We start from the raw sequence: 144,179 nt of genomic DNA, 5'->3' as shown, positions 1-144,179 counted from the left end.
AAATATCCTGCATCTTATTTTCCAGGCTGCGGCTCATTCCAATAGAAGCAGTGCAAGAATCACTTTCACCTCTGCCAGTGGCTACTGTTAATCTATTAGTCCTTGTATCCCCAAACTAGCAGTTTTCCGACCCACCTAACACTGCCTCAATAGCATCAGCAAATATTCTTGCACCCTTTCTATTTAAGTGTATCCCATCCCTGTAGAAGCAGTCTCTCATGTTAACAAGTACAGACCAGGCTGAAAAAAATTCTACCCCTTGAGCCTTGCACAATCTTTCAAGGGCCGAATTGATCGACAAGGCTCTCATCCTATACTCCCTCTTATCCTGTCTGGGCAGAATTGCAGACACTTTCAAATTCAACCCTAATTCACGGCTGTTTTTCAACAGTGACCTGCACTTGTTAAGTAATTCCGCCGGTCTCCTACTCTTAGTATCATTAGTACCAACGTGTACAACTATATCACCCTTTGTGCCCTTAAGAGATGATATCTGCTCTACAACGTCATCAATCTTTGCCCCTGGCAGACATACCCTGTTCCTGTTCCACCTATCCTTTTTACAAAGCATGTTCCCCGTTTCCCTGACAATAGATTCACCATCAACTACTAGTTCCTGTGGGACCAGCGCATTCTGCCTTGGGGGTTGTCGCCGTGTATCCCATCCTTGCACTTGGTCAACACGCAACACGTGTTGACCAAGTGCAAGGATGGGATACACGGCGCTCTGGCGTTGATGTGGGCAGCTGAGAGCTTGATGGGCCACTCAATTATCACTCAATATATCCTTCCTCAATATATCCTTACTCAATTATACTCAATATATCCTTCGAGGGCATCCACCCTGTCCTTCAAGCTCTCATATAGGCCCAAAACAACGCTGAGTTGTCGCCTGATTTCCTTACACTCCTTACATCGCACACACACACAGACATCCCCCATGGCAGTATCATGTCCCGTACCCGATTGATCCGCAAACATCAAGGAAGCAAGCAAAGCAGTTCATTTTAAAAGGCAGTGATTCAGAGGGCAACTGCCCCCTTCAGTTTTCCCCTGAGCCACAGCACTCCCATTAGCTTGAGCCTTTTGCTTTGCTGCTCTGGTCTGAGTCATGATTTCGATTTAATTTGCATAAAATTTCAATTTCAATACAAAATTAAAACCCTAAACTTGTATCCCAACACAGTTATAACGCTATATTTATTTTTCAGTATCGAGTGTTATTTACGAGTTCCCTTTATATACCTTCCGTATCAAGTTATGTATTAATTAATTATGTTACGTTTGTAATCTAAGTCGTTTTGTGTATATAGTTAAAAGTACAATTTAATTGACAATGAAGTTTAACTGATTAATTGACAATATTATATTATGCACTATACTATACTATACTAAGCTTATGCTATCTAGTTCGGGATATGTAGTATCTTGTAACAAGGGCGGTAAATTACGAACGGTAAATCTACGGACACTTAAGTATTAATTAACTTCCAGGTCTCGCTGTCTCAATTCAGAATAAACTAAGGATCCTGACTAGGCCTATATGCTACTTATAGAAAATTATTTGATAAAACAATTGGTTAATAAATCGGCGAAATATGGTTAAAAAACCTCTCGTTCAACGGAGCTGCAACTCGTGACACGTGGATTTGATACCTTACCGATACTAAGTAATACCTACAAAATCTCTATCTAAGTTACTTTAAACTAAGTATCGTAGCTAGGAATATAAAGCTACTCTAGAAAATAAGTTAATATGCAAATTTAAGCTAATAAAACAGAAAATAAATCAGAAAAAAACTTCTCTGTTCCAGGAGCGGCAATAATTATGCTTCGTCCGCACCGGCTAAGCTCGTTCCCAAATTCAAATTTATCATAACATGGCTCAGTTATTCGCTCTTTGGCGAGGGTTGCGTGGTTTCTCCCCACAAACTCGGGTTTTCGTTCAACAAATTGACAACAGAATTGACCTTGCCTGTTTTCAGGAGCATACGAACGCAATGGTAAAGTCATGAGCTATTCACTGAGCACCAAAAGTGCTTCGTACATGCAGAGCAATTTAAGTGCAGCAATTCCCATTTTTAATCACAACTTGTCTGCCATCCTGTTCCATCTATATTGTACCCTTCATGCAGCTTGTATTTGTATTGAACCTGAGGAGAATTAAATTTGATTTGGTACGCGTTTATTTTCATAAGGATGTGGCATTGTATTACGCTTGAATTGCATTGAAAGCTTGCTGGACCACTTGCAATGTGAGAGGAGTTATTATCTGCATGGGCTGTAACTCGAAAAGCATGTTATAGTTTAGTAGAGCTACTGATGAACGGGGATGATTGTTGTAAGAATTAATTACTCAGCATGACTTGTTTGTTCTGAACACAGCACATTTTGGACAGCAAAGAGAATCAAATATTGATGTGATGCTGTCAACTATTCAGACATCTGATTTAATCACTAATTGGGGGATCGAACCAGACTGGGCATCCAGTGATCACCGAGTAGTCAAGTTCCAGTTGAGACTGACATCCTGTTGTGAACCTAGGAATATACAAAACATTCAAATTATTTTATTAGAGTTACCCTAGAATTTCTTCTATATACCCATGTATGTAACGTGTCTGTAATTTCCTAGGAATATACAGGGTGTATTGATCAGCAAACTGGAATAGTTTTAATGAGCAGTTGTGTTCTAAAACTGGAGCGGTAACGCTGGAAAATATTAGTGAGCTACCTGGAACTGCTGTTGCCCAATTATTACAAGATTGGTTACAGGAGGTGTCTGCAAAGGCCATTAGACACTCAGATAAGATATGCTACGATCAGTTGGTAGACACCAGAACTGACATCTCTCTGCAATGAAACAGCAAGAAAACTGTATCAGAGTTGTAACCATCACCGTCCTTCCCGGTGTGGGAAGGACAGTGATGATGCCACTGTGCTGCACGCGCAAACACTGCTAGGAACCAAGAGACCAGTGATTGAAAAAGGTTGCTGCTGCAAATCAGAGTAGAATGGGAAAAATAAAGCAAAATACTCCCATCTTTAGTTATGCCTCAGAAACAAAGTGAACTAGAGAGGTGAAATTCTGATAGTTTACAATTTAACAATCCATGATCCATCAATAAAACTACTGTAGATAGGTCAGGGCTAAACCAGAAGAGAACGGATTTAGAAAGTGTAAAAGAGACTTCCGTAACAAATTTGCGTGTTAAAAGAGCCTGAGAGGTGTACCAGCGCAAATGTGATTTATGTAGAAGTAGATATCAGCATCGCAGTTTCTCAGCCTTAGGATCAGAAGGAGTATTAACAGTTACATCTTGAAAGGTCATAGAGGTACCGTGAAGTGTAAAGAAGCGCAACCCACGAAAGACAAGGTGTAGCTCCGCAGGTAAACAGCCATTAATATAACTGGATAGATTCCCGTCATCTACAAGTGCCTTTTTTTGCTGAAGCCTTTTAGCTTCAGCAATTTCTCCTCCATTTCTTCTCAGTTCTCATTTATAATATTGTGTAGTTTTGCTGTCCTGTCACTACAAACTTCTTCACGCGTGATTGTAGATGAAATATATTTATTAGTTTGTTAACAACCTGGACAGATTGCTGACAAACTAATTTAAAAATATCGCACAAAACTACGAGCTACAAGCACTATAACGCTATGTTAATTCCGTGTTAAAGCGTCTGCAGTATGTATTATGCTAATACACTGGTGTGCAAAATTTAAGGACCAGTCAGGTTTTCACTTGTAGCTTCTCATAAGGGTGACCTGGATATGGGAAAAGCATACCAAAGGAACCTCGTGAGGTACAGAAATGATGAAGGAAACAACACCGACACAACAACGGAAACAAACCGGTACAGAGGGACTTTATTCAAAAATGGCAACATAGCACTGGCTGCCCTGCCATGATACAGATGCATCACTGCCAAATATGGAACAAAGGGAAGAGGTGGTCCTCATTAGGAGATATGGCACCCCTAATGTCGATGCAGGCTTTGCACAGCTTATCCATACTTACAACAATGTTGTTGATAAGTTCTTGCGGTAACATCGTCCATTCCTATGTCAGCGCCATCTTCAGCTGGTGAACATTTTCTGGTGGGTGTGGACGTTCCGCTAGGCGTCTCCCCAGAGCGTACCATATGTGTTCGATGAGATTTAGATTGATGGAACGGGCAGACCAATCCATACGAACAATGCCCTCACTTTCCAAAAGCATATCAACAGCTGCAGTGCGATGGAGTGTGGCGTTATCATCCATAAACACGAACTTGGGGCCAATGGCACCTCGGAAAAGACGCACGTGGGGAAGGATTACTTCCGTACAGCAGCGTGCACCGGTTACATTACCGCCTTCCAGTATCTGGAGTTGTGTACGTCCATCCAAGATAACGCCTCCGCAGACGAGAACACTTCGACCACCACATCGATCCCTTTCAGTGATGTTTGCGTGGTGATACCGTGTGCTCTCGCCAGATTAGAATCGCTGCTGAGACTGAATCTACTCTCATCAGTAAAGAGTACTTTAAGTAAAGATTTTGTGGTTGTAACGTTTAGAAATAGTGTTGGTCCTTAAGTTTTGCACACCAGTATATATACTTGTACAACAAGCGGAGAATACCATTATTACCATTTACATTAGTTGATAGTTGGTCGCATTCTACCCGAGCACCACGGATCAGACAAAACTATAAATATGCTCCTAGGCCTTTGAGGAGCCAGTGGCAAGAGGCTGTGATCATGGGGTTAACAGTCTCCCAGCGCAGAATGATAATACGATGCCATAAGTGAAATCAGTCTGTATATGCTGATCCCTAGACTGACAATTGGTGATGCGATCTTCAAAATGAAGCAGACAACACTAAAACGGTTACGGAATTATTTGGACAATTCCCGAAGCTAATGGATAGTGACAGGAGAGCCATGCAGAGAATCGTTTCAGAATACAGGTCGAAGTTGGTACAACAAACACTGGCCTTGAGACGATTGGAACACATGTCAGCACCAGTACAGTGCGCTGGACACCGCATGCTATGGGTTACCATACTCGTGCATTTATCTACAAGCCACTAACCAATCGGACTAATTCCAGACACCGTCTAACTTGTTGTAAGGCATATTATTTTTGGACTGTGGACCAACGTAGACCAACTGTGCTCTGGAGCGATGAGTCACTACATGATCTGCTAGTGCCCAGAGAAAGTTGCGAATGCCCGGAGAAAGCCAACTGCTTGACTATATCATCCTGACAATGAAGTTTAGTGGGAGCAGTGTGATGGTCTGGGGCTTTCATGGTTTTTATGGGTTAGCCTGTGATCAATGGTTATTTTGTTTTATTTATTGTAGAATGTTAGGCCATATTGCACCATAGACACTGGTGTTCAAAGAAAGTGCATCACCTAGAATTTCTCATTTTTAACCCGTTTTCAGGGTGGTACGGTGTATTAATGACTAGCATCACAAATAGAAAATAAACAAAAGATATTTATTAATAGCTAAGGCAAAGCTAAGTAATTATCATTATTATTATTAGCCATATGGTACAAAGAAGCCTGAGGCTTATACTATACCAGACCAAAAAAAAAAAAAAAAAAAAACTTCCTGCGTTACCCTGAGAGAGAGAGAGAGAGAGAGATGATGATATCCAGCTCAGAATCTTGGGTGTGCCAAGCCAATACCCTCCAGATGTGAGACCCCGGGGTTAAGTTCAGTGATATTGATATAATGAATCCGATGTTGATGGTTTAGCATTATCTGAAGAACTTAAGAGTACTTCAAATTTATATTAAAGACAATATTACTCAATTTGAAGTTTACAATATATTTTTAGAAACGATTTTACAAATACTTTTCCAAATGTAGCAGTTGCATTAAGAATTTTTCTAACTTTACCAGTTTCAGTTGACTCTGGTGAACGGATTTTTCAAAATTAATCAAAAATCATTTACGATCGATAATGTCTCAACAACGACTCTCCAATTTGGCAATAATTTCAATAGAAAATGATCTTTTGGAATAAATAAACATAAGGGAAATAATTAATAAATTTGTATAATTTTCCTTTTATTGTATGATTTTCCTTTTATTGTATAATTTTGTATAAATTTTCCAGAACTTCAGAAATGATTTTGTCTGTTGTTTCATTATACCATTAGCATTAGCATTAGCATTAGCATTAGCAGAGGCATATGATGCAAGAAAGCAAGCTTATTCAGCATCAGCCAAAAAAAAACAAAAAAAAAAAAAAAAAACCCACTCCCATTTCACCCCTCCGTTCATTCGAAATACCTGTCCAGTTGAGCTTTAAATTTGTTTAGGCTATCAACTTCAACAACCAGTGATGGAAGTCGGTTCCACCAACCAACCACCCGCTGGCCAAAGGCAAATTTCCGCACATCTATCCGACATCCGTCCTTCCTCAATTTGAATTTATGCCCTCTGAGGTGATTATTCTGAGAAAGATGAAGAATCCCATTGGCATTGAGCATGCTCAAACCATTCAAAGCCTTATACACCTCTATCAGATCACCTCGCCGGTGCCTAGTCTCCAGACTCTGTAATTTGCAAAACTTAAGCCTTTCTTCGTAAGAGCAACCCTTTGTTCCATTTACTAATCTTGTTGCCCTTCTCTGTACCCGTTCCAGCAGCTCTACATCCTTCTTGAAATGAGGCCTCCAGACCTGTATACAGTACTCAAGATGTGGCCTTACCATTGCCTTATACAAGGGAATAATCACCTCCTTATCCCTGCTAGAAAAATTCCTCTTTATCATTGACAAGACACCATGAGCTACTCTTGCAGCTCGTCTGCACTGCTCAGAGAACTTCATATCTGCCTGCACAATTACCCCCAGGTCCTTTTCATTCTCCACCACTGTCAGTGTAGTACCGCAGAGTTGATATGTTGATCTGGGGTTACTGTTTCCCATATGCAGCACTTTACATTTGTCGATGTTAAACCTCATTTGCCACCTCTCAGCCCATCTGTTCAACCTGTCCAGATCCTGTTGCAGCAGCATAGCGTCAGTATTGTCCTTAACGACCCTGCCAACCTTTGTATCATCTGCAAACTTGGACATTAAACTTGATATCCCATCATCAATATCATTCATAAACACCGAAAACAACAACGGACCCAACACTGAACCTTGAGGAACTCCACTAATAACATTAGTCCACGTTGAGCAGTGTCCATTGATTACCACTCTCTGTCTTCTGCCACTCAACCATCCCCTTATCCATAGCAGCAATTTGCCTCCAATGCCACACTGCTCCAATTTGTGCAGCAGTCTTCCATGTGCAACAGTATCAAAAGCCTTTCTAAGATCCAAATATATAATATCAAAGTTATTCCCTGCATCCAGTTCTTTTGTGACTACATCATAGTATCCAATCAAATTGGTCAGGCAAGACCTGCCCTTAACAAAACCATGCTGCGTCTGAGCTATAACTGAATTCTTGTCTAGATGATCCTGCAGTGCTTCTTTAACCAGTGCCTCCATTAATTTACCTGGAACAGAAGTTAAACTAACAGGTCTATAATTACTTTTGTCAGCCTTTGAACCTCCTTTGTGAATTGGGGTCACATTTGCACATCTCCAGTCCATAGGTACCTCCCCTGAGTCCAAGGAAGCTCTCATAATTATGGCTAAGGGTTTGCTTACTTCCTTTGCTGCCTCCTTTAATATAACTGGATAGATCCCATCCACCCCAGGTGCCTTTTTTATGTTTATCCTCAACAATCTCTCCTCCACTTTCCTCTCAGTTATTACAAAATCATCCAGCTCATTGCCAATGTTTACTTTACCTACATCATTCTCCTTCCTGAATAACTCCTCATGGGTGAATGTAGATGCAAAATACTCGTTTAGATTGTTAGCCACCTGAGCAGGATCCTCAACTGTTGAACCATCAATATCCAGTGGACCAATCTGATTCATCCCTTTCCTTTTCGAGTTCAAGTATGTAAAGAACTCTTTTCTGTTTTTCTTTGCATCCTTTGCCAAGGATTTTTCATAGTCTGCCTTTGCCTGCCTAATCTCCTTTGTGACTTGGTTACAGACCAACTTATATCTATCATAGGCTTCCATGTCACCCATTAATTTGTATGTATCCCATGCATTTTTCTTCTCTGCCACATGTCTCATTAGTTCATCTGACAACCATTTAGGCCTAAACCTTGAACAATATTTCTTAGTTGGTATGTAAAGCCTGGTAGCCTCCAAGATTAGTTCCTTGAATGCTTCCCATTTTGAGTTTGCTGTTGGTAACATCATCAGTTGGTCCCACTGTATAGAATTTAAATACTGTCTCAGACCATCATAGTCGCCTTTACGAAAACAAAAACCCTTCCCTTTACCTCTGATGGTAGTTACCTCCTTGAGTAAATCCCACTTCAACACACTGTGATCACTGCCACCTAGTGGTTCATTTATCTGCAGGTTCTTAATGCATGAAGAATCACTACTGATAATCAGATCAAGAGTATTGCTCCCTCTTGTTGCCTCACGAACATGCTGATGTAGAAAACAATCATCCAATAAATCCACAAAAGCCTTGCTAGTGTGCGAGTGACCAACCCACAAATTCCAGTCAATATCTGGGAAATTAAAGTCCCCCATTATAAGACTCTCTGATTTACTGGCCCACTCTATTTCCCTGTACAATATCTTATTATACTCATCAGAGTCATTAGGCCTATAGCACACTCCTACTCTCAATTTTGATTTCCCTATGCTTATGTCACACCAAACTGACTCGACGCTGCCCTGTCCATCGATGTCGACTGGCTTCACTTCCTTGGACTTTATGTGTTTCTTAATTAATAGCATGACCCCTCCCCCCCTCCTGTTCTGTCTATCCTTTCTATACACATTGTATTCCCCAAATTCCAGTTCCGCATTACTTATATCTGTGTGACACCACGTCTCTGATATCCCAACAATATCTGCCTTTGATGTTTTGAGCAATACCTCAAATTCATCAAATTTATTTACCAAACTCCTAGCATTGGTGTACACGCAGGTATACATGCACCTGTTTCTATTCTTAGCTACCCTAACACAACCCATGTGTTTACTTGTACCGCAATGACTACCAGCAGTCTCTGAAATATCCTGCATCCTGTTTTTCAGACTTCTGCTCATTTCAATAGAAGCAGTGCAAGAATCACTTCCACCTCTGCCACTGGCTACTGTTAATCTATTAGTCCTTGTATCCCCCCCAACTAGCAGTTTTCCGACCCACCTAACACTGCCTCGACAGCATCAGCAAAAATTCTTGCACCCTTTCTATTTAAGTGTATCCCATCCCTGTAGAAGCAATCTCTCCTGTTAACAAGTACAGTCCAGGCTGAAAAAAATTCTACCCCTTGAGCCTTGCACAATCCCTCCAGGGCTGAATTGATCGACAAGGCTCTCATCATATACTCCCTCCTATCGTGTCTGGGCAGAATTGCAGACACTTTCAAGTTCAACCCTAATTCACGGCTTTTTTTCAACAGTGACCTGTACTTGCTAAGTAATTCCGCCGGTCTCCTACTCTTAATATCATTAGTGCCAACGTGTACAACTATATCACCTTTTGTGCCCTTAAAAGATGATATCCGCTCTACAACGTCATCAACCTTTGCCCCTGGCAGACATACCCTGGTCCTATTCCACCTATCCTTTTTACAAAGGATGTTCCCCGTTTCCCTGACAATAGAGTCACCAACAACTACTAGTTCCTGTGGGACCAGCGCATTCTGCCTAGGGGGCTGCTTCTGTGTTGCCTGATGACCAAGTGCAAGCTCTGGCGTTGATGTGGGCAGCTGAGAGCTTGATGGGCCCCTCAATTTATTTCCTTCGAGGGCATCCACCCTGTCCTTCAAGCTCTCATAAAGGCCCATAACAACGCTGAGTTGTCGCCTGATTTCCTTGCACTCCTTACATCGTGCACACACAAAGACATCCCCCTTGGCAGTATCATGTCCCGTACCCGACTGCTCCGCAAACATCAAGCAAACAGTGCATTTTAATAGACTGTGATTCAGAGGGCAACTGCCCCCCTCAGTTCTCCCCTGAACCACAGCACTCCCATTAGCTTGAGCCTTTTGCTTTGCTGCTCTGGTCAGAGTCATGATTCCGATTTAATTGAATAAAATTCAAAACAAAAATTAAATCCTTAAGTTATATCCCAAAACAGTTATGTTATATATATATTTTTTTCGGTATCTAGTGTTTTCTACGAGTTCCCTTTATACAACTTCCGTATCACGTGTACCACTATAGTTATGTATTAATTATTTGTTAGATTAAGTCGTTACATATATATATATATATATATATATATATATATATATATAGAGTTAAAAGTACAATTTAATTGACAATAAAGTTTATCAAGATTAATAGATTTACTGATTAGTTGACAATATTATATTATGCACTATACGACACTAAGCTTATGCTATCGTGTAAAAATGGCGGGAATTCACGAACGGTATTTCTACGGACTCGTAAGTATTGATTAGCTTCCAAATCTCGCTATCTCAATTTAGAATAAACTAAGGATCCTGACTAGGTCTATAATCTACTTATAGAAGATAATTTGATATAACAGTTGGTTAATAAATCGACTAAATTTGGTTAAAAAAAAAAAAAAAAAAAAAAAAAATTTGGTTTGTGACACGTGGATTTGATACCGTTACCGATACTAAGTAATATCTACAAAATCTCTGTCTAAGTTAAACTTTAAACTAAGTATCGTAACTAGGAATATAAAGCTACTCTAGAAAATAAGTTAATATGACAATTTAAACTAATAAAGCAGAAAATAAATCAGGAAAAACTTCTCTGTTTGAAGAGCTTTAAGGAGCAATGTCCGCACAGGCCAACCTCGCACCTTTTCTTTTTAAATAAATGAATAATTATTTATCCCTTATTTTATTTTTTAATCCAAATATTTTTGAGGCGGCAAATTTGATTTCACTTACTGGCGGCACATAAGATCACAGAGTAGTAGATATCTTACTACTGTGTGCATAGGGGCGCAGCAGCCCTGCTGTTACTGCACTTGCTGCCACTCCAGCCCAGTTCACTTAGCATTAGCATTAACATTAGTAGAGGCATTTGATGAAAGAAAGCAAGCTTATGCAGCATCAGCCAAAAAAAAAAAAAATAAAATAAATAAATAAATAAATAAAAAATAACCACTTCATCCCTCTGTTCGTTCGAAATACCTGTCCAGCTGAGCCTTAAACTTATTTAGGCTATCAACTTCCACGACAAGGGATAGAAGTCTGTTCCACCAACCAACCAACCACCCGCTGGCTAAAGGCAAATTTCCTCACGTCTATCCTACATCTGTCTTTTCTCAATTTGAATTTATGCCCTCTCAGGTGATTATTCTGAGCAAGAGGAAGAATCCCATCAGCATTGAGCATGCTCAAACCATTCAAGGCTTTATACACCTCTATCAGATCACCTCGCCGGTGCCTAGTCTCCAGACACTGTAATTTGCAAAACTTAAGCCTTTCTTCGTAAGAGCACCCCTTTGTTCCATTCACTAATCTTGTTGCCCTTCTCTGTACTCGTTCCAGCAGCTCTACATCCTTCTTGAAATGAGGTCTCCAGACCTGTATACCGTACTCTAGGTGTGGTCTGACCATTGCCTTATACAAGGGAATAATCACCTCCTTATCCCTGCTAGAAAAATTCCTATATATCATCGACAATACACCATGAGCTACTCTTGCAGCCCGTCTGCAGTGCTCAGAAAACTTCATATCTGCCTGCACAATTACCCCCAGGTCCCTTTCATTCTCTACCACTGTCAGTGTAATACCACAGAGTTGATACATTGCTCTGGGGTTGCTGTTTCCCATGTGTAGTACTTTACATTTGTCAATGTTAAACTTCATTTGCCACCTCTCAGCCCATCTGCTCAACCTTTCCAGATCCTGTTACAGCAGCATAGTGTCAGTAGTGTCCTTGACAACCCTGCCAACCTTCGTATCGTCGGCAAACTTGGACATTAAGCTTGATATACCATCATCAATATCACTTTTAAAACCACATCCCTAGGCAGGGAGGGGGAAGAATGGGCCTCTGTCTCATCCCCTCCCCTGCCTCCCCCTTCTTCCCCTGGTGGGGCTTACTCCACTGACACTCCTGGGATCGCCTTCTCTTTCGTTCCCGCACTTCTACCTGTTCCCCCTCCCAATCTTCAGTCTTCCCCCGCTCTACCTTTACCGACCGACCGTGAATGTCCCAACTGCAAGCTGCTAAACTTCAATGTGAAAAATTAACCTAACCTTCATTTAAAACCTATCTCGGCCTTATCTAAACCTCTAGCGTCTACCCCATTTTTTTTTTTTTTTTTAACATAGGCCCTAGCCACTGAAATCTCAGGAAATTAGGTGGCAGGGCCTACCAGAGTAAATAACTGTAATATCGGTGTCCTGGTCTGCCTCCATGGGGCCAAGTGTGGGCAACGTTGGGCCTCAGTAGGGGTCCAGCGGCTAAATGACCAGATGAACAACGGTACACGACAGTACACATGTACAATATCCATACACTTTTAAATCTCTGGCCTTAACAGTGTTCTGTTTCACATGACAATGTATACTACGCGGAGATGGGGAAAACCCCTGGTGCCGTTTGACACGAATACACTTTACACTTACTCCTGTATGTTCTTCCCATTCTCTTTTCAGCTCAGACGAAGAAGCTTCACGGGTTTTAAGGTATAAGCGCTTCAAAACGCGGTCCTGTTTTGGCGTAGAGACTCGTTTGCGTCCGGTTCCTGTTTTCCTATAAGCAAAACTAGTATTCTTGAGTTTGGAAATAAATCTACTCATTGTCGATGATTACGAGACACTATCTATGTGGACATGTGGACATTTGTTGTGTCTTACGCAAGGCAGCCCTAAACGTTGGTTTATCTCCGCCATGGTTCTCTGTGATGATATACAAGACTCTATACAATGGCCAGAAATGAGTGTAGTGTGGGTGTTGTTGTGTTGTTTAGCTGTTTTTGTCAGCTTTGCTACCAGGAAGCAGAGATCGCCAGGAAGGCTGCTTCCCAGTACCCGTCCACGCAACGAGGAGGTGGGCTCAACTATACACATACTAAACTAAATGTAATATTTCAAGCACCCATAGGAATAAGCGTAAGTCTTATGGGTGCAGCAGTCTCCTTTAATCACGTACGGTGGTGAATACCACAAAGAATCCCGCATCCTCTGCAGAAAGTGTAATAGCAATGGATGCCAGCAGTTCCCGGACCCAGGAAACCGAAATCTGGGTACAAGCAGTTTAAAATCCCATCGCTAATAAACTGGAGACCAGCAAATCCTGCCCCCTAAGGGAAAGGGGTTAGGAAAAAAAATTTAATGGACAAAATATTATTACGTTTCAAAAAATATAAAAATAAATAAATAAAATAAAGAAAAAAAACAAAAATAATAATAAATAAATAAATAAAAGATAATAATAATAAATTAATTAGATAAATGTTAAAATAATAATTATTATTTAAAAAAAAGTTGCTTTGTTGAGTATAGAAGTCAGCTCAGCAATCCATGTCGTTTGTTGAAAACCTGTGTGGAATTCCTGTAGAGCTGAGAAAGCATTTTGATTTTCAATAAGATATCTTTCATTTCCAGGAGAGAAATTATGCACTGTATTAGATAATGTTTGTCTTAAATCTTGGTAAACTTAGCAGAAGAATAAGATATGACTCCAGTCTTCAGAGGCGCCGCAGAAACAGGTATCTGTCGTGGATAGATTGAATTGAAGAAGACAAGCGTTCAAAGAACCGTGACTAGTTAGAATGTATGAGGTAACAAGGCTTGGGTAGAACCAAAACTGATTACTTTTTAAGGTAGTGAATTTAATATCAGGTATAAAGCATCTGGTCACTGCTCCTTTGGTCGAGGAATTCCATCTCACTTGCCATCTTTTATGAAGCTCAGTCCAACATTTCGCTTTTTCATTCTTTGGATCGGCAGTGGGATCATAGGTCAAATCGGAAAAGGTTAGGGGCTATCCTTTACGAATATAGTAAACAAAGCCTTTGTACGTAAGATACAGCTCCAGAGGTAACAAGCCTGAGATGGCTTGCAAAGATGCATTTGAAACTGTTCTACAAGTTCTCAGGAGAGCTAGCAAAAAGGTCCATTGGACACTGTCTAGTTTGGTTTGAACTGTTTGTTTGTTATGTGGTTTTTAGGATCATTAGCAACTAAGGCCATATTGCTCCGGGGATATGCGGTGGTCATTCCCTGATCTTTCCGCATCCTCTATTGGGTGGTCACGGGCTCGAACCCCGGTCTAATCAATAAGCGTGTGCTACGCACTGCTGCTCCAAATTCAATAAAAACTGCCAGTGCATATTTGTAAGTAGAGCTATCAATTAACTTTTTCAATTCAAAAAAACGCATCTTCACGACTACAACCAGGCTTAAATCCATACTGAAGAGAGGAAAATAGATCACTTTCCAAAAGAAGTTGATTACATCTGTATGCCATCGGCTTTTCTTAGTAACTTGCCTAAGTGGGATAATAAAGCGATAGGCCTGTATGATTTAGGATCACTTGGTGGGTTACCTGGTTTTGGGATTATTCTAATGAGAGCAGACTTCCAAATAACAGGGAAATTCCCAGCTACAAGACACTTGTTGAAGAGTTTCAAAAGACGGTTTAGTCTAATAGAGAAGAATCTTTTTATGAAAATGGATTCCAGTAGATCAGTTCCTGGGCATTTGTTATTACTCATTGAAGAAACTGCCTTTTTAAGATCTTCCATAGTAAATAAAGGAGTAGAAATGGGAGAATCATATTGCTCATTTTCTTTACTAACTCCAGAGTGGTAGACAGAATCAAGAGTTCTATCCCTCGAAGGATTACAAGTGAGGGGCCCATCAAGCTCTCAGCTGCCCACACCAATGCCAGAGCTTGCACTTGGTCATCGCGGAACACAGCGGCAACCTCCAAGGCAGAATGCGCTGGTCCCAAAGGAACTAGTAGTTGTTGGTGACTCTATTGTCAGGGAAACGGGAAACATGCTTTGTAAAAAGGATAGGTGGAATAGGACCAGGGTATGTCTGCCAGGGGCAAAAGTTGATGACGTAGTAGAGCGGATATCATCCTTTAAGGGCACAAAAGGTGATATAGTTGTACACGTTGGCACTAATGACATTAAGAGTAGGAGACCGGAGGAATTACTTGACAAGTACAGGTCACTGATGAAAAAAAAGCCGTGAATTAGGGTTGAAATTGAAAGTGTCTGCAATTCTGCCCAGACACGATAGGAGGGAGTATATGATGAGAGCATTGTCGATCAATTCGCCCCTGGAAAGATTGTGCAGGGCTCAAGGGGGAGAATTTTTTTCAGCCTGGTCTGTACTTGTTAACAGGAGAGACTGCTTCTACAGGGATGGGATACACTTAAATAGAAAGGGTGCAAGAATGTTTGCTGATGCTATCGAGGCAATGTTAGGTGGGTCGGAAAACTACTAGATTGGGGGGATACAATTACTAATAGATTAACAGTAGCCACTGGCAGAGGTGAAAGTGATTCTTGCACTGCTTCTATTGGAATGAGCCGCAGCCTGGAAAATAAGATGCAGGATATTTCAGAGACTGCTGGGAATCATTGGGGTACAAGTAAACACATGGGTTGTGTTAGGGTAGCTAAGAAAAAGAACAGGTGCATGTATACTTGCATGTACACCAATGCTAGGAGTTTAGTAAATAAATTTGATGAATTTGAGGTGTTGCTCAAAACATCAAAGGCGGATGTTGTGGGGATTTCGGAGACGTGGTGTCACACAGATATAAGAAATGCAGAACTGGAATTTGGGGAGTACAATGTCTACAGGAAGGATAGACAGGATAGGAAGGGAGGAGGGGTTATGCTATTAGTTAAAAAACACATAAAATCCAAGGAAGTGAAGCCAGTCGACATCGCTGGACAGTGCAGTGTCGAGTCAGTTTGGTGTGACATAAGCATTGGGAGATCAAAATTGAGAGTAGGAGTGTGCTATAGGCCTAATGACTCTGATGAGTATAATAAGAAACTGTTCGGAGAAATAGAGTGGGCCAGTAAATCAGAGAGTCTTATAATTGGGGATTTTAATTTCCCAGATATTGACTGGAATTTGGGGGCTGGTCACTCACACAGTAGCAAGGCTTTTGTGGATTTATTGGATGATTGTTTTCTACATCAGCATGTTCGGGAGGCAACTAGAGGGAGTAATACTCTTGATTTGATTATCAGTAGTGATTCTTCATGCATTAAGAATCTGCAGATAAATGAACCACTTGGTGGCAGTGATCACAGTGTGCTGAAGTGGGAGTTACTCAAAGAGGTAACTACCATTAGGGGTAAAGGGAAGGGGTATTGCTTTCGTAAAGGCGACTACAATGGACTGAGACAGTATTTAAATTCTATACAGTGGGATCAACTGATGATATTGCCAACAGCAAATTCAAAATGGGAAGCATTCAAAGAACTTATCGTGGAAGCTACTAGGCTTTACATACCAACTAAGAAATATTGTTCAAAGTTTAGGCCTAAATGGTTGTCAGATGAACTAATGAGGCATATGGCAGAGAAGAAAAATGCATGGGATACATACAAATTAACACGTGACACGGACGCCTATGATAGATACAAGTTGATCTGTAACCAAGTTACAAAGGAGGTTAGGCAGGCGAAGGCAGATTACGAGAGATCCTTGGCAAGGGATGCGAAGAAAAACAGCAAAGAGTTCTTTACTTATGTAAACTCTAGAAGGAAGGGGATGAATCAGATTGGTCCACTTGAGATCGATGGGTCAACTGTTGATGACCCTGCTCGGGTAGCTAACAAACTAAATGAATATTTTGCATCGACATTCACACATGAGGAGTTATTCAGCGAGGGGAATGCCAGAGGTGTATTCAACTCTAGCAGTAAGCTAGAGAATCTTGTAATAACTGAGAGCAAAGTGGAGGAGAAATTGTTGAAGATAAACACAAGAAAGGCACCTGGGGTGGATGGGATCTATCCAGTTATATTAAAGGAGGCAGCAAAGGAGGTAAGCAAACCCTTAGCCATAATTATGAGAGCTTCCTTGGACTCAGGGGAGGTACCCATTGACTGGAGATGTGCAAATGTGACCCCAATTCACAAAGGGGGATCAAAGGCTGACACAAGTAATTATAGACCTGTGAGTTTAACTTCTGTTCCCGGAAAATTAATGGAGGCACTGGTGAAAGAAGCACTGCAGGATCATCTAGACAAGACTTCAGTTATAGCTAGGACACAGCATGGTTTTGTTAAGGGGAAGTCTTGCCTGACCAATTTGATTGGATACTATGATGCAGTCACAAAAGAACTGGATGCAGGGAATAACTTTGATATTATATACTTGGATCTTAGAAAGGCTTTTGATACTGTTGCACATGGAAGACTGCTGCACAAATTGGAGCAGTGTGGCATTGGAGGCAAGTTGCTGCTATGGATAAAGGGGTGGTTGAGGGGGAGAAGACAGAGAGTGGTAATCAATGGACACTGCTCATCGTGGACTAATGTTATTAGTGGAGTCCCTCAGGGTTCAGTATTGGAGTCTTTATTGTTTTCTGTATTTATAAATGATATTGATGATGGTATATCAGGCTTAATGTCCAAGTTTGCAGACGATACGAAGGTTGGCAGGGTTGTCAAGGACACTACTGACACTATGCTGCTGCAACAGGATTTGGAAAGGTTGAGCAGATGGGCTTCGAGGTGGCAAATGAAGTTTAACATTGACAAATGTAAAGTACTACATATGGGAAACAGCAACCCCAGAGCAACGTATCAACTCTGTGGTACTACACTGACAGTGGTAGAGAATGAAAGGGACCTGGGGGTGGTGGTGCAGGCAGATATGAAGTTCTCTGAGCAGTGCAGACGAGCTGCAAGAGTAGCTCATGGTGTATTGTCAATGATATATAGGAATTTTTCTAGCAGGGATAAGGAGGTGATTATTCCCTTGTATAAGGCAATGGTCAGGCCACACCTAGAGTACTGTATACAGGCCTGGAGGCCTCATTTCAGGAAGGATGTAGAGCTGCTGGAACGAGTACAGAGAAGGGCAACTAGATTGGTGAATGGGACAAAGGGGTTCTCTTACGAAGAAAGGCTTAAGTTTTGCAAATTACAGTGTCTGGAAACTAGGCACCAGCGGGGTGATCTGATAGAGGTGTACAAAGCCTTGAATGGTTTGAGCATGCTCAATTCTGATGGGATTCTTCCTCTAGCTCAGAAAAATCACCTGAGAGGGCATAAATTCAAATTGAGGAAAGACAGATGTAGGATAGATGTGCGGAAATTTGCCTTTAGCCAGCGGGTGGTTGGTGGGTGGAACAGACTTCCATCCCTTGTCGTGGAAGTTGATAGCCTAAATAAGTTTAAGGCTCAGCTGGACAGGTATTTCGAACGAACAGAGGGGTGAAGTGGAATTGGTTATTTTTATTTATTTATGTTACTTTTTTTTTTTTTTTTTGGCTGATGCTGCATAAGCTTGCTTTCTTGCATCAAATGCCTCTACTAATGCTAATGCTAATCATTGGGAAAAAGCCTCTCAAGTATTTGATTGGCAGTTTGTGTCCAGTTCAGAGTTTCAGTATTATTTGAGATTATTGTATTAAAGATATCACCAAGAGTTAATTTATTTCTACAGATTTTATATATAAGACCCCCCCCCCACGGATCTTGGTTTCCAGTTGTATTTATAAAATTCTGCCAAGATTTGATTTTACTATTATATATTGCTTTAGTATATACCCTCTTCTCATTTTTATAGTTTTAGTGTAACCTATTGACCTCAAGTAAAGGCTGTCTATTTCGTTTTGCTCTTTGATAAAGGCGTCTAGCGTGATGAACCTTGCGACGTTGAATTGTTAGCTCATTTGTCCACCACAGGGAGACAAAAAAAAAAAAAACAAGAAAACTCAAACTATTATATTAGGGCCACCCATTATTTCTAATATATGCCCATATATGTATAGGCAAAAATAGCCTTGCTACCTACGCCTGAGACCGATTAACTCAGCCACGGAGTGAAAAAAGCCCATGAAAGTTCCTCGCGTCATCGACGGGATTCGAATCCGGGCCTTTTCCACCCGATGTAGGGGGGACGGTGACGATACCACTGTGCTACCCGCGCAGACACTCTATCTATAAGCAATATGACGGGAAGAACATCCTTCCTCACGTAAAGCAACTCTTTCTTCGTGGCGTCAACTGCACGTAACTCACCATCCCGACAGAAAGAAGGAATGACTGCAACTCTTGCAGAGCTTGCTTATAAACTCAGGGGCTCACATCTGGTGAGTATGGGCTTGGCACACCCAGGGTCCTGAGCTGGATATCATCATTCTTCTCTTTCTTGGTGATTCCTTTCTACATCTCTCTCTCTCTCTCTCTTTCTCTCTCTCTCAGGGTAATAGGGAAATTTTTTTTTGGCCGGTGCAGCATAAGCCTCAGGCTTCCTTGCACCATATGGCTAATAATAATAATATAGCTGAAAGTAACAGCTGATACAATATTACGTCATCACCTACGCGTGTCAATCTTATCTGTTGCAATCTGTACGAAATATTTCCATATACCTACGTTATTCGGATGACAATCCCAATTTTAAGGGGTGATGCACTTTCTTTGAACACCAGTGTATACAGGGTTATTCAAAATGAAGTCCAGGGTTTCAAACAATTCCTGTACACACATGAGCAGACATAGGAAGAAAGAAATATTTCCAGAATGCAAGTATAGTAATGAAGTTTTTTGACATACCTCATAAATGTTCAATATGAGAGCCTTTAGTGAAATCGCCCAAAATCGCACATTCTGCTTATTCACTTTCCCCGACAAATCGAAGGTCGATTCATCAGAAAAAATCACTCTGTCCGAAAGTGGCGTTGCACAACGGTAACAGATTTACTTACATGAAACTCCAACACAGTAAAAACTTTCTCATTACATTCCGAAGCCATTCGCAATAGAGAAGAACTGGCGTCACAGGCAAACGAACGACTGCACGGCGGTATGCCTCCAATGCCATCTGGTGGTTAGCCATGCAGCATACCGAACATCGCGAGCATGGGAACGAAACTTGAGATATTATGCGTTCTTTCGAGATGGCTACAAATGATTATGACACATGCGCTTTCCCAAAAAAAAATTCTGAAACCCCCGACTTCATTTTGAATAACCCTGTATATATAGAGAAACGAACAAAAGAAAAAGGGACAAAATTTTTTTTTTTTTGGACACAGTAAAAATGCACATGAGTAACAGTTTCTTTTTCTCTCCCTTTATAGTTTGGCTTTCGTGTCCTATAACAAGCATGACGCTTAACACGAGATGTTTGCTGAGAATGGTCGTCCTAGGAACATTTTTCTTGTTTTGTCAAGCCGAGGTTGAACTTTGCCAAGTAAAACATGGAGTGTATGTGTGCGAGATGACCAAACCCTCCTTGTCTCTATGTAAATTAATTCCCCAAAATAGTTGTTCAATAAGGAACTGCGGAAATTGCCTCAAGCAATGGGTATCCCGAATTCTTCTTGAAAACGGCACTTTGATCCCACCAGCCCATTTCCTGCTAAAACAATCTTTGAAAGTGAATGGCACTTCAGGCATTTATCAGTGTCAGAGAGATGGGGAGAGCTGTGAGTGTAGTAAAGCAAGATGCAAAGGAAGTATTGAATATTGTTACGAAACTGAGTGCAATCAGCAAGCTTCATGTGTATGTCAGAGACAAGCAGCTGAAACATATTGGCTAGTGGAGTGTGGCTCACAGACTGTCAGGAATCCGCCAGTGATTTCCTACAAAATCTGTTTGACACCACCCATTGAAGATTTGCATCGGGTTAGACCTATGTTATCAGACGAGCAAGCTCATTTTGAAGAACGGGGACTGGAAGTCATGTTTACGGACCAAGTTTTCACTGTGTTAGAGAAGGGCACCTTAATAATAAGGAAATTTGGCAATGAAAGAACTTTTGTAATAGCCAAAGAACCATTTCAGGCAGAAGTTCCTCGCGAGCTCATGTTAACCCCAGGACCATTAAAATTTCTTTTTATATCTCAACAAGGGAAAGTAGTACAAGGAACAATACATTTGGCAGGAAGAGATGAATGTAAGAGATTGTTATGCATTTTTTGTTGGGAATTGATAAACAATAGGTACTGTTTCCCACCTATCGTATCTTATTTAATATACCTAGTTTTGGGTATTCTGGCGACAACAATTATTTGGTACTCTAAGCTCATCATTAAGTCCATAGCGCAAACAGTCATAGGATTTTTCATGCTGGTTAGTGCCCTGTGGAGAATGTTTCGAATTGTTTGGCGCCTAACAAGCATGGCAGGTCTTTCCACTGGTGCAGCTGTTAGAACAACTACAGGAAGAGTCCAAGAATATTAAGAACATATCCACATGGAGCCAGGACCACTTTTACGGGTCGCACACCTGCAAATCATTTTATACCTATCAGCCCTTATACTTATAGTTGATTCAATGTGTACCAATCACCAGATTTTACATGCCAAAATAAAAGAATGCCAGGCTGACTTATCTAGACCCTGTAAAATTTCCACTAAAGCCCGGGTGACTTTGTTAAACTTGGAGTACAAACAGTGCCTATGGTTTGTATCTGACACTGAACAAACTCTTTTCCAATTGCAGTTAGCTTTTAAACAAGTACAGTGTCATTGGCAGACAAAATGGATGTATTACACTTTTCCCACGGAGTTACATCTCATTAGTCAAGTGGCTTGCCCACAGAATGCCTACTGTGCGTGCGGCCAGCATTGCATCCCTGACTACCATTTTGAGGTGATAACCAAAGAATCCCTGAGTTGGCCAGGAATTACAAACTGCATTTCAAGAGATAGTGGTTCGAACTGCCTCATCATTGATAGTCAATCCTGCTTACACTATCGAGTATGGTTAGTCCCAAACTTTACACGGGTGTACGAAGTCCGAAAAATTCAAGGAGTTTCTTGCCATTACATAGTCGAAGTTCAGACACATGCTAACGAGACCATTGAGACTATTTCTCTGAAGAATTTCGCGATTACACGAAATAACATCGAGATTCAAGTCTTGGGAACACTCGATCAGCCCACTGATATCCTTGCACATCATTTGATTTTGAGAGTGGGTGATAATAGTGAGGCTTATTTAGACAAGGCAGCTTTAGTGTATAGACTAAAATACGGAGAAATTGGTGACACACAAGCAAATTACAGTGTATCAAAACAGTTCATTTTCGATGACCGGATGATACAATGTCAATTTTACGAAGAAAAGGTGTGATGTCAAAAAAGCGAATCTTACTTAGAACAAATGGTAGCAAACAAAATCAATAAACTTCCAAAGACTCAAATTTCACACCAGCTGGAAATTGAGCCCTCAGGGAGGCTCACATCAACAATGTTACAATCAGTCCCACTGACCCTGGACTTGTCTTTTTTTGAATTTGATTTTTACCTGGAAACTCACACAGTATGCCTCAAATTTGTAGAAGACATTATTAGACCAATTGGATGTTTTGCATGTGACACACTAGCTACTCTTACTTTTCAAGCATTTTAAACATGTCTATCTGGAACAGTTTCTGTAAGCTTTCAAAGTATATTAGTGGCCACAAGGTCAGTTAAATTAACCCAAGAAACAACCACTTACACTATCTAGTTCAAGACAGATATCAAATGTCACAATGAGAATCTATGTCTTGTTGCCCGAACCATTACGGCCTGCAAAGACTTTAGAATTTTGTTTAGAAGACCCAGCATTACAAGTTAGCCACCCTACATATCTAGTTTTGGTGTCCTACATATCTAGTTTTGCAACAGGACAATCCCCTTGGTCAGTATGGTTTCATCAATTCATTGACAGAGGATTCATTTCTTGGATAAAGATACCTATTATACTCCTCTTAATGGCTTTATTAGGAATATTGTAGTTTCATCCTGTATGGCATGTCTTCGCAAATAAAGCAAGTTTTCTTTTTACTTGAGAAGGAATGAAAGCGAATCAAGAATGGAATATTTGTGACAGAAAGCGAGAACAGGAAGGATGAAAGAGAAGAATATCTGAGATGTGTAGATGTCAAAAATGACTCTTGTTTTTTTTTTTTTTCTTTTCTCTCTCTCTTTCCCGTCTAAAAGGAAAGTATGAGTGGGGAAAGAATGGATAAACGGTATCATCTTCTTGCTTGTTAGTCATTTTCTTTTACTTCTCTTCCCCACTCATAGCAGTGTCATTGATAGTCTGCCAGAAGTTGTGTGGAATCATAATTGTATTGTGGACCTACCTCCTTGCACCATTTCAACAGTGGCGGGGGGCTAAGCCCTCCCGAAATCAAGACCAAGTACCCAGTGAGCAACACCTGCCAGTGAGGACGCATACCTACAAAAGGAAATGCCATGCAGACTATGCCCGAAATATGCGTATCCCTCGTCATGCTTCAAGCCAACACCAAGGAGATTTCCTTAACTTGAAGGGGGTGGGGTCCAGGTTTCAGCCAACCACATTGGATCATTGCCACCCCCATTTCCTCCGATGCCCATGAAGCCTTTCCTGACTCCATCGTCATTCTCAAAATGCCCCCGTAGAGCATTCCAAGTTCCTTTTGTCCAGTGGGTATTCATTGACATAGCTTTTTGCTGAGGGTGCAGAGGGAGTTTCAGTGGCCAAAGAGATAGCCGTTTTAAGTTGGGAAGGCCAAGGGGTTGCTCTGACCCCCAACTCAGGAGTTTACAATACCCATCGTCTTGGGTCATGGCTAAGCGAAACCACAAAGCCTTATCAAATGATACTGACTCAGAGTGCCGACAAAACCAAATTTTTAGAAGAAAACCTCCCATTTAGTTTTCTCCTGCCCCAGCAGAAAGTCCCTCCCAACACCAAAAGAACACATCTTCCCCTGTCCGTGGAACCACCTGACAGAGGATTGTGCAGTATACTCTGCCAACATATATACTCAGTGGCTGGAGATAATGGGACTAGTGAAGGCTAGACCGATAGTGGAAAAAACAGAATGGTGGGAATAATTTTTCCTGGAAGTAGTCATTTAATGAAAAATTCAAGACCATGAGAAGCGGGAAGGAAGAATCCTTTTTCCCCCCTGACAAATGGAAACACTTTTTTTATATAAATTTGTTATCCCTCAAGATGCAACATATATTGAAAGTCTTGCCATGATATTTAACCATTTGTTATTAGGACTAAAGGTGGCCAAATGTATACGATTATAACAATGTGTAATGAAAGGTCACATTTTTTCTTTCTTATTTGTTTTAAAAAAGAAAAAAAAAGGGGGATGTATGCTTTAGATGTTATTTTATTATATTATCTGTGAACAGTCAATACAAAAAACTACTATGATGTTTTAATTGTATGAATAACAGGCAGGACTATAACTCCTGTCGGATCCAATCGAGTATCGATTGAGTTTATATATATATATATCTACCCCCTTATCACTTACAGAGATATAGAATTGCATATATAGCCATGTAATCTTACCAATAATTATGTTATGGAGTAACCAACTATATAGTTCTATGTTATGACTAAACCATTTTTGGCGTGTACTACTTTAAACATTGTTTTATTATGTATTGTAATTGTGTAGTCCAAAGAATAACTAATCTATTTCACTTTTAATCAAAATGTATATCTACACAAGTATTTAATAACTTTGTATATCTAAGCTGTTATCTGCCTTTGCAATAACAGTCATAAACATAATTCATATCCAATGCTAAGTATATATATAATATCTTGTAGATAACTTTAAGGCCAAGAGCAGATACTAATTTTTTTTTTCTCCTTGTTTCATATCACGTTACCATGGAGTGAAAAGTGTCGAAGCAGCTACATGCAGCCAGCTCTAGAAGAGAGAATCGCCCTAGTGCCCTTTGGACTGCTAGTGTAGTGTTTCTCCCAGAGATCAAAGCATGGTTCTCCAAGATTGACAGTCATCAACGAGAAAACGTTTTTACAACAGAGTCAACAAAGCGGGATACAAGAGACATTTTTTTTTTATTAACAACCTATAGAACCGATTTCATAATCAGAACACTATAGAATATATTAGTGCTTGTTTATATGTGATCTTGCAGAAGAAATTGTAATGACCAAGGTAAGGTTTGAAAAAAAAAAAAAAAAAAAGGGAAAGTTTTTTTTTGTGTGACAAGATAACATTGTTGTCCATAGGCACCCAAATGACACATAGAAAACTGTTATGTTAATACCTCTGTTTTTTTATATTATGTATATTAGGTAAGGGTAATCCAATTTTGTTAGAGGAGAAATGTTGGTTCTTCTTCTTCTAACCCCCCCCCCTCCGAAAGCTCCATGTTAAATTTTTTTTTTGTTATAAAAGCATCCCAAAACCTAAATTTTTGAGCACGAGGTAACTTCTTCCCCTGCTCGAAAAATTTCGGCGTAGGAGGGAGGATTATAAAAATGCGAACATTTTTACATTGTGATACGTTCCCATAAATAGCCACACATTACTTTTGCTAGTCACTATATGTGTGAAGTAATAAGGCCGTGTTGAAAGTTGTTTTGTCTAATTCTATTTTATCTCTGCAATAGGGAAGCAGTAATCGAGTTTCCATCTCACTCCCATAGTTTTGGTCAATTCACTGCATGGAGGTGACACTCGATAGGGTCAGCTAAGCGTCGCGTAAGATAGTTCAGGTATACGGTGGCAAAATCTGTGGGTGCCAGTGAGTAGATCGGAATTAGGAAGGTACTCTTGAGTGAAATTCGAGCTGATTACTGCGAGTTGACTCTTGTCAGGAAATGGATAGAGGTGAATAGACTTTGAATGTAGGAATGCCTTTGTACAACCCGAAAACACCACTGCATATCGATTAATAATTTGTTCCTCTCTCTCTCTCAATAGATTTCTCAAATAAAACGTGTCTAATTATGAGGACAGGGAATCCTAGATTTGCTTTTCCCTACAAAATATTGCCATCGAAAAGGAGAGAGGGATATATATATATTGAGAATAGGGGAAAAAGGTATGGTTGGAAAAGTTAGCTTGTGTAGGTACAGATGTATGTGTAAGAGCAAAGAAGAAACCTGGTCGAAAGAGAAGGTAGATAAGGACATCTTCAAGGGCCAATTATAGAGAGCCCGTATTGCCCTGCCAGTCACACTGGAGTTTTTCGGGTAAGTTTGCCCCTCGTTTAATGACCAGTTACCTGGAATTATTAAACAGCCACATCTGCCATATCCCCTGCCTAATACAGCATACTAACATCCCTCCTCCCAAATACATACACTGAATAATGTTCACTTCACAATGCATTACTGTTAGAAAATATTGTCAATTGTACTGACTAATGATAGTTATATTTTCAGCCATTATAAAATTAGATGATATGTCAGCCTTACACAGTTATCAGTACATTTGTATTTACAATAGAAACCTGTCTATGATGAGACCAAGAAAAACTAATTGTTTACAGAAGATCACATGAAGAACACGGACGTTTTGGGCAAATATATATATATACATCATGATATCTATATATACATTTCTTTACCTGGTAAAACTTAAAACTATGGTAATTGAATCAGTTACTTTTACAAGACATAATTATTAAGTTGTTAAACAGCTATTGTGTAATTTGTGCATATATAATAAACCAAGTTTTATTTGTAAACCTTTTGCCTCTTGACTATTTTTTAAATACAAGCAACTCATAGTGCTGAATAAGTTATTTAAAAAAGAACCATGATTATGCGGTGCTTTGGAGCCCAATTATCTAGAAAGAAGCCCAAAGTGTAGACACAACATAATCTCCATTGTTGCAAATTTACTCTCAACGTCAATCTGAGTAAGCTTTAAGAACACAAGATTTGTCCTAAAAGAAATCCCTAGACTTTCATATTAATCGAAGTCCTTCTGGATCCAATATTAGTGTACGGGTTTGACCAAAGGGGGGGGGGGTCCGGCAAGCTCTACACTATAACAGAAACGACTTCGGAACACAGCCAATATCTTAAATAGCATAATAAATACATTTTCGATTATCATATGAACAATATATCGATTTTATCTTTATTATTTTGAGAACCCTTCTTACAACCAGTAAGAGAGAAAGAGAGAGAGAGAAGTAGAAGGGAATCACCAAGAAAGAGAAGAATGATGATATCCAGCTCAGGACTCTGGGTGTGCCAAGCCCATACTCACCAGATGTGAGCCCCTGGGGTTAGCCTGGAACACTAAATTTAACCCTCCAAGCAAGCTTAGGGAAAGCTTCAAGATATGAAATTTATATAGTTATTGTACATTAGCATTAGTATTAGTAGAGGCATATGATGCAAGAAAGCAAGCTTATGCAGCATCAGCCCAAAAAAAAAACAAAAAAAACTTCCCATTTCACCCACCCATTCACTCCAAAAGTTCGTCCAGTTCTTTCTTGAATTTATTTAAACTATCAACTTCCATGACAGATGGAAGTTTGTTCTGGCAATCAACTACCTGCTGGCTAGAGGCAAATTCTGCATGTTGATTCTGCAACTGTCTTTCTTCAGTTTGAGTTTGTATCCATATTTATTAAGGTTGGATTAGTATTTGCAAGGAGATCAAGGAAATGTTTTTATGGGCCCTTGATGTTTTTTTTAACTACAGTATACTTTACAATCACAGGAGTTAGGAACTAGCAAATCCTTTATAGCAAACACTAAAAAGATGACAAGCAAAGCTGGATGTGCTATGAGATAATAGGCGTGATTTCTTAATGGGAAGAGCTTGATGCAGTAAAGGTAGAAATTAGCTTTAAGAACTGTGTAAATGAAGGCTGTTATCTTTCTAATTTCTTTATAGAGTTCTTTATAAGGTAGTATTGTTTTTAGCTTTTAGTTTCAGCCTCCCACAGCATACAAATTAGCCTATGAATACACAAGCTTGTCACAATAATACATAAGCCATTCAAAGTAGTGCACCTTGACCAAAACCAGTTGATGTGCTCAAAATTTTCCAACAAATAAATTTATAACTTTTACCAGTTTTTTATAAACTTGTTTAAATAAAAGTTTATTTCATAAACTTATATTTGTGATGAGGGCATTTGTGTATGAGTATATATACATGTTTATTTTATTAAAAATGAAATTTCATTCAGGAAACTAATAAAAGTTTAAATGTTATTTTTAATTAGCATTCAGCACATCAGTTATATCAGTTTGAGATACACATTTTGGAAAATATGCAAATTGTAATTTTAGAGACATTTTTTGAAATGTGATATTTTACAAGCATTTTTTTACCACTCTTGTTAAAAGTATTACAACTATCGTTTCATATAAATCCATTTGATAACAAACAGTAAAAACCATGTATTCACTGTTTGTTGTTGCTGGTGGTGGTGGCGGCGGTTTTTAGGCACATCAGCATCTTAGCCATGTTGCTATTGCACCATTGTGTATTAAAGTTCTGTTCAAGCTTGTTGTCACAAGGCCAATTTGCATATTGTGCAGGCTGAAAAACCCAAATTCACTTGTGGAGGAACCTTCTCCCTTTGCTTGAAATCAGTCCACTATGGCCCTGATTGAGGAAGAGCCCTTTCAGAAACTCCTCCAGTCTGTGATCAGACTCAACCACAGACCGCTCCGAATGAGTGACAGTTTACAAAACAATTATACTGTTATGGAAGTCTTATATATTGCATATACATAATATAATTATAACTGCATTCTGAATATGAATGTGTTTTTCATAGATGTACTTGTTATGAATGTGTTTTTCATAGAGTACTTGTATGAAAAAAAAAAAAATAAAAAAGTGTAATAGTCTCATCCAGTATTATTATTTTCATAAGAAAATAATTTTTGAGATACATCTTTGCTATAGGCATATCAACTCTCAGGACTGTATTAATTGTATAACTGAAATGACACCTCTATACAGTATGTAAGATAATAGAAAACTATTTATATAATTATTAATATGAATATAAGGCCGTGTACAACAGTTTGTACATAGTAATCTAAATGATTATTCTATATTTTGAAACATTTTCAGGTGGGATCACTAATTTCAAAGGTTGGAGTATACTGATTTATTTTTAAGGTCACTTTGTTGGTAAATTTTTCATAGTGTATTAAATGATAATTTCTGAAACAATTCTAGTATCAAACAAAATAACCACTAGTAGGAGTTTAATTGTTTATTTCTTGTAATATTCAATACAATGTTCACAAACAAGTGTGTCAAACAGCAGTATTAAATTTTCAGTTGATCACATTTACTCTTGACATCTGTGAAAAAAAAAATTAAGTCTTTAACATCTTCATAGTAAAGAAGATTAGAGCACCATAAGAAAACTGTGCAGAGTCAAGTGATAAAGTACCTTGTGCACAAAGTAGTATGCCAGTAAGAAAAGAAAAATAATGACAAAAAATTCTTGTCATGCAATTAATTTGATAAATTCACAACACAATGTACCATCAACATGACACTTTACTTCCCATTTACAAAATTTTTCAGCGTGTGTCACGTTCTTGGTTGTAAAACTCTTCTGAAGTGTTTTTCTCTAACAGTATATTCTCGTTAGTTCTTTTTCTATCTGCAATCAACTCAACAATCTTAAAATACTGACTCCGGTGTGTACAGCCAGCTGTGTGTTTATATTTATTTCTCTTGGTTCATTGCAATCTCTTAACATTTGATACAAAATATCCATGCCTATTTACAAGACCTTCTCAGTTCTCAACACACTCTTAAATATATCAATAATTATTTTGCCTACGTAGAGGAAATATCCTCCCAAGAATCAAGAACATCAACAAGTACACATCAGAATAAAGGGCATGATAGTTAGCACACAGATTTGTATCTGAGGCGACAAAAGGAAACTAAATAAAAGAAATACACTATGGTGGTAACAAATGGACCACATTATTGCTAAAACTGTGCTAACAGCAATATATCCTGTTCTTCTGCATAACAGACCTACACATTAATAGAAGTTAACAGTCATTTTCTAATACACTTGAAAAATACATAATCATGCAGCGACTGGAATATTCAGTAACTCAAATCTCTCTTCATCAAATGCATTAACTACCATACTTCATGCAGACTTCTGCAGACTTCTAATAAGCTTTCTTTCCAACAAAAACTCTATTAGTAAAAATTTACTAATATTACTAAAGTACACATTGTAGCATATGCATAAAAGTGTTTCTATATATTGTTACATTCAAAAAGAACACCTCGAAGAAAATTAAATGGAGTATATTAAGTCAGGAATGAAGCACCAGATGGCCACACAATACTACCACCATTAACTTGTGCATGTTTTCAACAGCGATACAAAAACACTTTTAAATAAGCATGCTTATTAACTACTTTCTACTGGAATGGCCATGTAAACCACGTATCAGGAGATTAAAGATATCTAAAGGGGAAAGAAGTCATTCACGTCCTCCTTTTTCAAAAACAGGAATTCCTCCATACAGTTATTCTCAAATTCATTAAATGACCAATAGAAAACATGATTGGTATCAATAAAATTACTTCAAAAATGTTCTTTACACTTTAGTACTTATCCACAAATTACAGCAGTTACATATGAACACCACATTTATTCTTCTGCTCACCATGTTTGCTCTATGAAGATTAGCAAAATTCTATATGCTAATTTTTGTATTCTTATGCTCTCTCTCTCTATAGATACCTGATGTAAACACTTCTTGATTTCGGAAAATACAGTGTTTCTTTTATTAATATTTACTGCATAAAAAAATTAAGGCACACACACATATAATATACTGTTGCAAATCTCAAAATGCAGCAAGCATAAATAAGAGCAGATTCAAAAATACTGTATAATTATTTTCAACAATAAGCAATTGCATCATCATCAGCTAAACATTTTATCAGAGTATGTATCATAAAACTGATTTAAAAAAAAAGTACATATTAGAAAAGATAATATACTTCAAAAAGTTAATGAATTCATCCTTTTTGACCATACATTATTTGTAGTGATTGTTTTGCATATTAAATATGAACTTTTAAAAAATATATTGAAATTTAGAAATGTAATTGACACAGAAAATTAGCAGAAATAAAATCTCATATTGTAACTGTTTTAAGTAAATACAAAATAAATATATGCATAGAACCTTGACACTGTTACAATTTTATTGGAAATTTTTTTGGTTGCGACTGATAGCACTAACAGTGCAGTATAGTAATGCAAGTTTACTTCACCATTTGCTGACTTTGAAATGGTAACTTGAATTTACCATTAACGCCATTCCTTGAATTACATATTTGCACTAGATGTTATATTCAATTTAACTGAATTCAACTAATTTAAAATTCAGCTTAACTGGATAACATTCCACTTAAGTTGAGCTTTTTAAACTGGAGCACTTAAACAGTGCAAAATCAGAAGCACCAGCTAATTTGTTTTAGTTACAATTTCAGTAACAATGATTTTGAGCATTTTATCATTATTATTCACACAATAAGCATGTTAGGCAAAAAAAAAAAAACTCTCAAGTACAGATGATCCATCCCTTTCCACTAATGGCTAACAGGGCTGGCTGGTCCTAGTGTTTGGGGGGGGTGCAAGAATTAATATTGGGGAAAAGGAGGAATCCTCCTTATTTGGATTAAGTGGTTAATTCTCCCTCTCCTATGTTGGGGTTTAGGACCCTTTACAATCTGGGCTCCAGGTGTATTGAGTCACAAAAGGACTGGCCCTAATGGCAGGCATTGATGTGGAAGTTTTTTTGAGAAAGTTGCTTTTAAATAATGTCTAACATATTAATGGACTGGGACTGTAGAAAAGAGGGGGGAAGTTGACCAGTTTCACATAATATATCAGGCCTGATCACCAAATAATTTGAAACTATTCCTTTCTGTTGGTAATGGAATAAAATACAATAAATAGTTTACAAGCAACATATTGCATCTTCTGCACATCCGAGACTCACATAAAAAAGTGTAGTCCATTACTGTATATATCATATCATAGCTGTTGTATAAAACAATATTGAAATGTTACATTTATTAATTGAAAAATGGTTTAAATTTTGTTTTAAAGTAATCCTTCAAAATCTGGGAATAAAGCAGTTTCATCATGATGAATTTGCAAAAGAAAGATATAGGGGGCCAAAAGTAGGTATACAGTACTGATCGGATCATAGTATTTTTATTTTATTTTTATTTTTCATTATTATTTCTTTTTAGTTTACAGGTAATAAGAAGGATATCTTATTTTTATTTTTCATTATGATTTCTTTTATTTTATAGGTATTGAGAATGATCGCAGGGAGTCTGGGTGAAGAACAAAGAAAGTGGATTCTGAAGCAGTATTGGAAGACTGAAAAGGTGCGCAGAGCGTGGCAAGAGGCATTTTACACTGTTTGTATGAGCCTTGCTCCACCAACATTAGCATTGACATTAGTAGAGGCATATGATGCAAGAAAGCAAGCTTATGCAGCATCAGCCAAAAAAAAAAAAAAAAAACACTCCCATTTCACCCCTCCGTTCGTTCCAAATACCTGTCCAGCTCAGTCTTAAATTTATTTAGGCTATCAACTTCCACATGTGTGACAATTTATCATATCAGAGATAAATTTGATGCAACGGGTTCAGTTGTTAATGCGCCAAAATCTGGTTGCTCTCGGACATCTGTGACAGAGGAGAATGAGATGCGAGTTGCCCTGACATTCATGAACAGTCCAAAAAAGTCCACATGACGTGCGTCTCAGGAGCTATCCATACCGAGAACGTCCTTGCGACGCTTAATGTGTAAATTGAAATTGAAGCCGTGCCGTCCAAGACTTTTACACGGCCTTTTGGAGGATGATTCAGACCATCGGTTGCAATTGTGAGATAATGCGTAACCAAATTTCTGACCAACCAGACCTTCTTGATAACATCATCTGGTCAGATAAAGCCTGTTTCAAGTTGTCAGGCCACATGAACAGGCATAATTGTGTGTACTGGGTAGATGAAAATCCTCATGTGACTATCACAACAAAACTGAACCAGCCAGGCGTCACTGTGTGGGGTGGACTGTCTAGCAATGGTGTCATGGGGCCAGTTTTTTTCGATACAACTGTGGATGGTAACAATTACCTAAACATGTTGGTTGCGCAATGTGGTGGTCCCACAACTCGCAACCAGGGTTGACTTTGCCGAACTGTTCTTTCAACAAGATGGGACCCCCTCCTCATTTTGCTTTGACAGTATGGAGTTACCTTGACACGACCTTCTCACAATGTTGGATTGGGCGACGTGGCAGCATTGAATGGCCGCCACATTCACCCAACTTGACATCTATGGACTTTTTTTGGGGGTAGTAAAGGAGAAGGTTTTTGAGAGGAAGCTCCACACAGTGGATGAATTGAAGGAGTTCATCTCTCAAGCATTTATCGACATTGGTGCTTACCAGAATTTGTTGTTACCGTGTGTCACAGTGTCGGGGACAGGTTCCAGGAATGTTGTAATGTTGATGGAGGACATTTTGAGCACCTAAGAGACTAAACATGACCCAATCAGTACTGTATACCAGTCTGTATTTTTAGAGAAAACATTAAATAATAATAACAATAATAATTAAATAAATACATGAAATTGTGAATTTATTAACAATTAAAGAAGTGAAATTATAGTTAAATTATGTTAATTAATTATATTAAATAATATTGTAAATAAAATAATTATTACATTATTATATTATAAAAGCTATGCACTTTTATAATACTTTATTTACATAATAAAAACTAGTTATATTTTTACAATAAATCATTAATTCAGTTATCAGCAGCTTTTTTTTCTTTAACTCCACTTGGAGCCTATAGTCAAGAACACATTTTCCATTCCTTTGTTATGACACTGACTCACAGTACAGCTATAGTAGTAGTAATAAGCAAATATGTTTGTTATTGCTGATCATTTCAAAAAGAGCTTATATTTTTTTGGCAGTCAGACACCTTCCTAAGGACACATTCTACAAATTGGGGTCATTTTGGGTAACCAATTCCACAGATTATCCCTAGAAACCAGGATGTTTGGTAAGCTTATTTTAAAGGTACACAATGAATATTATTATAACAAACATTCCCAAAATAACTACTACTCTTTTTCACAATTAGCTCCATATTGAACTTCAAGAGAAAATAAAAAGTATCATTGAAATGATGTCATGAGTTGATGTTTTTATACAGAAATACAATCTTTGGAAATAAATGCAATTTGGAAAGACATGCAATCTTGTCTACTCCACAGAAGTATATTCTTCTGTTAAAAAAAGAGACTATTACTTAAAGTGGCTATACATGGTGGAGGCCTTGATGTATTATCTAAAAACTGAATAGCAGTTTGATTTTCAATTTTATAAAATATTTTATGGTATTCATTTCAAAACCAAAAAACCAAACCTGAAAATTATGATATGAGCAATATCAATAAATCAGATTTTAATGTTTCAAGCACGATATTGCATTTTTTCCCTTTTTTCTTAAATACAGAAATCATTGGACAAAATAGACAATCCATTGAAATCATGGTCATTACAGCTCAGCTTCCAATTTTATTGAAAAATATCCACTTCTGAAATACAGTCTTAAAAACCCCCCAGGATTGGAAGATCATGGGGTCATGTAGTTATTATAAACAGTTATAGAATTTTAGCTCATTCAAATATAAATATATTATGCATAGACTATATGGGTTTGTGGTTGGTTAAAACAGGATCATAAAATATGGGGTCACAAACAAGAAAAGGATGGCACTGTGGTTCTAAAAGATTGTTTTGGTTCAAAGTATTTAAGAGAATCAGTATATTTTTAGTATGAAAATTATTAAATCAAGGTACATCTAAACACTAATGAACAAATATTTAACTTGTTAAATATTCTCTCTCACCAAGTATATCTGGAATAGCTGTCTGTCTGCTCAATGCTACAGTTTGTTTTTCCAAGAGTACAGTTTTTGTCATTACTTGTTTTAGGATTCCAGATAAATGGAATGGAAGGCAAAAAAATAAACTACTGGCTATTGAGATGGATTTTTGGCAAAGATTGGAAATAAAGTATAGGACTGAAAAAATTAGAAATGACATCATAAAGAATACAATGAACATCCAAAAAAACCATCATTGGTAAAATAGAGGGAAAAAGATTGGAGTGGTTTGGCCATGTAAAGAGAATGGAGGATGATAGATTGCCCAGAGGAGCCATGGAGAAAGAAAAAGAGAGAAAGGCCAAGGAGGACATGGATAGAGGGTGTGAGAGCAGCTGTGAATAGAAGAGGACTGGTGGACGGAAACTGGAAAGGTAGAAGAGAGTGGAAAAAAGAATAAAGGAATGACTTTTTGATATTAGGTTGAGGATAACCATTATAATAATGGAATAAATCCTAAGAAGAAGAAGAAGAGATAAATGTTTCATGTCACAGTAATGAGAACTGTTCTAGCATAAAAGTCAGGCCTTAGGATATTTTTTGTATCGTAGGGCCTGACATTGCCAAGTGCTCAGTGAATGGGAGAGTGAGTAGCACATGTTTGAATTGACTATGGTTCTGGTCCACATAACTGATAAACTGGTTAAGGATAATATTCTTGTCAAATTTATTGGTTGCAAACTCCACTAACTTATGTGCTTATGCCAGAGTATGAACAGATTTATTTATTTAAAACATAAATAAAAGTAAGAATGTACTTTTATTTTATTTAAACAGTACATTTTAAAATTGCAACCAGAGAAAATGACTTAGTGCTGATAATGCATTGCAAGGTTTCTTTTCACATTGTCTACACTACTGAAGACTGTCTTATAAAAAAAAAAACATTAAATTATAAAGTGTATAAAATTTTTCTAAGATGGCCATATAAATTAACGAGCCATAATAAGAAAAAAATTTGTTCTGGTTTTTCTCATTCTTTTTATATTTTGATTACAACAAAATTGTTTTTTCTGTTACTAATGTTTTCATGTTTAGATATACCTTATTTAATTTTTAATAGTAAAATGTTGAAGAATAAATAAAATGTATGTTGACTATACTTTGAATTTACTTTTTTTCATTTACCAGTTGGCTTTAAAAGGTTGGACAAGCTTGAAATATATGAACAATAAGGCATCATAAGATCACTTTTTTGGCAGATTATTGATAAATTTTTTTTGGCAGATACTGCATAAGCTTGCTTCCTTGCATCTATGCCATTATTAATAATAATAATAATAATAATAATAATAATATTTAAGCTTGAAAATGTGATAAAAAAAGTTACCCTTCCTCATCATGCATATTGCATAGATGTTACAGAACTCATTACATACAAAAAAAAATGAATAGAATAGCAAAATTATTTATTTACAGTGCGATAAGGGTATGTGGGGAGAATATTTCTGTTATAGCTTTTTTAGAAATTAATGAAATTAATTACCAGAAATTAATAACCAGTGAATAACCAAAATAAAAAATAATTGATGAATTCAAAAGCAACTGAAGTAAAGAGAAAAAGAGGAGGAGAGAAAAATAGATTTCAGAGTGTCCTTTAAGCAAGTGTGCCACCTGCTTATGATACATTTGTATTTCATTTATTTTTAGAGTGCTCAGAAAATTTATACTGATTTTGGAATGACCATGTTGCAATTTCTGTTATTAGTTGCTTGACAGATTTGCAAAGGACAGCAATTTTATCAATTGTTTGGTAATAAAAGATGAAGCCCATTTGCATCTTTACTCATTGTACACCTGTATACTACAAAAGGCATGGTATGATATTCTAACAGCTGCAGGGTACTTTATTAGGCCATATTTCTTCAAAACAAACAATGGAACTTGCATATTTAACCTCCTCAGTTTTTTAATTTAATTTGTTATTATTATTTCTCCCCGATGGGAATTCCCACCCTGTGACAGGAAAGTACCACATGCACAGGGTAGTTATTATGTCTGGCTATTATTACTATTAGTCAAGGAACTCTCTGACTATCCTACAGGTATTCAGGATTGAGACTTTCTAGAGTTCCTTGTAGGTGTTTTCTGGCTGACAGGCCTGTTGGTGCTAGGCTCTTGTGCAGGGTCTTTGGCACCATGCCAGTGATTGACATGGTGATCATGATAGTCATTGCACTTATTCCATATGCCACATCTCTTTGACCTCCTGTCTTAGGTCTGTGTACTTCCTGATTTTTTACCTCATAGGTTTTCTGGAGGTTGCTAGTGTTGGGCACCACTATGTCAATCAGATAGGTAGCCTAGGTTATTATTATCATTATTATTTTGGCTTGTGCTACATAAGATTGTTTGCTTGTATCATTTTGATAATAGTAAAACTAACACAAAAACTAAACTTAAACCAAGTAACCTGAATTCCTATTGTTGCATGGAGACTAGTAATCCTGAATGAATTAATGAACCTGAGTTTATGAGAATGAGGATGTCCAGAATAGCTCTCTTATTTTATGGGTAAGGCCTGGAACTAGTTAAAGGAATTATATCCTTAAGGTAAGATATTTCTGGAATATCTTATCTTACCTGGATATTCCTTAGGTAGCAACCTAACATTTACAGCCCTTTAGGAATGTCTGAGGTTAAGTTATTATGAACAGTGGGGGGGCAGGTGATCGAGATGTAAAGGCTAAGTCATGTTTTCTAACTGGTTATTACAGCACATTTTTATGAGTAGATTACTGTTTTGTATTTTTTTTAAAACATATATAAATGTATCAAGTATTTTTATATCAGTTACAAACACCATGCTTATATAAAAGGAATAGGAGAAAACATAAAAGTACCAAGAAACAAGATAGGTAATTTAATTTATTTATTATATTAAATTACCTACCTTTTTAAAGAGAAGCTTGACAAATTATTGAAAAGCAATACTATATACGACAACACAATATGTTTCATGGGCAGCTGTACTTTATGCCAGAAAGACAGAAAACTGAGCCAATGAGTATATAAAAACTTCATCCCATGATACTAATATAAAGTGGATACAACTAACTTTGTGATTATAGCAAGACGTGAGAGTAGAGTCAAAAAAATCAAAAAAATCAAAAAAATTCTTATAAATAAACATAGAAATAATGCCTTTAAGAGAAAAAAACAAAATGGCAGGTTTATAGATACAAATTGGAGTGGTTTGATTTTTTTTAAAGATTCAATTAAGATTTTATTAATTTGTAGATTTTTTTTTTTTTTACTTATCCTTGGAGTTCCTTCACTGTGATAGTCAGACTACTGTAAGTTGTGTGTACCCTCAACCAGTTTTCAACACAAAGGTTTCCCTATCAGTGAGATTATGTAGTTGAGAGAGAGAGAGAGAGTATAAGCCAGAGATCAATAACTAGAAGTTTAACTTGCTCTGATATCATTGCCACTGTATGAAGGCGCCTCTGTAGCCAGGTGGGAAGGAGCAGCAGTGCGTAGCACATGCTTCTTGATTAGACCGGGGTTCGAGCCCGTCACCACCAAATACAGAGGATGTGGAAAGGTCAAGGAATGACCACCGCATATTCCGGAGCAATATGGCCTTAGTTGCTAATGCTCCTAAAAACCAAATAACAAGCAACTGTATGAATTAACAAGATTGGGCTATCTGTAATCAAAGCTTTGAAAACAATGTTGTTTTTCTGTAAATTATTTTTAGTAAGGCATTATAAGCACAGTTTAAGTGGAAATGTCTAAAAAGAAATGCTATCAAGTGTCATATTCAGGATCTGATAGGCCCAAGTGAAAGAAGTAAGGCAGAACCTTCTCAACCTGGCAATAATTAGTCCCAGAATGCCGTTTTTCTACAAAATATTAAAAAAGCCTTTCTTTTTCAATTTTCTTTCCAAATTTTCTTTCTTGTAGTACTGAAAGTATACAAGACTTTACAAGACTTAGGTATAGCTGCAACTACTGCAAAATGGAGAATACACTACTGAATATGTATTACCTTACACTACTCCTAAAGATCTACCATTCCAACACTTATTTATGGGCTGTTAGAAAAGTATACATGGTCTGCATGCAAGCACAATCTCTATCTATAAAATTGACATTTCATAACACATGAAAGAATTACTCTGCTGCCCTATGTTCCATAATCAAAGTGGCGATACAAACTAAGGGATTAGAATTATTTATTAATTAGCACATATCTGAAAAATTAAGAAGGCACGTAATGTTTTCATTTAGGTAAAAAAATTTCAAAAATTTCCAAGGATGGAATATTAAAAATAATAATTTATCAAATTTGACATATAAAATTAATATTTAGTGGATTAATTTGTTTTTTTTTTTATTTTTTTTTATCACTTTGCAGCACATTCTGGGTTATCTCATTAGTTTGAAAAAAAAGTATTATTGGCATTAGCAACATGACTAAAAATGATACATTTAATGAAACAACAAAGGAGCTATAAGAAACATTCATTTGAATAACTGCATTACCAACTGTGATTATTTATGTATATTCATTTATCAACAGTCTATTTAAACTTTAGTAAATTCACTAATAAACCATACAGCAAAATTCTCTCTATTTCTCTCTTCACATACACACACACATATATTTTGGTAGTGCACTTTTAAACTCTCATCATTTCTACAAGATATCCTATTACTAGAATATTTGAGTATTTAAAATATATAAAACTTTAGAAAAAGTTTAAGAGCAAGAAAAAGTATAGTGATGCAAAATTATTCAAAACTCTCAACAATGCGTATTATACACAGTGGGTACCATTTGTTATGATTACTGGCCATCATCAGCAAAACGAATAATAAAAATTCAAACTGCATTTCTGACTTAAATTAACATGAATGTTATATAATTAAAATGATTAATTTATTTTTATCATTGATAATAGAGTCGGCTATCATAACAATTTATATTATTAATACAGTGCATCGCAGTTAGATTATAATAATTGTTATTAATAGGAATGAATTCAAAACACTAAAAACTTCAAAATGTAAATTTTATTTTACATATTTCCACAGCCAAATTACGTTGTATATATATTTTACACATAATTAAAGCTCCTAACTTATGTGGACGGAGTGGAATTTACTGCCCAAACCTTTCTCCATTTTCAGTAAAACAAGATAACATGAGTTTGAAATTCAATTTTTTAACTTTTTGCATGTATGCAGTAACATGATTATAAAATAAATTGATACAAAAAGAAGAATTCAGGAGAGGTCAAGAGGAACCAAATGATCTATCAATAAAATGATAGACCAATGTTTTACTTTATACAGGTTAATTTTACTTTCTTGTTATAAACAGTGCTATAACAAATGACCAATTACTTAACATTATCAAAAACATCTCTTACAGAATCACAAGAAACACACCTACTGTATATAGGCTTTGATTGACTTAGTTTTGTATGTGATAAGAAAATGGTCCCACATACAATAATAATGAGAGATGAGTTAAGTATACAAAATATATTAAAAGAGAATAAAAAAAAGGCGCAAAATGGTTATGTATCAAAACATATTTAGGGCATTAATTAGATAATTTTTATCTATACTAGTAGAGATTTAGCATGAACATCTCTTGAGGAACCAAGGATTTCTTCAAGGATCCATCCTGCAACTAATGCTCCTACTTCTCTACTGTTTTCCATGACAAATGCATGCTCAAATTTGTGATGACATAAACGGATGTCACCTTGAGGGAAGACTTCGCACAGATCTTCATAATAGCTGACAGGACACCATTGATCTGCGGCACCATAATAAAAAGTAAGAAATGAGAGATTGTCTCGAATATTATCTACATCAAGAGTAGTAACATTTTCTAGTTCATCTTTGGCCATAAACATACACAAACGGACACAATCTGGCTGGAAGAGATTCATGCTGGCACTCAAAATACATGTTGGTACTGAACGATCTTTAAAATACCATTCTAGAATCCGCCACTGTAGTTGGGGTCCAAGGTAGCTAAGAGCATAGACCCCCAGTAATGCAGGGAGACGTAGATAAGTCAGCAAAGACCAAAGAGATTGACCACTGGGACTTGTAGACATGCGTTCAATAGTGGGAAATAACAGGAATGATCTTACCACCTAACAAAAAAATGAAAAAAAAAAAAAAAATTTCTTATCAAAATCAATTTTGCACATGGACCTGTTTGATAAATATACATTCAGTGCATCTTGGACAGATATGGATATATGTTTCAAAAAATTATCAGTACAATTTGGTATTTACACAAAAATTCTTACTGAATGCAAATTTTGATTAATCACTAAAGAAAAACTAAAATACAATAGAAAGAGCATTAACCATTAAATATGCAAGCAGAGTTTCACAGTCCAACAATAAAAAAGTTTGCAATTTGGTTTGCCATCGTTACAGCATCCATTAAGTAGACAATCAAATACTACTGTATTTATATAAAACGTAACATAAATGGAATACAATTTTTATGCAAGGGATTATTATGCTAGAAAGACCATTATTTGAACAGTGGTTAAGAGTAAAAGTTGTTTATATGGCCACCATGGACAGAAGAATTTACAGCTTTGTTAAATGTTTTAGAACAATTAAGAAGCTTGCAGGTAATACAAGTCTCACGCACCATCCTGGCAGTGCACATCTCTATTCCAACTGCCATTCATGTATTCAATCTGAAGAAGGCTGCCTCCCAGCCGAAAGCTTATTAATTGTAATTATGTTTAGTTTGCTCTGAGAAACAAAATAAAATTTTCGTAAGTCTCTACAGACTACTTGATCCAATTGCTCTTACTCAAGTAAATGAGGAGAAATAGGGGTGGAGGAATGGGTATGTACACTAAAGGAAGAAACAGATGAATATCAGAAATGCTTTTCACACCCTCAAACACTCTAATAGTTTGTAAAGAGAAGAGAAGTAGAGAAGAGAAAATAGAAGGAAAATGGAGACCCACTGTGCTAGTGAGCTTCTCCTCTCATGCTCACTAGTATAGTGCTACTGAGTCAAGGCTCATCCATACTTTAGAACTGTAACTCTTAAAACCTATATATTTGATCACTTAGCTGCACCTGGTAAATCATGCTTCACCAGGTGCATTACCATAATTGCCCTGGGGAGGCAGATCACTGCTATCTAACACACAAAAACAATCTCAAAAATGCAATCTTGTGCCACCAAACTTACTGATTTCCAACTTCTAAAATCACAAATACAATTAAAACACAATCTCACAATACATAAAACTTGTAAACATAAAACTAACACTGTAAATATAAAATTTACAATGTAAACCTCATGAACTCAATAAACAAATAAAACTCTCAAAAGTCTACATATTTACATTAAGGGCCCCTTCCTCTGCAAATAAACAGAAGAGCATCTTATCCAATGTATCAGTGCCAATACTAGTAAGGAAAATATTCCTAAGATTACTACATCTCATACAGTGCTCTATACCTTCAACAAAACCATAAGAAGAACAGAGTGGATCACTTTCTACATCTAATTCTGTCAGTCAACTTTAAAGCCCATGTCCTGTGATCAATATACCCAAAGATGCCCCCTCCCCAAACCTGGCCATCCATGATTAAGTTCCATGGTGTAAACCCAAGGCAGAAATGCATATGTGACATGCCTCAATTCAGAACAGTTCCAACATCCAAGTTATATATGACCTCTTTCTCTCTGGAATTTTTTCCTCTGTATTCTAATATCTGACTTATCATATCCAATCTGGGACAAGATCTTATCTCCATTATTTCCATGGATAAATTATTCTTTGTTGCAAATTCAATGTTAAACTTCAGTTGCCCCTTCTCAGTCCATCTGCCCAACTTTTCCAGATCCTGTTACACCACCATACCATCATTACTGTTATTAACAACCCTCCCAACCTTTGTATCATCTGCAAACTTTGGCATTAAGCTTGATATACCTTCATCAATATCATGATAAATATACAAAATAACAATGGGCCCAACACTGAACCCAGGAGGACACCACTAATAACATTAGTCCACAAAGAGCAGTATCCATTGATTACCATTCTCTGTCTTCTTCCACTCAACCATCCTTTTATCCATTGTAAAAACTTGCCCTTAATGCCATACTGCTCCAATTTGTACAGTAATCTTCCATGTGCAACAGTATCAAAAGCTTTCCTGAAATCCAAATATAGGATATCAAAATTATTTTTTGCATCTAGTTCCTTTTTGATCACATCATAGTATCCAATAAAATTGGTCAGACAAGAATTCCTCTTAACAAACCCATGCTGTGTCTGAATTATTACTGCTGTCTTGTCTAGATGATCCTGCAATGCTTCTTTAACCAGTAACTCCATTGTTTTCCCTAGAACAGAAGTCAAACTAACAGGTCTGTAATTACTCGTGTCACTCTTTGGTCCCCCTTTGTGAATTGGAGATACATTTGCACATCTCCAGTCCATGGGGTACTCCCCTGAGTTCAAGGATACTCTCATAATTGTGGCTAAGGGTTTGCTTACTTCCTTGGCAGCCTCCTTTAATATAACTGGATAGATCCCATCCACCCCAGGTGCCTTTCTTATGTTTAACTTCAACAATTTCTTCTCCACTTTGCTCTCAGTTATTACATAAACAGTTAACTCCATGTTAGAGTTTGATAAATATCTGGACCTCTCCTCCTTGAATAATTCCTTATGTGTGAATGTAGATGCAAAATATGCATTTAGTTTGGCAGCTATCTGAGATTGACTGTCTAGAGTCAAACAATTGATATCAAGTGGACCAGTCTCATTTATCCCCTTCCTTTTAGAGTTTATATAAGTAAAGAAGTCTTTGCTGTGTTTCTTTGTATCCATTGCCAAAGATTTCTCATAATATGCCTTTGCTTGTCTAACCTCCTTTGTGATTTGATTACAGACTAGCATATATATACCATAGGCTTCTGTGTCGCCTGACAATTTATGTGCACCCCATGGATTTTTATTTATTCCCTCCCACAAGTCTGATTAGTTCATCTGACATCCATTTGGGCCTAAACCCAGAACAGTATTTCTTAGTTGGAAATACATAAGTATTTCTTATAGAAAGAATAATAACTTCCAAGATTACTTCCCATTTAGAATTTGCTGTTGGTAACATCATCAGTTTGTCCCACTGTATTAGCATTAGCATTAGCATTAGTAGAGGCATTTGATGCAAGAAAGCAAGCTTATGCAGCATCAGCCAAAAAAAAAAAAAAAAAAAAAAAAAACCCACTTCCACTTCACCCCTCTGTTCGTTCAAAGTACCTGTCCAGTTGATCCTTAAACTTATTTAGGCTATCAACCTCCACCACAAGGGATGGCAGTCTGTTCCACCAACCAACCACCCGCTGGCTAAAGGCAAATTTCTGCACGTCTATCCTACATCTGTCTTTCCTCAATTTGAATTTATGCCCTCTCAGGTGATTTTTCTGAGCTAGAGGAAGAATCCCACCAGCATTGAGCATGCTTAAACCATTCAAGGCTTTATACACCTCTATCAGATCACCTCGCTGGTGCCTAGTCTCCAGACACTGTAATTTGCAAAACTTAAGCCTTTCTTCGTAAGAGCACCCCTTTGTTCCATTCACTAATCTTGTTGCCCTTCTCTGTACTCGTTCCAGCAGCTTTACATCCTTCTTGAAATGAGGCCTCCAGACCTGTATACAGTACTCTAGGTGTGGCCTGACCATTGCCTTATACAATGGAATAATCACCTCCTTATCCCTGCTGGAAAAATTCCTGTATATCATTGACAATACTCCATGAGCTACTCTTGCAGCCCGTCTGCACTGCTCAGAGAACTTCATATCTGCCTGCACAACCACCCCCAAGTCCCTTTCATTCTCTACCACTGTCAGTGTAGTACCACAGAGTTGATACGTTGCTCTGGGGTTGCTGTTTCCCATGTGTAGTACTTTACATTTGTCAATGTTAAACTTCATTTGCCACTTCTCAGCCCATCTGCTCAACCTTTCCAGATCCTGTTGCAGCAGCATAGTGTCAGTAGTGTCCTTGACAACCCTGCCAACCTTTGTATCATCTGCAAACTTGGACATTAAGCTTGATATACCATCATCAATATCATTTATAAATACAGAAAACAATAATGGACCCAACACTGAGCCCTGAGGGACTCCACTAATAACATTAGTCCACGATGAGCAGTGTCCATTGATTACCACTCTCTGTCTTCTCCCCCTCAACCACCCCTTTATCCATAGCAGCAATTTGCCTCCAATTCACACTGCTACAATTTGTGTAGCAGTCTTCCATGTGCAACAGTATCAAAAGCCTTTCTAAGATCCAAGTATATAATATCAAAGTTATTCCCTGTATCCAGTTCTTTTGTGACTGCATCATAGTATCCAATCAAGTTGGTCAGGCAAGACTTCCCCTTAACAAAACCATGCTGTGTCTGAGCTATAACTGAAGTCTTGTCTAAATGATCCTGCAGTGCTTCTTTAACCAGTGCCTCCATTAATTTTCCTGGAACAGAAGTTAAGCTCACAGGTCTATAATTACTTGTGTCAGCCTTTGATCCTCCTTTGTGAATTGGGGTCACATTTGCACATTTCCAGTCTATGGGTACCTCCCCTGAGTCCAAGGAAGCTCTCATAATTATGGCTAAGGGTTTGCTTACTTCCTTTGCTGCCTCCTTTAATATAACTGGATAGATCCCATCCACCCCCGGGTGCCTTTCTTGTGTTTATCTTCAACAGTTTCTCCTCCACTTTACTCCCAGTTATTTCAAGATTCTGTAGCTTACTGCTAGAGTTGAATACACCTCTGGCATTCCCCTTGCTGAATAACTCCTCATGTGTGAATGTCGATGCAAAATATTCATTTAGTTTGTTAGCTACCTGAGCAGGATCATCAACAGTTGACCCATCAATATCAAGTGGACCAATCTGATTCATCCCCTTCCTTCTAGAGTTTACATAAGTAAAGAACTCTTTGCTGTTTTTCTTTGCATCCCTTGCCAAGGATTTCTCGTAATCTGCCTTCGCCTGCCTAACCTCCTTTGTAACTTGGTTGCATATCAACTTGTATCTATCATAGGCTTCTGTGTCATGTGTTAATTTATATGTATCCCATGCATTTTTCTTCTCTGCCATATGCCTCATTAGTTCATCTGACATCCATTTTGGCCTAAACCTTGAACAATATTTCTTAGTTGGTATGTAAAGCCTAGTAGCTTCCAAGATAAGTTCTTTGAATGCTTCCCATTTTGAATTTGCTGTTGGTAACATCATCAGTTGGTCCCACTGTATAGAATTTAAATACTGTCTCAGTCCATCGTAGTCGCCTTTACGGAAGCAATAACCCTTCCCTTTACCCCTAATGGTAGTTACCTCTTTCAGTAAATCCCACTTCAGCACACTGTGATCACTGCCACCTAGTGGTTCATTTATCTGCAGATTCTTAATGCATGAAGAATCACTGCTGATAATCAAATCAAGAGTATTACTCCCTCTAGTTGCCTCCCGAACGTGCTGATGTAGAAAACAATCATCCAATAAATCCACAAAAGCCCTGCTAGTGTGTGAGTAACCAGCCCCCAAATTCCAGTCAATATCTGGGAAATTAAAATCTCCCTTTATAAGACTCTCTGATTTACTAGCCCACTCTATTTCCCTGTACAGTTCCTTATTATACTCATCAGAGTCATTAGGCCTATAGCACACTCCTACTCTCAATTTTGATCTCCCAATGCTTATGTCACACCAAACTGACTCAACACTGCACTGTCCAGCGATGTCGACTGGCTTCACTTCCTTGGTTTTTATGTGTTTCTTAACTAATAGCATAACCCCTCCCCCCCTCCTATCCTGTCTATCCTTTCTGTAGACGTTGTACTCCCCAAATTGCAGTTCTGCATCCCTTATATCTGTGTGACACCACGTCTCTGATATCCCAACAATATCTGCCTTTGATGTTTTGAGCAATACCTCAAATTCATCAAATTTATTTACTAAACTCCTAGCATTGGTGTACACGCAAGTATACCTGCACCTGTTTCTATTCTTAGCTACCCTAACACAACCCATGTGTTTACTTGTACCGCAATGGCTCCCAGCAGTCTCTGAAATACCATGCATCTTGTTTTTCAGGCTTCTGCTCGTTCTAATAGAAGCAGTGCAAGAATCTCTTTCACCTCTGCCAGTGGCTACTGTCAATCTATTGGTCTTTGTCTCCCCCCAAGCTAGCAGTTTTCCGACCCACCTAACACTGCCTCGATAGCATCAGCAAATATTCTTGCACCCTTTCTATTTAAGTGTATCCCATCCCTGTAGAAGCAATCTCTCCTGTTAACAAGTACAGTCCAGGCTGAAAAAAATTCTACCCCTTGAGCCTTGCACAATCTTTCCAGGGCCGAATTGATCGACAAGGCTCTCATCATATACTCCCTCCTATCGTGTCTTAGAACTTAAATCATATACTCCTCATATACTCCTCATAATCTCATCATATACTCCCTCCTATCGTGTATAGAACTTAAAAAATCTCTGCGACCACTGTAGTCAACTTTACAAAAGAAAAAAGCCTTCCCTTTATCCCTGATGGTAGTTACATCTTTAAGTAAATCCCACATCAGTACACTGTGATTGCTGCCACCTAGTGATTCCTTTATCTGTAAATTTTTAATGCATAAATAATCATTGCTGATAATCAGATGAAGAGTGTTACTCCCTCTGGTTGCCTCTCTAACATGCTGCTGTAGAAAACATTCATCCAATAAATCCACAAAAGCCTTCCTAGGGTGTGCGGGTGACCAACCCACAAGTTCCAGTCTATATCTGGAAGTTAAAATCCCCCATTATAAGATGCTCCTGACCCATTCTATTTCTCTCTCTAATTGTTCATTGTACTCATCAGAGTCATTAGGCCTATCACAAACTCCTACCGTAATTTTTGCTTTCCCAGTTCTTATGTCACACAAAACAGACTCAACATTGCACTGTCCATCTATGTCAACTGAATGCACTTACTTAGATTTTATATGTTTCTTAACTAACAGCATAATCCCTCCTCCTTTCTTATCCTGTCTGTCCTTTTTGTACACATTGTACTCCCCAAATTCCAATTCTGCATTCCTTATATCTGTGTGACACCACGTCTCTGATATCCCAACAATATCTGCTTTTGATGTCTTGACCAACACTTCAAATTCATCAAATTTATTTACTGTACTCCTAGCATTGGTGTACATGCAAGTATACATGCACTGTTCTTATTCTTAGTTACTCTAAGACAGCCCATGTATTTACTTGTTTCATGACTCCCAGCAGTTCCTGAAATCCCCAGCAACTTGCTTTCCAGGTTGCTGCTAATTCCAGTAGAAGCAGTGCAAGAACATTTCCACCTCTGCCTGTGGCTGTCAGAATGTCCATTTCATATGGTAGTGCTCACTATATTGAAGATCACCAGAAAATGTTGCGAATCTGTGTCCGCTACATTCCACATAATTTGACTCCAGAACAAAAACAGCAAAGAGTAGACTTGGGCAAAGAAATGCTTGACTTTTGAAACAGAGTCAAAATGTCTTAAATTGAATAGTGACTTGTGATGAACCTTGGATTTTTCACAGTGATCCAGAGACAAAAAGAGCAGTCGAGTGAGTGGAAACATTACAATTCGCCAAGACCTAAGAAATTTCAAGCTTCTCATTGAGTGACAAACAAATGGATCTTGTGTTTTTTAACATCTAACATTTTAGCATTCTTGTTACATATATTGTGCCTCGTGGAACAACTATGATTAAGGAAGCATACTCTGAGGGCTGAGTGGGCCCTCACTAGTGTAGTTGGATTTTACTAACCCAGATCACCCAAATAATAAACGTTTTATCTTTGCATTTCCTTTTATTTTATTTTATTTACTTCTCTTCATTTTTACTTCCCAAACCATTAGAGGGTTTGAAAAGTGCTTCCATTATTCTTCACCTAGTTCTTTTCTTTTTTGTTTTGAGTTGCCTTTGTAATTATAGTTGGATCTAACAGTATCATCATTGTTCTCCAAAGAAGATAAAGAAAAAAAAAATCCAAGCTTCAGAACACTGACCATGTTCATTTATTTGGGTTTTAAGTTTCAAATTCCTGTTCTAAGGTTAGTTTAAACATTATACTTTCTTTTATAATAAGAAGGTTTCAGTTTGAGGGCACACATTTCCAGGTTACATGAGTCTTCAAATGGGTTTGAATTTAATTTATATTTCTACTTTATTTCTTGGTTTCAGTTATGGTGCATTATGATTAATAACTATATCAAGTTTCATTACTGGTAATATATTGTTATTGGAACAGTCCAAGTAATAAATAACAGTAGTGCATCTCGAAATAAACTTAAACTGAAATTTCGGTAGTTTTAATTATTTATTAAAGCCATATACCAATAAAAATAATAATAAAATAAATTAGCAATGGTCTATGCATTTTTTGTTGAAGCATAAAGGCTTATTCTCGTAGTGTACATATGCATGTCCACATATATTACCACAATCATAGCATTGAGTAAGTAATAAACTCAAATGTGAACAAATATAAATTATTATATATGGAATGCATATAAAGATAAAATGTTTGATGTAAAAGATTTTATATCAAATTAAAGTATTAAGGGTAAATTGCTACAATGGATAAAAGGATGATTGAGTGGGAGAAGACAGAGGGTGGTAATCAATGGGTGCTGCTCTTCATGGACTAATGTTATTAGTGGAGTCCCACAGGGAGAGAAAATCTTTATTGTACACTAAAGATACAATAATATAAATATACAATAATATGAATATACAAGAATGATAAATATACAAGAAGTTTTGTATATTTATCAATGATATTGATGAAGGTATATCAGGCTTAGTGTCGAAGTTTGCAGATGATACAAAGGTTGGCAAGGTTGTTATTGACAGTAATGGCAGTGTGCTACTGCAACAGGATCTAGAAAATTTGGGCAAATGGGCTGAGAAGTGGCAACTGAAGTTTAACCTTGAAAAATTCAAAGTAACCCCAGTAGAAGTAACCCCAGAGAAACGTACCACTGTGTGGTACTACACTTAAGGTGGTAGAAAATGAAAAAGACCTGGGAGTAATTGTGCAGTCAGATATGAAGTTTTTTGAGCAATGCAGACAGGCTGCAAGGGCAGGTCATGGGGTTTTGTCAATGATATATAGGAATTTTCCTAGCTGGGAAAAGGAAGTGATTGTCCCTCTGTATAAGGCAATGGTCAGGCCACACCTTGAGTACTGCGTACAGGTCTGGAGGCCTCATTTTAGGAAGGATGTAGATTTGTTTGAGCGTGTACAGAGAAGGGCAACAAGATTGGTGAGGGGAATGAAGGGATCCTCTTACCAAGAGAGGCTTAAGTTCTGCAAATTGCAATGACTGGAGACTAGGCACCTGCGCGGTGATTGATTGAGGTGTAAAAGCCCTTGAATGGGTTGAGCACACTGAATTCTGATGGGATTCTTCCACTTGTTCAAATTACGAACCTAAGGGGGCATAAATTCCAATTAAGGAAAGACAGATGTAGAATAGATGTGTGGAAATTTGCCTTTAGCCAGTGGGTGGTTAATGGCTGGAACAAACTTCCATCTGTCATTGTGGAAGTTGATAGGTTAAATAAAGTTAAGGAGGAATTGGACAAACATTTAGAGGGAATGGTTGTGTGAATTTTTTTTTTTTTTTGGCTGATGCTGCATTTGGCTAATGCTGCTCATACATTGCTTTCTTGCATCACATGCCACTACTGCTACTACTACATAATTCTTAGAAATCTTTCTCAATGTGCTCTTATTGGTACTGCTTTAATTATATGGGATAAAATTTCATTATTAGAAATCGTATGACATTAAAACAACAGAGAAATGTTTTTTATTTTTAAAATATTAAATGAAATTTCTGAAGCATGTAATCATGATCTATTAAATCATTTAGTATATATTTCTGTTATAAAATTCAGAAAAAACCTAAATCATCCATCCATCTCATCTGACTTCAGAAAACTTGGCAACTGTATCACCTCATTATCATGGTGTTGTGTCCATTCGCCAAGTGTTTCCCATTTACAAACTGTATCACAAAAATGTTGTAGTACCTTCCTGCATATTTAAAAATGTATATAGCTTAAATACTCTTTTAGTGGTAGGGTGTGCAGGTATATCAAGAAATGGAAATTGGTGAAATAATGAGCATTTCAACCTGCATCGAGTTCATACTCTGTACACATTGAAGTGCTCATTATTTTACCAGTTTCCATTTCATGTATATAGCTTAATTTAATAACACAAAATATTTGTTCTACTATTTTCTGTATTTTAAAATGTAAATAGTTTAATTAAAAAATGACATATTAATGTGTCATTTTATTAAACTTGTACTGTCTGAAGAAGAAAACAGGGATTATTTCAATAGTCCAATCAGGAATTTTTCTTGTAACAATTTCATTTTAAAACAAAACAAAGATGATTCAATTGACAAGTTTTCTTTAAAACAACTTTGTATATTTCACATCTACATTGATTTTTTAATATGAGAAAATTGAATGAAAAGTGAGTTTCACTTTTGCTTACAACAGAGCAGCATTTCCCAAACTTTTTTAGTCACGGAACACTTTTCATCTCACAACATATTCACAGAATGCTTACGAAACACAAGTTTAGTGTGATCCATAGAACTGTTTGCTAATATTTTTTTACATATGATGCACTGTGCATCAGGAGCATCTTTATTTCCAACACATGTAAAGCCGAAATTCAAATAACTGTCATTATACTTTCATTTTGGTCTTTTATTAGTTGGTTCCCGTTTTTTCACTTCGGATTTTTGGGGAACAAAAGAAGTACTTTGTTTCTTGTTTTAAAATTCATTTTTTCAACCACAAATCCATGGTCACATATTTTAATAATAATATTTTGAAATACTAATAATTATCAAAAAAAAATTATACAAGGAAGTGAGTTTAGTTATGATATCGGTTCTCTTCCTCCTCTCTTTCAACCCATGTACTCCAGGCTAAATTGCATACGAATGGCATACTAGATCACCACATTGCTACTTTTCATAGGTGTCATTATCTCTACACACACTTCTCTATGCAAAGCCTGCCAAAATAGAGCGTTCCATGGTCTATTTGATTATTATTCTATGCCAGTATATTAATAACTGAAAAAAATTATGTTAAATATTCTAATGAATAATGATACAAAAGTGATGTACACTACAAATATGCAAAATTTATTTATTTTATTTATTTTTTTAAATTTATTAATTACAATTTTTTGCAGAACGTTAGTGTTCTGCAAAACTCTACTCCAGCGTTTCTCAAATGCTGGAGTAGGGTTACTCCCAGACTTTATTCTTTTTTTTTTTTGTGTTTGAAAGCGATTGTCAATTCATCAATGAAATTTCATTTATAGTAAATATTTTTTTCACACAATGCAAGATGCCCTGGTTTTGCATTATGTCTTGCAATACTCTGGTCCTCCAGGTTGCTGGTTGGGTGCAGGGCTGATAACCCTGTCCTGTAAAAAATTTAACTATTAAGTATAACTTGATAAATGAAACTGGACAGAAGCCTGGTCTGTTCCCATACGGAAACAGACCAGGCCTCAAATTAAGGACACGAGTTTGGTATTGAGATTTGGAACTTGGAATGTACATACCCTGTTGCAGGCTGGAGTTATGAACAACATAGGAGTAAGTTGAAAAGTTTAAGATGGATATTATTGCTCTCCAAGAAGTTAGATGGAAAGGTAAAGGGTTGATTAATAAGTTGAAATTTACAATGTATTACTCTGGAATTGATGACAGACAGGGAGAACAGGGTGTAGGATTTCTGATTTCTGAAGATAATGCACAGATCAGTACTCGCCTTCACAGCAGTATCTGAGAGAATTTGCAGATTAGAATTAAAGAAAAATTCCATAAGGTGACCTTTATTAATGTGTACACTCCAACTGAAGGCACGGATGATGATGCATATGGATTTTATGATGAACTCCAGGCTGTGGGCGTGAAAGAATTCAAAGACATGATGCTATTATAACTCTCAGTGGCTTAAATGCTAAACTACACAGGGAAGAAGTTTTCATGGGTCTATTTGGGAGATACAGCCTCCATGAAGAAACAAACAGTAATGTTTGTTTGCTGCTGTCAACAACTTTAAGGTCATGAATACCTGGTTCCCAAGAAAGGATATTCATAAAGGTACATGGAAAATCCCTGGTACAAATCAGGCTAATCAGATTGATCTGGTCTCTAAGAGGTGGGCTACTGCAATTGAAAATGATCTGGTCTCTAAAAGGTGGGCTACTGCAATTGAAATTTTTCAATTGCTACTGTAAATGAAAAAAAGCTTTGAGGAGGAAGGTCGATGAAATGGTAGAACATTACAACAAGAAGGAAAGTAGAAAGTTTCATAAGAAGGTTAAGGAAAGTACACAGGAATTCCGATCAAAAGTTAATGCATGTAGTGATAGTGAAGGAAACTTGCTGACTGAGAGAAAGGAGGTCTGAAATAGGGGAAAGAGTATTTTGAGAGCATCTTGACAGGAGGTAAGACTGAAACAAAACAGCTATTGTACTATACAGCAGAACCGTGCATTGAAGGCCCTAGCTTTGAATAAATTTGAAAAGTTATTAAGTCCTTAAAGAACTTTAAAGCACCAAGAGCTGATGGAATACTGTAGAGTTGCTCAAGAATGGTGGAGTGATGCTATGGAGAAGAATACATAATCTGATACTATTAATATGGTCTGAGGAAAAAATCCCGGATGAATGGACACTTGGAATCATAAAGCCGATTCAGAAGAAGGGTGATAAACTGCTTTGCTCTAACCATAGAGTTATTACATTGCTGAGCATTACTTACAAGTTTTTGTCGGGAGTTATTTATAACAGACTGGCAACATATTCAGAGAAAATCATTGAAGAATATCAGTGTGGTTTCAAACCCAATCGCTCAACAACCGACCAGATTTTCATCTTGAGGGAGATACAGAAAAAAGCATTTCGGTACAATATACACTTATTTAACCTATATGTAGATTTCAAAAAAAGCTTTTGATTCCCTCAACAGAGAGGAAATGATAAATGATCTCCTTCTCTTGGACATACCTGCAAAGATTGTTCAACTCATAAAAGCAACTCTGGCTGACTTTAAGCCAATGGTGAGAATTCACAATGAGTCGACGACTCCCTTTGACATTAATGTTGGCGTTAGACAAAGCAATGCACTCTCTACTGTGTTATTGAACTTGGTTTTAGAGGTGGCTGTCAGAAAATTAGAAGTGTGTGGACATGTAGGCACAAAGACAGTGCAGGTCTGTGCATATGCTGATGATTTCGCTATTATCAATAGGACTAAAGGAGCACTGCAGGAAACAGTGGCCAGGCTGGATAGTGTAGCACAAAGAAGAGGACTTCGGATAAATGAAACAAAGGCAAAATGTATGGAAGTCCGGAGAATGGCAGATAACATGGAAAACTTAAGTACCAGCAGCTTCTCGTTTGAGCATGTTCAAAATTTCACCTATCTAGGTTTGCAGATAAACCAGTCCAACTCTATTACTAATTAAATTAAGTCCTGTATCCCAAGTGGAAACATGTTTCTATGCACATGAAAAACTAATGAAGTTCAGAGTATTAAAACAGACATTTAAAATTAAGAATATACAAAAGTCTCATTAGACCAGTTTTGACATACAGTTGTGAAGCTTGGACATTAACGAGTAAAGATGAGCAGTCGTTGAGAATATTTGAATGTAGAATTTTACAAAACGTTTTTGGGCCCATACAAGATGTTGATGGATCCTTGAGGATCAGAATGAACCATCTTATTCAGGGTGCAGACATCATCAGATTTGTAAAAAGATTGGTTGAGACATGTTATGAGAATGGTGGGTCTCAATCACATAAGTTGTCTATCCAACATATCTAGTAAAGTTTTGAGACAACAGGATTCCCATAATGTTTTTATACAATGTTATGAGAATGGATGACAGCAGAACAACTAAGAGTTTAATGAAATGGAAACCTACCAGTAGGAGGGTGAGAGGAAGATTGCAGAAAAGATGGATGAATGACGTAGAAGAGGACTTAAAAGATCATGAGAATAAGAAGTTGGAGAAGTTTGACTTCTGGGAGGGCTTATTGGTGGAACATCATTGAGAAGGCTAAGACCCACCCTGGGTGATTGGGTCAGAAGAAGAAGAATGCAAGATGCCAAAATTTCTACAAAAAAAATAATAATTATACAAACATGAGTTACTGACTTTTTGGTATTAAAATGTTAGCACTATGCTGTGAAAAAAAGCACATGAAAATTCGTACTATTCTGATAGAAAATATTTCTTAACTTTAACCCCCAGCAACCCAAAGGTCGCGGGTTCGATTCCCGCCTCGGGCTTGGATCAAAGTACTGCAAAAACCTTGGGAGGTGCAATATGGCCACAGAAGCCGATGCGCCAACAACTACCAAATCAAAAAAAAAAAAAAAAAAATTAACTTTAACCATAACATCAGTAAATTAGATAATTGCAAATTGAATCTAGACTACACCTATTCAAACTTAGCATTATCATTAGTAGAGGCATATGATGCAAGAAAGCAAGCTTATGCAGCATCAGCCATAAAAAAAAAAAAATACTCCCATTTCACCCCTCCGTTCGTTCGAAATACCTGTCTAGCTGAGTCTTAAATTTATTTAGGCTATCAACTTCCACAACACCAACCAACTACACACTGGCTAAAGGCAAATTTCCGCACATCTATCCTACATCTGTCTTTCCTCAATTTGAATTTATGCCCTCTCAGGTGATTATTCTGAGCAAGAGAAAGAATCCGATCAGCATTGAGCATGCTCAAACCATTCAAGGCTTTATACACCTCTATCAGATCACCTCGCCAGTGCCTAGTCTCCAGCCACTGTAATTTGCAAAACTTAAGCCTTTCTTTGTAAGAGCAACCCTTTGTTCCATTCACTAATCTTGTTGCCCTTCTCTGTACTCATTCCAGCAGCTCTACATCCTTCTTGAAATGAGGCCTCCAGACCTGTATACTGTACTCAAGGTGTGGGATGACTATTGCTTATACAAGGGAATAATCACCTCCTTATCCCTGCTAGAAAAATTCCTGTGTATTATTGACAAGACAACATGAGCTACTCTTGCAGCCCATCTGCACTGCTCAGAAAACTTCATATCTGCCTGCACAATTACTCCCAGGTCCTTTTCATTCCCTACCACTGGCAGTGTAGCACCACAGAGTTACTACCTTACTCTGGGGTTACTGTTTCCCATATATAATACTTTACATTTGTCAATGTTAAACTTCATTTGCTACCTCTCAGCCCATCTGCTCAACCTTTCCAGATCCTGTTGCAGCAGCATACTGTCAGTAGTGTCCTTAACAACCCTGCCAACCTTTGTATCATCTGCAAACTTGGACATTAAGCTTGATATACCATCATCAATATCATTTATAAATACAGAAAACAACAATGGACCCAACACTGAACCCTGAGGGACTCCACTAATAACATTAGTCCACGATGACAGTGTCCACTGATTACCACTCTCTGTCTTCTCCCCCTCAACCATCCCTTTATCCATAGCAGCAATTTGCCACCAGTGCCACACTGCCCCAATTTGTGCAGAAGTCTTCCATGTGCGGCAGTATCAAAAGCCTTTCTAAGATCCAAATATATAATATCAAAGTTATTCCCTACATCCAGTTGTTTTGTGACTGTATCATAGTATCCAATCAAATTGGTCAGGCAAGACTTTCTCTTAACAAAACCATGCTGTGTCCGAACTGAAATCTTGTCCAGATGATCCTGCAGTGCTTCTTTAACCAGTGCCTCCATTAATTTTCTGGAACAGAAGTTAAACTCACAGGTCTATAATTACTTGTGTCAGCCTTTGATCCTCCTTTGTGAATTGGGGTCACATTTGCACATCTCCAGTCTATGGGTACCTCCCGTGAGTCCAAATAAGCCCTCATAATTATGGCTAAGGGTTTCCTTACTTACTTTGCTGCCTCCTTCAATATAACTGGATAGATCCCATCCACCCCGGGTGCCTTTTTTATGTTTATCCTCAACAATTTCTCCTCCACTTTCCTCTCAGTTATTACAAAATCATCTAGCTCACTGCCAGAGTTTACTTCACCTCTGGCATTCCCCTTCCTGAATAACTCCTCATGTGTGAATGTAGATACAAAATACTCGTTTAGTTTGTTAGCCACCTGAGCAGGATCATCAACAGTTGAACCATCAATATCCAGTGGATATATCTAATTCATCCCTTTCCTTCTAGAGTTTACATAGGTAAAGAACTATTTTCTGTTTTTCTTTGAATCCTTTGCCAAGGATTTCTCATAATCTGCATTTGCCTGCCTAATCTCCTTTGTGACTTGGTTACAGACCAGCTTATATCTATCATAGGCTTCCATGTCACCCATTAATTTATATATATCCCATGTATTTTTCTTCTCTGCCATATGCTTCATTAGTTCATTTGACATCCATTTAGGTCTAAACCTTGAACAATATTTCTTAGTTGGTATGTAAAGCCTAGTAGCTTCCAAGATAAATTCTTTGAATGCTTCCCATTTTGAATTTGCTGTTGATAACATCATCAGTTGGTCCCACTGTATAAAATTTAAATACTGTCTCAGACCATCATAGTACCCTTTACGAAAGTAAAAACCCTTCCCTTTACCCCTTACCTCTTTGAGTAAATCCCACTTCAGCACACTGTGATCACTGCCACCTAGTGCTTCCTTTATCTGCAGATTCTTAATGCATGAAGAATCACTACTGATAATCAGATCAATAGTATTACTCCCTCTAGTTGCCTCCCGAACATGCTGATGTAGAAAACAATCATCCAATAAATCCACAAAAGCCTTGCTAGTGTGTGAGTGACCAACCCACAAATTCCAGTCAATATCTGGGAAATTAAAATCCCCCATTATAAGACTCTCTGATTTACTGGCCCACTCTATTTCTCTGTACAGTTTCTTATTATACTCATCCGAGTCATTAGGTCTAAAGCACACTCCTACTCTCAATTTTGATCTCCCAGTGCTTATGTCACACCAAACTGACTCGACACTGTACTGTCCAGCGATGTCGACTGGCTTCACTTCCTTGAATTTTATGTGTTTCTTAACTAATAGCATAACCCCTCCTCCCTTCCTATCCTGTCTGTACACATTGTACTCTCCAAATTCCAGTTCTGCATTCCTTATATCTGTGTGACACCACATCTCTGATATTCCAACAATATCTGCCTTTGATGTTTTGAGCAATACCTCAAATTCATCAAATTTATTTACCAAACTCCTAGCATTGGTGTACATGGAAGTATACATGCACCTGTTCCTGTTCTTAGCTACCCTAACACAACCCTTGTGTTTACTTGTATTGCAAAGACTCCCAGCAGTCTCTGAAATATCATGCATCTTGTTTTCCTGGCTGCTGCTCATTCCAATAGAAGCAGTGTAAGAATCACTTTCTCCTCTGCCAGTGACTACTGTTAATCTATTAGTCCTTGTATCCCCCCAAGCTAGCAGTTTTCCGACCCACCTAACACTGCCTCACTTAAAACTTAAACTTAAAACCTTACTTCATTTGATAATAAAAAAACTTTCCACCACATTTTGAGAGCTGGGTCATATATTCATTACAATTTTTCTTGAATTAATATTTGTTTAGGGCAATGCCACAAGTTTAGACAATAGTATTAAGGTAAATAAGTTTAGATGCTTCAAGTTTTGGCTGTAATTTATAAGTACCTTTTCTTGAACTGGAAAGTACTATATATTTTCCAGACAATTATACGCACGTTTTTTCCTTGGAAAATATTGATCAAAATTCCCATTCATCTTACGATCTGAAATATATTTGCCCTACCATTTACGAGGTGCACACAGTGAAAATATGGTCAGAACGTCCAGGTAGCTTTTAAAAAAGTTAACTTCTACTTTAGTATGTGACTATTTCAGATCACATGTGATGAGGCAACAAAAAAAAGGTAATTTCTGAATTAAACATCGAGTTAGCTGTAATCCCAGGAGATCTCAGCCAGCAGCCACTGGCCATTTGAAATCAGCGAATGGGTGTAACATCTTCAATTGATGTAACTGAAGATGTTACACTTTGAGGAATGCAAATGTGCAGATCATAATATTGGCAATGCCAAGTGAGGCATGCATAGCAATGATGAATGTGTGGTATTATACAGTGAATAAAAGCTTTTATTTTATGCTAACATTTTGTTCAGTAAACACTAGTGAATCTGTGTTTCGGATATATACAATGATATATTTTTCCAAAAATTTGTCTTCTAAAACATAGGTGCATCTAACTATCCAGAAAATATTGTATATCTTAGGACAGCCAATATTATAATATAAAAAAGCAATAAAAAAAAGAACAGTTAAAAGATAAAATTAAAAACACATACCTTAAGATGAGGAAGTCTTTTCAGTATCTCCAGAATGATATAACAACCAATAGAATGACCTATAAAAATTATTCTCCTATCTCTTGGAACAAAGGTATTGATAAATGCCATTTTGTGATGAATCTGACCCTCTAAATTGAAAAGATTTTCATTTCCTATGAGAAAATATTAGTTCTATTTTAGATCTCACAATATTTACAAGAGCAATGAAAATTGAGCACATTAAATATCTATAAATTACCCTTACAAAATAAATTTTAGCCTTTTACTATTCCTAATGCTTCTGCAGTAGAACCTCAAAAATCCAGAACTTGTTAATATTTTCCTGAAGGTAGAGTCAACCTTATAAAGGCAGAGGGGGATAATAGGCTGGTGGCTGGACTTAAAAAAAACAAAAAACTACAACAAAAAAAAAAAAAAAAGCACCACAGTTGCCAAACTTATTCATTATGTTTCATTAATAATTTCCAAATGCCAATTTCTTTCTGTTTTACATATTTCTTAGGCTAAATATCATTGTTACTATGTATTTTCAACATATAAAATCATTCCATTTTGTGAGACATTCAATACTAGTTCACAGTATAGTACTCAATAGTACAGTAGTAGATATTTAGTTTTTAAGGCGATTTAATTGCTAAAATCAAATCATATAGCACTATTCGTACTTCATATTAAAAAATATTGGACAAATACCCAAACTGGAGCAGCATTTGAACCTGAAACTTTTATTTCTTAGAACCCGTATTGCTGAATTGTTACCCAATTGTTGACTCTCTTTGGAAATTATCGGAATCAGAGCTATTGTATTATCTACTAAAAATAAAGTACTCTTGAATACCTAGGCTATATGCATAATCAAAAAACTGGAATATTTCAAAAATCTGGAATGTGCTGTATCCAGAAGAATTAGCATTAGCATTTTCGACATATAAAATCATTCCATTTTGTGAGACATTCGGTACTAGTTCACAGTTGTTGTTGTTATTTGGTTTTTAGGAGCATTAGTAACTAAGGCCATATTGCTCCGGTGTGGTGGTCATTCCCTGACCTTTCCACATGCTCCGTATTTGGTGGTGACGGGCTCGAACCCCGGTCTAATCAAGAAGCACGTGCTACACACTGCTGCTCCTTCCCACCTGGCTACGGAGGCACCTAGTTCACAGTATAGTACTCAATAGTACAGTAGTAGATATTTAGTTTTTAAGGCGATTTAATTGTTGAAATCATATAGCACTATTCGTACCTCATATTAAAAAATATTGGACAAATATTCAAACTGGAGCAGTTTGGGTATACCAGATTTATGAGGTTCTATGGTATTTGCTTACCAAGAAATCAAATTTTAGCACTTGGTGTCCAAATTTCTCACTGTTTCTTTTTCCTCTTCCATCTTCTATTTATTTATTTGTAGCTTTTTTTTTTTTGTTTTGATTCACTGTAATATGCCCGATTCAATTTCATTATTAGTTTATTATTATTTATCTTATTTTTGCCTGTTACTGTTGGCCTTTTTTTTACTGATTTCTTAGAACCACTCTAATACTACTGACCGCTACTGATCTCTTAGAACCAATGCTAAGTCAGATCACACAACTTATTCAGCAATGTGAAAATAAAAATTAAATATTAAAACAATGTTAAAAGTGCTTGGAAATATACACAGTGCGGCAAATGGAAAACAAGACTGACACTAGAAAAAAAGAATGATCGCATGTAAACTAACCTTGGTTTATTCAATGTAACTTCCTTCTGCATCCACACACTGTATGCATTGATCACAAATTGACTGGAATGACTGGTGGAAGGCTGTGACTGGAATGTTATTGTTTAACGTTCTCATCGCAGCTCTTTGAATGGTGTTGACATTGTGAAAATAACAGCCTTTCAGTGGTGCCTTGAGCTTCGAAAACAAAAATATGTCACACGAGGCTTAAGTCTGGTGAATACAGTGGGTGTGGCCAGGTGTCAAGTTGTGTTTGTTTTAATTGTGGTCTCCAGGTTTCCACTATAATTTCCCCTATATACCTCTGTAGCATCTGAAAAGGCATAAAGCCAAGGCCGGCAAGCATATGCATATAGGTGTGTAAGTATGTGTGTTGTTATGTCAAGTGTTGAATGTCAGCACCTGGTCCACTGTCCCTGACTCCCAACCTTGGCCACAAGGAGGTGTGCCAGGGACTGAAATCCAGGTTGTGACATGTAGGGGGCAGATTTCAGAAAATTCTGAAAACCCCAATAAGAATAGGAGCAGGAAGATAGCTTGAGAAGTATGGGAAATGGGGAGGGAAGGAAAGAGATAAAAAGGAGGGGATAAAGAAAGAGGCATCCCCTGTAAGATGAGGAGAGAAGGTCAAAAGTAAGCTAAAAGAAGAGGACTAGTGGATAGAAATTTCTCTATCCAGTTACATATATTACAGCGTAACAACTAAAATAATGTAGTGGGTGTGACAGTATGCAGACTTTTTTGCTAGCCAAAAACTACCAAACAAGTTCATTAAGTCATTTATATAACTGCAAAACCATAGAATCATCCTAAGAAAAGTAGGGGACTAGTTCTTGTTCCTTGTGTCTGCACTATGAGAAAAACGTCCCATGTGCTAGAAGATTTTTTGACTTAACTCTACAGCTGAGAAGTTCTGCAGATTCCTTTGATATATTTAAATCTCTTACCAGATCATTGAGTTCATGCTGTAAAAACAGTTAGGGGCTGAACTCAATGTCTTCAGACATGTAGACTTCAGTTTCATCTGCAAAACTTCACTTTTAGCACTCTGCTACTACATTCTCCAATAAGTCTTTCTTGGTGATTCCTTTCTAATTCTCTCTCTCTCAGGGTAACTCGGGAATTTTTTTTTTTGGCTGGTGCAGCATAAGCCTCAGGCTTCCTTGCACCATATGGCTTATAATAATAATAATAATAATAATAATAATAATAATAATAATAATAATACAATACAATGCAATACAATTTTATCCAGAGAATTTGTTTACAATAAAAGATTGTAAAATTTTGTTTACAATCTTTTATTGTAAACTTTTGTTTACATTTAAACAAAAAAAAAAGTTTACAATAATAATAATAATAATAATAATAATAATAAGTGGAGTGCATGGAATCAGCCTGTTAGCTCCATGTGGGACTGGTCTAATAGTAGATGGAATATTATCATACACAGTGCCCTTCTTACTCTTTGCATTGTACCCTGATATTGATATTTATATCAGTATTTTTCTACATTAACTAAGCAAAAGTAAGTCAACACAGTGGTTTGTAGGCTTCCATAAAATCATGGGAATTGCAAATTGGAAAAATGATAATTCTTTTTACCATTTTTCCACAATCTCAGTACTTCAACACAGGCTTGGCAAACTTTATGTGGAGCCCATTGTTTATCTGGGTCACCGAGTTTCATTCCAAAATAACACAATATACACATTTTTTACAAATTCTATAATATCTTGTCTTCTCTTGAGGACTACATGACTTCCACAAATATAACAAAATAAGTTAGGATTTTTCAAACACTTGCGCGAAGACATTTTACTCATGATTAGTAAAATGAGCACAAGTTTGACACAATAACCTCAAAAATAAACTGAGCTCATACTGATAAACACTGCTGTATAAAGCCGACAGGGCTAGCCAGGTGGGTAAAGTGCCTGCATGGCAACCCAAAGGTCGCGGGTTCGATTCCCGCCTCGGGCTTGGATCAAAGTACTGTAAAAACCTTGGGAGGTGCATTATGGCCACAGAAGCCTATGCGCCAACAACTACCAAAAAAAAAAAAAAAAAACCTGCTGTATAGAGCATTCAAGGTCAATAAATCAGTGATGACTGAAGGCAGTGTTGCCAACATGTGAAGATTTAGTTTACAAATTCCCAGTATTTACTCCTAACTTAATACATTCAATAATACAACTCATGGCATCAACTTAAGTGATTAGCGTAAAAACAGTACATGATAGAAAAAAATGAATAACATTTCTGAAATCAGTGAAAAAACTGAGTTAAAAATAGCTATTGGTATTATTAATTATTTGCTCATTATTAGCATTAGCATTAGTAGAAGCATGTTAAGGCTCAGCTGGACAGGTATTTTGAACGAACGGAGGGGTGAAGTGGAAGTGGGTTTTTTTTTTTTTTTTTTTTTTTTTGGCTGATGCTGCATAAGCTTGCTTTCTTGCATCAAATGCCTCTACTAATGCTAATGCTAATGCTAATATGATGCAAGAAAGCAAACTTATACAGCATTAGCCAAAAAAAAGTAAAAACCTTTCCATTATAATTATATTAATCACAGCAGAAATGTTAAATGTGTGATGTATTTCGACTGGTATTAAAATCCATTAAGGATTAAGCAAACTGAATCGCAACAAGGTATACTACAATTTACATGTTATATTTCATATGTTATTGATTATAAAGTATTATGAAACATAGAGTGGAGTGTGGACTATATGCATTGAAGTAAAAACAATTACTTTTTTATATATTATTAGTTAATCAATTAGTAATTAATTGGTAACAACAGAATTGGTTATTTAATTTTCACTTCTGTTATTTACAAAATAAGAAAGAAATTCAAATAATTTAAGAAATAAAAACGTAATGGGCAATATACATTAACTTTGTTTTTAATTTCTCAGACATTCCAAACATTAAATAATACATCGCAGTGGTTAGTGCTAATATAGTATTATTTAATAATAATAAGAATAAAAGTAATGATAAAAGCAACAAACATATAATTATTAACCCGATTAGCATCCAGTTAAGAAATAATTAATAAAAAAAATAGTTCAGCAGCACATACCTTGTAATTTGGGGACAATCTGATTAGTAGGGGGATAGACATGACCAGCATGAGATATTCCCCAAATTGGCACAGCCCTTTGCAAACCTTCATAGAGAGCTTTCATGAAGTCCTCATAGTATTCAATAATACCAGGATTACCTGTCAATAAAATTAATTAAACATTTAAAAGAAAAAAAGTCCTACACTCTACAATTATGAAATTTTTTGGTCTTTGAAGCAAAATTTGTTTCACATATGTACACCAAAATACTATCTGTAGCCCAGGGGCTCACATCTGGTGAGCATGGACTTGGCACACCCAGAGTCCTGAGCTGGATATCATCATTCTTCCCTTTCTTGGTAATTCCTTTCTACTTCTGACTCTCTCTCTCTGTCACGGTAACTCGGGGAATTTTTTTTTGGCTGGTGCAGCATAAGCCTCAGGCTTCCTTGCACCATATGGCTAATAATAATAATAATAATCTGATGAGTATGGGCTTGGCACACCCAGAGTCCTGAGCTGGATATCATCATTCTTCCCCTTCTTGGTGATTCCTTTCTACTTCTGACTCTCTCTCTCTCTCTCTCTCTCTCAGGGTAACTGGGGAATTTTTTTGTGGCTGGTGCAGCATAAGCTTCAGGCTTCCTTGCACCATATAGCTATAATAATAATAATAATAATAATGGGGGCACGATGGCCCAGTGGCTACGACACTGGACTACCAGCCTGATGGACCCGGGCTCGAGTATCGCCTTGGCTGAAGCAAACACAGCTCCATCACGCTGGGAGACCGGTATAATAATAATAGTAATAAATTATAATAATAATAATAAATAAATTAATAGTAATAAAAAAAATTAATAAAATAAATAAACATCGTGAAAGTTGCTCCAAAGGACCTACCTACCCCAAGGTCAGAGTGGCGGCTAAGGCAGATTGTGGCGCCATCTGGTGTCACTTGCGAGAACTACCACTGGACATAAGCCAAAGCTAAACAGGTCCACCTCCAATAATGGATGATGTCGCAGAGAAATATTAATCATACTGCATTGAGCGTGGCGCAGGATAAAGTCACTCGCGTTCAGGCCTCAGGCAGAGGGGTCAGTTCGAAAAATCAGAGACCGTCTCCTGAGGAAGACAGTGGAGCGAGTAGCACTGTCCCCCATATGGCTACCACAAGAGAAGGGCAAGACCATCCAGCCCCACCAACTGGAAGTGCTTCCTGCGCAACTGTGCTAGTGACCACCCAGGAAGAGAGAAAATGCCAACGCATGAAATGAATACGTACATCATACTACGAAATAATAAAGCTGGAAACCGACATGACAACTTACAGGGCAAGACTACATACCAAGTGGCTGGAACGATTCCCTGATATTCATGTCAGCGAATAGCAGACCAGAGAAGGACCATTGTCACGAAGAACCTAATAGAAGCCCTTGCAATCTTCAAAAAAATCAAGCAGGATGTGAGCGATCAACTACAAAGGATAAAAAATGTGGAATCAGAGGAGGAAGAATATACTACTGCCGAACCAGAGGCAGAAGAGCAAGAGGAAATACAACCCGCAGCAGCTGAAGTGGAAACAGATGAGGTCATGATATCCAGAATAGAGGATGAGTGGAAGAAGGCCCTAACAGAATTTGAAGGAATGGACCCCACAAAGGCTCACATGATACCGAAGCAGAGGCCGAATAGAACCTTGTGGAGAGTCACAGACCACCCGAATCGGCACATAATGTCACATTACCTCGACAGCAATGGAGCAACACTGGAGGCTATCCATACATTGTCTATTGTGCTGTGGTAGCAGCCATGAGGATTATTGGAAGAGAAGCAGGAGACCAGCAGCAGAGGAACCAAAAACAGAAGAAACCACCAGCTTGGGAAAGAAGACTTCAGCAGAAGATAGAAGAATTAAGAGTCAAGATAAGCCAATTGACCCAGTACCAATGATGCAATAGGAGTAAGAAATTAATTCAAAAAGTGAAGAGCATCCTCAAGAGAGACAGCGTCCACAGCAAACATGAAACTAAAAATCAGAGAATAGGAGAGTACTTGGACACATTGAACCTCCTTGCATTCAGCAAGAGACTACGTCGATACAAAGAGAGCTCCCAGAGGAAAATAAACAACCGAATATTCAATGAGGACCAAAGAGGTTTCTACAGGAAGCTTGGGGAAGACAAGAAACAAGAAAACGGACCATCCGAGAAGAAAACGATTGAGGATTTCTGAGAAAACATATGGAGCAGGGAAGTAAAACATAACAGCCGAGCCACCTGGATAGAACTAGAATGCAAGAAACCCAAGGACGTACAAGAAATGAGAGGATGGGAGATTCAAGAAAAAGAAGTAAAACAGCTGATCAAGAACTCTCACAACTGGCGAACTCCAGGAATAGATAACGTCCACAACTACTGGTACAAGAAGCTCACTTGCACACACACAAGCACCTGGCAGAGCAGTTAACCCAAATGACAAGGCCCCCAGAGACAATCCCGAAGTTTCTTACTCAAGGAATCACATATCTGAAGCCTAAAGACGAAGATACAAGAAACCTGGTGAAATATGGGCCAATCACCTGCCTCCCAACAATGTACAAGATCCTGACCAGCTGCATAACGAGGAAGATAACAGACCACTTGGAGAGCCAGAGCATAATGGCCGAACAGCAGAAAGGATGTAAGGAGCAATTAACCATAGATGCTGCGGTTATGGAGCAAGCCTACAAGAAGCGCCGTAACATGTACACAGCCTACATCAATTACCGCAAGGCCTTCGACTCCGTTCCTCATAGCTGACTATAGAGGCGCTGAACATCTACAAAGTCCATCCAATAGAGACAAACTTGGGAGTAATTGTGCAGGCAGATATGAAGTTCTCTGAGCAGTGCAGATGGTTTGCAAGAGTAGCTCATGGTGTCTTATCAATGATATACAGGAATTTTTCTAGCAGGTATAGGGAGGTAATTATTCCCTTATATAAGGCAATGGTCAGGCCGCACCTTGAGTACTGTATACAGGTCTGGAGGCCTCATTTCAAGAAGGATGTAGAGCTGCTGGAACGAGTACAGAGAGGGGCAACAAGGTTAGTGAACAGAACAAAGGGTTGCTCTTACGAAGAAAGGCTTAAGTTTTGCAAATTACAGTGTCTGGAGACTAGGCACCGGCGAGGTGATCTGATAGAGGTGTACAAAGCCTTGAATGGTTTGAGCATACTCAATGCTGATGGGATATTGCCTCTTGCTCAGAATAATCAGTCACCTGAGAGGGAATAAATTTGAGGAAAGACAGATGTAGGATAGATGTGTGGAAATTTGCCTTTAGCCAGCAGGTAGTTGGTTGGTGGAACAGACTTCCATCCCTTGTTGTGGAAGTTGATAGCCTAAATAAATTTAGGGCTCAGCTGGACAGGTATTTCGAACGAACGGAGGGGTGAAGTGGAAGGGTTTTTTTTTTTTTTTTGGCTAATGCATAAGCTTGCTTTCTTTCTTGTGGACAAGAAGGAAAAGGCTACCTATCTGATTGACATAGCAGTACCCAACACTGGCAACCTGCAGAAAACCCATGTGGAAAATATCAGGAAGTACATGAACCTAAGACAGGAGATCAAAGAGATGTGGCATATTCAACAAGTAATGACCATCCCAATCGTCATGTCAACCACAGGTATGGTGCCAAAGACCCTACATAACAGTCTAGCAGCAATAGGTCTCCCAGCGAACACCTACAAGGAACTCCAGAAAGTCGCAATCCTGAGCACCTGTAGGATAGTCAGAGAGTTCCTCGACCAACAGTAACACCAGACATAACAACAACAACCACCCTATGTACTTGGTACCAATACCCATCACGAGGTGGAACCCCCAATCAGGGAGAAATAATATATAAGAGCAATAATAATAATAATAATATACAAAGGCTATAATGAAAGTAATATCTGCTACTGTTAACATTTAAAATACATATTCAATTCTAATTTTCCATACATTTATTACTGTCACTTGTTTATGTTCCAAACTTTACAACAGTGCTTCTCAGGATGAATATATTTCCATTATCACTCATTGTAATGATGCAATACACTTTGGTAAAAATTTATTAACATATAATGCCTTCAACCTTTTCAACTCTGTATCCTCTGTTGAGTGATTGGTGTACTTCAGCACACACACTTTTCCAAATCCTAAATCATTAGATACCATATTATTATGTCTACAATGTACCTGATAATTTTCTGTAAAACAGCCTTCTGTGGTTCAGATTCATTATGAAATAAAATACTACAATGTAGTACTACAAGTACTACAATATTTCAACAAGATCTAAAAAAATCAGGCAGATGGGCTGAGAAATGGCAGTTGAAGTTTAACATTGAAAAATGCAAGATACTGTATATAGGTAGCACTAATCCCAGATTAACATACCAACTGTGTGGTACTAAACTCAAGGTGGTGAAAACGAAAATGACCGACCTCGGTCTTGATGGAGAAACCACTTCACACAGGAAAGCTCTTGACATTTCCCATGAAGTTCTGTGAGCAATGCCAGGACAACTCATAGAGTTTTTTCTATGATATACAGGAATCTTGCTAGCAGGAATAAGGAAATGATTATCCCATTGTATGAGGCCGCATCTTGAGTACTGCATACAGGTCTGGAGGCCTCATTTTCGGAAGTATGTAGATCTGCTAGAATGAGTGCAGAGAAGGACAATGAGGTTGGTGAAGGGAATGAAAGAGAGGTCTTACCAAGATAGGCTTCAGTTCTGCAAACTGCAGCATTTGGAGACAAAGTACCCACAAGGTGATCTGATTGAGGCATTGAATGGATTTAGCAAGCTCAATGCTGATGGCATTCTTTCTCTTACTCAGACTACACACGAAGGGCATAAATTCAAATTAGGACAGGATTGTTGCAGGATAGATATATGAAGGTTTGCCTTCGGCCAGTGGGTGATTGATTGTTAGAATAAACTTCCATCTTCTAATGACTGTGGTGAGTACAATGAACAACTACTAGAAGTGATCATTTAATTCGCAGACTGGTGCAAGATCTTACCTTAATTGTCATCATCTGAATCTTCTGTGGATTTTTCCTTCTCAAAATACTCTCCCTTGAACTTTACACACTTTCATCATCGTCGTATCCACGCATTAAATGCTTTTTGCAAGCCATTTTACGAAAGACTGAGAAGTGCTTCTGTTGTGGCTCAATGAGCATTGTTATTGGTCGTGAAATGCTTGCCTTTCAGAGCTTTCTTCAGATGTCAAAACAGGAAGAAATCTCATGCGACTAAGTCTGGTTAATAAGGGTGATGTGGCAGAACCTCGGCACCTACGGCAGTCATCACTGGATGCACAATATTAGCTGTATGTGGCCTGGGTCTTGATGGAGAAACCACTTCACACCGGAAAGTTCTTGACATTTCTCATGAATGGCATGGCGAAGTTTGACTCTGAGAATCTCAGAGTATGCTTCCTTATTCATATTTTTACCTCGGGGCACAAAATGTGTAACAAGAATGCCTTTTATGTCAAAAAATACAAGAATATCAAAGAATAAAAGAATATAAATTATCAGGCATTGGAGAAGGTTATGCTAGATATGAACTAGTTTGTAATTAAGTCACAAAGAATGTTAGGCAAGCTAAAGCAGATTATTGGAAATCCAGTAGCGTAGCTACCCTTTTTCAGGCATGGTGGCAAAGAACATGTTTGGGCCCCTACTTAATTAATGAAAATTGCAAAAACAGGACACAGCCAAAGGCACTTGGCCCCTAAAGGGCCCAGGCCCAGAGGCAATTGCCTTGCCTGCCTACATGGTAGCTACGCCACTGGAGAAATCCTTGGCAAACAATGCAAAAAAAAAAAAATACCAAAGACTTCTTTATTTATGTAAACACTAGAAGGAAGGGGATGAATCACATTGGTCCACTTGATATCAATGGTTTAAATGTTGATGATTCAGGTTGCTGATAAACTGAGTAGATATTTTGCATCTAATTCATACATGAGGAAATCTTTAGGGAACTCTAACAGGGAGCTAAATGATTTTGTAATAACTAAGAGGAAAGTGGATGAGAAATTGTTGAAGTTAAACATAAGAAAGGCACCTAAGGTGGATGGAATCTATCCAATTATATTAAGGAGACAGTGAAGGAAGTAAGCAAACCCATAGCCATAAAAATGAGAGCAATCTTGGATTCAGGGGTGGTCCCTGCCGACTGGAGATGTGCAAACACCCCAATTCACAAAGGGGGATCAAAAGGTGACATGACTAATTACAGACCTGTTATGCTTATGCTGTTATGCTAAAAAATAGGTAAATAATGGAGTCTGGTTAAAGAAGTAATGGAACCATCTAGACAGGTATGCTAATAGACTGGACTCATAGGGGAAATCATGTCTGACCCATCTGTTCGAGTATTATGATGTGATAAAGGAACTGGATGCAAAAAATAATTTTGATATCATATTCTACATTTCAAGAAATGCTTTTAATACTGTTGCACATAAAAGACTGCTGTACAAATTGGAGCAGTGTGGCATTAAGGGCAAGTTACTGCTATGGATGGTTGAGCATCCAGACACTGAAAATACCAAATCTACAGTGGGTCAGCACATTCAGATGCCTAGCCATAGTGTGTATGCCATGTTCACCTCATTTAGAGAAGTCCAGGTTCAAATTTACCTAAAGATAGAGGAGTTCTCAAAGGCCTCTTCAATCATTATTTATTAATATTTATTTATTAATAAATATCAATAAATGATATTTATTAATAAATATCATTAATAAATACAGAAAACAATAATGGACCCAACACTGAACCCTGAGGGACTCCACTAATAACATTAGTCCACGAAGAGCAGTGTCCATTGATTACCACTCTCTGTCTTCTCCCACTCAACCATCTCTTTATCAATAGCATTAGCATTAGTAGAGGCATATGATGCAAGAAAGCAAGCTTATGCAGCATCAGCCAAAAAAAAAAAACTTCCCACTTCACCCCTCCATTCGTTTGAAATACCTGTCCAGCTGAGCCTTAAATTTATTTAGGCTATCAACTTCCACAACAAGGGATGGAAGTCTGTTCCATCAACCAACTACCTGCTGACAGAAATTTTCCTCCAATAGCAGCAGTTTTCCTTCAATGCCACACTGCTCCAATTTGTGCAGTAGTCTTTGATGTGCAACAGTATCAAAAGCCTTCCTAAGATCTATATATATGATATCAAAATTATTCTTTGCATCCAGTTCCTTTGTGACCACATCATAGCATCCAATCAAATTGGTCAGGACAAGACTTCCAATTAACAAACCCATGCTGTGTCTGAACTATAATGGATGATATGCCTCTATAAAAATAGACCATGGAAATCATGTAACAATACTACAGAACATTAAATAGCACAGATGCACATGAAACACTGTTACATGTGCACCTATATTCAACTTAACCTTTAACTCGTATAATGCAGTATAATAAATGCAGTATGACGAAGACCTTTAAATTTTCCACTTGTGCCTGTTTTACTTTACTTGGGGTCATGAGCATTCTAAAAAATAAAAGTTTAGTAAAGTTTTCTACAAAAGTTATTTACTGTTATTTTATATTTTTAAGAAAACCTGCAAGCACCAGAGGTAAAAAAAAATCACACCGTACTAGTTAAGGGTAAGAGTTTTAATTCAATTAAAATCTTTTCCCCAAGTACTCTCATCAGGTAAAGATTATAACAAAGTTGCAGGAATGGAAGGGAAACAAATCTTATTCAACATGAATCATAAATAAAAGTAATTCCAACAAAACTAATACAAAAAAATTGGGGAGGGGGATTAACTCGCTGTAAATCATGTCCTCGGATTTTTATGAACTACAAATTACTCAAAATTTGTCTGAGTATAATCTAAATATAATAAAATCTAATTTTCAATTTTAAGAATAATATGAAACAAATAATTAAGAAAAAAACACATTTATAATATAGAGGCCAGAGTTACCTGGGATAAAAATGATAAGAAACTTCTCTTTATCATTTTCTGGAAGCTTTTCATCTAGCCAACGACCACATGTAATGATATGTGTAGGCACTCCATGAACAGTAACAAAATCTTGGTGAATAAACTGCAGATCATTAGCCGGAGTATATGGAATGTCTGTCATGGCTTTGGCTATAAAATGTTTGACAGCAAAACTAGCTTTCCAATACTGATTTCTGAAAGAAAGTAAAATTACAGTTCACTGAAATCTTTATTCAACTGCAACATCAGCATTTAAGCTACATTTAACCCATTGGAGAGCTTGCCAAAATAAACTTCAGTTCATAACAATGAAGATTCTGTGCCAGATTGCAAATTCATCGAGGTGCAAGTGACCTTCATGGCTTGTGAATTCCACCAGATCACAAATTGCATTTATTGATGATAGGAATCAGCATCACAGAAGCGGTGGGCTTTCAAAAATTGCAGTTCTCTACAATGCCATAAAAAAATTAGGAAAACAGAGTATTTTATTTTTATGTTTGTTTTATGACAACCCAAAAAAACAGAAGATATTAAAACTTAATAGTATTTGGTACCATGAACGGTTTTAAAGTTGAGAAAACTGAAGATATATGTTGACATTAGACTTGAATTTCTGTAGATTGTAGTTTTCAGGAAATACATAAGGAGGAGGTTGTTTCAGAAAACAAAAGTTTTGAAGAAAAGGTGAAAATTTGGTTAGAAGATGGACATTGGCTGTACCACAAAGGAACAAATTATGGATGGCGTGGTGGAATTGGTTTCCTGTTCAATAAAATTCTAATAGATTCAACCATAAAATTTGAAAGAATTGCTTGCTGTGTTATTCTCTTCAAATTATTCAAGCCTATGCTCCTAAAAGTAACCATAGTGATGATTAAGTTGAAGAATTTTATGAAGATGTATTGTGCCTTTACAAGAAGTACAACTATCACTATAAAATTGTAATGGGCAATTTCAATGAGAGAATTGATAAGGTCCAAAATGGGGAAGATCTGTCATCTCATATGGAACTGGAAAAAGAGATTCAAGCTTATACCCCTACAAGTTGCCATAGTCAGGGCATTCCTAGGATATGTGCTGCCTGGGTGCCAATTCCAATTTGGCACCCCCTTTTAAAATTTTCTTCATATGTATATGTAATTTTCAGATTTTCAGGTGCCCCTTAAATGTTGTCTGGGTGTAGTGCACCTCTCACACCCTCGGGATGACCCGCCCCTGGCCATAGTGATGATGGAGAATTTTATGAAGATGTATTGTGCCTTTACAAGCAGGACAAATGCCACTATAAAATTGTAATGGGTGATTTCAATGCGAGAATTGGTAAGATCCAAAATACGGAAAGATTTGTCAGCCCATATGGAACTGTGAAAAGAGATGATAGAGGTAGTTTACAAATTGAATTTGTGCAGGGAACAAAATTTGTTCACCATGAACTCATTCTTCAAGAAAAGGGCCAAACAAAAATGGATGTGGAAGAGCCCTCTTGGAAATAATGAAACTGACGGACAATAAAATGATATTCACTGACTGCTCAGCCTTGAACCATTTTAATGTTGGAAACGACCATCAGTTACTGAGAGCAAAAATCAAAATTGATTGCAAGAAAGAATGAAAGAAATTGGTGAAGTCAACTGAAGTAAGGAGATTGACACTAACCAACTATTGAAAAATCATCAAAACTTTCAACTAGAATTGTCAAATCATTTTTCTGTGCTGCAAGACCTTCCTGACACAGATATTTCAACTGATAATGACTCTCTTAACAGAGTTTGATTTGGCACATTATAGCCCTAGTTGCTGATGTGCTATTAAAACCCAAACAACCAACTGATAATAGCAAAGTCATTGAGACTATCGTATACACTGCCTATACCCTTTTATCTATTGTAAAACAAGAAAACCTGACCAGAATATCAAAATAAACAATTGCAATGTTGAAAAAGTGATACAAAATGAAGAAAAGTGGTAACATAAGAAACAAGCAGGTTTCAGAAGAAGCTTTAGTACAATGGATCACATTCAGACAGTGCAGAAAGTAATAGAGCAGCACAATGAATACAACCTTCCATTATGTATAGCCTTCATAAACTATGAAAAAGCATTAGACTTTTGAGACTGAGTGTCACAAAACAAGCAATAATCAGTGACCTAATCAACCAAGGTGTAGACAGAGCTTACATTAATATTCTCCAGTCAATATATGAAAAGACGACTACATCAATATGGGTCAAGAATAATAAAATTCAGATCAACATAGAAAAAGGTATCCCATAAGGAGACAAAATCTCCCTGAAACTATTTCCTGCCTGTTTAGAAATTTTTTTGCAAACTAAATGGTTAGTTTTCAAAAAATAAATGGAGATCACTTGAATCAATTATAATTTGCAGATGGTATCATTCTTTTTGCCAGTGATCCATCCGGAATTGTAGAAAAACACTGCAGAACTGTAGCATGAAAACAAGAAGTTAGGTTTGAAGATGAATATCAAGAAAACATGGGTTATGTTCAACAAATTTACCAGACCAAAGAAAATCATGACTGATGGACAAGAACTCGAAGAAGTGGAAAGGTATGTTTACCTTAGACAAAAAATTTCAACAGATAGAAACATCATGATGGATATTGAACATTGCATAAAATTGCATAAAATTACAGTGTCTCCAGACACTGTAATTTGCAAAACTTAAGCCTTTCTTCATAAGAGCAATCCCTTGTTCCATTCACTAATCTTGTTGCCCTTCTCTGTACTTGTTCCAGCAGCTCTATATCCTGCTTGAAATGAGGCCTCCAGACCTGTATACAGTACTCAAGGTGCGACCTGACCATTGCCTTATACAAGGGAATAATCACCTCCCTATCTCTGCTAGAAAAATTCCTGTATATCATTGTTAAGACACCATGAGCTACTCTTGCAAACCATCTGCACTGCTCAGAAAACTTCATATCTCCTTGCACAATTAGCCCCAGGTACTTTTCATTCTCTACCACTGTCAGTTTAGTACCACAGAGTTGATATATTACTCTGCAGTTACTGCTTCCCATATGTAGAACTTTGCATTTGTCAATGTTAAACTTCATTTGCCACCTTTCAGCCCATCTGCTCAACTTTTCTAGATCCTGTTGCAGCATCGTACTGTCATTAGTGTCATTATCAACCCTGCCAACCTTCATATCATCTGCAAACTTAAGCCCAATATACCATCATCAATATCATTTATAAATACAGAAAACAACAATGGACCCAACACTGAACCCTGAGGGACTCCACTAATAACATTAGTCTACGATGAGCAGTGTCCATTAATTACCACTCTCTCTCTTCTGCCACTCAACCATCCCTTTATCCCTAGCAACAATTTGCCACAAATGCCACACTGCTCCAATTTGTGCAGAAGTCTTCCATGTGCAACAGTATCAAAAGCCTTTCTAAGATCCAAATATATAATATCAAAGTTATTCCCTGCAACCAATTCTTTTGTGACTACATCATAGTATCCAATCAAATTGGTCAGGCAAGACCTTCCCTTAACCAAACCATGCTGTGTTTGAGCTATAACTGAATTCTTGTCAAGATGATCCTGCAGTGCTTCTTTAACAAGTGCTTCCATTAATTTTCCTGGAACAGAAGTTAAACTCACAGGTCTATAATTACTTATGTCAGCCTTTGATCCTCCTTTGTGAATTGGGGTTACATTTGCACATCTCCAGTCTGTGGGTACCTCCCTTGAGTCCAAGGAAGCTCTCATGATTATGGCTGACGGTTTGCTTACTTCCTTTGCTGCCTCCTCTAATATAATTGGATAGATCCCATCCACCTCAGGTGCTTTTCTTGTATTTATCTTCAACAATTTCTCCTCCACTTTACTCTCAATTATTACAAGATCATCTAGCTCACTGCCAGTGTTTACTTCAACTATGGCATTCCCCTTCCTGAATAACTCCTCATGTGTGAATGTAGATGCAAAATATTGATTTAGTTTGTTAGCTACCTGAGCAGGATCATGAACAGTTGAACCATTGATATCAAGTGGACCAATCTGATTCATCCCCTTCCTTCTAGAGTTTACATAAGTAAAGAACTCCTTGCTGTTTTTCTTTGCATCCGTTGCGAAAGATTTCTCGTAATCTGCCTTCGCCTGCCTAACCTCCTTTGTAACTTGGTTACAAATCAACTTATATCTATCATAGGCTTCTGTGTCACATGTTAATTTATATGTATCCCATGCATTTTTCTTCTTTGCCATATGTCTCATTAGTTCATCTGACATCCATTTAGGCCTGAACCTTGAACAATATTTTTTAGTTGGTATGTAAAGCCTAGTAGCTTCCAAGATAAATTCTTTGAATGCTTCCCATTTTGAGTTTGTTGTTGGTAACATCATCAGTTGGTCCACTGTATAGAATTTAAATACTGTCTCAGACCATCGTAGTCGCCTTTACGAAAGCAAAAAACCCTTCCCTTTACCTCTGATGGTAGTTACCTCCTTGAGTAAATCCCACTTCAGCACACTGTGATCACTTCCACCTAGTGGTTCCTGTATCTGCAGATTCTTAATGCATGAAGAATCACTACTGATAATCAAATCAAAAGTAATGCTCCCTCTAGTTGCCTCCCTAACATGTTGATTTAGAAAACAATCATCCAATAAATCCATGAAAGCCTTGCTAGTGTGTGAGTGACCAACCCACAAATTCCAGTCAATATCTGGGAAATTAAAATCCCCATTATAAGACTCTCTGATATACTGGCCCACTCTATTTCCCTGTACAGTTTCTTATTATACTCATCAGAGTCATTAGGCCTATAGCACACCCCTACTCCAATTTTGATCTCCCAATGCTTATGTCACACCAAACTGACTGGACACTGCACCGTCCAGCGATGTCGACGTGCTGCACTTCTTGGATTTTATGTGTTTCTTAACTAATAGCATAACCCCTCCTCCCTTCCTATCCTGTCTATTCTTTCTGTAGACGTTGTACTTCCCCAAATTCCAGTCTGCATTACTTTATCTCAGTGTGACACCACGTCTCTGATATCCCAACAATATCCGCTTTTGACGCTTTGAGCAATACCTCAAATTCATCAAATTTATTTACCAAACTCCTTGCATTGGTGTACACGCAAGTATACATGCACCTGTTCTTTTTCTTAGCTACCCTAACACAACCCATGTGTTTACTTGTACCCCAATGACTCCCAGCAGTCTCTGAAATATCCTGCATCTTATTTTCCAAGCTGCTGCTCATTCCAATAGAAGCATCGCAAGAATCACTTTCACCTGTGCCAGTGATTACTGTTAATCTATTAGTCCTTGTATACCCCCCAATCTAGCAGTTTTCCGACCCACCTAACACTGCCTCGATATCATCAGCAAACATTCTTGCACCCTTTCTATTTAAATGTATCTCATCCCTGTAGAAGCAGTCTCTCCTGTTAACAAGTACAGACCAGGCTAAAAAAAATTCTCCCCCTTGAGCCTTGCACAATCTTTTCAGGGCCGAATTGATAGACAGGGCTCTCATCATATACTTCCTCCTATCGTGTCTGGGCAGAATTGCAGACAGTTTCAAATTCAACCCTAATTCACGGCTTTTTTTTCAACAGTGACCTGTACTTGTTAAGTAATTCCGCCAGTCTCCTACTGTTAATATGATTAGTGCCAATGTCTACAACTATATCACCTTTTGTGCCCTTAAAAGATTATATCCACTCTACAACGTCATCAACCTTTGCCCCTGGCAGACATACCCTGGTCCTGTTCCACCTATCCTTTTTACAAAGCATGTTTCCCGTTTCCCTGACAACAGAGTCACCAACAACTACTAGTTCCTTTGGGACCAGTGCATTCTGCCTTGGGGGCTGCCGCTGTGTTTCGTGATGCCCAAGTGCAAACTCTGGCGTTGGTGTGGGCAGCTGAGAGCTTGATGGGCCCCTCACTTTTAATCCTTCGAGGGCATCCACCCTGTCCTTCAAGCTCTCATGTAGGCCCATAACAACGCTGAGTTGTCGCCTGATTTCCTTACACTCCTTGCATCGCGCACATACAAAGACATCCCCCATGGCAGTATCATGTCCCGTACCTGACTGCTCCACAAACATCAAGCAAATAGTGCATTTTAAAAGGCTGTGATTCAGAGGGCAACTGCCCCCTCAGTTCTCCCCTGAGCCACAGCAGTCCCATTAGCTTGAGCCTTTTGCTTTGCTGCTCTGGTCTGAGTCATGATTTCGATTTAATTTCAATAAAATCGAATTTTTTTTTTGCTTTTAAATAGCTGAATATAGGTTTCATATCTTTTGCCTTGAAGACTCTTCTTTCCACAAAGCACAAGTATTTGTTTTAGTCCTGTTTTAATGTCATTTTAACCTGTCTTCTTAAGGAAGAATATTTATTGTAAAGGCATATTTCTTTATTTGTCTTAAACCTACTATGCATTTTTCGTTTTTTTGCCAGTAGGGATTTTAGTTCCTTAGAGAACCAGCGTGGGTAATTTGGATCAGGAACACTATAGCATGGAACAAGGTTGTTAGTTACTTCATTAATGATTTGGTAAAAGTAGTCCAGTGCTTCTTGAGGATCACTGATTTTTAATAGTAATTCCCAACTACAGTTTTTAAATGCATAATTCATATCAGGCCATTTCACTTTATTGAAATTGTGCTTCTGTTTTTGTTCTAAATCCGTATCTTTAACTGATCTTGGCTTGGGTAAAGAAAGCCTGCACGAGAACGATGACAAACGTCGGATAACTTACGCGGTAAATTAGTTTGCCGATACGGCACTCTAGCGCTGCTCACTCGGTAAACAGACGGTAGGTGTTATCGGACTGGAGCAAAGTCCAGAACGATATACTGATTGACAGGTAGGCGTGGCAAACAATGAAATGATTGGTGGTGGGCGCGACAGACGACAAGCTATTAAGGTGCTGATTGACGTTATGATACGTGTGTATCCGCATGAGTGTCTTTAAAAATAAAAGTACATTAATAAAAAAATTAATATTTTATTAATAAACAATTTATGTGCTAGTCCACTCATGATTCTAAAGAAAAAAGGTTAGGTTACCCCCTCCATTTCGGGAGAGGTTCAAGCTCCCATGGGATTCAAGTGGAGGTAACCTGACCTATTTTCACCATTAGGGCATATTATTGAACAAGAAAATAAAAATACGGTCATAAAAAAATTTATTTTTTTAAATAAAAAAAATAAAAAAATTTATTTTTTTATGAATGTATTTCTAAATATGACTGATTCTAAAGAAAAAAGGTTAGGTTACCCCCTCCACTTCGGGAGGGGTTCAAGCTCCCATGGGATTCAAGTCGAGGTAACCTGATCTTTTTTCACCGTTACAGTAAATGTTAGGGCATGTCGATTAGGACAAGTTACCATTAGTGCTGCTACAGTGATACTAAACCGATGTTATCGTGTGTTGTGTTGTGTTCGTGCACCAATCAGCACGTCGTTTGCCACGCCTACCTGTCAATCAGTATATCGTTCTCGACTTTGCTCCAGACCGTTAACACCTACCGTCTGTTTACCGAGTGAGCAGCGCTAGAGTGCCGTATCGGCAAACTAATTTTCCGCGTAAGTTATCCGACGTTTCTCGTCGTTCTCGTGCAGGCTTTCTTTACCTTCGCCCTGATCTTTTCTTGATGGAAAAGGCCACGGGAATGTGATCTGATTTGAAAAGATTAGCTGGCTTAAAGACCACCAAAAGAAAGTTGGTGAAGACTAAATCCAAGTAGTTTTCATTTCTAGTTGGAAATTCACAGATCTGATTCAGATTTAGAGAGACGAAAATTTTTTGAAATCTACCCTTAAGTGTCCAGACATTAGTTGGATTGGCATTACATCCATTGTAGGCATGTGGCATATTAAAGTCCCCTAAAACAATTAAATGGTCTATTCCCAGATGTTGATCAAGAATTTGGTCGATAGTGTTCTCAAATTCCATCATAAGAGTGTTATCTATAGGTGGTGGAAGGTAGACAAGCATAACATAGCAGCTTTAAGAGCCACTGCCCAGTTGGAGAAAAATTCCTTCAATGATAGCCAAGACTTTGATTTTTGAGACAGGAATCTCTTTTTGGCAGACAATCATGAGCCCGCCGCCTCTCTTATCCAGTCTATCCCTATGAATAACAACAAAGCCATCTGGGCTTTGTTGTTATTTTGTAATTCACTGTCCTTAACATCCTGAGTGAGCCATGTTTCCACTAAGAACTAGTTGTCGTAGTCTTCTTGTAATATAAGGGAATACGTGTCTTTATAGTTGCTATTGTTTAGACATTGCACGTTTTGATAGTAACATAGCAAATTATCTTGTAAATTATTCTTATTTTGCCTAACTGGATTCATATTTTCCTGTATTTTCTTGATTGTCTGTAGTTGCTATTTATTTCCATTTTCAATATTCGTAGCTGAGGATGGGTTTATTGATTTTGTCCTTGTACTTACATTCTTGTGGAAAGACAATATCAATGTTCCTTTGTTCCAGTTATTAGGGTCCAAAATTCTTGCTTCGTTGTCCTCACTATATGAAACTTTAAAGGATGAATACCTCTGTGGAAACTTTGCTTTCGGTTTGGTTACCTGAATATTTGACTTACAAAAGCTGTTAACGTATTCTTGTAAGTCTCTTTCAGTTGTGTCCGGGGCCAACCTTGAAACAAATATAGCCTTGAGCTTTGGAATAACTTTAAGCTTTTTGTACCCCCGATTAGTAGCAGAGAATTTGGATTCCGGTTTTTTTTTTTTGCTAGAGTAATTCTTTCAATTTTGTCTGTGTTATCCGCTTCCCCTTTGTCGCCGCCATTTTCCATATCCCTTTTTAATATTTCAGCATAAATATGCTTTGTCTGTGCCTTGGCTGTATACGTTTCTTCTGTTAAACATGCTCCAATAATAATACCTTTCTTAAAATGGAGAGATCACCTGTCTTCTCTATGATCCGATCAATTAGGGCTCACATCTGGTGAGTATGGGCTTGGCACACCCAGAGTCCTGAGCTGGATATCATCAACCTTCTCTTTCTTGGTGATCCCTTTCTACTTCTCTCTCTCTCTCTCTCTCTCTTTCTCTCAGGGTAAATCTGGAATTTTTTTTTGGCTGGTGCAGCGTAAGTCTCAGGCTTCCTTGCACCATATGGCTATTAATAATAATAAGAGAAGGGCAAGACCATCCAGCTCCACCAACTGGAAGTGTTTATTGCGTAACTCCGCTAGTGACCACCCAGAAAGGAAGAAAATGCCAACGCATGAAGTGGAGCATTGAAATGATTACATACATCATGTGAGCATACTATGAAATAACCAGGCTAGAGATCGATATGACAATGTACAGATCGCGACTACATACCAAGTGGTTGGAACGATACCCGGATATTCAGGTCACTGAACAGCAATTAGCAGACCAAAGAAGCACCATTGTCACGAAGAATCTAATAGCTCCTGCCATCTTGGAAAAATCAAGCAGGATGTTAGCAATCTGCTACAAAGCACAAAGAATATGGTCAATATGGAACCAGAAGAAGAACAGCATATCATGGAACCAGAAGAAGAACAGCATATCATGGAACCAGAGGAGAAACAAGAAGAAGAAACACAACCCAGAGTAGCTGAAGAAAGACACGAAGTCATGCTATCCAGAATAGAAGACGAGTGGAAGAAGGCCCTAACAGAATTCGAAGGAATGGACCCCATAAGAACCCATGTGATACCTAAGCAGAGGCAAAATAAAATCCTGTGGAGAGTAACAGACCACCTCAATCGGCAAATAATGCCACATTACCGTGACAGCAATGGTGCAACACTGGAGGCTATCTACACAGCCGTATACTGTGGTGCCATAGCAGCTACTAGGATTAATGGGAAAAAAAAAGAGAGACCAGCAGCAGAAGAACCGGAAACAGAAGGAACCCCCCCAGCTTGGGAAAGAAGACTTCAGCAGAAGATAGAAGAATTAAAAGTCAAGATAGGTCAGTCGACCCAGTACCAACGGGGTAACAGAAGTAAGAAATTGATTAATTGAATTGAAAGGTGAAGAGCATCCTTAAGAGAGACAGCGTCCACAGCAAATATGAGACCAGAAATCAGAGAAGAGGAGAATACTTGGACATATTGAAGCAGAACCTCCTTGCACTCAGCAAGATGCTACAACGATACAAAGAGAGCTCCCAGAGGAAAATAAACAACCGAATTTTCGATCAGGACCAAACAGCAAAGATGAGAAAGTAGGAAATGGAACATAAGAGAAGAAGACGATCGAAGAATTCTGGGGAAATATCTGGAGTAGTGAAGTAAGACATAACAGTAGAGCACCCTGGGTAGAAGTAGAAAGGAAGAAAACGAAGGATATGAAAGAGATGAGAGAGTGGGAGATTCGAGAAGTAGAAGTAAAACAGTCGATCAGGAATACCCAAACTTGGCGAACCCCGGGAATTGATAACATCCACAACTACTGGTGCAAGAAGCTCACCTGCACACACACAAGCACCTAGCAGAGCACTCGAATGATAAGGCAACCGGAAACAATCCCGAAGTTTCTCACTGAAGGAGTCACATATCTGAAGCAGATGAAGGTACAAGAAATCCGGCGAAATACAGGCCAATCACATGCATCCCAACGATGTACAAGAATCTGACCAGCTGTATAACTAAGAAGACATCAGACCACTTGGACAGTCAGAACTTAATGGCCGAACATCACAAAGGATGTAAACGGAGGAGCAAAGGATGCAAGGAGCAATTAACCATAGATGCCGCAGTTATGGAGAAAGCCTTCAAGAAGCACCGCAACCTATACACTGCCAACGTCTATTACCGCAAGGCGTTCGACTCCGTACCTCATAGCTGGCTAATAGAGACCTAAAGATCTACAAGGTCAATCCGATAGTGACCAACGTCCTAGGAGCAACAATGGCGAAATGGAGTACCACCATTAAGGTCGACAACATCACAACCAGCCCAATCCTCATTAGAAAAGGAATCTTTCAGTGAGATGCTCTGAGCCCACTATGGTTCTGTCTAGCACTCAACCCGCTATCCACCATGCTCAACGGCAGCAAGTATGGATATAACCTCAAAGAAGGAAGAAAGAAACTATACACCGTCACCTATCTGATGTACATGGACTACAACAAGCTCTACGCGGCGACCGAGAAGCAACTCCAGCAACTACTCCGGATAACCGAAGAATTCAGCAAGGACATCAGGATGGAATTTGGTCTAGACATATGCAATACCCACATACTGCACCAGGGAAAATTAGTTGGTCGAAACTACCAGCTGCTGACTGGTAAAGAGATCGATGTTATGACAGAAGGAGAGACCTACAAATACCTAGGTATGATGCGGGCTGAGCAGTTAGAAAACAAGGACATCAGGGAGTGCCTGACCGAAAAATATCATCAGAGATTCAGAAGCCTGCTGAAAGCAAAATTGAACGAAGGGAACACAGTTAAAAGCTATAAACACTAATGCAGCTCCAGTACTAACATACACATTCGGGGTCATAGATTGAACTAACACCGAGCTAGAAAATATCAGGCGAAAGACAAGGACAATGATGACCAAGAGTCGCCAACACCACCCGAAGTCAACAGTGAAGAGAATAACAATACCTCGGATAGAGGGAGGAAGGGGGCTGAGAGACCTGATAGAACAACAGCAAACAGCGATAGTTAACCTGAAGGATTACTTCGAGAACAACACGACACCACTCCACCAGGCCATAAGCAAGATAGATAAGTGAAGTAATATACCCCACTCAACCTAAGCGAGGAAACCCCTCCAGCCCAGATGGTACAAGAACCGAAGTTAGAAAGATGGGCAAAGAAGACACTCCATGGCAGACACTACAATGACCTCCATCAAGATCACGTCGATAAAATTGCTTCCAATGCATGTCTCACAAGCGGGACGCTCTTCCCCGAGACTGAAGGATTCATGCTGGCCATTCCAAGACCAGGTAATCAACACCAGAAACTATAGAAAATACATCGGAAAGGAGCCCGGAATATCAGATGATAGATGTCGACGATGCCACCTGGCCTCAGAAACGATCCAACACATCACGGCGGGGTGTACGGTGATCACCCAGACTGAGTACACTCATAGACACGACCAGGTAGCCAGGATAATACATCAGAAGCTAGCGAGGAAATACTAGTTGACCAAAGCAAGTGTACCATGCTACAAGTACGAACCCCAGGCAGTACTAGAGACCCGATTCACAAGCTGTACTGGTACTGCGCCATAATAACGGATAAGACCATCCCGCACAAGAGACCGGACAAAACCCTTCTGGACAAGATGGAGAAGGCTACCTACCTGATTGACTTAGAGGTGCCCAACACTAGCAATGTCCAGAGAACCCATGAGAAAAAATTAGAAAGTACACGAACCTGAGACATGAGATCAAGGAGATGTGGCATATGGAAGAAGTATCAACCATCCCAAACATCGTATCAACAACCGGTATGGTACCAAAGACTGTACATAGCAGACTAACAGCAATAGGACCCACAGAGAACACCTACAAGGAACTCCAGAAAGTCGCAATCCTGAACACATGTAGGATAGTCAGAGATGTCCTCGACCGACAGTAACACCAGATATTACAACCAACCTGTGTACTTGGTAGCAGTACCTGTAACGGAGTGGAATCCCCCAATCAGGGAGAAATAATATAAGAGCAACAACAACAACAATAATAATAATAATAATAATAATAATAATAATAATAATAATAATAATAATAATCGGACACTCCGGGCCAAGGAGCCCGGAGTGTCCGATGATACATGTCGACGATGCCACCTGGCCTCAGAAACGATCCAACACATCACCGCGGTGTGAAAGGTGATCACGAAGACTGAGTACACTCATACACACGACCAGATAGCCAGGATAATACATCAGAAACTAGCGAGAAATACCAGTTGACCAAAGAAAGTGTACCGTACTACAAGTACGAACCACAGGCGGTATTAGAGACCCCAACCCACAAGCTGTACTGGGACCGCGCCATAATAATGTATAAAACAAACCTGCACAACAGACCGGACATAATCCTTGTGGCCAAGAAGGAAAAGACTACCTATCTGATTGATACAGCGGTATCTAACACTGGCAACCTGCAGAAAATCCATGGGATAAATATCAGGAAGTACGCTAACCTAAGACAGGAGATCAAAGAGATGTGGCATATGCAACAAGTAACGACCATCCCGATCATCGTGTCAACCACAGGTATGGTGGCAAAGATCCTACATAACAGCCTAGCGGCAATAGGAGTCCCAGCGAACACCTACAAGGAACTCCAGGAAGTCGCAATCCTAAACACCTGTAGGACAGTCAGAGAGTTCCTCGAACAACAGTAACACTAGACATAACAACAACACCCTCTGTACATTGTAGCAACACTGTCACGAGGTGGAACCCCCCAATCAGGGAGAAATAATATAAGTATATTAATAATAATAATAATAATAATAATAATAATAATAATAATAATAATAATAATAATGATAAGACACTCCATGGCAGACACTACAATGATCTCCATCAGGGTCACAGAGATACAATTGCTTCCAATGCTCGTGGAAGAGCGTCCCGCTCACGAGCGGGACGCTCTTCCCCGAGACTCAAGGATTCATGCTCGCCATCCAAGACCAGGTAGTCAACACCAGGAACTATAGAAAATATATCGCTAAGGAGCCCAAAGTTTTAGATGTCGACGATGCCACCTGGCTTCAGAAACGATCCAAGACATCACCGCGGGATGCAAGGTGATCACCTAGACTGAGTACACTCATAGACACGACCAGGTAGCCAGGATAATACACCAGAAGCTAGCAAGGAAATACTAGTTGATCGAAGAAAGTGTACCGTACTATAGCATTAGCATTAGCATTAGTAGAGGCATTTGATGCAAGAAAGCAAGCTTATGCAGCATCAGCCAAAAAAAAAAAAAAAAAAAAAACCACTTCCACTGCACCCCTCTGTTTGTCCAAAATACCTGTCTAGCTGAGCCTTAAACTTATTTAGGCTATCAACTTCCACGACAAGGGATGGAAGTCTGTTCCACCAACCAACCACCCGCTGGCTAAAGGCAAATTTCCGCACGTCTATCCTACATCTGTCTTTCCTCAATTTGAATTTATGCCCTCTCAGGTGATTATTCTGAGCGAGAGGAAGAATCCCATCAGCATTGAGCATGCTCAAACCATTCAAGGCTTTATACACCTCTATCAGATCACCTCGCTGGTGCCTAGTCTCCAGACACTGTAATTTGCAAAATTTAAGCCTTTCTTCGTAAGAGCACCCCGTTGTTCCATTCACTAATCTTGTTGCCCTTCTCTGTACTCGTTCCAGTAACTCTACATCCTTCTTGAAATGAGGCCTCCAGACCTGTATACAGTACTCTAGGTGTGGCCTAACCATTGCCTTATACAAGAGAATAATCACCTCCTTATCCCTGCTAGAAAAATTCCTATATATCATTGACAACACACCATGAGCTACTCTTGCAGCTCGTCTGCACTGCTCAGAGAACTTCATATCTGCCTGCACAACCACCCCCCCCAGGTCCCTTTCATTCTCTACCTCTGTCAGTGTAGTACCACAGAGTTGATACGTTGCTCTGGGGTTGCTGTTTCCCATGTGTAGTACTTTACATTTGTCAATGTTAAACTTCATTTGCCACCTCTCAGCCCATCTGCTCAACCTTTCCAGATCCTGTTTCAGCAGCATAGTGTCAGTAGTGTCCTTGACAACCCTGCCTACCTTTGTATCGTCTGCAAACTTCGACATTAAGCTTGATATACCCTCATCAATATCATTTATGAATACAGAAAACAATAATGGACCCAACACTGAGCCCTGAGGGACTCCACTAATAACATTAGTCCACGACGAGCAGTGTCCATTGATTACCACTCTCTGTCTTCTCCCCCTCAGCTACCCCTTTATCGACATCAGCAATTTGCCTCCAATGCCACACTGCTCCAATTTGTGCAGCAGTCTTCCATGTGCAACAGTATCAAAAGCCTTTCTAAGATCCAAGTATATAATATCAAAGTTATTCCCTGCATCCAGTTCCTTTGTGACTGCATCATAGAATCCAATCAAATTGGTCAGGCAAGACTTCCCTTTAAAAAAAACATGCTGTGTCCGAGCTATAGCTGAAGTCTTGTCTAAATGATCCTGCAGTGCTTCTTTAACTAGTGCCTCCATTAATTTTCCTGGAACAGAAGTTAAACTCACAAGTCTATAATTACTTGTGTCAGCCTTTGATCCTCCTTTGTGAATTGGGGTGACATTTGCACATCTCCAGTCTGTGGGTACCTCCCCTGAGTCCAAGGAAGCTCTCATAATTATGGCTAAGGGTTTGCTTACTTCCTTTGCTGGCTTCTTTAATATAACTGGATAGATCCGATCCACCCCGGGTGCCTTTCTTGTGTTTATCTTCAACAATTTCTCCTCCACTTTACTCTCAGTTATTACAAGATTCTCTAGCTTACTGCTAGAGTTGAATACACCTCTGCCTTTCCCCTCGCTAAATAACTCCTCATGTGTGAATGTCGATGCAAAATATTCATTTAGTTTGTTAGCTACATGAGCAGGATCGTCAACAGTTGACCCATCGATATCAAGTGGACCAATCTGATTCATCCCCTTCCTTCTAGAGTTTACATAAGTAAAGAACTCTTTGCTGTTTTTCGTTGCATCCCTTGCCAAAGATTTCTCGTAATCTGCCTTCGCCTGCCTAACCTCCTTTGTAACTTGGTTACAAATCAACTTATATCTATCATAGGCTTCTGTGTCACATGTTAATTTATATGTATCCCATGCATTTTTCTTCTTTGCCATATGCCTCATCAGTTCATCTGACATCCATTTAGGCCTAAACCTTGAACAATATTTCTTAGTTGGTATGTAAAGCCTAGTAGCTTCCAAGATAAGTTCTTTGAATGCTTCCCATTTTGAATTTGCTGTTGGTAACATCATCAGTTGGTCCCACTGTATAGAATTTAAATACTGTCTCAGTCCATCGTAGTCGCCTTTACGAAAGCAATAACCCTTCCCTTTACCCCTAATGGTAGTTACCTCTTTGAGTAAATCCCACTTCAGCACACTGTGACCACTGCCACCTAGTGGTTCATTTATCTGCAGATTCTTAATGCATGAAGAATCACTGCTGATAATCAAATCAAGAGTTGCCTCCTCTAGTTGCCTCCCGAACATGCTGATGTAGAAAACAATCATTCAATAAAACCACAAAAGCTTGCTAGTGTGTGAGTGACCAGCCCCCAAATTCCAGTCAATATCTGGGAAATTAAATTCTCCCATTATAAGACTCTCTGATTTACTGGCCCACTCTATTTCCCTGTACAGTATCTCATTATACTGATCAGAGTAATTAGGCCTATAGCACACTCCTACTCTCAATTTTGATCTCCCAATGCTTATGTCACACCAAACTGACTCGACACTGCACTGTCCAGCGATTTCCACTGGCTTTACTTCCTTGGATTTTATGTATTTCTTAACTAATAGCATAACCCCTCCTCCCTTCCTATCCAGTCTATTCTTTCTGTAGACGTTGTACTCCCCAAATTCCGAAGTACGAACGACTATAAGTACGAACCACAGGCAGTACAAGAGACCCCAACCCACAAGCTGTACTGCGACCGCACCATAATAACGGATAGGACAATCCCGTACAAAAGAGAGTGTCCAATAGAGAGAGAGAGATAGTAAGCGTAGAGAGACAATACAGAGCGTCCACAGCAAACATGAGACAAAAAAATCAGAATATAGGAGTATACTTGGATACATTGAAGCAGAACCTCCTTGCACTCAGCAAGAAAATACGCCGATACAAAGAGAGCTCCAAGAGGAAAAACAACCAAATTTTCGATGAGTACCAAAGAGGTTTCTACAGGAATCTCGGAGAAGACGGGAAACAAGGGAACAGCGAGAAGAAGACGATTGAGTATTTCTGGGGAAACGTATGGAGCAGGAAAGTAAAACATAACAGCCGAGCCACCTGGATAGAACTAGAAAGCAAGAAAACCAAGGACGTACAAGAAATGAGAGGATGGGAGATTCGGGAAGAAGAAGTAAAACAGACAATCAAGAAATCCCACAACTGGAGAACTCCAGGAATAGATAACGTTCACAACTACTGGTACAAGAAGCTCACTTGCACACACAAGCACCTGGTAGAGCAGTTCACCCAAATGATAAGGCACCCAGAGACAATCCATAAGTTTCTCACTCAAGGAATCACATAACTGAAGTCTAAAGACGAAGATACAAGAAACCCGGCGAAATATAGGCCAATCACCTCCTTCCAACAATGTACAAGATCCTGACCAGCTGCATAACCATGAAGATAACAGAGCCAGAGCATAATGGCCGAACAGCAGAAAGGATGCAAGCGGCTGAGCAAAGGATGCAAGGAGCAATTAACCATAGATGCTGCGGTTATGGAGCAAACATACAAGAAGCGCCGCAACATGCACACAGCCTACGTTGATTACCGCAAGGCCTTCGACTGCGTGCCTCATAGCTGGAAATCTACAAAGTTAATCCGACAGTGACAAACTTCCTAGAAGAAACGATGGCGAAATGGAGTATCACCATTAAGATCAAAAACCATCACAACCAGGCCAATCACCATCAGGAGAGAAATCTTTCAGGGAGATGCCCTGAGCCCATTTCGGTTCTGTCTAGCATTTAACCCGCTATCTACCATGCTCAACGGTAGCTAGTACAGATATAACCTCAAAGAAGGAAGGAAGAACCTGTACACCATTAGCCATGTGATGTACATGGATAACATCAAGCTCTACGCGGAAACCGAGAAGCAACTAATCCGGATCACTGAAGAATTCAGCAAGGACATCAGGATGGAATTTGGTCTAGAAAAATGCAAGACCCACACACTGCACCAGGGAAAATTAGTTGACCGAAACTACCAGCTGCAGAGTGGTAAAGAGATCGAAGCCATGGCAGAGGGAGAGGCCTACAAATACTTGGGGATGATCAGGCTCAGCAGTTACAGCACAGGGAAATTAAGGCCTTCCTGACCGAAAAATACCATTAGAGACTCAGAAGTCTGCGGAAAGCAAAGCTGAACGGAGGGAATACATTTAAAGCCACAAAAACCTATGCAGTCCTAGTGCTAACATACTCCATCGGGGTCATAGATTAGTCTAATACCCAGCTGGAGGATATCATGAGAAAGACAAGGACAATGATGACCAAGAGCCGCCAACACCACCCGAGAGCTGCCGTGGAGAGACTGACAATTGCCCGGGAAGAAGGAGGAAGGGGCCTGATAGACCCCTTCTATAATATTCACTGTATCAAATTATCTCGACGTTGTGATTTCTGTAATATCGTTCATAAAACGATGTTTACGAATTTTTATATAAATGATATTATATTATTAATATTCTGAAGATTAATAACATTTTTCAGACTAATATAATTTATAATAATAAAATTTTAACTGAAACAATAAACACATAGCTTTGTTATATTAATATATAACCTATGTTTACTGCTCAAAGCTTACATTGTATTTGGAATTCACAAATAAAATAAGATTTGCCAATTTTCAAATTAGAAATATGCCATACCTTGCGACTTACGCATCTTCGTCGGTGGTTAAACAACGGTCTAAAGAAGAAACAAAGACTTCACATTTTCACACTGCTGTGTGTCTATACACCTGCCACAACTCAAATCCTACTGGAGGTCTGGTCTGAACTGTGCTGTGCTGTGTTACATTTGGAACAGAACATTTCTGTTCCAGAAACTGAATTTAATAGGGATTACATTTCCATAAATAAATATAGCAGCAGAGGACGCAATTCTTGTGTAATTTGCAAGAGGCACTTTTATCTGCAGAATCCTCTTCATCTAACATCATGCCGACTTGTGAACTGTGGATTACTTTTGTCCCATATGGCCACTTCTCAGAAGAGTCTAATAAATCTTGTTCAGAGGCGGCTGGCTATAGCCGTGTTGTAGAGTGCTCAATCGAGACACACATACACATATTGCGTGTATGAATACGAACGACACCACAAAATTATAAACACCATTGTCCATTGAGGGTATGTAGTAAATGACCGTCATATCAATCCTCTTTTCGCATGGTTATCAGTTTATTCTTTCATTACTTGAGGACCCGTACCACACGACAGGATGCAAATGGGTGAAATGCACTGGGGGAGGGGACTTCGGATTAAAAAAGAGTTTCAAATCCCAACAAAGGTAACGACTTCAATCAAGGAGAGAACTCCTCCTTGTTGTCTTTCTCCCTAACATTAATTTCGTGCCTTCCTGAACTGTAGTACAGGCCCTGCTATATGAAAGATACTTTCTGGCCCCGAGAATGCAAATTCAGTTTCAAAATAATTTGGTTCAAACATGCCAATTTCATAAAGTAGAGAATCCACGAATATATTGTTAAAAATAGTTTAACTGACGAAAAGTTTAGTTTATTTTGGTACAATTGTCAAACATATAATATAAGAAAGATGCTCTGTTTACATTTGGTACAACAACATGGGTCAGAAGACTCTCTCTCTCTCTCTCTCTCTCACTCTCTCTCTAAGGGGTTACTTGGAAATTTTTTTTTCGCCTCAGGCTTCCTTGCACTATATGGCTAATAATAATAATAATAATAATAATCTAATCATCTTCCTAATGAATAATATAAATGTACCGTATTTTTCAGTAAATTTTGGGTTTTGATCCATGATCAACTCAAACGCGAGTACTACGCACTGCGATGTTGACATTTGGACTATTAGAACTTGTTAAACCAATTTTACATTTCTGGAACATCTATAGTATTAGTATTAGCAATGGCTACATGGTGCAAGGAAGCCTATGGCTTATGCTGCACCAATATTATAATAATAATAATAATAATAATAAAATAAAAAATAAAATAACAAAAAAGAAATAAAATAAAATAATAATAAGAATAAAAATGAAATAATAATAAGAAGAAAATTTTTTTAAAATAATTAAAGAAGAAGAAAATTTTTTAAAAATAATTAAAGAAGAAAATTTTAAAAAATTATTATTATTATTATTAGCCACATGGTGCAAGAAAGCCTGAGGCTTATGCTGCACTAGGCAAAAAAAAAAAAAAAAAAAATTCTGAATTACCCAAAGAGAGAGAGAGAGAGAGGGGTAGAAGGGAACACCAAGAAAGAGAAGAATGATGATATCCAGCTCAGAACCCTGGGTGTGTCAAGCCCATACTCAACAATGATCCCATTGTAGATGTCGGTCCTCGGCGGGTGTAGGCCTAACTCGGCAGGCGTCATAAAATCAATAAAAATTCATCCTGTGGAGACTATCGAACCCAATCCTTTTACCAACGGGGCTAGCCAAGAGAGTGATTAACAGGAAAAATGCACTCTAAAAACTGCACTTTTTTTTCTTTTGTTTTCATTTTGACTTTATTAATTGTGGACCCGAGTGCAGCAGTGTATCATGATCCATTATTCTGAATGGGTCGTTATATTACTATTGCACTCAGGTCCACAAGTCATAACACTAACTTCCACTTAACTTGTCGAGCGTGCTCATTTTCTTTACAAAAGACTGCACCATCACTAAAATTTAGAGCACTTGTAAAGCAGATAAAGCATTTACAGTTCAATTTACATACAGAAATTAAGTGATACTTGTACCATTGGAAACTAATGGAAGTTCTTCATCTCTTCCAAGTCAACTTAAGTTGGAAATTTTGTAATCACATTTGAAACCTTTCCCATGGAAACATTACTTATGATTCTAGAATTAATCGATTTACGAGCACTTGCAAGGAGAACATATTTTTCGGATGATGCTTACGTGTACACGGAACTTCAAAAAAGATTTGTATTCACCCATAAGTAGTTGTGATAGAGGGTTGAAACAAACACCACGTGTTACACTTTTTCAACATAGCCACCAGACAAAATAACACAGTTCTGCTGCTTCTTAATACACTTCCTCAGGCCAGTTTTGTAGAAGTCCTCTGACTATCCTTCAAACTACGACTCGGCAGCAAAAATCTCCTCATCAGCAGAAGCAGCAGCAAAATGTTTTCCAAGAAGAAAGGGCTGCGGGGCAGGAAAAAAAGAAGAAATCCGTGGGTAGAATGTCGGGGGAATAAACAGGAGGCGGTTATATTTCAAACCTACATTCGTGGACATACCACACTGCAGCATGCGAAGAATACGGGGGGAAGGTATTATCGTGGAGTAGGCGCATATCTTTTGACAGCTTTTCCCGTCTTTTTTCTTTTATAGCAGCACGCAGATTTATGAGGAGGTTGGAATAATACTTTGCAGTCATCGTACAGCTCTTTGAAAAGAATCTGTTAGTATTACATCTCACTGATCCCAAAAAACTGACACTTTTTCATCACTTTTCCAGCACTTGGTTGCACCTTTATATTTTTTTTTGGGGGGGGGGGGGGTAGAGTGTAGAGTGTGTTTAGTGTCAAACGGCACCAGGGGTTTCCCCCATCTCCGCATACTATACATTGTGAGTGTGAAACAGAACACTGTCAATGCCAGAGGTTTAAAAGTGTATGGATTTTGTACATGTGTATTGTTGTGTACCGTTGTTCCTCTGGTCATTTAGCCGCTGGGCCCCTAATGGGACCCAGCGTTGTCCACACTCTGCCTCGTGGAGGCAGACCAGGTACACCAGTATTATAGTTATTTATTCTGGCGGGTCCTGCTACCTAATTTTCTGAGATTTTAGTGGCTAGGATCTAAAAAAATAAATAAATAAGTAAATAAATAAAATAAAATAATAAAAAAAACGTTATAGATAGGAGTCAGCCAAAAGGAGTACTATTTATACGAATTGATGTTATTAAGTTTTTGGGTGTAGGGCTCAAGCAATTTAGAGATGATTCAGACACTAGTAATTATAAGTTATAGAGAGAGGTTGGGAGACTGAAGGCTGGGGGAAAAGACAGAGATAAGGGGTAGAGATGATGACCCCCAAATCAGTGGAGCAGGCCCATGCCCAGCCAGAGGGAAAAGAGGGGCGGCGAGGGGAGGGGAGCCCAGGAGTCACTTCTCCCTCCCGCCCGGGTAGTAGAGGCAAAGAACCACACAAGGGAGCGTGGCTAGGAAGGCCTAATGGCAGCATCTGAGCTGTGTTGGTGGTTGTGTCACTCCTGGGACGAATAAAGGAAGGACTCGCATGCGCGGAGATTTACGGTTGAGGTAAATTCGTTGCCTGGCAAAAAGGCCTTGGGCAAACTTGGAAAATGCGCGGTAGTGTTGTTCGTGTTCCAGAAGATGGTTTTCTTGATCCTGTGGAAGATAATGAATCTGTGTAATGAGAATACGTCGAAGATCTTCGTAAAGCGGGCAGTGGTACATAAGGCGGTCCCAGGTTTCCTGGGATACACAGTTACAAAGATGGTTGTCTGTTATATGGAAATAAGTCAGTTTCGCACAAATGGAACCGTGCCCTGTGAAAAGGAAGGTGGTTTTTAGGCCTGGGGAGAACCATGTCGGGCATTTGTGATGTTTGGACTTCTGGAAGAAATTTTCGGGTTATGGCCCCCTTTGTAGACTCCGTCCACCTAGTCTGCCAGACCTGCGTTAAATGGATGATAAGTCTCTTTTCTTCTGCAAGCCTGTTGTTGAGTCGATCAGAGGTGAAGTATAATATTGTGCCTGATTTTCCTCTGGAGAGTTGATAGAGTGGACCTGTGCGGACAATTTCTAGGTCTAAAGGTGGTACACCTGCTAGGATCCAGGTGTACCACCTTTAGAATCCTTGCAGGGCATGGATTGAGACTGTGCGAGAAACTTGTTATTGTTAGGAGGGTAGAGCGCTGGATAGTTTCTAGCTTTCGGCGATTGACGACGGTCTGTGTCTTTGCGAACCACACCCCGGAGCCGTAAGTGATGGCAGGGATTAAAATTGCCTTATAGAAGAGTGCCAGGGTGCGCTTTATGAGGCCCCAGTCCCGCCGGGTTACCCTGGCCACTAGGGCAGTGTAGTTTGTGATCTTCTTACGTAGGTTAATGCGGTAGGAAAGATAGATTTTTGTCGATGACTACTCCAAGGTATTTCATTTGAGCTTGCAGTTTTATGGTAGTGCCATGGATCATTATCTGTGGTGGCCTGGTTGGTGCAAGTGTGCCCCTCAGTAAGACAGAGCCGGTCTTAGCAGGTGAGATGTTCAGTTGGTTATGAGTAGTCCATTATTGTAGCACTGTCAGCGCACGATTTGCATAGGTCTCTAAGTGAGCTCTGGAGTTTGTCCCCAGCATTAAGATCAGGTCATCTGCATACGCTTGTGATGGGACTTCTCCAAGGTTGATGTTGAAGAAGTCATCCAGGATGTAGTTCCAGAGCAGAGGCCCTAGAACAAAACCCTAAGGTCAGCCTCGGTGTATATGTCTTGAAACGTGACTGTAGGGGGTCTTCATCATGATGTTTCTACCTGAAAGATAGCTACCGATGCAGTTATATAGGTTCTCTGGGATGTTGGTTCGTCTAAGTCGACCCAGGATACTCAGCCACCATAAGGCGTCGAATGCCCCGGCGAAGTCCACGGATATTGCCAAGAAGTATTTATTGTTACAGTTTTTGGCTGTGGCTATATTTCCCAGTGCACCAACGGTTGATTTTCCTGGCTTGAGTCTGCGCGGGTAGCACAGTGGTACCGCCACCGTCCTCCCCACACCGGGTGGAAAAGGCCCGGGTTCGAATCCCGTCGATGACGGGAGGAACTTTAGTGGGCTTTTTTCACTCCGTGGCTGAGTTAGTCGATCTCAGGCGTAGATAGCAAGGTTTTTTCCCTCAGAAACTGAGGTTTTTTTCGTCCAGCAAAACAGGCAAATCGACCAGAGAACACACGCAATTTACAGACACGAATACGGGTTAATGTAATTTCATTTACGGGTTACCCTAATATAGTAATTTTTTTTTCCTGGCTTGAGTCTGCGCGGGTAGCACAGTGGTATCGTCACCGTCCTCCCCACACCGGGTGGAAAAGGCCTGGGTTCGAATCCCGTCGATGACGCGAGGAACTTTAATGGGCTTTTTTCACTCCGTGGCTGAATTAGTCGGTCTCAGGCGTAGATAGCAAGGTTTTTCTCCCCAATAATTGGGGTTTTTTCGTCCAGCAAAACAGGCAAATCGACCATAGAACATACGCAATTTACAGACACAAATACGGGTTAATGTATTTAATTACGGGCAACCCTAAAATAATAATTTGATTTTTTTTTTCTGGCTTGAAACCAAATTGGTTTGGAGCAGCCAGCCCTGCGGTTTCGTACTGTCTTTCTAATCTCTGGAGAAGGACCTGCTCGCACACTTTGCTCAGGACAGACAACAGAACAATATAGGGCGCCTCCGTACCCAGGTGGGAAGGAGCAGCAGTGCGTAGCATACGCTTCTTGATTAGACCGGGATTCGAGCCCGTCACCACCAAATACGGAGGATGCGGAAAGGTCAGGGAATGACCACCGCATATTCCCGAAGCAATATGGCCTTAGTTGCTAATGCTCCTAAAAACCAAATAACAAACAAACAACAACAACAAACAAAGCAATAGGCCTGTAGGATTCTGGCTGTTCTGATGGTTTGGACGGATTCTTGATTCTTGATGGGGGGTGGGTAGTGATTCTGTATGCTTCCATTGTTTTGACATTTGTTTAGTTTTGGGATCATAGTGATGGATCCAACCTTCATACTTGGTGACTAGCCGTGAGAAAAACTTCTCTTGCTTTTCCTAGCACATCGACAACATTTCTTGTGCACATTTGTGACCTTTCCTTCTTCTGGTAAGAAGTCAGAATTCATGGAACCCATATAGCAGACACTTTACTCATATGCAACTGTTGATGGATGATGCTCTTCACAGATCATACACTAATTTGGAGCTGTGCAGCTAGTTCTTTGATGCTAATTCGGCGATCTTCCAGGATTAATGCCTCAATTTTTGTAATACTCTCTTCTGTTGCAGCAGAAGGGAATTTATTCATCATACACTGAAGTTCTTCCACATTTGAATTGTTCATACCATATGCAACAACGACACTGTAACCTGGGCGGTCTTCTCCATCTTTCTATCACAACTACTTCTGAGTGAATGTAAATCTTTTTTGAACCCCCCCCCTCGTAAGATGGGGTGTGAAGCATTTTATTAAGGACGACTACACTGAAAGTGCCTTTGAAATTAGAAACAACTCTACAATATCCCTGTATGTTACGCGGAAATGGGAGGAACCCCTGGTGCCGTTAGACCCCAAATACACTATACAGAACACACATTTAAGCACACTTAGTTTTTTTCTTTCCTATCTTTCTCCCGTACTGAATGAAAAGCTTTTTCCCCCTTTTCCTCTATATTCATCCCGTACCGAATTTTGCTGTGCGGGATGAAAAACCTTTTTTATTTTTTAAGTACACGCGTTACCTGGACAGAGTCTGTAAAAACTGAACAGAGCATCGAGGCGATGAACTTCTGTCCTAGGAGCCTCCCATAACACACACACACACACACACACACACACACACACACACACACACACACACACACACACACACACACACACACACACACACACATTAAAGCAGAATCTCGTCGCATTCAGCAAGAGACTACGCCGAAACAAAGAGAGCTCCTAGAGAAAAATAAACAACTCAATCTTCGATGAAAACCAAAGATCCTTCTACAGAAGTATTGGACAAGACGGGAAAGACGGAAACGGACCACCCGAGCAGAAGATGATCGAGGAGTTATGGGACAACACATGCAAGTAAGACGTAACAGCCGAGTCCCCCCCCTGAATAGAACTAAAACGGAAGGAAATCAAGGACGTACAAAAGATGGCAGAATGGAAGATTCAAGAGGAAGTATAAAAAATATATGAGAGAAAAAGTAGTAAGAAAATAGGTAAAAATATATGAGGAAAAGGAAACAAGAAAGTACTCAAAACAATCCAAGGCAGCATAAGCTAAACCAAATGCAAGGGAAATCAGGTAATAAAAAAAAACGAAAGCAATAAAGAAAAAAGAAAGGGAGAGAAGAAGAAAGACAAAAAGAAGAGGGTGTGTGTATGTGCGTGTATATGTATCCCAAACTCGATTTTGACATTCAGTATGAGTTTGTGGAACTTCCCTACGAATCACTTTGCTTGTGGCCCACCTCCTCGTGGTGTAGATGGGTACTAGGCAGGGTTTCCTGGATCGCCTTCCTGGTGGCAAAGTGGCTTGAAACAACCAAACAACATAGCACTGCACAAACATAACATTACATATTTCTGGTCATTTTACAGAATTCCATATCATGAATATGTACTATGGAAGTGAACTAATGTTCCAGTTAAAGGTTTAATGGGACATAAGCTGCTATGGCTATAATGTACATCGATGAGCCAAAACATTATGACCACCTACCTAATATGATGTTGATCCTCCACGTGCAGCCAAAACAGCTCGTACCCGGCGAGGCATGAACGCTACAAGATTTCTAAATGTCTTGTAGTATCTGGTACCAACACGTAACCAGCAGATCCTTTAACTCCTGTAAGGTCTGTAGTTGAGCGCCGCAGATCGGATTTGCTGTTCCAACACAAACAGATGCTCAATGAGATTGATTTCTAGGGAATTTGGAGGCCGGGGCAATAACTGGAAATCTTCCTCATGTTCCGTGAACCAGTCTCGAACAATCTGAGCGGTGTAGCCTGGCGCATTATCCTGCTGAAAGACGGCACCGCCAGAGGGGAAGACCGTTGCCATGAAAGACCTGGTTGCCATGAAAGACCTTAAAGTGTGTTTAGGGTCAAACGGTACCAGGGTTCCCCCGAACCGTGCGTAGTTTACGTTGTTGTGTGACACAGTTCACTCTAAAGGCCAGAGATTTAAAAGTATATGGATCTGTGATGTCGTGTACCGTTGTTCCTCTGGCCATTTAGCAGCCAGACCCTGCTGAGGCCCTATGTTGCCCATACTTCACCCCGTGGAAGCAGATCAGGTACCCAGTAGTTTTATTTTACTCTGGCAGGCACCGCCACCTAGTTTCCTGAGATTTCAATGATGTTTACATACAAAGTACAAAGTATGTTGAGGGTCAAACGGCACCAGGAATTTCTCCCATCTCCGCGAGTGTTCGCTGTATCGAGGGACAGTACTCTGTCAAGACCAGAGATTTAAAAGTGTGTGGATCATGTGTTGTGTAGTATGTTGTGCCCATTGATCTTCTGGCCTATTGGCCATCGAGCCCCTGATGAGAATCGACGTTGTCCGTACTATGCCAACGAGGAGGCTGGCCAGATGTACCTTGAAATTTATTATACTCTGGCAGGTCCCGCCGCCTAATTTCCTGGGATTTCAGCGGCTGGGTCCTATTAAAAAAAAAAATAAATAAAAAAAAAGAAAAAAAAAAAAAAAAGATAGATAATCGCGGTGGTATAATTGCAAAATCGCTATTAAGTTAGTATGTGGGGTTTGTTCCCCGAAATTACCATGGGATTGTACGCTAAAATGACAAGTTCTAGAGGCCTAATGGGGCGGGCAATAATTTTGGTGCTAATTTAAATTTGGATGCGTGGGGCTTTCGCGGTGTATAGTCAAAGAGAAGGGTAGGGAGACTGAAGGCTGGGGGGAAAGAAACAGAAGTAAGGGGCCGATAGGGTAGATGGCCCCTGCAGTCAGTGGGGCATGCCCATGCCCAACCAGAGGGAAAGGGGGATGGCAGGAGGAGGAGAAGACAGCGAGCCATCTCCCCCCCCTGCCAAGGAATAGGAGTGAAAGCAGGCTGGTCAAGGTTGCCAGCCGAGATCGCCATATGGCTAGGTGGCTGCAATGTGCTGCATTCATTTCTCTGAGCACTTGCATGGTAGTATCTGGGAAGGTTTCCGTGGTTGTGTAGACATTCTGCTGGCCTGCACAGCATGGTTGTTTACTGCAGTGGTTGAGACTGTGGGAGCGTTCTTCTCCTTGTGAAGAGGTCCTGGGCCAGCTGCGCGAATGCCTTGTATGTGTCAAGTTCAGTTATGGCGAGGTCTTCTTGATTACGGAGGTTAAGCTGTGTTCTAGTAATGAACCTGCAATAGAGGTCCTCATATAGTGGGCAACTGTACATTAGGTGCTCCCACGTTTCACGTTCACCACAGAGGCAGAACGGTGTATCACTCAGTCCAAATCCTTGTAGTTTGTCTCTAATGGCCCCGTGTCCCGTCAGCAGGTAGGTGGTATAGAGTCCTGGTGAGAGCCACGGTGGATAATTCGGGTATACCAGCCATATGTTGGGTAGAAATTTTCTAGTTATTGCACCTTTGCTGGAGGTCTCCCAGCGGGCCTGCCAAGTTTGTTGGAGGTAAGCGGAGAGACGGCTCCTTTCTACTTTGGGATCATTTGACAGATCTATGGTGTAGTCGAGGTATGTTGCCGTTCTGCCTTTGGTCAGTTGATAGAGTAGCCCATGCTTAACAATCTCCAGGTCCAGAGGGAGGGATCCCGTTAGAGCCTGGAGTGCGTGGGTACTTACAGTGTTACATGCTCTCGAGATGGTTAAGAGTATGTGTCGCTGTGTAGTCTCCAATTTTTTCCGGTTCACTGCAGTGGTAGCCTTGCGATACCATATTCCACAAGCATATGTAATCGCTGGCAGGAAAATAGCTTTATAGTAGAGGCTGAGGGTTTTCCGCCTCAAACCCCATTCCTTGCGTGTGATTCGCGCAAAAAGTGCGGAGTATCCTCTAATTTTCTTCCGTAAGTGCACTATATGTGGTGTAAAGCTCAGGTTTTTGTCTAGTACGACTCCGAGGTGCTTTAATTAGGTGGTAAGCTTGATTGTGTTACCTTGTATCTTGATTTGAGGGGGTCGTCTGGTGTCTAGGGCTCCTTTTAATAATATAGATCTTGATCTTATGTATAGCTTAGCTTAATTTTTAAAACAATCAAGAGTAATATAGATCTTGTCTTCGAGGATGAGATCTTCAAGTTATTGTTGTTAGCCCAGTCCTCTAGAGTTTCTATTGCTCTGTTGGTGGTGTTCTCCAGTTGCGCCCTAGATCCCCCAGGCAGCATCAGAACCACATCATCCGCATAGGCTAGGGGAACGACGTCGCTGAGTTCCAGGTTCAAAAAGCCATCTAGAACCAAGTTCCATAGGAGTGGGCCCAGGATTGAGCCCTGTGGGCATCCTCTGAATACTTCTCTTGTTACTAAACAATATGGTGCTCTGACTGTCACGAACCTATTCGACAGGTAGGATTTGATGACCTGATACAGATTTGATGGTAGGTTGGCTTTAGGTGGTAGACATCAGAGAGCCCGGCACATGGATGACTGGACCCAGGTTATCCCAGCAGAACATCGCCAAAAGCTTGACACCGCCGCCACCGTCCCATGGTGCATCGAGGCACCATCACTTCCCCAGGTAAACGGCGCACACGTTCGCGGCCGTCCACATGGTGCAATAGGAAACACGATTCATCGGACCAGACGACCTTCTTCCAATCTCTCAAGGTCCAGTTTCGATGCTCACATACCCATTGTAGGCACTGTCGCCGGTGAACCGTGGTTAGCATGAGCACTCGGAGCAGCCTGCGGCTATGCGGCCCCATTTTCAGCAAAGTTCGATGTACTATGTGTTGTGGCACATTACTCCCACCACCAGCATTCCAGTTACCGGCGAGTTGCGCCACAGTCCGTGTGTGTAGGATCTCCTCATTGTGGTTGCCCGTGGGACGCCACTTGTCTATTTTTCTTATGGCCTGGTAGAGGGGCATGTACTGTTCGAGTGCATTGCATATGCTGATCTGAGACACGACCTTGTCAGCTGTACACAGATCTCTGGTGAGCATCTAGAGCTCTTCCTACAGAACCCTAACAACCTCCCCACACTGCAAACCTACTCAGCTGAAGTCTTTAAGCGCAGAAGAAGGATTAACAGACCACCAGTGGCAAACATCGATGACCCAGCAGTGAACTGAAACCGACCATGTATTCCCTCCCCCTCCCCCCATCCTGCTGCATGGGCTGTGGAGCTTGTTTCTGCGGCCTGTGTTCAGGAAGGGAAACATCTCTCTCTCTCTCTCTTTCTCTTTCTTCTTTCTCTTCCCCCTCCCTTTTTTTTTCTCTCGCGTTGTACAATCAGTCACATGGCTGTTGTTGTGTGTTTTTTTTTTATTATTATTATTATCATTATAATCTATGTATATATATATATATATATATATATATATATATATATATATATAAATAAATAAATATATATATATATATATTTATTTATTTATTTTTTTATTTATTTTTTTTAATTTTTTTTTATTTATTTTTTTTTTCTCTTTGCGTTCTACAATCAGTCACATGGTTTTTTTTCTATTTATTATTTATTTAATTATTATTATATTTTTTATTTATTATTTATTTAATTTATTTTATTTCTTTAATTATTATTATTTTATTTTATTTTATTATTATTTTTTTTTTTATTTTTATTATTTTTTTTTCTATTTTATTTATTTATTATTTTTTTTTTTTCTCTTCGCATTCTACAATCAGTCACATGGTTGGTTTTTTTTGTTTTTTTTTTTTTTGCGTTCTTCAGGGTTGCTGTCACTTTTTTTTTTTTTTTTTTTTCTGCGATTTACAGTGATATCATTTTTTTTTTTTTTTTTTTTTTCCCTTTCTTTTGCACCAAGGGAAAATCTAAATAAATATATATATTTATTTATTATCTTTTTTTTTTTTTTTTTTTTCTCTCCTCTGGAGTGGGCCCCTAGAGGAATCTGGCCCACCTTTTGGCAACATCAGGTGGATCAGAGTCTCGTATTGAGACAGTACGTGATTAGCTGAGACTGGCCCACCTTCCCGTGGTGTGGACGAGTACCCAGAATCATCTGTCCAGGTGACTGATGCTTGTGGGTAGCCAAGTGGTCAGAACAGAACAACAGAACACACACACAATACACACAAACCGACGTCACACACAAATCTGGCCCATTTGTAGTGATACTGTTCTTCAAGAGATACGAGGTGGAGTAGAACTAACGTTCTAGGAGCCGCCCATTACAAAAACACATGTCCACATAGAGGGGCGCTGTGGTTTTCTAGAAGTAAAATTCAGATTTTCAATCGTTTCATTGTTGAGGTCTGTCATTGTCCTGTTCCTTCTCATGAATTTTCCCAGCTCAGTGTTAGTCCACTTTATTAGCCCGAATAAGCATCTTAGTACTGGGAGTGCATATGTATTTATGGCTTTAATTCTGTTCCCTCTGTTTAGCTTTTCTTTTAGCAATCTTCTAAGTCTCAGATGATATTTCTCGGTCAGGCGGGGATTATCTGCTTGTGTTCTAGTTCTTGAAACTGCATTATCCCCAGCTTTGTAGGCTTCTTCCTTGGTAAAAAGATCGAAGCCATGGCTTCGATCTTTTTACTGGTCTTGAGCTGGTAGTTAGCATCGGATTTTTGCCCACAGACGCGCGATTTAAAACGCGAGGGAAAAACTATCGGTTGATTCCCACTGTTTTTTCCTTCGCGTTTCTCTGTAAGGAGGCGAGACTGTTTCACGAAAATCTGGACTGCAGCTCTGCGGAAAAACCGGCAGACGCATTTTGTTTGTAGTACAGATCTGTGTCTAGGGGGAGAGGGTGGACTGTCTAATGATCAGTGCCATTCATCTTGTTCATGCTTAGAATTAGACCACGGGACAGAAAATTTGGTAATTTTGATCCTATAACCTTCTCAGGAACTAATAGCACAATACATGCTGAAAATTTGTTGTCGATCTGATAATTCCTTATGGTCAAACACTGGAAATACTCTAATTTTTAGTAAAAACAATTGTTCAATTTTTGTAGGTCGGATTTTATTGAAATGAAGTTTGGCTCAATAAATCTGAAAAGACTCATACAAAAGATTTAATCGATATCCGTCTACGAAATCCATTGTTACAAGCGGATGGACAAATGGACGGCCACGGTAAAGACATTAGGCGCTTTAACCATTCGTAAACATGCCTAAAAATTGATATGGTACCTTCCGAGGAGGAAAGAAGTGAATGAAGATAGGGTAAACTTCAGAAAAAGACTCTTATACTCAGGGGCATTCCTAGGGCCCGGGTGCTAATTGAAATTTGGCGCCCCTTTAAAAATTTTCTTCATATATGAATGTAAGTTTCAGGTTTTCAGGCGCCCTTTGAACGTTGGCGCCCGGGTGCAGTAAGGTGTGTATTTAATGTCAGACGGCACCAGGGGTTCCCCCATCCCCGCGTAGTTTTCATTGGGTGTACCAGTTCACTGGAAATGCCAGAGATTTAAAAGTGTATGTATATTGCATATGTGTAGCGCCGTGTACCGTTGTTCATCTGGTCGTTTAGCCGCTGGACTCCTGCTGAGGCCCAACGTTGCCCCACCTTCGCCCCGTGGAGGGAGACCAGGACCCCAGTAGACTTAAGTTACTCTGGCAGGTCCTGCCACCTAATTTCCTGATTCAGTGGCTAGGACCTAAAAAAAAAAGAAAAAAAAAGTAAATAAATAAAGAAATAAAATAATAATAATAAAAGATAAATAAATAAAATAATAATAAGAACGCCCGGTGCACTGCACGCCCACCCACTGCACGCCCACCCCTTTCGTCCTCGGGACGGCCCGCCCCTGCTTATACCCATGGATCTTTATGACAGCAAATGATGGCCAGATCTAGCTCCGCCCACTATTTCGCGCTGATTGGCTGCTAATTACCACGATTTTGCGTTAGAGTGAATTAGTTAAAAATCTTAAGGTGGTACAATAGGTAGGCCGGTAACAGAATTGCGTTCATGCGTTTAATTTGCTGTAATGGCTTTAAAAAGTTAGGTTACTTTATGGCCCAAATTCGAGCCGGATTCAACCGAAAAACAGTGTTAAGTCTACACTGCTGTACACTCTGTACGAAATAAGGTTAAGTCAGTTTACGCCACCAAATTCGGGACGGATTCTAGCGAAAATCTGTATCCATAATGGTTAGTATGAATTTTTTTCCGCTTCACTCCGTCCCGAATTTAGTGGCGTAATGGAAATGAAAACTCCTACTACAAGTGAAAGTCAGCTTGGCTGAACTCCAGATTATGGGTACACCTTTTCACCGCGTTGCGGGCATGGCCAAATTCGGTACGGATTCAAGCAAAATAAGCCACTTCCTCCGAAGGTGTACCCATATTCTGTATTATAACCGTCAGGTTTACCAGCCTGTCGATCGTATTCCTGCCAGCTCTACTCCTTGCAGAACGGCATTCACTCTATCACAAAATCATGCTGATTATCAGCGCGAAGTGGGCGGAGCTAGAACTGGTCACCATTTTCTGTCGCAAAGATCCATGGTTAAGAGTTTTTTTTTTCCTGAAGTTCAACCCAAGACAGCCTTCTTCGCAATCACTTGAAAATATTACTTTATACAAGGCTTTACACTGCCAGATACAAGTTTTTTCTGCACACAAAACCGCTGCATTTTTCTAAATTGCTGCACACAAGTTTTTTCTGGAGTGAATAATCAGTTGTGCAAAACTGTATATATGCAAACCTATATATACGTATATAAAAACCTGCACGTACGCACGTCATTGTCATTATATCATTGATAACAGTGTAGTAAATTTTACGTTATCATAAATGGCCTCATTATTAATTTAAAAACAAATATCAGATAACAACGTGCAATATATACATTTTTTAAGTGCGGACTCACCTCGTTTGATTGCTACCATATAAAGAATAAAAATCCGCTTGAAATTTTATGTACTTTTTGTGACGCCACTTACTTCATTTAAGTGCACTGTACAGGGTCCACTATACAGTATCTTGTTGTAGTGGAGGAAGCACGCACGTGCCACTATCGTGCAACAAATTTAAGTACTGTACTCTAACTCGATTCCTCCCCATTTTGACCGCTGAACGAGATTTGCCACTTATTTCAAAAATAAATATCATTCTACTGCCAACAGCTTTACGTGCTTGACGAAAAGGACCGTCATTTCTTATTTTATTTTATTTTTTGTCTTATTATAGCATTAACTAAATTTCGATTTACTCTTCAATAAAATATATGAATAATAATTGTAGACTCAATACAAGGAAATTTGTTTCAAACAGCAATTAATCATCAGAACACGATACCATTTGGCCTGGAGGCACAGAGCTATGCACGAGGTTATGTAACCTCGTTATAGATGAGTATTTTGCATCTACATTCACACACGAGGAGTTATTATAATAATAATAATAATTATTATTATTATTATTATTATTATTATTATTATTATTATTAGTCATATAGTGCAAGGAAGCCTGAGGCTTATGCTGCACCAGCTAAAAAAAAATTTCAAGTTACCCAGAGAGAGAAAAAAGTAATATGTATAATTAACCATCATCAGACCGTGCTGTTTGGGAATAGAGATAAAATTAAAAAGGTGAAGGTTACTAATTAGATTTATATTGAGCAGTTCTAAATTACAATCATAATTTTTTAACAAAGGATAAGTTGATGTAATAACAATTGGTCATTTCTAATTTTCAATTATAATGCCAGTGAGTAGATAAATAATTCTAAGTTATAATAACAAACTGAGCATCTCTAAGATTACAGTTACGACATAAAGGAGCAATTCTATGTTAATATTACGCAATTTTGCTACAATTATATGAGCTGAACTTGGTTACACTGAGCAATTTTTTAGTTACTTTACGTTTAGCCTATTTACTGGTAAACTAGTAAAGTAACTTAAAAAATTTCTCAGTGTAACCAAGTTGAGCTCATATAATTGTGTAATATTAACATAGAATTGCTTTTTTATGTCGTAACTGTAATCTTAGAGATGCTTAATTTGTTATTATAACTTAGAATTATTTATCTACTCATTGGCATTATTATTGACACAACACATATAAGTTATAAGATGTTAACACATCTTATACTGATCCTTTGTTAAAAAATTATGATTGTAATTTAGAACTGCTCAATGTAAATCTAATTAGTAACCGTCATCTTTTTAATTTTATCCCTATTCCCAAACAGCACGGTCTGATGATGGGTATCTGCAAGGTACCCGAAACGTCAAACTATTGTATATTAGTTTAGTTTAGGCTATGCTTAATAAAATATATATTAAAAACTCCACGTGGTAAAAGAGTGGTTAATTATACATATTAATAATTCTTAATGGATAACAATCACGTAATGTCCTTCACAACAAAATTAGTTTTTCATTTTTCCATAAAATAAAAAACAGATAACTAATAGAATAAAATTAAAAAAAAAACATATATCTAACAAAATAACAAATAATTGTGCATAAGCATTGCTTATGCACGAATGTATATTTTTTTCAGATATTTCGCTCTCTCGTTCTACCATTTTAATAACTACAATACGAATAATAAAGCGCGATATAATGTAATACAATACACACAGCCTTCCATATATGCTATTTCGATATAAACGTTTTTAAATTTTGATTTTTAAATTCTAAATTTAAACACTTTTGCTTCTTTTCCTCAAATTCGATGATAGTTGTGCAAATCCAATGCTTGACAATCTGGCTAAAACTACTGAATGCATAATAGAGAGAGAGAGAGATCAACAGAACGTTCTTGTACCCAGATGTAATCCTTTTTATATTATTTTATATTAATATCATCATCAATAATTTGGTCCTTGAGGTTCTCACAGACATTCTCTCAGATATGCCAGACAAGCTGTACTTGCTACCTGGGAGTCTAAAACGCTGATGGAACTGATATTCGGGTGACCCTCAAGTCAAGTGGACCCAATTTCGGCGAAGTCCGGACGGTCTGTGACAGCCAAATCCTCTGCTTGCACCTTCACGATGGTGGGACTGTAGTAATCCTGGGTATAACCTTCATGCACAAGTACATGGTGGGTGACCCAGGCGTGAACCAACGTAAGCAGGGGTCGAGGGGTGGTGCCCACACCATGGAGGAACGCCGCCCCTCTATGTTACCAGGCAGTACTAGGTAGTAGATGACTCTCATCAACCGGTACAATACCACCACTTTGCTTACTGGAGGCCTGAAGTGCTGGAACCCATGTTTAGTCTCTAGAGCTAAGTTCCGGTCAACCCTTCCCTATCTCTTCCATCATGCAGTATGATTGATGACTTTTGAGGTTATGATGAACGTCGTGGCGAGATCCAATATTCCTTACATTTCGAGGGTACAGCTCTAAAACGGTGTTCGCAGGCCGGCCGCTAGTTAGTACACCGGACCGAAACTATAGGTAACTCTCTAGGAGGCTTCCGGATCAGCTAGTGTATAATCCTGCTACCTCTACTCTGCCAGATAGTGACTGGAGGGAGTCCGAGTAGTGTGTATGCGGGGAGCATTTTCGAGGCCACATTATGCCAAGGATCTGGGTATATTCTTACCATATGTACGACATATCCAAAAATTTCATTACTTCATACAGCATGTCCCATCCACTTTTCTTACTATTGAATACACCATGAATTGTCAAACTAATAGAGCAAGCTTATCTGCGAAAAGATCTAAACCTCCCAAGCACTTCCTAATTCATTTCACAAATATACGTGGTCTCAATTCTAATCTCAACGATGTCCATTCCTACTTGCAGTCTGCCAAACCCCATGTACTTTTTCTGACAGAATCTCAGTTATCTGTTGATTAAACTACTGCTCATCTCAGATGCCCAAATTATTCGCTGTATGATTCCTTTCGCCTCAAAGGTGGTACTTATGCATATGTCCGTTCTGATGTTCCCTGTCAGAGACTTGGCAATTTGGAATCTCCTCTCTTTGAACTTCTCTGGCTTAAAATCTCTCCACCTTATTGTGTCAAATTCATCTGTTGTCTCTACCGTTCTCCCAGCTCCACTAATCACTTCGAGCTCTTTGACTTCCTCTCTTTGCAAATTGACTTTCTCCAGTCCAACTTTCCTAACAGTGAGGTAATTTTCCTTGGTGATTTTAATGTTCACAACACCAGCTGGTTTCAGTTTACTAGTAAGACCGACCCAGCTGGTCGAGATGCTGAAGCTTTTGCAATTACTAATGACCTTGCACAGATTGTTCATTTACCTACAAGAATACCGGACAATCCTAACCATACAGCCAACACGTTTGATCTTTTTCTCACAAACAACCCTTCTAAGTACACGGCTGAAGTGAGAAGTCCTTTAGGCATTTCAAATCACAACTTGGTGATTGTCTCTTCTCCAATGGAACCTTTATCTCATGGCTATTCCCAACTTCGTGGTGTTTGGCATTACAAGAATGCAAAATGGGATGACCTGCGAGACTTCTTTTCTTTTTTTCTTTGGTCGGATTACTGTTTCAAAACTTCTGATGTCAACGTTTTCACAGATCGTGTCAGTGAAATTATTCTTGCAGGACGTGGTGTGCACGAGTACCCAGAATCATCTGTCCAGGTGATTGATGCTTCTGGGTAGCCAAGTGGCCAGAACATAACAACAGAACACACACACAATACAAACAAATCGACGTCACACATATATCTGGCCCATTTATAGTGACACCGTTCTTCACAGAGATACGAGGCGGAGTTGAACTGACGTTCTAGGAGCCGCCCCTTACATAAACACATGTACACATACACACACACACGCACGCACGCACGCACGCACGCACGCACGCACACACACACACACACACACACACACACACACACACACACACACACACACACACACACACACACACACACACACACATTCTTGCAGGAATGGAATCCTTTATCGCACACTCCACTGTAAAATCTCGTACTTCATCTAAACCTTGGTTTTCAATAAATGTGCTAAGGCTGTTCAAGAGAAGAATGTTACATATCGTAATTGGCTTGTTTCTAATTCTCCAGTTTCATTTTCAGCCTACACCAAAGCTCGCAACAATTGTAAAGCAGTTATTAATCAGTCCAAACTAGAGTTTGAACAGGCTAAGAGTAGAAAACTTGCTTCTTGCCCTAATGGTAGCCGAACATTCTGGTCTCTTGCCAAAGCTATTGGCCGCAACTTTTGCCCATCTCTGCTCCCACCTCTGTCCAAACCAGATGGTTCTGTTGTCACTTCAGCCAAAGATAAAGCTGACCTGCTAGCATCCCATTTTCCTTCGAACTCATGTATTAATGATCTTGGTAAAACTCCTTCCACCATTCCCAACACGCTCCATTCAATGCCTCCTGTGGTCTTCCGTCAAAAGGATCTCAGAAGGATTTTGACGAATCTTGATGCTAAGAAAGCTCCAGGTCCCAATGGTATTTCTCCACTTGTTCTCAAAACCTGTGCTCCTGAACTAACTCCTATTCTCTGCCGCCTTTTTTCACTTTCTTATTCCAAAGGTGTTTTTCCTTCTGTTTGGAAATTTGCTCATATCCAGCCAGTTCCTAAAAAGGGTGACAAATCCCTCCCATCCAATTATCGTCCCATTGCGATTACTTCTACTCTTTCTAAAGTAATGGAGAAATCAATTAACCGCCAACTCTTAAACTACCTAGAAACATTCCGTCTGTTCAACGATCGCCAGTATGTATTCCGTCAGTGTCGATCCACTGGTGATATTCTGGCTTATGTTACCCATTTATGGACTAATTCAATGGAAAGGTTCGGTGAAACACAAGTAGTTGCTCTTGACATCTCAAAGGCAATCGATCGTGTTTGGCATAAAGGTCTTCTAAACAAGCTTCCATCTTATGGTTTGCCAACTGTTTTTAGTAATTGTTTATCCAGTTTTCTCTCTGATCGCTCACTGAGGGTGATGATAGACGGCTCTCTGTCTTCTAACTTCTCCACTAATGCCGGTGTTCCCCAAGGTTCAGTTCTTTCCCCCACTCTTTTCCTCTTGTATATTAATGACCTTCTTCCATTCACTGAAAATCATATCTATAGTTTTGCCGATGATTGCACATTGCATTCCACTCTCCATTTTGAGAAACCTTGTCCTGCTCAATCAGCTTCAGTTTCTCGAAAATCTGCCACCAATTCCTTAAATGCCGATCTTCAAGTAATTCTCCAGTGGAGCCAAGACAACTTAGTTTATTTCAACCCTTCTAAAACTCAGTCTTGTCTTATATCTCGCAAAAAGGATTCTTTTGCTCCTATGCTTATGTTTAGTGACACTCCGATTTCTAGGCAAAATGATATATCTCTTTTGGGGATTACCCTGACTTCTAATCTCTCTTGGCACAAGCACATTACAAATATTGCTTCCTCTGCATCTAAAAAACTTGGTTTTCTCTTTCGCTCTCGGCGTTACTTTTCTTCCAAACAGCTGCTCGCTCTGTATAAATCGCAAATCCGCCCTGCCATGGAATATTGTTCCCACATCTGGGGTGGTGCCCCCAAAACCTCTCTCAGGCTTCTTGATACCATTCAGAAGAGGGCAATTAGGTTAATTAATGATTCATCTCTAACAGAGTCTTTCCACTCGCTGTCTCATTGACGTACTGTTTCTGCTGCATGCCTCTTCTACAGATACTTCCATGGGCACGGTTCTTCTGAATTGGCTTCTATAATTCCCGCTCTCTCTTTCAAAACAGTCCGAACACGTGCCGCCACCAGCCAACATCCATTTACTGTCCAACTTCAAACTCACAGAACCACCAACTTTTCATCTTCCTCGTTTATTCATTCAACTGCCGTTTTCTGCAACAACCTTCCTTCATACGTATTTCCAGAAAATTACAGTCTACAGAAGTTCAAGTCCAATGTCAACAAATATCATCTTTGGTCTTCTCAACCTCCAACCCAAGCACGGTGCTGAGTACTATAGGTTCTAATACCTCTCGTGTTTGGGGTTTACATAAAAAAAAAAAAAAAAAATTCAGTCTTGTGACTGGTCAGTTTCTGTGATGAGCTGTCCCTTTGTCTCTCCAGTACTGTTTGTTTTAGTTCCTCAAAATTTCGAAGTCCTGCTTTATCGAGCAACGTCCCAATGAAGGTATTTTTTGGTCTTTCCCTTGGACGTTTCCCCTTCATGGCATCCAAAAACAAAACACCATGTCGAATCACATGGCCCACCCATTTGAATCTAGTTGATCTTATTCTACTTTGAATTTTCCTTGCTCTTGGACGACACGTCTTTATACTTCCAAATTTGACACTTTTTAATCCATTTAATTTTTTCCGTGGCGAAGAGACGTTAGCGAAGCCCCCACACACCTAAATTTAAACACATCCAAAATATCTTCGTCCACGTCCCGGCCTATCACCTCAAGCGACATCAACCGCACGATTGACGCAGGTATGTGTACGCACGTTGTGTGTATATATGTACGTGTGTGAGTTTCAGTTAAACGTTTCAGAACTTCTAAGAGGGGTAGGGTACATGCTGACAACTCGAAATCATATAGCAATGTGGGGTCGGAAATGCTTTCCTGAAGCGGTGTTGTACACAGAAGCACCATAAAGAAAAGAGACCGTAAGTGAGAAATCGTTTTAATAATACATGAAAAGAAGCAAAAGGTACATGGATTAAAGTAAGTGTTCGAAGTTTCTTCAACCTCGTATTGCTTTCGCACAGTGATACCTTGGAAAATGTGCTACAAATCCCCTTTTTCCTGCTGAAGTGTTGTTTTCCGATGAGTCATCCTTCACAAAGGAAGGAATTTTCAACACGCATAACGACCACATCTGGGCGGTCGAGAACCCGCATGCAATACGACGTCGTGCAGCACAGATTCGATTTTCGGTCAATGTATGGGCCGGTATTATGGGAGATCACCTCATCGGACCTTACCTGTTACCGTGTCGTCTAACCGGACCTATCTACTTGATCTTTCTGCAGCAAGTATTGCCACAACTTTTGAGAGATGAACAGATTTCTGCATCGACGCAACAGACAATGTGGTTCCAACACGATGGAGCCCCTGCCCATTATAGCGGAGATGTTCGTAACTACCTGGATGTCACATTTGGTCAACAGTGGATCGGATGTGGTGGTCCCGTGCGTTGGCCTGCTCGGTTACCCGACCTATCATGTCTTGATTTTTATTTCTGGGGTCATATGAAATCGCTAGTTTATGACACCCCTGTTGACAATGCTGAGGAGCTGGTTGCAAGAATCGCAGTAGCTGCCGAAGAAATTCGAAATTCGCCTGGAGTATTCCAGAATGTTCGGATGTCCATGCGTCGGAGATGTGAGGCGTGCATTGTAGCCTGTGGAAGAAACTTCGAACACTTACTTTAATCCATGTACCTTTTGCTTCTTTTCATGTATTATTAAAACGATTTCTCACTTACGGTCTCTTTTCTTTATGGTGCTTCTGTGTACAACACCGCTTCAGGAAAGCATTTCCGACCCCACATTGCTATATGATTTCGAGTTGTCAGGATGTACCCTACCCCTCTTAGAAGTTCTGAAACGTTTAACTGAAACACCCTGTACATGCAATATAAATACAATAAAAGAATTTTTATTTATTTATTTATTTATCCTAGCCGCTGAAATCTCAGGAAATTAGATGGCAGGACCTGCCAGAATAACTTAAGACTACTGGGTTCCTGGTCTGCCTCCACGGGGCGAAGGTGGGGCAACGTTGGGCCTCAGCAGGGCAGGGGTCCCGCAGCTAAACGACCAGATGAACAACGGTATGACACTACACATATACAATATCCATACACTTTTAAATCTCTGGCATTTCCAGCGAACTGGTACACCCACAATGAAAACTACGCGGAGATGGAGGAAACCCCTGGTGCCGTCTGACACTAAATACACCTTACACCTTGTACACAGTGTACTCCCCAAATTCCAGTTCTGCATCCCTTATATCTGTGTGACACCACGTCTCTGATATTCCAACAATATCTGCCTTTGATGTTTTGAGCAATACCTCAAATTCATCAAATTTATTTACTAAACTCCTAGCATTGGTGTATATGCAAGTATACATGCACCTGTTCCTATTCTTAGTTACCCTAACACAACCCATATGTTTACTTGTACCACAATTACTCCCAGCAGTCTCTGAAATACTCTGCATCTTGTTTTCCAGGCTGCTGCTCATTCCAATAGAAGCAGTGCAAGAATCACTTTCACCTCTGCGAGTGGCTACTGTTAATCTATTAGTCCTTATATCCCCCCAATCTAGCAGTTTTCCGACCCACCTAACACTGCCTCGATAGCATCAGCAAATATTCTTGCATCCTTTCTATTTACATTTCCGGGACTAGACTGAAGAATCGTTTCACTTTGCTTTTTATCAGTGGCGAATCTCTTGGGATTGCAGGCTGCTTCCAAAATGATGGAGAGAAGTTGTTTACGTAAGAATAGTATTAGTAATGGCCGCATGGTGCAAGAAAGCCTATGGCTGATGCTGCACCAGCCAAAAAAAAAAAAAAAAAAAAATCCGAACAAAACAATGATAAAAACAAAAAAAATAAAATAAAATAAAATAAATAACTAAATAATAATAATTTATAAAAAAAAATTAAACCTATCATCCTATGCGCTTCCTTTACCCGAAAGTACTATCCAGATGACCTTTGAATTTCCCCAAACTGTCGGCCTCTACCACCCATGAAGGCAACTTATTCCAGTAATTTATAACTCGCTGGCTAAAATAAAACTTCCTGCAGTCCAATCTAAACATTTCCCCCCGCAACTTGAATTCATGTCCCCTAGTTCTAGCATCATTTATAATCTTGAAAATTTCGTCCTCATTCATTTTACTGATGCCTCTCAGAGCCTTAAACACCTCAATCAAATCTCCTCTAAGGTGTCTAGTTTCCAAACTCTGCAACCCACATATTCGAAGTCTTTCTTCATAAGGACGCCCTTTTGCCGATCTCACCAGGCGAGTTACCCTTCTTTGCACCCTTTCAAGAATCTCGATGTCTTTCTTTAGGTGCGGTCTACATACTTGAACACAGTATTCCAAGTGTGGTCTAACATAAGCCTTATATAATGGGATTATCACGTCCCTATCTCTACAGTCTGTTGTTCCAACAGATAAGTGTAGCTTTTGACCTAAGTCCAGGTTGGGGCACCCACCAGGAACACTGCTCCCAGATGTTTAGCTCGGAGATAACGCTGGCGAACATTTTCATTGTGAAGATGATTCTTTGCTGAATAGTTGTAGGCATTATATTCAGGTGATGCCGCTGACCCACAAGTGTGGTGCGTTGTTACGGAGGTAGGTAGGCGAAGTGTGGTCGATGCCCATTTAAGCAACCAGAATTCGGAGGAATATATTTTCCTTACATTCATGGGGGCTGTGGTGACCCAGATTTCGCTGCCATAGAGGATTACTGGATAGACGGTGGCACTGTCGAAAGTCCGTACTGTGGAGAAATCATTAACACGACGATGTATTTTTGAGATCCAGCGAAGCTTTGCAAACCGTGACTGGAGGGCATCTAGATGGTTACAGAAGGAGAACTTACAGTCAAACAAATCCCCAAGGTCTTTATGGATAACTACATTTGGCTTTATTTCCAGTGATAACCTGATGATTTGTTGGATATGATTTCAAATAGTATACCTCTTGTGCTGACTTCTCTGGAATGACAACAGGTAATTTTAAAAGTCAGCTAGACAGGAAGAATTGCACCCGATGCGGGTGAGCACTTCCAGATCATCGGCGTATGATATCATATCACACTGCTTGTGGATAAATGGACGATTGCAGCCTTGAATAACAGACCAGAGAGAAATCCGCCTTATGGAACGCCCACATTAATTTTTCTGAGAGAGTAGTCGGATGCACCCGAAATTACCGAATCATCAACTTCCGTGGACGAAGTCGCCACTGCTTTGAGAGATGAATGGGAGAAATCCTAGGGTATACATAAAAAGATTTTGTTGAAAGTGGCTTAGGAAATATTTTGAAAGAATTTTTTTTTAATGAAAACTCAAACACGAGAGATATTAGAACCTATAATACTTAGTACTCTGCTTGGATTGGAGGTTGAGAAGATGAAAGAAGATATTTGTTGACATTATACTTAAACCTCTGTAGACTGTAATTTTCAGAAAATACATACGAAGGAAGGTTGTCCCAGAAAACAGCATGTGAATGAATAAACGAGAAGGATGAAAAGTTGGTTCTGTGAGTTTGAAGTTGGACAGTAAATGGATGGTGACTGGTGGCGGTACGTGTTCGGACTGTTTTGAAAGAGAGAGCGAGAATTATAGAAGCCAATTGAGAAGAACAGTGCCCATGGACTATCTGTAGAAAAGGCATGCAGCAAAAACAGTAGGTCTATGAGACAGAGAGTGGAGTCATTAATTAACCTAATTTCCCTCTTCTGAATGGAATCTAGAAGCCTGAGAGAGGTTTTGGGAGCACCGCCCCAGATGTGGGAACAATACTCCATGGGAGACTCTGTTAGAGAGGAGTCATTAATTAACCTAATGCCCTCTTCTGAATTGAATCTAGAAACCTGAGAGAAGTTTTGGGAGCACCGTCCCAGATGTGAGAACAATATTCCATGGTAGAGAGGATTTGCGATTTGTACAGAGTGAACACGTTTGTAAGAAAAGTAACGCCGAGAGCAAAAGAGAAAATCAAGTTTTTAAAGGCAGAGGAAGCAATATTTGCAATGTGCTTGTGCCAAGGGAGATTAGAAGTCAGGGTAATCCCCAAAAAAAGATATATCATCTTTCCTAGAAAGCGAGTGTCACCAAAAATAAGCAAAGTAGCAGAAGAATCCTTTTTTGCGAGATATACGACAAGACTGAATTTTAGAGAAGGATTGAAATCAACTAAGTTGTCTTTGCCTCACTGGAGAATTACCTGGAGATCGGCATTGAAGGAATTGGTAGCGGATATTCGAGAAGTTGAAGCTGATTGAGCAGAGCAAAGTTTCTCAAACGGGAAAGTGGAATGCAATGTGCTTTCATCAGCAAAACTAAGAATAGGATTTCCTGTCAATGGAAGAAGGTCATTAATATACAAAGAAAAAGAGTAGGGAAAAGAACTGAACCTTGGGGGGCACACCAGCATTAGTGGATAAGTTAGAAGACAGAGACCCATCTACCATCACCCTCAGCGAGTGGTCAGAGAGAAAACTGGATAACCAATTACAAAAAACAGTTGGCAATCCATAAGATGGAAGCTTGCTTAAAAGACCTTTATGCCAAACACGATCGGAAGCCTTTGAGATGTCACCAATGTATCGACACTGATGGAATCCATAATGGCGATCGTTCATCAAACCGATGGTTTCTAGGTAGTTTAAGAGTTGGTGGTTAATTGATTTCTCCATTACTTTAGAAAGAGTAGAAGTAATTGCAATGGGACGATAATTGGATGGGAGTGATTTGTCACCCTTTTTAGGAATTGACTGGATATGAGCAAATTTCCAACCAAAGGAAAAACAGCTTTGGAATATGTAAGTGAAAAAAGGCGGCAAAGAACAGGAGTAAGTTCAGAAGCACGGGTTTTGAGAACAAGTGGAGAAATACCATCAGGACCTGGAGCTTTCTTAGTATCAAGATTCGTCAAAATACTTCTGACATCCCTTTGATGGAAGACCACAGGAGGCATTAAATGGAGCGTGTTGGGAATGGTGGGAGGTGTTTTACAAAATCATCATTAATACATGAGCTGGAAAAAAAATGGGACGCTAGCAGGTCAGCTTTATTCTTGGCTGAAGTGACAATAGAACCATCTGGTTTTGACAGAGGTGGGAGCAGAGATGGGCAAAAGTTGCTGCCAATAGCTTTGGCAAGAGACCAGAATGCTCGGCTACCATTAAAGCAAGAAGCAAGTTTTCTGCTCTTAGCTTGTTCAAAATCTAGTTTGGACTGATTAAATTGATGCTCTGGGCATGAAATCCAAAGTTTTGCAATCATAGCTCTAACATGACTAATCTTAATTAGTTGGAAGGGGGGACGTTACGCTGCTTGTTAATTTAGTAGTCGATGAAAGAACGGCCCTGTTATGCCAGGTTATAATTTTTGTATAGAGTATTGAAATAATATCAGTAAGGGCAAATGGTACAAGAAAGAAAGCTTATACAGCATTAGCCAAAAAAACAAAACAAAACAAAAAAAAAAAAACAAAACCGGGACAACTCTTCCCATATTACCTGACCAACCCTTTTAATAATTTTTCCAGTTAGAGCTCGCTTTCTTGCATCATTTTCATTACCGATAGTGATTTCAATAAATAGCTTATACAAAATTCTCAACTGTTTATTGTTACGGCTTCAATACCATAATACAGATTGGCGAAGTTTCGACTTTGCACTGAATTCCATTGCCTGGCCTGAAACATTGTACGAAAAACGAATATATAGTTTCCAGGATTCCATCCCAGAGTGGTTTAGGCCTGATGTAGGAGTTTAGTGGAACTTCGAAACGTAACAAGTCTTTGGATTGAAGTAGTAACATTTTAATAAATATTTTTAGCAAATTATCGAGTGGTATAACAGGCCTTAATTTTATTAACTACTAAAGTTACCAACCTTGAAAATGCGAGGTTCTCGATGATCTTTATCGTACTAAGTGAAACCTTTGCAACTTAAAATCACCATGAAAATGGAATGAGAACACGTATTTAATGGAGTCTGCTTTATTCAAAAGAATGTGTCCTACAGTTTTTCATTCTCATAATTAGTCCACTTCGACAAAGTCCTTCAAGGCGATACTCTAGCTTTCTTAAAGTTCGCTCGAGCATGCTTGCGTCGATTGCTGCATCAGAATCAGTGATCTTCTGCTGAAGCTCCCCTATTGCGTGCCTTTATTTAGTACGCAATGTTCTTGACATAACCTCACAAGAGTCAAGTGTAGTTATGGCAAGAGAGTGGAGAGGCCAAAGGACTGGATCCCCTCTACCGATCCACCGATATTAGATCCTACGGTGTCCAATCCTTGTAGCAAAGTAATTTGGAACCTCCTTTCCCCAGTGTGGGAACACCAACTAGCTATAGAATTGCTTCGAAGTTATCCATTTAAGGAACATCGTGATTCTGAAATATCGGTACGCGATTGTTTTTGCTGATGGTAAGGTCATCAAAGAAAAATGTTCCCACCAAATGTTAAAGTTGTAGCGATTGACTCTTGGAAGGTAGCTTCATCAGTGAATACCAACACGTCTTAGCAATCCATTGTCGTCATTCCAGCCATTTCATCATGTCCGTGAAGATAGCACAGAGTCGAGGACGATTATTGGGGTGAAGAATGTATAGAGTTGTAGATGATCATTGAGCATGAGGGCCGTACAAGTTGAACGCTGTACACGTGCAGCCTCAAGCTCTGTGTAGTACCTTGCGACTGTCGACGTGGTATTTGCAGTTTCCAACTACACGTGCGTACAGATTTCCGAGGACTACACACAAATAGCTCTCAGATCCAAATCTAAATTCCGATTAGTAACGCTGTTTTAGTAATTTATTTTAGAATTTTTTTTTCTTTTTAACGTCCCATATTTCTCGGGGGGGGGGGGCGCCTTGTGAAAAAAATCTGGATAATTATCTACTAATCACTTTCGAAAATGAAATTGTTTTTTTTTTCCCCCTAGAGATATAGATTATGTTATTAAGAACTCATTATCTTGCTATTCAACAACGATAATAAGGAACCGCAATCCGTAAGCGGCAACGCCTGAAACTCTCGGGTCGCCACCCTGGCATTACATGCTTAAAAGCTATCATCAAAATAATCCAGAATCACGCGTTTTTCACGGTTCAGTGAAGTAATTAATGACTGAGTCCACTTCCGCGTACGAAAGATATCAATGAAAACAGCCAAGATTAATGAAATAACTGGCGCATGCGCATAAAATGGTTAACGTTCGATAATGAACTCTTTAAAAGACATCCCATGTCCAGAAAACAACCGACGCAAATACCACACTTCAAAAATTAATAGGATTCAAACTGTTTACGTAATCGGTTTGTGGTGGCGCCATCGGGATGATGAAGAAATTTAGTTTTGTTTTCTGACACTTGCGGTCAATGAACCGTCGAGTTCGCAATTTTTAAAGATCGAAGTTGCGCGGAAAGTGCCACTGCCTGACTACGGAACGCGACAAGATGTCTCTCCTCTTGTCAGATCGTGTTGATACTCACAACGATTGCTTCAACATTTTATCCTCTTCAGACAAGGCCACACTCCACGCTAGTAGCTGTAAAAGTGCCGAAGAATGAGCTTTAGTTGGGGATATGCGGCGGATACTCCTCAAAGTTAATGTGTGGTGACTACAACGCGATAAACGAAGCAGAATTGTTGGAATCTTTCCCTGTCTAGTGAAGCAAAGAAATGCGCAACAGTCAAGCATAAACAACTGCACATATTGCAGTTGTACGCCCGAGTGACCACTTTATTAGGTACATGTATCCTTTTCAAGAAAGGGGAGTTCCTCTAATAACAGCATCGCGTGTTCTTGTTGTGTGATGCCTATAACCTAACGAGCATGTTATTATTATTTAGTGGTATATGATGCAAGGAAGCAAGCTTATGAAGCATCAGCCAAAAAAAAAATGGAAAAAACCTTCCCGCATCACTTGTCCACCCAGTCCAATAATTGGTGTAGTTCTTTGAATTTATTCAAATTGCCCACTTCCAGAACACCAGATGGAAGTTTCTTCCAACAGTCAACCACCCGCTGACTGAAGGCAAACCATCTTTCCACAATTTGAATTTATGTCCCCTCATTGCGTAGTCGGAGCAAGAGGAAGAATCCCATCAACATTGAGCTTTCTCAATCCATTCAAAGCCTTAAAAACCTCGATCAGATCACCGCGCTAGTGCCTAGTCTCAAGGCGCTGCAATTTGCATTACTGAAGCCTGTCTTGGTAAGATCAACCTTTCATTCCCTTCATCAATGTGCTGCCCTTCTCTGCACCCATTCCATCACATCAGAGATCATGTTCGTACCATGTGTTATAAATCGTGGGCAGACACGTACAGTTGCTGTATGTGAGCAGTTAAGTGAAATAACGGACAATACAATTTAAGCGGCATTGAGTGGAATGGTGTCGGCGCCAAGTACCGATATGATTAATTTCAATTCTGCTGGGGTGTTCACGTATGATTGTGTCTAGAGTGTATCGACATTAGTCCAATAACCAAATAATATCCAGCCATCTGCGGTCCTGTGGTCGGAAACAGCTCGCTGATACGAGAAAACAGTGGAGGCTGACGGGGTAGCAGAAAGGACACAGGTCAACTCGGGACAAGAGGGGTGCGCTTGAACCCCAAATGGGTTCAAGCGCACAACTAGTTGCAACTTCACCAATAGAGTATCGTAGCTGAGGAGCGAACGGAGTTCCACTCCTGTTCAGCCCTCGCAGGTAACATCGTTCATTGTTCATACTCACTGTCGTTCTCACACAGCGTGGAAAAAAGGTCTTGGTTCGAATACCATCAATGATGCGAAGAACTTTTATGGGCTTTCTTCATATTTCGATCTCAGACAAGAGTTACATGTTTTATTTGTTTTTTTTATTCTACTATCGGGTCTTCTAGAAGCAGCTTTGTTGCCGTTTCTGTTTGGAGTCGCTTGGAACTCGTACAGCTTTTCTTGATCTTAAACTGCTGTATCAGATTTTCACAGGAAGGATTCTGGCGCACTAGATTTCATCTTAACATACATGAGAACAGCTTTCTTCTCCGTACAACTTCTCTCCAATGAACTGAAGCTGGATTCGACCACAAACTTCACAGACGTCTTACAGGCTGCTGCAAACTTCTACAGACCAGAACATCGCCCAGAACCAATAGCTTACATTTTCGCTGCTCTGCCACTATTGACTTATCGGTCTCTGATCAACTGTCACTTGTGTGAAATTCATGTGTCATTTTATTTTATTTTTATTTTTTTGTATAGTTTAAGTTTTAAATCCGGTTCTGTAAATATCATTGTGTATGGTGGCAAAATTTCAATTTAAATCGTGTAATTACTTAAATGTAATTTTGTAAGCGCTTCTACGCATTTTGTAGGGACTATGATTCTTTCCTTGGCAACATACAGTAAATGAGTCAACTGTTGTATATAATTTGATCGAAAAAAATAAATACACGCAATTTTCAAACGTAATTTATAGACTCCTCATAGCCTTAGTTGCTTGTGAGGAGGGAAGCGTATAATTTATGTTTTCTTATCTATTTTTTTTTTGCCAGTGCAGCAAAAGCCTGTTGCTTCCTTGCACTATATGGCGAATACTATTGGTATTACTACTAACAAACGCATATATGTGTTGCCCAACCAGTAATATCTGGAGACTTACATACACTGAGGACCCAAAACATTATGACCGGCGAGTCGTCAGGCACACCGAAGCAACTGCAGGTGAACTACGGCGCGTACGCGGGTCGGGACACGGTATGAAAAACACCTGATACTCAGCTCCGCTGTTCAGTGTTCCTCATGTTCTTCAGATGGGAAAAGAAGCGGATTTACGAAAGTTTAACAAAGGACAAATTGCAAAGGCCAAACGACTAGGTCAGAGCATATCCGAAACGGTACTATGGTGGGATGCTCACGGTCAGCCGTCATTAGTACCTAAAAAAAGTAGTCCGAGGAGGGAAAACGCACGAACCGCCAAGGCGAGGTGATGGACAACCACGGCTCATCGATGCTCGAAGTGAGCGAAGGCTCTCCCGGATGGTACTTGGCAACAGAAGGGTGACTGTGGCGCAACTCGCCGGTAATTGGAATGCTGGTGATGGGAGCAATGTATCACAACACACAGTACATCTAACTCCGCTGAAAATATGGCTGCGTAGCCGCAGGCAGCTCCGAGTACCCATGCTAACCACGGTTCACCGGCGACAGCGTCTACCATGGGCACCCCGGCATCGAAATTTGACCTTGAGTGATTGGAAGAAGGTCGTCTTGTCCGGTGAATCACGTTTCCTGTTGCACTTGGTGGACGGCCGGATACGTGTGCGTCGTTTACCCGGGGAAGTGATGGCGCTTGGATGCACCATGAGACGAAAACAAGCCGGTGGCGGCGGTGTCATGCTTTGGGCGACGTTCTGCTGGAATACCCTGGGTCCAGTCATCCATGTGCCTGGCACTTAGACGTCTACTATCTACCTAAACATCAGAAATAAAATCAGAAATTACTCGTCACTATTTGCAAGAATCGCCCGCAAGGATTGGGGTATAAAGAAGAAAACCCTTGCTCTTTTCACAAAACGGTGTTCCTGCCAGTCATCCTCTATGCCTCGGGGGTCTGGTACAAGAAAGCAACCACTGCAACTAATAAAAGAAAACTAGAAACCATACAGAGGTACATCTTGATGACTATCTCACGAGCTTGCAACACAGTGAGTACACACGCGCTTCAGGTGCTCACGGGTGCCCTTCCCTGGGAGCTTGAAGTGATACGCAGTGGACTCTTCTACAGCCTTTTCAGGGGTATACCGATACCTGCCTAAATTTCACATTAAATGTAGCCAGCGAACCGAAAATAGAGATAAGAAGACTAACTGTACATCTCCAGCAAACCTAGCAAACACGGTGGCAAACTCAACAAAAGGACAAATAACGCGAAAATTCCTCCCAACTGTCTCGGCCGTATATCCAAAATACCCAAGCTGGTTCTCCCCAGGATTACTGGCCACGGCGCCATCAGATTCAAACTGATGACCTTTGGACTGAGCAACACTCCCCTCTGTCATTGTGACTTAGTGGAAACGTGGGAGCATTTAATGTACCACTGCAAGCTTTATGAAGACCTGCGATGCCGACTAATTACAGAATTACATTATGTGCCAGAGAATCAAGAGGAACGCTTACTGGAAGAGGAGCACAGCTACAAAGCACTGGCAAACTTTGCACAAGATCTTTTTGACAGAAGGCGTACTCTTCCGCCCCCACAGCCACAATAGCGATTCTCAGGTCCACAAGAATATACGACTTTGCAAAGAACCATATAAAGTGCACGGACAGTCACCATCAAGACAATCCACAAAGGGATTGCATCCCAGGAAAAAACAGCATAAACTGAAGTAATCACATACTGGACCAAACACCCGCAACCACAGACCTGACTAATGGACCTGTCCTAGTGCTAAGTGACAACTACGGACAGGATCCTACACCCGGACTCGACAAACTCGGATTCAACCAATGGACCCAGGATCCAACAACTAATGACCATGACTCCAGACAGAGACATAAGTAACCACAGACTGGACTAAATACCCACAACTACGGACCTGACTAAGGCACCTGCCCTGCTGCCAAGTGACAACCACAGACAGGAACCTACACCCGGATTGGACAACTCGGACCCAACCAAGGACCTGACTCAAGTAGACATGCAGCTGCCAGGCCATACGGCGACCTGTGCTGGCTCCCTTGCCGGGCACACTTTCCTCCCTCCCCTGGCAGAGGGGGAGGCGACAGTCTTCTTGTTGCCTCCCCCTGCCATCTCACATCTTTCTCTCTGGTGGGGAATGGGCATGCCCCACTGGCACATACTGGGGTCGTCTACTCTATTGACCCCAGTCTTTCCTAGATATTCCCCCCCCCAGCCTTCAGGCTCCTCCCCTCTCTATCTGCATGCCAGCGCCAGACCCACACCAAAATTCTAGCTTCTTTAAATTATTTCGCCCTCTCCTCGGCCATTAAATTCTCAAACGCAACCCCCTCAAACCGGGAAACATGTATGTGATCAACATACAACGTGCAAAAATTATTTTTTTTTTTTCTATTTATTTATTTCTTATTGTTTTTTTTTTTTTTTTTTTTAGGTTCTTGCCACTGAAATCTCAGGAAAATAGGTGGCAGGACCTGCCAGAGTAAATGCAAATTACTAGTTACCTGGTCTGCCTCCAAGGGTCGAAAGTGGGGCAACGTCGGGCCTCAGCAAGGGCCTGGCGGCTAAATGGCCAGAAGAACAACGATACATGACACCACACATTTCAAGATCCATACACTTTTAAATCTCTGCTCTTTACAGTGAACTGTATCACCGCACAAAGTAAACTACGCAGAGATGGGGGAAACCCCTGGTGCCGTTTGACGCTAGCTACACTTTACACTTCACCTAAATATCAATAACAAGAGCTTGCAATCCTGTAAGCACACACGCTCTCCAAGCCCTGACAGGGACTCTTCCCCTAGACCTAGAAATAGTCTTCCGCAGCCTAACATATAAACTCTCCAAGGGACGGGAGGCTAACCGCCTGAAACTGTCCACAAAGTGGAACGCAAGCGTCTCCTCCCACATCTCAGCCAGCGCTGGCAAAACTGCTGGCAAGACATCAACCAAAGGTGAAATCACTAAAAAATTTATTCCGGATATCCAACTGGTGTACCCAAACTATCCACATTAGCTTTCTCCTGGACCCCTCGCCACCTACCTGTTGACCGGCCATGGCGCCATAACAGAAAAACTCCATGGATTCGGATTGAGTGACACCCCCCTATGCCGCTGCGGTCTACACGAGACATGGGGGCACTTGATGTACGACTGCCCACTGTACGAGGATCTTCGCTGCCATTTATAACCACCACCCAAATAATGCTACGAGACCAGGAATATCTGATACTAACTGAAAAAGATACTTATAGTGCCTTCACTCAAGATGCGCAAGACCTCTTCACAAGAAGGCGGGCTCTTCCGCTTCCACCACCACAGCAGCAACAACCATGAAATGAATAACCTATGACAGCAAACCACACAAACCGACAACTAACTGCCCCAGAAAAAAAAAAAAAAAAAAAAAAAAAACATGATAAGAGAATCACACGAACAGGACCTAACCCACGAAAAGTGCTGACACGATATGTGGACCTCCCCCCCGGATGGGACGCAGCCTCATGAGTGACTTTCTACTCAGCTGAATTCCAACCAGCCCAATGAGACCGCAGAGCTTTCTGCATATGCCAGCCATAATGGCAATCGGTGCTGGTGCTCTTGCTGGACCCATCTTTCTTTCGCCCTTCCTCGGCGGTATAGGAGGAGGCAAGAGGCTGTCTCTCCTGCCTCCCCCCTACTTGCTAACCCAGATTTCCTCCTGGTGGGGCATGGGCATGCCACAGAGGCCAACTAGAAGCAACTGCCAACCAGGCCACTCCACCCTTCCAGCTTGGGCAGAGCAAAACAACCTAAAGATCTCCCCAGAGAGAACCAATTCGATCCTACTAAAACGTACCCTTGATTTGAGAAGACCACCCCAAATCAAGGTCAATGGTGTTACAGTAAAACTAAAAACAGAGCTTAAATATCTAGGTTTGATCTTAGACAAAAACCTTTCCTTCATTCCTCGACTTGGGCAGCATACTTCCTGATCTTAATCCTGAGTTGATCTAGATGAGTTGCCCGGAAGGACTGGGGCTTAAAGAAGAGAACGCTGTCCCTCTTCTATTAGGCAGTTTTCATCCCGGTTATCACCTATGCCTCTGGAGTCTGGCACAAGAAGGCCAATACAGTAGTAAACCGATCGCGCCTAGGAACTATCCAGCGCTCCCTTCTCCTTCTATTCAGCGCTCCCTTCTCCTTCTGTCCTCGCGTGCCTGTCGCACTGTCAGCATCCAACTGATACTATCCCCTTTCCCTTACGTAAAGGTCCGATCTGGTTTGTCCTGCTCTTCTTGGCATTTATATATGTGAAGAATTCTTTATCCCCCCTCTTTGCTCTGTTTGCTAGTGATTTCTCATAAACTGCCTTTGCCTGTCGAACCTTTTCTGTGGCTCTATTACACATCACCTTGTAGCTGTTATAGGCTTCAGTTCTTTTTATTGCTCTGTACCCTTTCCAGGACACCTTTTTCTGCTCAAGTAATGCGGCAACTTCACTATTCATCCAACTTGGAACCCTTCTCGTGGAGTATTTTTTTAATGGTATGTACCCATTCAAGGCATCTGTGATTAATGTTTTAAAAGCGTACCACAGTTCAAATGTATTCATTTTCTGCACGATATCTACCCAGTTAATAGAGGCCATGTAGTACCTTAAGGCATCGTAATTTCATTTTCTGAAATTAAAACCCATTCAAATAGCATCTATACTTTGCCTTTTACTTCTGCTACCTCTCTCGTCATCATCCACCGTAGAACTCCATGATCACTTCCTGCTACTGGTTCCTCTACTGTCAGCCCTGTTATGTCATCTGATTCATGTGTGATGATGAGGTCTAGGATATTCTTTTCTCTAGTACTTTCCCTGACATGTTGATACAAATAACAGTCATCTAGTTGATTTAAAAATTTTGTTTCCCATGTCGAGTTTCCTTCCCATTTACTCCAATCAATTAGAGGCAAATTGAAATCACCCATAATAAGGCATTGACGCTGCTTACTTGCCTATTTCATTTGCATGTAGAGGCTTTTGTCATAATCTTCACAATCACGTGGTCTGTAGATTACTCCTACTCGCATTATACCTTTGTTTCCAACTATCTCACATCATACAGACTCTATACTAGCATGTGAAACATCTGAATCCGGGAAAGCAATCGTCGCACTTAGGCTGCTTCTGATAAGAAGCATTACCCCACCACCCCTTCTATCTACCCTATCCTTCCTAAATACATTATAAAAGCCGTACTTAAACTCATCATCCCCAATTTTGGGGTGGATTAATGATGTTATGAATTCCTTTGATTTCCTTGAATTGGACTTTTCGCGTCTGAATAGAACTATCATTGTAATTGTGTGTTAGTCATTTGTTTGTTTATGTACAAGCTTTGTATATAAACAAGGAAACACGCAGCTAAGGAGAGGAAGAGAGAAGTGTAGAAGGAAACAGAAAAGGAAGAGAACGATGCTTCAGACACGACTCCGCGCATTATATGAATCAATCCACTTGCAGTGTTCTCATCTCAGATAGTCTCTCTCTCTCTCTCTCTCTCTCTCTCTCTCTCTCTCTCTCCCCATTCAACAATATATTAGTTAATCAAAGTTCGGACAAAAAAATGCATAATGGTAGTGGGCTGCCATCTACTTTCTAGCACATCACTGTATACAGATAGAAAGACATAAAGTCAAGTGACACAGCACGGTGTAAGACACTTTGTCGGTCTTCTATTCAGCAGCAGCAACAGAACTCATAATCAGAATACTGAACCCAAGTTGCACGAGTGGGATACTCTTTCTTCTTCCAGCTAATGAACAATCATATTTTGTTCTGCATTGTAAAAGTTTTAACGATAGAATTGTAATGGTTTAAACAACGAAATAAAAGTGATAAACAATCCAGTACATCACCGCAGGATGCAGGGTGACTCCCAGACGGAGTACATTTGCAGACACGATCAGGTTGCCAGAATAATACATCAAAAGCTACGGCAAAAATACTATCTAATCAAAGAAAGTTTATCATATTACAAGTATGAACCCCCAGGCCGTACTAGAGACCTCTCCTCACAAATTACACTGGGACCGTGCCATAATAACGGACAAGATAGCCCTGCCTTCATCGAAGAAGGAAATGGCTACCTTCCTGATCGACATAGCAGTGCCCAACACCAGAAATCTACGAGGAAAAGATGAGGGAGAACACAGACCTAAGACAGGAAATCAAGGGAAATGTAGCATATGGAACAAGTAATGACCGTCCCAATCATTTGGTACCATGCGTGTTCAACAACCGACATGGTACCAAAGAGTCTTCATAAGAACCTAGTATCAATAGGCCTCACAGAGAACACTTACTTGGAACTCCAGAAAGCAGCGAACACCTGCAGGATAGTCAGAGAGTTCCTCACCCAATACAACCGTCCTACTCATCTGGTACTTGTACCCGTCGCGGGGTGAGGAAAAACCCATCAGGAAAAGAAAGAGAATAATAATAAAATGGGGATTACTGTACAATTATAAAATAGATCCCTTCATCAACTATCCTAATAGGATAGTTGATGAAGGGATCTATTTTATAATTGTCTAATAGAAGTAGGAGATATGTAGTGGACCGTATTCGCCGTAATTCGTTCTAAAATTGATATCAAAAGAATGATTATTACGAGTTCTTTTATTTGGTACTCGAAATAAACTCGGTTAAAATGACGAACTGTTTACATCGTTGAGAATTTTCTAAATTTAAACCTTGTATTTTGACAAGGTTTTGACAGCAGTTGCGTGTTGGATTTTGTTAAGTAGGAGTGGTGATGGTTACCGTTAAAGTGAAATATAGTGCAACATATATTTTAAGAACATGGTTTGCAACATTTCAATTTTACCAAAAAAATTTTAAATGTTCGGTTAGATTCAAAGGTTATTACTGATCTCTGCTCTTAATAGGCATGTTATTAGCGCAGGTCACTCAAGGTTCGGTTTTGGCTCCCTTGTTTTTAATATTTTTAATGATACTATGTAGACATATCAAGTTTAATGTCTAAGTTTGCTGATGGCAGGATGCTCAATGATAGTAACCAGATGTGTTGAAAAATAACAACTGAGGTTTAAATTAGTATTAATATTAGTGGTAGCAAAAAGGCGCACAGTTATTCCAGATATGCGTGATACTCCCATCCAGTGGCGGACTGGTCAGGGTGTCACCTTGCCCGATGGCAAGTGGGCCCCCTTGCAATAACATTAGACAATATATTAAAAATGTTAATGTCCTTTTAGTAGCTTGAAAATATAATAGAAGTTCCAATATTATTACTGAATGCAACTGAAATTTACGTTGTATTACTATTTTAATAAAAAAAAATTTAATAAAATCATTTTTATTAAAGGGTGGGTCCCCTTTGTCTCCTGGCAACCAATATTTTTAGACCCAGTCGGCCACTTCTTTCATCTATGTATTATCTCAAGTATTGTAATACTTTATTTGGTTAACTTCAGTAAGAGACTTACCCATGGATCTTTGCTACAGCAAATGACATTCAGATGTAGCTCTGCCCACTGCTTCGTTCTGATTGGTTACTAATCATCATGATTTTTGAACGCATGGCGTTCTGCAAAACCATAGACGTATTTCAGCCGGCTCTACCGGTTCTCTTGTAGGACGATACAATAGATGTGACAGGCTTTCATTTCTACTAGTTAAAAAAAAAGGTTATGTTACTTTACGACACCAAATTCTGGAACGAATTCTGAAAACAACGGTGATACTGGGCCGCCATCTACTTTCTAGTACACCATTGTATCCAGACATAAAGTCAATTGACCACAGCATGGTGTAAGACACAGTGAATCCGTCCCGAATTTGGTGACGTAATATAACCGGACCTTTTTTCACTAGTAAGAAAACTCTTACTGGTAGTAGGTGAAACCTATATTTAGTCTCCAGAGCAAAGTTTCCGCATCCCCTCCCTCTCTCCTTCAACCCATACACAGTATTATATATAATATTTTATATTTTTAATATTTATTATAACAGTATGTAATATGCACACTGAGTGGACAGAAATCGTGGGACACCTACATAGTAACGGGTAGGTCAACCTTTCGCCCGGATAAGGGCAGTCACACGGCGAGACATTGAGTCCATTAGTTCACGAAAGGGTTCCACAGGTATTTTCATCCACGTTTGCTGCATCGCTGTCCAGTCACATTCCTGGGTAGAGGATCCAAAGCTCTAACGGACCTTTGCACAGCATCCCAAAGATGCTCCACAGGGTTCATGTCCGGTGAACGGGGAGGTCATACCATGGGTAAAATCTGCGGAATGCACTTTGAACTATGTTCTAGTCACTACGGCTCTGTGGGGAGGCGCATTGTCCTGCTGGAAGAGCCCATTGCCCTTTGGGTGCACGATGACCATGAAAAGATGCAGTCCTTTCATGGTCATCCCGCAACAACCAGATAACGTGTCCATGCATGCAGATGATCTGCAAGCATGCACATGAAATCTGGACTTCAGAGATGTGTCTAGACGTACCAGAGGTCTCGACCTGGACCAGCTGAACATACCCCAGACCATTACCGACCGTCCACCTGCCTGAACAGTTCCTTGTTGACATGACCGGTGCATAACTTCGTGAGGTTTCCGCCAGATACGCACCATTCCCGTCCTCTGGAAATAACTATAAACAGAACACATCGGACCAGGAGACCCATCTCCAATCATCCAAGATCCAGTGACGATGTTCTTTCACCCAGTTGAAGCATAGAGTCCTGTGTCTTGGTGTTAGCAATGGGATTCTGGTGGGCGGCGTCTCCCATAACCTATTGCGGCTAATGATTGCCTGATGGTCTTGGTGGAGACGTTTCTGGCACCTCCCTCGTTGAAGTCGGCGGTGATTTGTGAAACTGTCGCTCTCCGGTTGGCTGAAACAATGCAAGACAGACATCGACGGCCACGTTCAGCCACCACCTTTCTCCGCCCACAGCGCTGTCCATGATGAGATGTTATTCTGGAACTGGCGTATTCCCGATTAACTCTTGATATTGTTGAACGTGCATAGTGCAATTCCCGTACTACCTGCGCGATAGAGTGACCCATGCGTCGGGCGCCCGCTATCATCCCATCATCCCTCTTTCAAAGTTGGTTAACTCACGACGTTTATCGACACTGACATTGAATTACCGTCTACGTGAATGCAGTGTACCTGTATACTTGCCAAGCAGTGGGTTCGTCCAATAGCGAGAGGATTGACAGCGTCGCGTTGCCCAGGTATCCAATGAATTCTCTCCTTTCAGTGTAATAATAATAATACTAACACTAAATGGCAGATGACTGTCATCAACTGTCATCAGCTTAGTCTCCAGAGCAGTTTCCTGTATCGCCCTCTCTCTCTCTCAATCCATGCACAGCACTATTTGGATTTGGGTTTTCATAAAAAAAATAATAATAACAGTAATAACAATAATAATAGCACGAACCTATGACAGGAGATCAAAGAGATGTGTGGCATATGTAACAAGTAACGACCATCCTGATCATCGTGTCAACCACAGATATGGTGCCAAAGACCTTACATAACATCCTAGTAGCAATAGGCATCCAAGAACACCTAAAAGGAACTCCAGAAAGTTGCAATCCTGAAAACCTGTAGGATAGTCAGAGAGTTCCTCTACCAACAGTAACACCAGACATAACAACCACCCTGTGTACTTGGTAGCAATACCCGTCACGAGGTGGAACCCCAATCAGGGAGAAATAATAATAATTAAAGTGTTTTGCTAACGAAGATCAGCCTAACCGGCTTGGTTATCGTATCCGTACCTCTCTACTGGCTTGTAGAACGGCATTCAACCTAATGCAAAATTGTGGTGCTTAGCATTAGCATTGTAGAGGCATATGATGCAAGAAAGAAAGCTTATGCAGCATCAGCCAAAAAAAAAAAAAAAATCACTCCCTCCGTTCGTTCAAAATACCTGTCCAGCTGACCTTTAAATTTATTTAGCCTATCAACTTCCACAACAGAAAGATGGAAGTCTGTTCCCCCAACCAACTACCCGCTGGCTAAAGGCAAATTTCTGCACATCTATCCTACATCTGTCTTTCGTCAATCTGAATTTATGCCCTCTCAGGTGATTATTCTGAGCAAGAGGAAGGATACCATCAGCATTGAGCATGCTCAAACCATTCAAGGCTTTATACACCTCTATCAGATCACTTCGCCGGTGCCTAGTCTCCAGACACTGTAATTTGCAAAACTTAAGCTTTTCTTCGTAAGAGCAACCCTTTGTTCCATTCACCAATCTTGTTGCCCTTCACTGTACTCGTTCCAGCAGCTCTACATTCTTCTTGAAATGAGGCTTCCAGACCTGTATACAGTACTCAAGGTGTGGCTTGATTATTGCCTTATACAAGTGAATATTCACCTCCTTATCCCTGCTAGAAAAATTCCTGTATATCATTGACAAGACTCCATGAGCTACTCTTACAGCCCGTCTGCACTGCTCAGAAAACTTCATATCTGCCTGCACAATTACCCCCAGGTCCTTTTCATTCTCTGCCACTTTACGTGTAGTACCACAGAGTTGATACGTTGCTCTGGGGTTATTGTTTCCCATATGTAGTACTTTAAATTTGTCAATGTTAAACTTCATTTGCCACCCCTCAGCCTATCTGCTCAACCTTTCCAGATCCTGTTGAAGCACCATAGCGTTAGTAGTGTCCTTAACAACCCTGCCAAACTTTGCATCGTCTTCAAACTTGGACATTAAGCTTGATATACCATCATCAATATCATTTATAAATACAAACAACAATGGACCCAACACTGAAACCTGAAGTACTCTGCTAATAACATTACTCCACGATGAGCAGTGTCCATTGATTACCACTCTCTGTCTTCTCACCCTCAACCACCCCTTTATCTATAGCAGCAATTTGCCTCCAATGCCATAGTTCTCCAATTTCTGCAGCAGTCTTCCATGTGCAACAGTATCAAAAGCCTTTCTAAGATCCAAATGTATAATATCAAAGTTATTCCCTGCATCCAATTATTTTGTGACTGCATCATAGTATCCAATCAAATTCATCAGGCAAGATTTTCCCTTAACAACACCATGCTGTGTCCGAGCTATAACTGAAGTCTTGTCTACATGATCCTGCAGTGCTTCTTTAACCAGCGCCTCCATTAATTTTTCTGGGACAGAAGTTAAACTAACAGGTCTATAATTACTTGTGTCACCCTTTGATCCTCCTTTGTGAATTGGTGTCACATTTCCACATCTCCAGTTCATGGGTACCTCCCCTAAGTCCAAAGAAGCTCTCATAATTATGGCTAAGGGTTTACTTACTTCCTTTGATGCCTCCTTTATTATAACTGAATAGATCCCATCTACCCCGGGTGCCTTTTTTATGTTTATCCTCAACAATTTCTTCTCCACTTTCCTCTCAGTTATTACAGAATTATCTAGCTCACTGCCAGAGTTCACCTCTGGCAATCCCCTTCCTGAATAACTCCTCAAGTGTGAATGTAGAGGCAAAATACTCGTTTAGTTTGTTAGATACCTGAGCAGGATCCTCAACTGTTGAGCCGTCGATATCTAGTGGAGCAATCTGATTCATCCCTTTCCTTTTAGAATTTACATAGGTAAAGAACTCTTTTCTGTTTTTCTTTGCATCCTTTGCCAACGATTTCTCATAATCTGCCTTTGCCTGCCTAATTTCCTTTGTGACTTGGTTACAGACCAGCTTATATCTACCATAGGCTTTCATGTCACCCATTAATTTATATGTATCCCATGCATTTTTCTTCTCTGCCATATGTCTCATTAGGTCATCTGACATCCATTTTGGCCTAAACCTTGAACAATATTTCTTAGTTGGTATGTAAAGCGTAGTAGCTTCCAAGATAAGTTCTTTGAATGCTTCCCATTTTGAATTTGCTGTTGGTAACATCATCAGTTGGTCCCACTGTATAGAATTTAAATACTGTCTCAGACCATCATAGTCGCCTTTACGAAAGCAAAAACCCTTCCCTTTACCTCTGATGGTAGTTACCTCCTTGAGCAAATCCCACTTCAGCACACTGTGATCACTGCCACCCAGTGGTTCCTTTATCTGCAGATTCCTAATGCATGAAGAATCACTACTGATAATCAGATCAAGAGTATTACTGCCTCTAGTTGCCTCCCGAACATGCTGGTGTAGAAAACAATCATCCAATAAATCCACAACAGCCTTGCTAGTGTGTAAGTGACCAATCTACAAATTCCAGTCAATCTCTGGGAAATTGAAATCCCCCATTATAAGACTCTTTGATTTACTTGCCCACTTTATTTCCCTGTACAGTTTCTTATTATACTCATCAGAGTCATTAGGCCTATAGCACACTTCTACTCTCATTTTTGATCTCCCAATGCTTATGTCACACCAAACTGACTCGGCAGTGCACTGTCCAGTGATGTCGACTGCTTCACTTCCTTGGATTTTATGTATTTCTTAACTAATAGCATAACCCCTCCTCCCTTCCTATCCTGTCTATCCTTTCTGTACACATTGTACTCCCCAAATTCCAGTTCTGCATTCCTTATATCTGTGTGACACCATATCTCTGATATTCCAAGAATATCTGCCTATGATGTTTTGAGCAAAACCTCAAATTCATCAAATTTATTTACAAACTCCTTGCATTGGTGTACACGAAAGTATACATGCACCTGTTCCTATTCTTAGCTGTCCTAACACAACCCATGTGTGTAGCGCAATGACTCCCAGCAGTCTCTGAAATACCCTGTATCTTGTTTTTCAAGGCTGTGCTTCCAATAGAAGCAGTGCAAGAATCACTTTCACCCCTGCCAGTGGCTACTGTTAATGTATTAGTCCTTGTATCCCCTAAGCTAGTAGGTTTCCGACCCACCTAACACTGCCTCGATAGCATCAGCAAATATTCTTGCACCCTTTCTATTTAAGTGTATCTCATCCCTGTAGAAGCAGTCTCTCCTATTAACAAGTACAGACCAGGATGAAAAAAATTCTACCCCTTGAGCCTTGCACAATCCTTCCAGGGTCGAATTGATCGAAAGGGCTCTCATCATATACTCCCTCCTATCGTGTCTGGGCAGAATTGCAGACACTTTCAAATTGAACCCTAAATCATGGCTTTTTTTCAACAGTGACCTGTACTTGTTAAGTAATTCACCGGTATCCTACTCTTAAGCAGCCATCTATTAGTAGCCAACCAGTGTGAAGCAGCGGGCAGGAACTACATCTGGCCATCATGTTGTTTCGCAAAGATCCATGGGTAAGAGTCTCTTACTGAAGATTAACCCTTTATTTAACCCTTTATTTAATATTCTGTTTATATTCCAGAATGATACAAAATTTATTTTAATATTTTGTTTATATCCGGAGAGACCACATCAGGCTGGAGCAGTTTTTGCCACACGTGGATTCATATGTGCTGTTTAATATTTTGAATAATTTCACTGCGAAATATTAATAGATTTTTATCTAATATTTATCGTCTGAAAAATCGTTTCATAAAATATCCATCTAGGATTAATAAAGAAAACATTTATCTCCTATTTTTACATATGGACGAAGAAGCTTAATAATAAAATTTAATATAAAATAACAAAATTCAGGAAATAGCATATTATAAATTTATTTATAATTTACAAATGAATATATATATTTTTAATTTTATTCTATTTTATTTATTTATTTTTTTTTACAATAGGCAAAACTGAATTTACTAAAACCACATAAAACTGTAACACTAAATAGACACAACAGATCTTTAAATATTTAAAATATTAACTTTATAATAAATGTTACATCCTTTTCAACTTTTAAACTATAACATTCGAGTGACATTTCGGTACTGTAATATTGTAGTAATAACACCGTTTCGAACCGTATGGTCGAATACTGTTCTTCTAGTGCAACTGACTGCCTCTGATTGAACGCAAAAGAAATGAATATTTGTGCCTCTTGGCAGGAGGGTGCTGTGGAAGTCGATTATCTTATCTATGGAATCTGTGGCTAGGACAGCTCACGAATTTCGGAGTATATAATATACAGGAATTTTTCTAGCAAGGATCAGGAAGTGATTATCTCATTGTATAATCTCATAAGGTAATGATTAGGCCACATCTTGAGTACTGTATACAGAGGCAGAAGCCTGATTTTAGGACTGACGTGGATCTGTTGAAACCGGTGCAGAGAAGAGCAACTAGAGCAGTCAAACTAGAGCAACCAAGAAAGACTTCAATTCTGTAAATTGCAAGCATGTAGAAACTAAATGTCTGTTGACATTTGGACCTATTGAGATGTTAAGTGATTTAAAATAGTTGAGCAAACTGATGGCGTATTACTGTTTCTCAGACAATACGCACAAGAGAACAAAAATTTAACTGAAAAAGGATGACTGCAGAATATACTTGCGGAAATTCTTGTTTGTTGAATAAACTTCTACTTGGTGTTGTAGAAATGGAAAGTTTGAATAAATTTAAAGGGATGGACAAATTATTAAAAGGAATGAGGGAAGTAAATTAGTAAAGTTTTTTTTTTTTTTTGCCGATGTTGTACAAGCTTGCTTTCTTCGGATATGGTGTTAATACTAATGCTGACAAACACATGTTCTTATCGGGAAAAGAACCCATTTATTCAGCCCACTGATAAATGTTCCACTGCTCCTCAAATACCACCGAGGTCATAACGAGACTACCTTCTGCCACCTGTCTAAAAATAACTTACTCCAAATCCGATGACATCATGTGTTCTGTTACCATAGTTACCAATAGGTGTTAAGCGATAAATGGACAACATTATATTTATCACGTTCAAATTCTGTATCCTAATTGTCTAACATATCAACCATTTTGTCTCTTAAGCCAACAACTCTCCTGCTTCAAGTTTTCTTACAGTTCTCCACCACAAAGCATGTTATAAAGACAAAACTATTAAAAGATAACTACAATTTAAATTACTATTACTGCAAACTGTGCTACCAAATCAAATGTTTGAAAGAATCCAAGAACTCGGCACTGACCTCCGGCTATTTGCCACGAACGCAGCTTATAGCCGCCATATACTTCTAATTATTGTACCGTTACTTAATTACTTGTATATAAGGAAATTTGGGCATCGGGTGCCCACATTCACACGAAGCGCATTTATGCCGAGGAATACTGTTGGTAAAATGGGCCACCCGAAAATTAAATCTTCTCCCTCTATAACGGACAACAGCAATGTTGTTCCTTATACAGCAACAGTGACTGGAACTAAGGAGACTACCAAAACTCGTTGAAGACGAGTAGACTTGTATTCATTGCAAAAATAGTCATCAGTATTATGTCGGAGCCAAATATACAGACCATATTCATGGCGCCTTCACCTTGCACGTCTAAGATCAACCCGATATTTAATTGTTCAGCCCAACAGGCTTGCCTTATTAAACGGTTTGTTACCAAATCAGATGTTTGACAGAATCCAAGAACTCGGCACTGACCTCCAGTTATTTGCCACGAACGCAGCTTATTTGCCACGAACGCGCCATATACTTCTCACGACATGCACCCCAGCTGACTCGTTGTTATAACTGTGTGGAATGATCCATTCGACACTTGTCGCTTTACATTTGTCTTCAGGACCTCCACCTGTGGATGGAGCATATATTTTATTTATTTATTAAATCTGTTTATTGCTCTGCCTAACGGCCACCCCCTGGACTGCAGTAAGCTAAGGAGGTGATATTTATATTCAGAGGTTAAGGCAGGGACATATGTCTGGGGGTTGCACGGAGCACATGTATGCTTAGCCTGAAGGTACAGAATTTACAGAGTTTTTATTTTACATACTTGAAAATTGCGAAATACCGAAGTATCGCAAATTAAGTAGGATATTATTTTATCAAAAAGTGTTGTGCAAAAGAATAAGAAATATGAACAAAAATATAAAGGATTGAGGCAGTCCATCACCGGTTGTTGCCAATGGTATCTTGCAATTTTGACTATCTTAGAGCTCAATGCCAGGCGTCTTTGGAGTAATAGATGCCAAGAGAGGGGACCAGTGACGGCTTCACCTCATTTTATTTTAAATTTATCGAGTCATGTGAATCATTGTCGAGGAAAATTTTTTTCTGTTGGTGTTCTTGTGATATATAACGGTAGATTTGTACGAGTATATGTGTCCGTTTGTGTTTGGCGTCTGTATATATGATTCAGGCAGAATTTATCCAGATCGATGGCTAGATTGTTGATCAAATCTACCGTGCTTCCTGGGAACGTGAGTCCAAGCCTTTGAGACTGTTTCTGAAACTGATTCGGAGTGGGAGCCTTGAGTCCACTTGATTTCTTCCGGCAATGCGAGGAGTTTTTAATCAGGTCAGTGATATCAGGGGCGTCAAATCGTCCTGTGATCAGTCTGGCCAGTACAAGAATGTTACCAGCTACAATCTGTTGTTTCCATGTGGTGACTTCGAGATTAATGTACAATTAGTACACTGAGTGGACAGAAATCATGGGATACCTACCTAGTAACGGGTAGACCTACCTTTCGCTATGATAAGGGTAGTCACACGGCGAGGCATTGAGTGCACTAGTTCACGAAAACGTTCCACAGGTATTTCCATCCACGCTTGCTTCACCGCTGTCCAAAATCCCGTCGCATTCCTGGGTGGAGGATCCAAAGCGCGAACGGAACTTTCCACAGCATCCCACAGATTCTTCACAGGGTTCAAGTCAGGTGAACGGTAGGCCATCCCATGGTGGTAAAATCTGCGGAATGCTCTTCGAACCATGTTCTTGTCACCATGGCTCTGTGGGGAGGCGCACTGTCCTGCTGGAAGAGTGCATTGCCCTGTGGGCGTACGATGACCCTGAAGGGATGTAGATGGTCTGCAAGGACTAAGATAGAAAATTTAAAAAATCTGGGAGTAATTGTGCAGTCAGATGTGAAGTTTTCTGAGCAATGCAGACAGGCTGCAAGAGCAGATCATGGGGTTTTGTCAATGATATACAGGAATTTTTCTAGCAGTGAAAAGGAGGTGATTATCCCTTTGTATAAGGCAAAGGTCAGGCCACGCCTTGAGTACTGCATACAGGTCTGGAGGCCTCATTTTAGGAAGGATGTAGATTTGCATGAGCATGTACAGAGAAGGGCAACAAGATTGGTGAGGGGAATGAAGGGATCATCTTATCAAGAAAAGCTTAAGTTCTACAAATTGCAGCGGCTGGAGACTAAGCACTTGCGAGGTGATCTGATTGAGGTATATAAGGCCTTGAATGGGTTGAGCACTTTGAATTCTGATGGGATTCTTCCACTTGCTCAGATTACGAACCTGAGGGGGCATTAATTCAAATTGAGGAAAGACAGTTGTAGAATGAATGTGCGAAAATTTGCCTTTATGGTTAATTACAACTACAGATAGAAGTTTGTTCCAGCGGATGGTTAATTGCTGGAACAAACTTCTGTCTCTAGTTGTGGAAGTTGATAGCTTAAATAAATTCAAGGAGGAAATGGACAAACTTTTAGAGGGAATGGTCGTGTGAATTTTTTTTTATTTATTATTATTTTTTATTTATTTATTATTATTTTTTATTTATTTATTATTTATTTGTTTTATTTTTTATTTTTGGCTGATGCTACATAAGCTCATACGCTTGCTTTCTTGCATCACATGCCTCTATTACTATTACGTAATCTGGACCGTTCAGAGATGCGTCTAGACGTACCAGAGGTGCCATTATCACCTCTGGTACGTCTATTAGTATCATCAGTTTATTTCTCTTATGAGAACACCCGGTTACAGCTACTGGCTAGAGGGTGATCATACATATACAATTATGTTACAAAATATACATCTATGTTACAATTATAAAATACATGAAATACATAATATCTGATTTACAGTTGAACACGCCCCAGACCATTACCGACCTGCTATCTATCTGCGTGAACAGTTCCTTGTCGATATGACAGGTGCATAGCTTCGTGCGGTCAGATACGCACCCTCCCGTCCGCTTGAAATAACTGGAAACGGGACTCATCGGACCAGGAGACCTGTCTCCAATCATCCAAGGTTCAGTGCCAATGTCCTTTCGCCCAGTTGAGGCGTAGAGTACTGTGTCGTGGTGTTAGCTGTGGAATTCTATAACTATAACCTATTGCGGCTGATGATAGCCTGATGATCTTGGTGGAGAAGTTTCTGGCATCTCCCTCGTTGAAGTCGGCGGCGATTTGTACAGCTGTCGCTCTCCGCTTGGCTGAAACAATGCGAGACAGTCGCAACGGCCACATTCATCCACCACCTTTCTCCGTCCACAGCGCTGTCTACAATGAGATGTTATTCCGGAAATGGCGTATTCCCAATACACCCTTGATACTGTCGAACGGGGATAGTGCAATTTCTGTACCACCTCCGCAATAGAGTGACCCATGCGTCGGGGACCCCACTATCATCCCTTTTTGAAAGTCAGTTAGCTCACGACGTTTATCCATACTGACATCGAATTACCGTCTACGTGAAGGCTGTGTACCTATATACTTTCCAAGTGGTGGGTTTGTCCACTAGCGAGAGGGGTGACAGCGTCGCGTTGCCCAGGAACCAGGTATCTCATGAATTCTGTCCTTTCAGTGTATAATTACATTTGATTTGCATACTTCTATCTTTTCTATCTTATACCACATACACACCAATTTATAATTTTAAGAAAGCACAGTCATGTGATGTCTATAAAGTGAAACAAAAAAAACAATTTAAAAATACTTTTCGTGGCTTACAGTTTGCTAAAAAAAAATCCTTCCTTATCCCACCACAGAAATGAGATTAGCAAAACAACAGAATAAGTTACCGTATTTGAGCAATAAATGCTTCTCTATAAATTTGTTTGATAAAAGATACTTTGAGTAAATGTGTCTGTATTCATTAATTAATATAACTAATCCCAATTCAGTTCCACGTTTATGACTATGCTTCTATCATAAAAAAAAAAAGCATACGTCTAAGGTTTATGCTATATCGGTATGCGCGATTCAGAAGACGTATGTGAGAAGTGCGGGTATCCAACACACATCACTTGAGTTTTCCTGTGGTGTGAATCTCAGCTATTGAGTAAGGAAATTAGCAGTCTGTGCAACGTTCGATTCCTTCCAGAATACCGTGATTCATTAATAGTCATCACACTGCTGCATAACTTAACTTTCACACTATTAAAATAAATGCATTTACCTGAAATAACGATGCTGGCGTGAGAAAAAAAAGCAAGATTTGAATGTAAAGACAATAAATTAAATGAAAACGTATTCCTTACATTGATATTTCGTATGCATACTGTTCCTATGAACAGCTCTCATAGCAACACATGATGAAAAAGGGATTTTTTTGTTAATTCCCGATGGAAGTTTTCTACATAATAGGAAAACGCCAGCAATATAAATTTAAGTGAGAAAACGAAAGTCGCGCTGCTTCTAAATATTGTACAAATATAGAACGGCATTGAGTTTTACTGTAATTCTTTGGGTAACCATACCACTCAATGCAGTACTATAGTTGTAATTCTCATTTCGGCACCCAACTGAAATCACTGAACAAGATTATATTAAAGATTCCACTTACTAATGTCCCATGGCGGTGATCGGTCGTACTGAGCACTAATTAAGGGATAATCACGTTACGCGCACGGTTATATCCACCAATTTGGCTTCGAACGACCGCAGCCACACTCGGCTGTATTTTACTCTCTCAGCTTGAGGCGAATGCCATCACTCAGGGGTCAGGGACCGCCTTCGACTGCAACCGTTTTCAGCAATGGACAGGGAATGACTTCAACAGCGATCCGGTGACACTGAGCGGAGTAGATCGATAATTGGGTTCTCTCGGAGTGTGCGCGCAAACATTTGCGTGGAATCGGTGGCTCCGTAATATCAGACAGTTTCGGTAGTGTCTAGTCTCCCGTTCGTCTGTTGACGCTAGGGTTCGATCATCATTAATCAGAACTTGCTATTCCCACCCCCACCTCACACTCGCTGTTAATAATAACGGCGATGAGAACAGGAGACTGTGCAACAGAATTCTCTTATACTGAGTAAATTGTATCGATTCATTAAAATAACCTTAATGAGAATATCCGTAACTGCCCCTGTTAAAAATGTCTTCGTGTAGTTTATTTATGCAAAATACACTTGGCTAATGTAACCGATATCGAAATTTGCTTTAAAAAGGCGAAGACGAATCCAATCTGGTATTTTATTAATCGTTTTATTTTTCATTATTACTTTTGGAGTTGAAATTAAGAAAATATTTTAATGTCTTATAGTGACGTCATTTTTATAATAAATAATTCGGCTGTACATATTTTAATATAAATTTAATTATTCTAGATATTATCAATTAACTGCTACAAAACGCATAGCTTACTACGATTATCGCGACATCTACTGCCACCACCGCAAAGCAGAGAAGCTAGAAAAATCGCTGTCAGGTGACTCATATGGATGCGCAATGGTGTAACAGAATGAAAACAATGCGCATTGCATTATTCTACGGGGTCAGCCCGCGCAGAATTGCACTATGTTCATCCCCACATTGTGACAAATTTTTCTACAAATTAATAGATCTTTATACTGCGTTTCTAAGGTTTATATAAACCACAGGGGCTCACATCTGGTGAGTATAGGCTTGGCACACCCAGGGTCCTGAGCTGGATAGCATCATTCTTCTCTTTCTTAGTGATTCCTTTCTACTTTTGACTATTTTCTTTCTGCACAGGAAATTAAGGGGAGGTGTAGAGAATTGCATTCGCTAATAAAATTAATCTATCTGTCGTACAAACAAATTCATTTAAGAAAAATGTAAAATCGTGAATTTGACTTTCTGTAAATTCTGTTATTATTCATAAACAATTAGATAAAGCTAAATGACAAGATTAAAATTAAGAAAAATATTACTTTTCTGTACTAAAAACTTTACGAAGATATATGAACTGTAATGCAATTTAATGATTATTTATTCGTGGTGAAGCTCATAATTTTACTATATTCCAGCATTGGTTGATGGAGGGGGAGAGATTACATTTGTTAAGACAATGTATCATTTTTTATTACTGTTTGTTATTTTTTTTTTTTGTATTATGCACTAGATATAATTTTTTTATTTATATCTTTTTATACTACTTCCAGTTTTGGAGGTTTAAAAAAAAAAAAGAACTTTGTAAGGTTGAAGTATAATAAAACAAAACAAAAAAAAAAGGAATATAGTAGTAATCGTGGCATGTGATGCAATAAAGCAAGCGTATGAGTTTATGTAGCATCAGACAAAAAAAAAAAATTTCATACAACCATTTCCTCTAAATGTTTGTCCAGTTCCTCCTTAAATTTATTTAACCTATCAATTTCCAAAACGACAGATGGAAGTTTCCAGCAATTAACCACCCACTGGTTAAAGGAAAATTTCCGCACATCTATTCTACAGCTGTCTTTCTTCGATTTGAATTTATGCCCCCTTAGGTTCGTAGTCTGAACAAGTGGAAGAATTCAGCGTGCTCAACCCATTGAAGGGCTACACTGAAGCTCAACCCATTGAATTATACACCTAAATCAGATCACCTTCCAGGTGCCTACTCTCCAGCTGCTACAATTCGAGCCTC

General features: G+C 39.4%; 1 protein-coding gene across 1 annotated transcript; it reads right to left on the bottom strand.

Moving 5' to 3' along the window:
* Positions 1–40,539: 40,539 nt before the first annotated feature.
* On the bottom strand, positions 40,540–142,358 carry sturkopf (lipid droplet associated hydrolase sturkopf). Its single transcript, XM_090384915.1, has 5 exons — positions 142,151–142,358; positions 72,271–72,485; positions 64,285–64,425; positions 59,468–59,622; positions 40,540–41,102 (listed from the first exon to the last, which is right to left on the bottom strand). The coding sequence occupies exons 2-5, from the start codon at positions 72,431–72,433 to the stop codon at positions 40,557–40,559; spliced, it is 1,005 nt and encodes a 334-aa protein (XP_090241041.1). The 5' UTR covers positions 72,434–72,485; positions 142,151–142,358; the 3' UTR covers positions 40,540–40,556.
* Between the last annotated feature and the right edge of the window lie 1,821 nt (positions 142,359–144,179).

This window comes from Mastigoproctus giganteus, chromosome 11, assembly GCF_048544385.1.
Source record: "Mastigoproctus giganteus isolate SK-2022 chromosome 11, ASM4854438v1, whole genome shotgun sequence".
Classification (NCBI taxonomy): domain Eukaryota; kingdom Metazoa; phylum Arthropoda; class Arachnida; order Uropygi; family Thelyphonidae; genus Mastigoproctus; species Mastigoproctus giganteus.
The sequence above is the reverse complement of the archived record's forward strand: the minus strand, read 5'-3'. Positions and strand labels throughout refer to the sequence as shown.

What these genes read in the sequence shown, in the direction of transcription:
- sturkopf (XM_090384915.1), bottom strand. Translation starts at nt 72,433, where the DNA reads ATGACAGACATTCCATATACTCCGGCTAATGATCTGCAGTTTATTCAC. An exon ending in TCTTATCATTTTTATCCCAG is followed by an intron (nt 64,426 to 72,270) that starts GTAACTCTGGCC and finishes TTTTATTGACAG; the next exon opens with GTAATCCTGGTATTATTGAA. An exon ending in GATTGTCCCCAAATTACAAG is followed by an intron (nt 59,623 to 64,284) that starts GTATGTGCTGCT and finishes ATTTTCTCATAG; the next exon opens with GAAATGAAAATCTTTTCAAT.